General features: G+C 40.8%; 2 protein-coding genes across 2 annotated transcripts; one reads left to right on the forward strand and one right to left on the reverse strand.

Annotated features, from left to right (window-relative positions):
- Nucleotides 1–676: 676 nt before the first annotated feature.
- On the reverse strand, nucleotides 677–39,731 carry GPRC6A (G protein-coupled receptor class C group 6 member A; the record flags this gene model as incomplete). Its single annotated transcript, XM_081346641.1, has 7 exons — nucleotides 677–1,809; nucleotides 3,878–4,001; nucleotides 7,186–7,398; nucleotides 12,995–13,825; nucleotides 19,199–19,502; nucleotides 26,825–27,046; nucleotides 39,571–39,731. The coding sequence occupies 7 exons, from the start codon at nucleotides 39,729–39,731 to the stop codon at nucleotides 677–679; spliced, it is 2,988 nt and encodes a 995-aa protein (XP_081202767.1).
- A 25,024-nt stretch (nucleotides 39,732–64,755) lies between these two features.
- RFX6 (regulatory factor X6) lies at nucleotides 64,756–111,578 on the forward strand. The gene is made up of 19 exons (XM_081335352.1): nucleotides 64,756–65,166; nucleotides 70,221–70,377; nucleotides 72,416–72,539; nucleotides 75,079–75,140; nucleotides 82,100–82,177; nucleotides 85,096–85,123; nucleotides 88,196–88,303; nucleotides 90,901–90,978; nucleotides 91,074–91,187; nucleotides 92,009–92,058; nucleotides 93,304–93,463; nucleotides 94,394–94,538; nucleotides 97,258–97,367; nucleotides 102,208–102,325; nucleotides 104,445–104,567; nucleotides 106,172–106,381; nucleotides 106,530–107,045; nucleotides 108,148–108,360; nucleotides 109,116–111,578. The coding sequence occupies exons 1-19, from the start codon at nucleotides 64,971–64,973 to the stop codon at nucleotides 109,289–109,291; spliced, it is 2,766 nt and encodes a 921-aa protein (XP_081191478.1). The 5' UTR covers nucleotides 64,756–64,970; the 3' UTR covers nucleotides 109,292–111,578.
- The last annotated feature ends 32,601 nt before the right edge of the window (nucleotides 111,579–144,179 follow it).

The following is a 144,179-nucleotide window of genomic DNA, read 5'->3' on the forward strand; positions in this document are numbered from 1 at the left end:
TCACATATTGTCCTTAATAAAATGTGTGGACCCAAGGACTCTTTCTCTTAACCATGATCAAGTACAGGAGTGAACAACCATGGCTACCAGACCATAAGCAGACATTAGCCTTATTTAATGTAGCCTGCATCCCAATTTTAAAAGTCCTTTGCGAGTCAAGGAAGCCATTTGGACCCTGGGGAAAAGTGATTTGCCCTATGTTTAGCAAAAGGGAAAGGAAAGAAAAACGAAATTCAGAAAAAGAACAAGAGAGACCAAAAGAAAACCCGGGAAGCAAAATCATGGAATTCCCACTTTGCTTTGGCATTGTCCGTCTCTGCCGCTTGCTTCACCCTGGTTTTCAGGTCACTATAGCCCTCCACAGGAAAAAGAAAGAAAACATGTTACCTACCGCTAGTCTAATAGAGGCTAGCTAGTTTCCCCCCTAACCCAGGATTACAATTCTACTCAGGGCTGAACTTTTGACCTCTAATTTCAAATCCTAGGTAAGCTAAGAATCACAGTTAGGCAAACGGGAGAAGAAAGCAGAGAAGAAACAATCATAGGAAGTCAACATCATGTCTGCAGAGACCTGCATCTCTTGGGTGTTGATAAATACTTAAAGGTTAATCAAATGACCTCATCCTGAAATGATATTTCCAGAACACCTGCCCCTCCCCCCACTTCTAATCTCCCTTCATATGCTAGAGAGTCTTCTCCTTGGTATTGTTGGCCCCGCTGTATTTTTGAAGTGGATTTCCCCTCTCACTTCTCTGAGCCCAGCGGCCTGCAAATGGCAGCTACCATTCAGCCAGCTTTTCTCACCCTTAACTTTACAACAAGCATTTGTGCTAGGAACTGGAGGGGTCCCACTTTTAGAGTCCAGAGAACTTTGATTGACACTGATACTCCCTGCACTCTTGGAAGAGTAATTGTACAGCATTTTAAGGAAGGCGGATTTAGTATTCGCTTCTTGCTTATACAGGATGATGTAGCACTTGGGGAAGAATGTACAGCACAAGATCCCATAGTTAGATATCAGAATGACAATGATTTCGACCGCGGGCAAGTATTTGCCAAAAGTGGTGGTGTAGACAGGGATGAATATAATCCATGCAATGAAATAGATGAGCATACCAAAAGTAATGAATTTTGCCTCATTGTAGTTTTCGGGGAGCTTCCTGCCTTTAAAAGCACAGATAAAGCAGATGAATGCGAGGAAGGCGATGTATCCTAACATGATGCCCAGGGCCACTGCTGAACCTTCGTTGCATTCCAGGATGATAACTCTCCGGATGGAGAAGTTCTCTGCCACGAAAGGGCTTCTCACAGTGATCCAGACTGAACATATCAAGATCTGAATCCCTGTGCAAAAAGACACAATGGGGATGGGCCTGTAGAGGCCCTTCAGCCATTTTTGTAACTTGGGATCGAAACTAAAAGCCAGCAAGATTTTCAGGGACTTAATCAAAATACATGAAATGCAGAGGGCAAAGCTAATGCCAAAGAGAGCTTGTCTTAGTTTACATTTATATGCTTTGGGCTGGCCAATGAATAAACTTGTGCTAACAAAAGCCAGGAAGTGACAGAGGAGTATAACATAGCATACAGTTAGGCCACCTGATGCCTTTACAACAGGAGTGTCCACATTTCGAGTAAATATTATGAAAATGGCGCAAATCAACACAATTCCAAGGGCAGAGAGAACCAGTAACAAAACAGCAAACCAGTCATTCCAGTTGAGGTATTGAACCATCTTCCTGTAGCAGGTTGAGCTGTTCACCGGGGCCCAGTGGGTTCTGTTGTTGCATAAAATGCAGTAATCCATATCTGTGCATAGGAGAAAAAAAATTCTTGAAAAGGAGCACCTATCCTTTCTCTTAATGTTGTTGAAAGTTTAGAAATGCATCAACTTGGTTCACTAGAATGAATTATTTTTATTTTAATTTGAGAGATATTTGGTCTTACAAAAGTGTAGACACAAGTTTAGGGAATAAGAATGAAAAAAACATTCTCAGCAGAATATTAGAATAGTTTTCTAAACTAAGCCATTTCAAATCAACCATCAGTGGCATCTGCAGCAAATTACAACGATATCAAAATGAAGATGTCCACTCAGTGACAGAATCATCAAATGCTGCTACAACATACTTGCATCCTGACAACTGACCATTTCTACGAAGCCATGACATATTGTTGTTGTTCTTAGCTGTGAAGTCGTGTCCGACCCATCGCGACCCCATGGACAAGGTTCCTCCAGGCCTTCCTATCCTCTACCATCTTCTGGAGTCCATTTAAGCTCACGCCTACTGCTTCAGTGACTCCATCCAGCCACCTCATTCCCTGTCGTCCCCTTCTTGTACTGAATATCATACCCAGTGCTTTTTTTGTAAGAAAAAAGGTGCCGGAACTCAGGCCCTCCCCTGCCAGGCCATTCCTTGATCGGCAACCTTTTACTCCCTTCCTGAGCCGGACTGCCATGCTAAGGTGGATGGGATGAGCGGGGTAGGCCCGGTCTCCATCCGCCCTTTCAGAGCCAGGGGGGAGTGACGGTGAATGGCTCCGCTGCTGCTGTGCACCACTGGAGGGGCTTTCTTTAAGCTTCGTCCCACAGATCACCTGCCCGGGTGCCTCCTTGTCCTAGCCCAACTCTCCCATGGCTTGCGCCATTACCTGGTGGCACAAGCCTCCCCCGCCACCTCCCGCCACCAGTCCTTTGCCACCTGTCTCACGGAGAACACAGCAGCTCTGCGCAGGGATACAGAGCAGAGAACAGCACTTGCTTGCTGCCCTGCATTGCCCCATGTCTCCCTTCTCCCTTCTAGAAATGGCAGCCCCGTTTCCTGCCTCTTCTCCTCCCGGCGCAGCTCCTCCCTCTTTCCAAAAGCATTTCTTTGTTAACTTGCTTTCCAGCTCTGGCATGTTTCTCTTCTGCTGCAGGGAAACAGAGTTTGTGGGACTAAAAAAAGTTCAGTCAGACCTTCCAACTCCTTGTGAGATCTTTTTTTTTCCCCGCAAGAAGTTGGAAGGTCTGACTGAACTTTTTTTAATTCCACAAATTCCGTTGAAAAAAGGTTCCGGAATGCCGTTCTGTGTGTTCTATGACAAACAAAAAGCCCTGATCATACTTCTCCATCACCACCCCACCCACAGAGAATCACGCCTGCCATATCTAATGGAGAAGGAAGGAGCAGGGTGGCTCAGGAGGTTAGGACGCTGACTTGGAGGTTAGCAATCCACATCTGTGGGATAGGGTGAGCTCCCGTCCTTGCTCTAGCTGCTGCCAGGTGACATGAAAGGAGCCCCCAACTGGGCGTCCCCAGGGCAACAGTCATGTCACTGGCTAATCCTTTTGACCCGGAAGCCTCTTGGTGCTTCTGACACAGATATAATGTGAATGGAGAAGGGAGAAAGAGATCCTCCAGTTCTCAGTGGCAGATACAGATGGCTCTCTATTCATGTTCACCATAGTCACATGAGAAGTCCATAAACAGGAGTTAAATATAAAGCCCAACAGCTCGATTGTATCTTTCAAGGCTTCTCCCGTGAGTTGTTTATCAACAAATCCCTTGTTTCCTGAGCTGTCCCACACACTCCTTCTGCATTATTAGATGTGGTCCTTATAACAATCCTACATATATGTGCAGTTGTACGATTTCTACAGAGAAGAGCTCCCCAGCACTATGAATCAGATGGTTTTCTGCAGCTACTTCACATTTTTCTCGTGTTGTGTGTGGGTGTACGTGAATGAGGCAGAACAATAAAAAGTCTTTTCTGAAAGCACCAGGAAAAAAATGTTTTTCTGTGAGGGTTTCTTTAAAAACAACAACAACAACAACAACAACAACAGCATACAAATGTTCCATCCTTCAACAAATTTAACCTTGAGGCTTCTTACCTGTCTGGTTTGTATAGTAGTTTTCAGGGCAGCTGATGCACTCGTAACAGCAGGTGTGTGGACTTGCGGAAACTTTCTTCACTTGTCCAGGTCTGCATTTCCTAGAGCATTTGGACTGGACATTCTGCAAGAACAAATGCACCAGGAGGAGAGAGAAAAACAGTAATGAGAATAAATATTAACTAACTCATCTTAAGTTTTCCAGGAATAGTATTCTGTAATCTGACCCTTAGTGTAAATCAGGGGTCTTCAAGCTTGGCGCTTTTATGACTTGTGGACTTCAACTCCCAGAATTCCTCAGCCAGGTGTGCCTGGCTGAGGAATTCTGGGAGCTGAAGTCCACAAGTCATAAAGGGGCCAAGTTTGAAGACCCCTGGTGTAAATAATCGAAATCCAAGGCTGGACTATCTCTGTCAAATGTATATTATTTGTGGCCAATTCTGGATACTATTGCCCATCCACATACTGTGGTGGAGGTAACTTGCCTGATGTGCCATCCATGAGAGACAGTGCCACTGAATGGCCCTTCTGAAATTTCATACTGCCATACTCTTGCAAAGAATATTGGGGAGCTCCTCCCTTGCTCTCTTCTACTTTCTTACAGATAGTCCTCAACTTATAACTGGCTGCTTAGCAACGGATCCCGACAAAAGCTACTTACGACTCATTTCTGGAGTTCTGATGGCTGCATACACTTCTGGTTCCATGACTGTATTTTAGGCATTTAGCATCCAGCTCACCTTTACTACTGGTGGCAGCATTCCATGGTCATGTAACCACAATTTACTATGGTTTTTTTTGCTGGTTTCTAGTCTTTTTCGCCAGTTTCCAGCAAAAAAATGCCCATAAGAATACATGAATTCACTTAATGGTTGCAGTTTTTATTTAACGACTGTGGTGTTCGCTTTAACAAGCACTGTAAAAAAAGTCATAAAATCAGGTCCAATCACATGGGTACCTTGACTTATGACCATCATGACTTACGATGGAAATTCCAGGCTCCATTATGATCATAAGTCAAGGACTATCTGTACTTCAAACAATAGACATCTATTTGCAGCTTGCCTTCAGACGTTGTCTGAGCTTCATCACCAGAGGCTTTCAAGAAGAGACTGGAGTACTATCTGTCAGAAATGTTGTAGGGTTTCCTGCTTGGGCAAGGGGTTGGACTAGATGACCTACAAGGTCCCTTCTAACTCTGTTATTCTATTCTATTCTATTCTATTCTATTCTATTCTATTCTATTCTATTCTATTCTATTCTATTCTATTCTATTCTATTCTATTCTATTCTATTCTATTCTATTCTATTCTATTCTCTGAAAAGCATCAATGATTGTCTAGAGTTGGGGCTGGCAACTCTGGCCATATTGGAATATAGCAATATATTCTGAATGCTTTTCACACCAGATGAGACTTTTCACAATAAGATACCATCAATGAAAAGATGCTGTAGTAGCAAAGAAAAGGCCTCTAGCACATGCTCTGGTGAGCCATAATACCTATACTACTTATTTAATCTGAATCTAAATTTAAATTCCACTAATTTAATCTGGGTCCTGCTCACAGGTTTCTATTCAATGAGAATGGAAGTGTGTGAAAAGAAGGACTGCTATATGTGGTATAAAGTCTTAGATGAAACTGATCTCTTGTATCTGTGGGTGCAATATGGTGCATCTACAACCTCAGTGCCCCTGGTGGACCAATGCAGAATTGATAGGGCCATCACCACCTGTTATTTTTCTTGGATCTTTCATTGTCCTTCAGTACCATTAACTGTCATAGCCTCCAGGTGAGCAGCTAAAGTAGGACCAAGAAGCATAAGGTTACAATAGCTCCATTCTTTTCTAAACAGATATAAGTGGAAGGTGATGCTGTGGCACCCTTAGGTATGGACAGTCTTTGAGATTTCTCAGAAATCTTGCCAGTTGGGATAATGTGTCAGTATGTAAATGACCCACTGCTTTACTTGGAGTTTCCTTCAGTTAGTTCCAGTGAGGGAATGGAAATATTCAGGAGGTCTTTGGAAGGAATTTGTAGAAGGCTGGCTGAAACCCAGACACCATTAGAGGGGGACCCAAATGATCAGAATGGAGTTGGAAGGAATTGCATTCTCTTCAAAGGGCCATGTGTAAAATCTGAGATTCTCTGGGTGTATTGCTATTAGTTACCAGAAGAGCTTAGTGTCACCTTTTGCTGATTCACCTGCTTTATTCCTCTCCGGAGAAGGACTTTGCACTCAACTGTGCCCTGACATTAGACCATTGTTTAACTTTCTATTTTTCAAGGTCACTCGGGTATTTTCAGTTGCTCTTCTGGGCAAAGGCAATAAAAATATATTACACCTATTACTTAAAAGATCGAGGTAAAGTTAGAATTTAGCTCCTGCTCTGGTGTGGATCTTTTAATCCCTAAATGCCTTCTGAATCTTATTTGAAGAACTCCATGCACCTCTTGGATCCTCTGTTAAGCCACATAAACCTAATTCATGTGCCTGAAGGTATAAACTGTTGCACTGTTGAGCAAAAGACAAAGAGTGTCATCATTACAGAATATCTTCGCATGGAATGGAAATGTTACTCTTTCTCCAGACTTCTGTAAAGGGACCAGCACAATCTACATGTGTTTTTCCTTAAAATAATGAATGCCCAGCTTTCTTTTGCAGTTTAGAGTTCCTACTACTGTTGTTAGTTTGATTTCTTGATACTGCTGCTTCAAACGATTGCCTTTCATGTGTTATTATTGTAAAATTCTTTTTAAAACTTTGTGGTAAGGAGATTTTGCCTTTAAACAACCATATGAAATATCTCAAAGAAAAGAATAAAGGTATTCTCATCCCATTCATGTCTCTGGCAAACACGTTTTTAGAACTGTTTCAAAAAAAAAACTGTTTGACCAGAAGTCACAATGGGGAAAAACAAATATTTATTATATGTTTTAATGACAGGAGTTTTAGGACTCTACAGCCCCTCACATTTGAAGGCGAAAAGGTGCTTCAGAGGGTCTGGGAGTGCTCATGAAACACTTCTCTTTAACTCCTTAAAGCAGCTTTTTGGCTTACAGTGATGATCAGTCTAGAGCCCTCTAGACATTTTGAAGTACAACATATGCTAAATGGGACTTATGGATTGATGTTCTAAATGTCTGGATGGGATTCAGGTGGCCTAGGCATAATCCAACATTTCCTGCATTTTTCTTTCCCCATTTAGTGGCAAGCTAAAGCTTGGGCCCAGGTCTATACAAATCTCCTGTATGGATAAATCCATGTGTATTTCAGTCCCATGGTTTTTCCAAGGTGCCTTCAGATACCTTTAGATTCATGAATTCAATTTCGTCTTCTTTATCTGCAAAGATGAAGTCTTCTTTCTCCAGGTCATATTCTGCCATGTTGGTAATCACCACTCTTCCATCAATTTCCTTCCAGAGGAGAACGTCATAACCTGTGTTAATGTCTCCTTGAGAGTCAAAATAGACCTCCCGTTCATTATCAGTGAACTTTATCTCTTTAAGTATTTCAAGCAACTGCAATAATGAAAACAAGTAATGATGAAAAACAATATTGCTTAAGGAAAGCAAACACAGATAGCAGCAACATAATAGCACTGCGTACTTGAGCATTTGTGTTAAGAAGAAATGTTTATTGAAACCATCTAAGCAAGGGGAATAGGTGGGCAATTAAAATTTGAAGAAAGGATCATGGAATGAAATAAAAATAAAGGAAGCTTTTCCTGATTGCTTTCTTTCAGAAGGCAGTTTATCAACTTGATGTCATCTCTAAAATAAAATTATTGTTTTATTTGCTAAAATAAAAATAAAATATTAACTTAATCTTATTTCCCTTGGAAAGAAATAAGCTACTAACAATATTACTAAGCTATAGAAAATTAATGCGATTAACTTTTGCAAATGCTATGAAGTCTTCAGTATAGCTTCCTGTAATATGTTTATCATTTCAAGAAGAAGCAGATCTTGGCTTTTATTCATCATAACTATAATTGAGAAGGACATGGTTAGCGAATGTACGGCTGATGTATTTGACGTGGGACAATTTGGGCTTAAATGACTTTTAGCAGTAATAATATTTTGAAATACAGGGTATGGACGATCTTCCTTGAATTGAACGCCACAGTTGTCCTTTGAGTGGCATTCCAGGGACCACTGAAGAAGTCAGCTGAGTCAGAAAAAAAGACTTGTTTTAATGTGAATCAATTATACAACTCAAAATATTAAACACAGTCCATACAATTACTTTCCTGCAGCATTTTGGAAACACTTGAGTAAAAATGCTTTGCACATGAACATAATTCCTATCTGTAACTCTTTAAAGTAGCTTCACCTTTCTTCCAGAGCATGTGGCAGCTTTTTGGAATTGCATTTGAAGTATTGTATTGATAGAATTCTCATGTGATTAACTCTTCTTTCTTTCCGCATTAAAAATATAATTGAAATGATTTTTAATGTTGTTGTCAAGGCTTAAAAGTCCACCTGTTTACATAGAAGGGGATTCAAGAATACAATGCTTTCTTATGGTACCAGGCATTTTTATGGTACCATACCACTCCACTATAGCTCAGTCTATGCAGGAGAATAGCAGAATATTGTACTTGAAAGACAGTGTTGAATATGCCCCTATCCTGAGTAAAATAAAAGAAACAATAACCCCTTGCAACTAAAACTCTAGCAGCTCAGGGAAAAGAGTCCTAATCCATTCTGTTCCCTTCATGTTACTTTCATCATTGAAATGCAATCCTTCAGTTTATCATCTCACTCCTCATATGCTCCTCATTTGACTTCTTGGATATATTAGGAAATGGATATGCCATTTGTGTATAGTTTTGCTTTTAATGAAACTGTTCAGGACTCAGGAACACAATCTTGACAGCTTTAATAAAACTGGCCACATTTGTTCTTAGATTGCACAACAAACTGAGTGAAAGGCTGTTGCGTATGTGGTTAATTGCTTTATTTGATGCCTGTAAGATCGAATTATATTATGTTTATGTGAAGGGTATGGCTCATTACAGATCATTGCTATCATTTCAAATACAATGTTTTCAGGAAAAGGGATGTGGGGGTAAAGCTATGAATCACTGAATGACAAAGCATTGGGTGATTCAGGAAAGTGTTTATATGTTTGATGCTAATACTCTCCCCAGATCAAATGTTGCAAATTCAATGACTAGCAACATGCACATTACCTTTCTGAATCAGGCCAAGCTTCCAGTCAGCCCAAAACCTGCTACTAGCAAAAGCCAATCAGATACCTTAAGCTACCATAAAGAAATAAAAACTTGTAGCATTAAATATTCCTGTTCTGTTGAGGAGGGCTTCCCATGGAAGCTGCATCAACTTCTTGGAGGAAAGACAAAATATTAATTAAACAAATTACTAATATAAATAAAATATTATCGGTACATTTGCCGAAACTGGGGGAAAAATCCATTCTAACCTGTGCCAATCATTATTTAGAATTCTAAAAATTCATTTTTGAATTGAATCGAATACTTTATTTGGCCAAGTGTGATTAAACACACAAGAATTTGTCTCCAGTACAGAAACACTCTGCATGCATGCAAAGCAAAAGAATTATAATAATAATAATATCAATAAAAGGGAATAAAAAATTATTAATAAGGATAAAAAATAATACTACAGCCACACTGTAGGGGTAAATATACATAGACTTGAGGCAGCAGTGTTAGAATTTATCATTTAGCTTGAAAAAAATTGTCATTTTCACAGAAGAGTTCCAGAACTGTGTATTTGCAGGAGAGAAGAAAAATTATTTTGATCCACTTTTTGAAAACTGATGGATATCTCAGTCTCTATCATGTCTCCCACAAACTTTTGGCTTTCGTGATAAGGGGATGATCTAAATTCTCGATCATTTTATTGATATTTTATGCATTTTCTCTTCCAGACATACAATGCCCATACTTTGGAAGTTCACAAGCAGTATATAAAGTTCATGGCCATAGTTCAATTTGTTTTTAAATCCTAGCATTTGCTAACCAATCACAGTACCTCCAAATGAGGAAAATCCCATTTTAATCACATGATTAAAAACTGTTATACAGTGAATAATTTTTATTTGGGGAATCCTTTCTCTCAGCAAATAATGGGTGTGTGTGTGTGGGGGGGGAGTCTTCAGCTTCCAAAATGCCCCTTTGCAATTTCTGAGAATTCTGGAAGTTGAAGTCCACAACAATTGGTGGAACTCCCAGATTATTGATTTAAAGGAGTACTGATTTAAAGTCTTTGCTAAAAACAAACAGAACCATTTTAAAGTCAGCTCCACTTGCCAGAAAGTTGAGGGTTCAGTAATTGTGGGAAAGCTCTTTTGCAAGTGTATCTCCACCCAAAAAACAAGATAAGTTGACAGGGTACTCCCTCAATAATAGCATTAGCATTAAGCTCAAAACATTATGCGAGAAGCAGGAATAACAACATATCAGTGAGTTTGGATTTCAAAAATCCCTTCAACACATGTACACGCAGACAGATACACACACATATACAGAGGGAGAGGGAGGGAGAGGGAGAGGGAGAGGGAGAAGGAGAGGGAGGGAGGGAGGGAGAGAGAGAGAGAGGGAGGGAGGGAGGGAGGGAGGGAGGGAGGGAGGGAGGGAGAGAGAGAGAGAGAGAGAGAGAGAGAGAGAGAGAGAGAGAGAGAGAGAGAGAGAGAGAGAGAGAGAGAGAGAGAGAGAGAGAGAGAGAGAGTCTAGATTGCCCAACTCCAAAATGACAAAATGAAGGCATTCAGAAGACTCGAAAACAAGAAAAACATTATAGAAACTCCCTACTTATTTGCTCTGAGAGAACTGATTAAAAACACTCACCTACAATATCCCCACTTTGACCCTTTGACCCCAAACTTTGCAACCCAAATTTTGGAAAAGAGCCCGGGCTCTTTTAGGGCTCCCTTAAGGCAGGGAGAATGGGGCTCGTGTAACTATTTGGCGGATGCCAATCCATAGAGTAGGTGCTGTGACTGAGAATATCCAATCCTAAACAATCAAAGTTTGGATAGGGTCGTAAAATGTGTGCAACTAATCCAGACAGACTCATATATATGTCTATCAGAAGTTTGTATTGATTGTCCAGCAGGATTACGACTTCAGGGTTACACACACTTACAAATATTTCTTCAATTACAAGATCAAAAGAAGGTTAAGGGCCATGAGGGGGTGCTTCATTATTTGCCTTACAAATAGATTCTGCTTTATAAGGGAAAAAGAAAAAAAAATGCAGAAGACAATATTCCAGCCCTGATATTCAGATAAAAATGTCAGTTGGATTCTATTTGATTGATTATTATAGCTCTACACCTGTTTTGCCTCTCTTAGAGGAAGATAAATGATTTTCAGGCAGTTATATTTTGGGTACTTGAAAGGCACAAAACTTCTTCTTTTAAGTCAGGAATGGTTTACTTATATTTGATCTTGAGTGAAAGAGCTAAGTTAGAGAAAATTAGCTGAAGTGGAAATCTCTCTGCTTGGGCTGATACTGGAGAAAGAAGCTAGCAACACTTTTTTTTTCCTATTTGAGAGCCATTTTCTAGAAAATTGTTGGGTTAGTTTGCTAAGAGATGGTTAAGCATTATGCCAGTGATGGCTGTCTATTAACTAAATAAACATGGCCATTATTTAGAGTCAGCCTAACTAAGGACCTGCATGAAAACAGGCTGCACTGAAATGGATGAAGAGCCCTCAATATATGCTAAGCACCAGGTTCTTGATAATCTCAAGGGTATCTCTCGCTGAGATTATCTCTTTATTCTTTCATCAGCTGTCTCTTTATTCTTTCCTCTTTTTATGCTTTCATCTGTGTGTTGGGGGGGAAGTGTCAGCTTGCTTTCTATGATGTTTTGCTTAGAATTTTTTAAGGTAAGGTATAGCAAGCATCTCCAATGACATTTGGAAACAGCATGATGAAACAATATATTGCCTCTACTAATATTCAAACACATCTCAACAATATATTGTTGCTGAGATAGCAGCAAATTACTGTAGATCAGAATGGAAAATTTTCTTCTTGAAACTAAGGATTTTACTTTCAAAAGAATTAACCCTGTCACTAAAATGTGATGCTCAGAATTTGAAAGGGGGGGGGCTGCTATTGGGATTTGATTTAAATCCCTTTTGCCAAGATGCATTCATGATATCTTGAGTGGGTTACTTTCTCTGAGTTTTGACCCACCCAGAAATTATAAAGTAGTCAATAGGGGAATAGGGGGATATATGGAGTAGTAAAAGGGCAATAGAAGAAGGGGACGACAGAGAATGAGGTGGCTGGATGGAGTCACTGAAGCATACTAGGTGTGAGCTTAAATGGACTCCAGAAGATGGTAGAGGACAGAAAGGCCTGGAGGAACGTTGTCCATGGGGTCGCGATGGGTAGGACAAGACTTCGCAACTAACAACAACAAAGGTGTCTATTTGTATTTTCATTTAGGAGCAAAGATGAAGCTCCCCCCCAAAAAAAAGTTTAGATTTCAATTAACTCCTTCTTAGTAAATTTTAATGGTGGAAGCTGATCTTGTAAGTGGCTCTTCACCTTCAAATATGATCTGTTTAGCCCCAACCAAAATTAAAACAAACATAAGTGAACCTTAAGCTTCTAATATGCACATATACACACTTGTTGTTGATTATAAAAATGTGCTGTCTCTCAAAGCACAGGGCACAGTACATATAATCCTAAGTTGTGATGTGGTTTGTCCAGTTTTAGTTTAGCATGTACTATGAATCCAGCTGTTTATGGCTTACTCGACAAGAGTAAGCTAGTATGTTTGTGAATCCAATAAACCTGTTGTATGATGTGTAAGGTCATGTCAGGTTTCTTCAACTACCATGAGAAGCAAAGATCTCAGGCTTGCAGGAGCAAGGAAATGAACACAATTTCAACTGCTAAGAAACCACTACATGTGGAACGAAACACAAACTTATGTTACATTCAGGATGTTTTAATCCTGTTGATAAATCATCCTTACATCATAAGTCATCCTGAGTCAATAACAAAAATAGACCCTCATGTTAATATTCGTGTTCCAATATGCAAGGAAGAAAGAGATGCAAAACAGAGCTAAAAGAACATGAAAAATATTATCAAGCCCTACCTCCCAAGGAGCGAAAGCGTACGGATCTTTACAGTCTCTGTCTTTGCACTGTTTTTGAATGGCCTTGGCAATTGCATACACTGCCAGCATGGTGCTGTGGATAAATCCTGGTTCAATATTGGCAATGAGAAATTCCTCTCGCCAAAGGCTGTTATTTGGGCGAGTGTGGTTCTGGAGCAAACTCTCTGTCGAATAGTTTGAAATGCACTTACTCAGACCTTGGTCATTTATATGGGAGCACGTTGACATTAGCATCATATATTCCCTTAAGAATGTGTTGTTGCCTCTGGGTGCAGTTGGCAGATTGCTCAAAAACTCATGGAAAGAGGACATGTTGCCACTTTTGAAGGTAAATCCAACCACTTTCCCCAGGCGACTGATATTTGGAATGGTGCTAATCTTCACAGCCGCTGACCAGTTATCACTTGCAATCCAGGTCTTATTGATGTTCCTTTCTATTGCTTTTCTGAAAAGTCTCATTACGTGGAATTGCCTCAGAAAGACGACGATGACATTTACCCTGGTTTCCTTGACAATCTTCTCAAGTGCTTGATTAATTTTGCCATGGATAGTGCTGTCTGAGAGATAAGCTGGCAACATTTCTTTAAAGGCAATGCAGACGTTGTTGGCCATGGCCTGCAACCCAAAGCTTTCCACAGCAAGCCGCCCAAAATCATCATCTGTGGCAATGATTCCAATCCAGTTCCATCCTGATTTGTGGATTAATCGTGCCATTGCTTTGGTCTGATAGGAATCGCTGGGCACAGTGCGCAGAAAAGAAGGGAAACGCACTTTGTCGCTAAGGATTTCTGCCGTGGCTGCATGACTGACCTGTGGAGAGGGCAAAACAGTTCAGGTATATGGAAAAAGGGAGAGGTTTTGACTAGGTCACACAATACAGTGTATTATTTAAGGGTTATACCAGGGGTCTTCAAACTTGGCAACTTTAAGACTTGTGGACTTCAACTTCTAGAATTCCTCAGCCAGCCAGGGCTGGCTGAGAAATTCTGGGAGTTGAAGTCCACAAGTCTTAAAGTTGTCAAGTTTGAAGACCCCTGGATTATACTCTTAGTAAAATGAACTCAGGGCTGATGTGACTTCATGGTGGCTCTAAAGTTTTCGTTTTCTAGTACTTGATGGTCTAAAAAAATTTCAATTTGATAGCGATCACATAACAAACTGACAAATGTCCTCCTCTCAGCTTCAATACATGACATCAATAACTGAATCCTACTGTGATATGATTGTCTCATTGCCAAAACAAGATGACACCTGATTGGCTCTCTAAGCACTCAAGAATGTATTACATTCTTGATTAAATTATCTTTCCACTGATATATAATTTTATGGTACTACTACAAAAAAGTGGTCTTATTAGCCATCAAACCTCAAAAAAACAGTTTTCCCAAAAGGTTTCCACAATTTTGGCCACTACTCTGTGTGTGTGTGTGTGTGTGTGTGTGTGTGTGTGTGTGTGTGTGTGTGTGCACGCACACACGTGCGCATGTATGTATGTATATGTGTGTATGTGTATATAATATTTTGGGGAAAAATTGAAAGCAAAGTTAATTACTGAATTCTTAGGGGAAAATCTGAGAGTGGATAAGTAGTCCTCTGAAATACTTTGCTCCATATACGAAGCAATGCAACATGTTTATCTGGATGGATGTCTTAAGTACCTGCCATTCAGGTAAGACATCAAGTGGTCCCTCCCATGTTTTAAATGTCCTTTTCTAAGATTTCTTCCATGTTTTCTATTTTCCCCCCCTTATCTTTCTGGACTCAGTGAAGGATTGCAATTTTTTTTAAAAAAAACAATCAGCTATGAATTCTTCTGAGAGTGAATTTCAGTTCTATGTTGCAGTAGAAACACTGTAGGAGGAACACTAGCCAGGAGAGAGTCTGGCTACCCAGACCCTTATTTAACTAATTATCCATCCTCAGAAAAGCTCTGTGATGAGTAAATAGGGGCCATGATGGCTAAGCAATCTAGGAAAAAAGTTCATCAATTCTAGCACGAAGCCTCACTTTACAAACAGAAACTTTTACGATAGAGATTATGTGGCTGACAAAGGTAAGCAGGAAGGCTAGGTATTCTGGAAAATGCTAATTTTAACAAGTGAAAACAACAGGGCTATTTCAATGTTTAGTATTTGACATAGCTACCTCACTTGAAATGTTCAATTGAAACTCTTAAAAATACCAGTCACGTTGTCAAAACAGTTTGTCTATTTAGGTAGAAGGTTACATTCACCCAGAGTTGGAAAAATCTTATAGCTGCCACACAGTGGCTCATTCCTTGCCAAAGCAGCTTTGCTTAATTTCTTCAGAAAAAAAAGCCTCTTATGTCCAAGGTAACGTCTGTATTGCTAAGTAGGTATACATTTCCAGCCTGAATAACTTCATTTGCTGCCAAACGTTTCTTACTGCTGGGTAATTTTCTCACTTTCAACATGTACAACATTGCAGGGAATCCAGAATGATTGTGTGAAAGACACTAAGTGAGATGATCTAAAAGGTGCAGATTGCACAATGTATGAGACCCTTGAGAATACATGCCTTATTTAATTACATTGATTCCCTAATTTTTTGTAGTTTTAAATGGTAATTTGTGAAATATAAATAGGTACCCTTTTATACAAAAAGAATGTGATCCTGTGCTTAATATGAAATCTCCTCCATGGAAGAAAGCAAGTAAACATTGTGCACAATATTGTACAACAAGTTGTACAATACCCAGATATCTAGGGTTGCAAACTCCAGGGGAAACCCATCCTTTTCTCCTGCAAAACAAAAAATTATATGTGTGTATGTATACATATGTAAAGCATACCTATTTATGTGAAGGCATATATGAAGAGTGAAGAATATTTGAACACTACAAAGGAAAAAGAATGTATATTTGTAGGTGTGTTTATGTATATAAAGATATATAGCATAAACACACAGAATGATATGTAAGTGTGTAGATATCCTTTGAGGCAGTGTTGAGTCCTGGTGATTACCTGGACTGGTCTCTAAAGTTTTCTTGGAAAGATTTTAGAAGTGGTTTGCTCTTATTTGCTTCCTGGAGTTGAGAGAGAGAGAGAGAGAGAGAGAGAGAGAGAGAGAGAGAGAGAGAGATTGGTGCAAGGTTACCCAGCTGACTTTGTGCCTAAAGTGGGACTAAATCTCAGGGTCTCTCAATTTTTAGCCTGAAGCCTTAACCATTTCACCAATATGTATGAGTCATACACACCCAGAGAAAGGATAGTGTTGAGACATAAGACAAGCACGTATACTAAAATAATAACATTAATGGATGTAAGTAAAATAATGCACCTGATTGAAAAAATAACCCCATATGCATATATTAACCATCTATTTTATTAATGCAAATAGCACCCTCCCACATAGAAACGCATAAAATATATGTGTATACACACAGAGCCAGAAAGAAAGAGACAGAGAGACAGAGAGAGAAATACATCTCCTTCTGTTCAGGAGAAACAATAAGCCAGAAGGGATGAAGCCGAACAAGGATGAAACGATGAAAGAAACACTGGGCTGTCCCAGCACAGGCTTTGCCCCTTTGGGACAAGTGTTGTAACATCTCACACACGTGTAGGAAAGGGGCAGAACTTGCGTCATGCTGTCGCACTGCTCACTTCAGCATTTTGCTGAAATGGTTGGATTCTTTGGATTCCCTTTTGATTTCAGGAAAGAGTTTACCAGGAAAGAACAGAAGAGCAAGAGAAACCCTGTTTAACATTGTATATGTTAAAATTCCCCCGGGCGAGCTTTCTTTCCCCTCCGAGGCATCCTTGCTTTTCAGCAAAACAGTCTACTACATCCACGTGTACTGTATCTCCTGACCATTCCTTTCCTTTCAGCAGCCTCTTCACCTCTTACCAGGGAGTGTATGAGGACTCTCTGAAGACAAGAAATCTTTCTTGTGGTCCATTTACCAATAATGAAGCTTGATGATAAAAATAATTTACGCGAAGAGAAAGAAAAAACAACCCTAAGAATAAAATTGGGTAAGCATCTCCATAAATCAGCTACACATCTCACATACACACTACATAGCAAAATCTGGCTGAAGTTTAAGTAGCAGAATGACAGCTGCCTGAGAGTAAATAAACGCAATTGAGGTGGCCAGAGAATTATTTAAATGGGAGGATATCTACTGTAAATGTATATCAGCATAAAATGCACAATCAATCAGAATATGATTTATCATTTCAGTATTAGCCACATGGGCAGAACCTTAGTCAAATGGAATTTGTTTGTATTTCCCTTCTAAGATGGATCTCACTGAATCATGCTAAAGAGAATGTATTTACAGTTTGTGATTTAATTTCAATATCTGGAAGTTCTAAGAAGGGTAAGGGAGCTAATCAGGAATATTTCCATGGGAAACTGTGCCAGATTTACCTGTATATCAGTCCTGTATCCTTAATCTGTTGCCTCAAATATTCAGTTGCATTTTTCTGACCAAGTATGCAGTGTTAAGGGGGAAAAAATCTTCAATTTTAATTTATTGCATTAGAGGAGGCTGAGATAAAATTGTCCCTAAGAAACTGGGGGAATCAAATCTACAGGAGCAAAATACATATAGTGTGTGAAAGTAGATATCCAGGTGCTGGTCTCAATGCTCACCTTGCAGCAAAGAATCAGGTTTCAGGTAGAGCAAAGAACTTGATCTGGACTTTTCTAAGGGGAAGGCAGACCCTGCATGGGCCCAGTAACCATTGTGCTTTGATTGGCCAAATACACATGCCTCATTAGTATAGAAAAGCAATTGCTGGGCCTTCTGTAGTACATAATTATCCTACATTTGCTGTGCATCTGTGTGTGGTCATGGCCTGAAAACTATGCCTAGTGATTTGAATGATTTTCTCAATGTAAACAACTAGCTAGAAGACCTCCAAGATCCCTTCCAGCCCTATGGCTATGATTCTAGATAATTTTAAAGAAAAAAAACCAATTTGTCTAGGCACTATCTATAAAAAATAAGATCAGTTGGCATGTTGATTTCTGTAGATAAGATATTAATGGAGAAAAAGTTTTGTTTAAATTTGGTTTACGTTACTTCCTATTTATAGTTGCCTCTCCTTCCCCCCACCCCCACCCCCCACCTTATTTCCACATTTCCACTCATGTTCTGACAAATTCATGGCTGTGCTGTCATGATGAATGAAAATGTACTAAAAATGAGATGTACATGAGCCTCTAATTCCAAGTGACTATTCCAATTAGAATAGAGTTGACAATCTGGCCTTTTAGATATTGCTGAACTACAACTAAGAGCGTGTTAAATTTAAATTCACCAACAAAGAATTAAAGGGAGACTAGTGTAGCTGTTTTGAGCTATTTAGCTCTCATCAGCTAGCCATACCCTTCTGAGATTCAAACCCGGGCTACTTGCATGTTAGGCAGTTGTATTAAGATGTATACAACTAAGAGCATTTCCAGCAAGCAGGGATAATAGTGAGGGATGTCAACCTTTTGTTGCACATTAGTGAAGAATGTAAGTGAAGAATCAGATTGCTAATTTGTCCTGTGTGTTCGTAGAAACACTTTATGGGTAGCTCTTGACTTACAAAGTTTGATTTTGCTTGTCAGTAGTCCTTTGGGAAAATCGCAAATGGTGATCGCATAACCCCGAGATGCCTCAAATATCATAAATACACGATACAATACTCAGTTGCTAAGCATCCAAATTTTGATCACATGATGATGTTAGAACAGTTCTGAGTGCAAGGATGGTGGTAAGTCATATTTTTTTCAGTACCACCATAATTTTGAACAGTTGTTAAATAAATGATCGTAAACTGAGAACTACTTGCATGCAGAAAGGTAGCACAGCCAGGAGAAACCTGGAGAACCTTTAGCTGAAAGAATTTGCGAGACATAATTTCCTACTTCTCCCTATTGCTTTTTCCACATATTAAGATTAGCAATGGATTTCTAAAGGCTTGAGGGTGCAATATCATGCATGTGGAAAAATATGCAGCATAAAAATACTTTTATCAAAATACAGATACGTTGCTGAGTTCTGTACAGAATTGTATTCTAAATCCAGAAAGTTGATGAAATGCAACTGCCAAATGCAGCTCCTTCTTAACTATACGTATTCAGCTTCCAGTTATGCCACTGAGATATTCATTCATTTAGATTTTGCTGACTGAAAATAAATATATGTTTCCAGAATGACCTTACCTGTGGTATTAGCTGCAAATTCAATATTCTTGCAACTGACATAGACACTTCCGAATAAGTGGCTCCTATGACAGCTTTTACTCGGGGTGTGTAATCTGAATAGTTGCATTTGAATTCTACCAGGTCTTTGGAAGCATTAAATTTGGAGAGGAACCTCAAAGCTGCAGCCATTGCCCTGGTGACTTCTGCACAAGTGTCATAGATTTCATAGCCCAGTTTAATTCCAGGTAGAAGAGGGGAGTTGTTGATGATTTCTATGGCATGGATCATTGCAAGGCTCTGAAGAAACACTTGAACTTCAAAGCTGCCAAGAAATACAGAAATAATTGTTAGTTGTTTCAGCGGAAGCTATATGACATTATACAAAATCAGGAAGCATGTTGCCTCTTTACTTACCATAAACCCATAGACCAGCTCAGGAATTCTGGGAGTTGAAGTCCACGAATCATAAAAGAGCCAAGGGATTAGCCCCCTTTAATTTATAAGACAAATAATACATACCTTTGACAGAAATGTCAGACCAAATACCTGACAGGCATTTATCAATATTATTTGAACTCTCCTCAACAGACATATATGGTTAAATTTATCTCTGATTTTCAAAAACAAAAAAAGTACAATAAAAATGCCATTCTGCAGTGATTACCCAGATTAAATTACCTCTCAATTTTTATAGGATTTTGGAATATGTGAGTGTATTTACACGCATACTGATTCATCTGGGTCTGTATGTTGAAATGCTCTATGTTGAAATGCTCCATCTCTGATAGACAAATGGACTGTTTGGATCAGACTACTGACAAAGGCAACAAGCAACCTTCACTGCTTTTAGGTTACTGAGTTTCAAAATTCACTTGTTTTTCCTTCAAATAGGCTTTATTGTTTTCACATTCAAAACTAGTTCGTCCTTTCTACTGCCTCATGGAAGAGGGCTAGGAACCTTACAATTCCCCAGCCTTCTTTCCTTTAAGCCAGGGGAAGAAACTTCTTTTGAGGGAGAGCAACATTTATCCTTTGGACATTGTTAAATAGCGGGTTCTTTGGTGCAGGAATGAAGACGCGTAACTGAGTACAAGGTAACTCATAGTTTGTTTCGTACAGAAACTGTACTGGGGAAATGGCTGCAACTAGCCGCAATATATAGTCTAGCCCCTAGGCAGCAGCCAATGGGTTTGAATCAACAATTGCCACCTGGAGATAGCCAATTGCAGCACAGGAGACATGTAGTCTGGGTTGCTGGAGAGTCGTTAGCTGCTCCAGCAACCCACGTGGTATTCCTCAAGAGCCCAGTACATAACACCCCTCCCCTCTTAGAACAGACCATAATAACACCAATTAGTCTCAACAATTGTCCAGACTCATTATCCAAACACACTAAAGTAAAAGGGCTTTTTTTCTCATAGAACGCTCAGAACGGAGTTCCGGCACCTTTTTTGGATGGAACCTTGTAGGGTAGGCAAGGCGGGTTGTATGACATGTGTGAGTTCCGGCACCTTTTTCTTTTACAAAAAAAGCACTGATAATAATAATAAAAAGTAAAAAACAATGTAGGTTACAATGTTATTAAACAACGTCTCAATGAATAGGCTTCAAAGATGGCACTTTTAGACAGTTACATCATAGCACTAGTTTCTGTAGAGTAGTGGCAAACAGGAATTACAACAATATATAGCTCTTTATTTTACAACGTAATCTGCAAGATATGAAGGAGGCTTGTGTGCTCTAGGAACGTCTCGGTATTCCCATCACTTTGTGGTCTACCAGCTTACCCAGTGAGCTGGGTAGACTTGTGTCCCTTTGTGCTCCTGAGTCAAGGGGATTCGATGCACTCTGGCTGGCCTCTCCAGGTTGGCCCACCCCAGAGTCAGACTGTTCGGCAGAGTAGGCACAGCGGTTGCTGACGTTTGGTTGGCTTGCTCCTTAGCGGGTTCCATGTTGCATTCCAGGGCTCCCCAGTTCTCCCTCTGGTTCCACCTCAGTTAAGAAGGAAAAGTCCTGATAGTCCATGTGAGGACTGGCTTGGCCACAAGTTTGAGGACCTTGGGAGGGACGTATGATGCAGTCCTCACTTAGTGGCTGTTCTGGAAACCGTTTCCTGAGCTGATCAATGTGTCGTCTGACAACTCACCCTCCCTCCCACCCCACTTCATAAGACAGGGGTCTGGATATCTTGGTAATTTGACCAGGAACCCACAGATTCCCATGGCCATAGTTCCTGGCCCAAACCCAATTGCCCATGTGCAGCCCCCTTGGGGGTTTTGGTCGAGAGGCTTCTGCTGCCACTCTATCTGGATGCAACCTGTTCAGTTTAGTGATCAAACACCTCCCTCAACGTAGTTCTGCAGGACTTTTGCCTGTAGCAGTGCAGGGTGTAGAATGCTGGCAGAGTAAAAAATCTGCCAGTCTGTGATGCCAGTCACCTGTGACAATGTGCTTGAGTGCTTCCTTCATTGTCGTCACCATGCGTTCAGCTTGACCATTAGAAGACGGATGAAAAGGCGCAGACATTGCATGTGTGATTAGCTCTAAGGAAGGCCTGAAATTCAGCAGCAGTGAATTGGGCCCCATTGTCTGAAACTAAGACATCTGGCAACCCATGTGTGGCAAAGAGTTTTCTCAGCACCTGGATGGTCCTAGCAGTAGTCATGTTAGGAACTGGGATTACTTCCAGCCATTTGGAGTGGCAATCCACTACTATAAGGAAGAGCTGTCCCTGAAAGGGCCCAGCGTAGTCTATGTGAACCCTAGGCCAGGGAGTGTGCATTTCCTCCCACCTGTGAACTGGAGCCTGTGGCATTTCAGGCCTAGATTGCTGGCATGTATAACAACCATGGACTTGAGTCTCAATGTCCTTATCAAAGCCAGGCCACCAGAGGTAGCTTTTAGCTAAAGCTTTCATTCTGACAATGCCTGGATGGCCTTCATGTAATCATTGTAAAACCCTGTCTCTTAGGGAAGTGGGAATTATGACTCTGTTTCCCCATAAAATGCACCCTTTATGGGCAGATAACTCATGCCTCCTGACAAAATAGCTCTGAAATTCTGAGCCTGGACTTTTATCCAACCAGCCCATGTATACCCATGACAATACTCTACTAAGTATTTTATCTGTGGCAGTTTCAACAGCAATGTCCCCTGCATGGAGGGGAAATTCAGTTATGTACTACACTTGTTCTTTTTTAATTTGAGGCCTGCTTCACGAAGCCTCTGCAAGACAGCCCTGAGCCTACTGGCCAACACTTCTGGGGATTCCCCTGCAATAAGAACATCATCAAAATAAGGGCAGATGCCCTGAACACCCTTGACTGTATGCTCCATGATTCCCTGAAAAATACCCGGTGCAACACTGACTCCAAACTGTAAGTGTTTAACTTTGAAAGCCCCCTGTGAGTCACGATCATTTGAGCCACGGCTGTGGCCTCATCAACCAGCAATTGCTGATAGGCCTGTGCTAAATCAAGTTTAGCAAAAAAATAGTACCCCCTTGCAAGGAGGCTAAAATATGGTTGACCACTGGGACCGGGTAAGCGTGTTGCTTGAGGGCTTTATTTAGGGTGCATTTATAGTCAGCACAAATGCAAATTTTCCTGTTGGCTTTAAGTGGAGTGACTATAGGAGTTTCCCATTCCTCACCATCAACAGGCTGTAACACGCCCTGTTCTACAAGCTTATCGATTTAGGAATCAATTTTATGTTTTAAGGCAAAGGGGACCCTATGAGGCTTAACCCTGATTGGGACTACATTGGGATCTAGCTTAAATGAGATAGGCGGGCCTGTGTATGTTCCTAGGGTTAAATCAAAAATATCTGCATATTCCTCGCATACTGACACGAGGTCTGCAGTTTGTGTCCGGTTTATGCCAGTAATCTGAATACCTAAGACATCAAACCAATTGAGTCCAATGAGACTCATTCTCTGGCCCCCTACTACTATTACATCCAGGTGCCCCAAAAACCCTTTAAACTTTACCAACAAAGTGGCTTCTCCCTTAACTTTAATGTGAGCATTTTGAAAGTCCATTAGGATTATATCTGAGGGTCTTAGTTTGGCCCAATTGTTACTGCACCTACACACGAAGTTAAAAGTGTCTTGAGAAATAATTGAGACTGCAGAGCCAGAGTCCAATTCCATCTTACATGGAACTCCTTGTATCTCTACCATGAGCTTAAGTTTGGGTTTGAGGGGGCGTTGAGCCCCGGTGCAGCATACGCTTCTGCAGCTTCTGAAAACCCCCACACTAACTGGACCCTGGGCCCCAGTACCTCTCCTAGTCAGTTCTTCCAACTGGTGTTTGGGTGGTCAGTCTCTCTGGCGGGCTCTGCAAACCACTGCGATGTGGCCTGTCCTTCCGCAAGATCTGCACGTGGCTGATCAAAATCTGCAATTGGCGTGAAAATGGTTGCCGCCACACCCCTTATATCCCGGTAAGAGAACTGCCTTGAAACTGCCCTATTGCTGCTGGCTGCTGTGGTGTTGCGCGTTGGGTTGCTTTTGGAGTCGGTTGATTTCAGGTTCTTCTTCCTCAGAAGATTTTTTGGTGCATTTGGCGTCCTCACGGTGGACCGTTTCTTCAAACTTTGTCAATTTGGTGGGCTGTACTGTTTGAACTGCGCCCCCGGCAACTTCGTCGGCCATCACCTTGTCTTGTGCTTCAGAAAACGTTAAGTTTGGCATAGCAAAGAGTCTCTGCTGAAGCGTTCTGTCCTGTAGGCCGCAGATGAGCCGATCTCATAGTCGCTCTTCTAAATTTGAAAATTTGCATAGGCGTGCGGCCTGCCTTAGGCCCGCTATGAATTCCGAAGCTGATTCACCGTGTACCTGCACTCTTTGGTCGAACTTGAACCGCCAAGCCATTTCAGACGTCTTGGGCAGGAAATGCCCAGTTAGCTTCTTTTTGAGATCTGCGTAGGAGACTGCTTCGATTGGTGTCGGTGCGAAAAGATTCTCAGCCAAATCAAAAGTTGCTGGGCCGCACACACAGAGTTGTGTTGCGGCCTTCAGTCCTTCTTCTGTGATCTGATTGGCCCTGAGGTAGTTTTCTACTTGCGATAAATATGATGGCCATTTCTCCGGGTGTTTCACATCGAATTCTCACAGTTTTCCAACCTTCAGCATTCTCTCTTGCTGGTCCCTGCGTTCTTCCGAATCCTGCTTCCAGGCTCAGGGAATGAGTTCACTGAGCATGAGGTCGCTAGCATAGCTTGCTAGCTGACCTTGAGAGAGGGGGGAAATGCCTTTTCCCTCCGGCGTGCGCTGCCTTTCCCTCATAGACTTCAACTCCTTAATCAGTGAAGCAGGATCCCACCTTCATTGCCACTGTTAAATAGCGGGTTCTTTGGCACAGGAATGAAGACACGTAACTGAGTACAAGGTAACTCATAGTTTATTTCATTCAGAAACTGTAGTGGGGAAATGGCTGCAACTAGCTGCAATATATAGTCTAGCCCCTAGGCGGCAGCCAATAGGTTTGAATCAACCATTGCTGCCTGGAGATAGCCAATTGCAGCACAGGAGACTTGTAGTCTGGGTTGCTGTAGAGCCGTTAGCTGCTCCAGCAACCCACGTGGTATTCCTCAAGAGCCCAGTACATAACAGACATGATACTGGGGAATAAGGGTGGGTGATGGTGGGTGCATGATACATGCGCATGGGCACCTTGGGTCCCTGCAGAAGCTTCTCTTTAATGATCCAGTTCTTTAGAAGTGTCAGAGTCAGGATAACTGTCTCATCATTGCAATAAAAGTAGTAAGGTAAGAGGTCACTGGGGTAAAGGTTAAAACTGATCAAGAGCTGTGGTCAGGAGTTTAACTTTCCCTCCTTCCACCAACTAACTTTTATTTGGAGAAAGAACAATATGAACCAGAATTCCTGGAAAGTAGAAGAGATCCCTGCTTCTGATATTGCCAGTGACATAAGTGATCTTGCCTTTATCAGGATTGCTGAAAGGTGAGAATAAGGTGTCCTTATCCTTTTCCCCCTTTTGGTCAAGATCCTGATTTGAATCAGTCAATATCTACAATAGGTAAAAGTGGCAGAACTCTAGATTTCCACATATTACAATACATTTGGTGGAAGATCTTGATTAGTGCTCACTGATATCTAAGGGGTTTTGGTAACTGCTGTGAGCTCTTTTTAGAAAACTATTATAGTCCTGCTGGCCTCATTAACTCTTTTCTACCCATATCTCCCAGTCTTACAAAAACACCTACGTCTCAGGAAAATGGCCTGCGATTATTAAAGTACTAAAAGAATAACAATCTTGCCTGTGGAAGGTAGAGATAAATAATTTTTAAAATGTGCATAGCTAATCCAGAAGACAAGCTGACATAATCATTTCCTCATTTCCATAATTACTTTGCAAAATAATCTTTTTTGCAACCTCAATTGTCATACAACAGAGAAGAAAGGATTCGTTTCAGCACCCCTTATTTCTTGGGGGTTCATGAACAATCCCATCCCAAACTTTATTTCTTTTCAGAGCAAGTAAGTTATTAGTCTCTACAGTTTAGGAAATAGTTACAGTTTGAGTTACATGGCATGATAAAATTGAAGAGAGATAAGTGCCACTTTGAATGCTTCCAGATGTAATTTTACGTGTTCACTCTGCATTTTTTTTACATAACTGAGTCTTAATTTGGAATATATTATTTCCCCAGGATCTTTCATGAGTAGAGAAAGTTTTTCATGGGAATTGTAAGAAGTTAAGATCCCCTCTAGTGGTCATCTGGCCAAATTTGGTATCTCTTAGGTAACATGATTTTATCTTGTGAAATTCTTGCTATTCCAAGCATGGCCTTTATAAATTCTTGAACAAGAATGATAAAATTAATGGGCTTCAATCCTATATCCATTGGGGCTAATTGATTTGTGCAGCAAAATTCTGCAGGATCATTAGATGGCAGTAAAGAGGTAGAAATTGATGTACTTCTTGATGCTATCTAGTGGTTGTCCAGATTATTACAGTGTAGATTTGGTACCTTAATCATCTTTGATTCTGATATCAATTCCCAGACTCTCAATGAGATTGCATATGAATCATTATATAAAAGTTTCTACTTCCAGATAGTTTTTAAAAAGTGAAATACAACACTGCAGCATAGAGAATATTGTATGCTTGGGCTAGATTCTGGTCCCATTATGTGTTTAAAGTCATATTACTGTGTCATGGATCTAAATATTAAAAATTGCAATTATTAATCATATACTGTAAAAGAGATATAAATCAACAAAATACGTACAGTCCTTCTTTCTGCATCAGTACTCAGAAATAAGGCTTGTTGAATTCAACGGATTAATTTAATACAGTAATTTACAGATTAGTTTTACAATACAATCCTACAGTGTTGGCATAAAGGTAAACTCCATTAGTTTTGTTTTTATAAAATCTGAGTAAGATAGCTGTTGAAGCTCTACCCTGGTACTAGATTTTATCTGCGTATAGCAGTATAAAAGTCTCTAATCATGCAGTCATTCAACTGACAGATCAAACCCCATCTTTTAAGTAAGAATCATTTTAAAAAACAAACTAAATTTCCAGTCCTCTCCCCTTTTGAGTAGCTCCGTTCACTTTCATGTCATTTTCCTCGCAACATTTTAATGGCAGAGAGCTGTTGTTGTTTACTCACCCAGCACAGTTGGCAATCATAGGTTTAAGGGGCTTTTCTTCAGAATGTAACATTTTGCCATGAATTGCAAACAAGCCTCCAATGACAATATCTCCAGGAGAACTGGCACCCACAAAGTCATCAGGGCTCCGGCAGGAGTGACCAAGAGGAGAGCAAATCAGGAAGACAGGTATCAACGCACCAAATATTGCCATAGTTCTCTTGCGTTTGATCTTTAGCTGCCTTCAGTCAATTAAGCAAGCAGCTCGGCAAATAACACCATTCCTATTTCACCTGTAAATAACATAAGGGGAAAGGAGCTGATCTGGAAGGCAGGCACACGCCTTAACCAAATGCTGGTTACCAGCTCTGACAGGTCTTGTTGTTTAACTGAGACCACTGGAGGAGCTATTGGGGGTGGTAGAGATGTTTGTGTGTGTGTGTGTGTGTGTGTGTGTGTGTGTGTGTGTGTGTGTGTGTGTAGAGAGAGAGAGAGAGAGAGAGAGAGAGAGAGAGAGAGAGAGAGAGAGAGAGAGAGAGAGAGACTTTCTGACTGAAAAGGCTTCCTGAAGGTGTTTCCCAGATACACTGAATTACAACTTCCATCATCCTCATCCAGTGCAGCAGCACACACTTTCCAACTATCTCCTACCTGCATTTTTCTGGAGGTTTCTAGGCTGACGTTGATTGTGATAGCAGGTGTATACTGGTCAGGTCCTTCGAAGTCACAGATGTTTGCAATAAATAAATATAAATAACATCCATTAATTTCTTTGCTATCACTAAATAATGAGTACCTTCTTCCATAAGTGGAAGCTATGCCTGAGGATTTACTGAGCAATTTGGGAAGCAAAAAAAGGTCTGAGAGACTAAACATATCAGGAGAGATTAGAGGAACGGAATATGTACAGCCTGGAGGACAAAAGAGAGAGTGGGGGGGGGGGACAAGAGTGAAACCTTGTCCATATTTTTTGGAAAAAAAACAACCTTTTTTTCAATAATTGGTGAACTATTAAGATGTTAAATAGAGTAAATTTGTATAACATAAGAATGCACTGAAATGAACAATATATGTATTTTAGACAGGATAACTATTCTATAATGAAATGGGGGAAATGGGGGCTACCCGAAAATTAAGATTTCTTTTATATATTATAGGCTAGTTCGGAATATCTTATTCCAATTAGGTAAAACTTAAAAAGAGGACATGGATATGTATATGTGAAAATATATTGAAAATTGTTCTAACTGATTGTGTTACAATTAGAAATGTATTAATTTGATTAATTTGACTATGCTATCATAACTAAGGGAATTGGAGAAGGAATTCTTGTTGCTGTAACTTGACCTATCTACAAATGACTGTTATTTACTACTGTTTACTTTTAACTAAAAAGGGATGCGGTGGCTCAGTGGGTTAGGACGCTGAGCTTGTCGATCAGAAGATCGGCAGTTTGGCGGGTCGAGTCCCGAGTGCCGCGTAGCAGAGTGAGCACCTGTTACTCATCCCAGCTTCTGCCAACCTTGCAGTTCGAAAGCACGTAAAAATGCAAGTAGAAAAATAGGGACCACTACGTTGGGAAGGTAACAGTGTTCCGTGCGCCTTTGGCGTCTAGCCATGATGGCCACATGACCACGGAGACGTCCTTGGACAAGTGCTGGCTCTTCGGCTTTGAAATGGAGATGAGCACCGGCCCCTAGAGTCGGAAACGACTAGCACGCATGTGCGGGGGAACCTTTACCTTTACCTTTTACTTTTAACTACCCAACCACTGTATTGCTTCATAAATACCTGGATGTAAAACTAAAAAAATCAATAAAACTTCTATTAAAAAAAAGAGTGAAACCTTTAAATATATTAAGGGTGTGAATAAGGTTCTAGAAGGCAGTATTTTTAATATTAAGCAAAAACCAGGAACGTGAAGGCAGTATTTTTAATATTAAGCAAAAACCAGCAACGTGGAGGTATAACTGACAGGAGGGAAGCTCAAAAGTTGGAAAGTACTACCTTGGGGAAAGAGTAGTGAAAGCTTGGAACCAACTTCCAGCAGAGTTAGTGGGTCAGTCATCAGTAACTGAGTTTAAACGTGCTTAGGAATAAACACATGTCCATCATCCAACAAAAATTTAAAAAAATAAAAAATAAAATAAAAATAATTAAACAATAATAAATAAGTAAAAATGAAAACAAACAACACAAGAAAAAATCCTCAAAGAGAAGACTCAATGGACCACTATGTCTATTTTTCTGCTATCGGTTTTCTATCAGTGTTTATCAGTGCTTTTTTTGTAAAAGAAAAAGGTGCCGGAACTCACACATGTCATACAACCCATCTTGCCTACCCTACAAGTTTCCATCCAAAAAAGGTGCCAGAACTCAGTTCTGAGCGTTCTATGACAAAAAAAGCCCTGGTGTTTATGTTTCTAATGCTATCAAAGCAGTTTTGCAACATCTCATCTGGAGGCCCAAGTGAGCAGTTTCCCGTCCTGGTAAGAGGTCCTATTTTGTCCTGTCAGAATGTCATCCTTTCTCCTGCCATTCAGGTGCTATGGGCATTTCATCCCATCATCAGTTGGTTAAGAGGCAGGGTTATCACACAAATACATAGACATGGTGGTTGGTTTCTAGTCCTTTTATCATTTGTCTTTTCTTGTCCAAAGTCAAACAAGTTGAGTGAAGGACAAAGATGGTAAACAGGAAAACAAATGACTGCCCTTTCTCCATCCTTTGACCAGTTAGAAGAAGCTGGGGCCTGCAGTAGGGGTAGGAGGACAATGCAGTACCAGTGGGGAGAGTTGTGCAGTTACACAAATCTGCAGAAGAGAGTAAGAAGGAAGAGATGGTGTCTATATAGAAGTCTCTCAATCTGCATCTTATCATTCGTGGTTTTGGAGTTGGGTATCATCAGTATGCTGATGATACCCAACTTTTCATTTCGACCCCAAACCACCCCAGTGATGCCCTCGACGTGATGTCCCGGTGCCTGGAGGCAGTCCGGGTCTGGATGGGGAGGAACAGGCTTCGTCTCAACCCTGACAAGACGGAGTGGCTGTGCGTACCGGCATCTCGGGATATTCAGGATATCCCACCCCTCATTATGGGGGGTGAGTCTTTACCTCCTGTAGATAGGGCTCGCAACTTGGGAGTCCTCCTAGACTCACAACTCTCCTTAGAAGATCATATTGTAGCTGTGACTAGGGGGGCGTTCGCCCAGGTTCGCCTGGTGCGCCAGTTGCGGCCCTATCTAGACCGGGATGCCTTGCGCACGGTCACTCATGCGCTCGTGACCTCTCGTCTTGATTACTGCAACGCTCTCTACATGGGGCTACCCTTGAAGACCACTCGGAGGCTCCAACTGGTACAGAATGCAGCCGCGAGAGTTGTATTGGGAGTCTCCCGATACTCCCATGTTACACCTCTGCTCCGCGAGCTGCATTGGTTACCAGTTGTCTTCCGGGTGAGGTTCAAGGTGTTGGTAATGACCTACAAAGCCCTCCATGGCATGGGTCCAGAATACCTTGGGGAGCACCTGCAGCCGGCGTCAACTTCCCTCCGCCCAGTACGCTCCCACAGAGAGGGCCTCCTCAGGGTGCCGCCGGTCAAAGAATGCCGACTGGTGGCCCCCAGGGGGAGAGCGTTCTCTGTGGGTGCACCGGATTTATGGAACCATCTTACGGTTGAGCTCCAGATGGCACCCGATCTCCGCTCCTTCCGGCGCGACCTTAAAACCTATCTCTTTAAACAAGCTGGCCTGGCCTGATGGGACGGGGTGGGATTTTTTATTAACGACTTCAATTTTAAATTTGTATTATCTCTGGGCATTGTTTAATTATGTTTTAATAATCTAATTTTAACTTTTGTAATGTAATTTTTATGTATTGCCCTGTTCACCGCCCTGAGTCTCTTGAGAGAAGGGCGGTATATAAATTAAATTAATAAATAAATAAATAAATAAATTTATTTTTCTGTACTCCAGCCCAAGGAAGAAATCCACAAAAGAGAAATTTGAATTAACTCTGTTCATTTCCTGCCCCATAATTTGTTTTCTGTCCCATATATCTTCTATGCCAGAGGTCCCCAACCTTTTGGGCACCAGGGACTGGTTACATGGAGAGAGATTTTTCTGCAAACCGGAAGGGGGATGGTTTTGCATGTTGCCTGCATCTTGCGGATGGGGCTTTGCTTGTTTGTGTGGACTGGTTGCTGGCATGCCACAGCCCAGTACAGGTCCATGGACCAGGGGTTAGGGATCCCTGTTCTATGCTATATGTCACCAGCATGTTTTTTTCCTCCTGTTTTTCTATCCACTTGTCTTTTGATAATTCCAGTTTATAGAAGGAATCTTATTCTATTGCAAAATGCCCTTTTGCAGCCACAGTGCCTTTCTTCATTCACATGTTATCCCATTTGCCCTCCATGTTTCAGCTGTATCCCACCTTGCACACTGTTTCTCTTGACTCCTTAGCATTTCAGTAGGCACCATTGGCAGTTCTGATTGCTTCCATTCTTGTCTCTGCTCCTCTCTCCTCCCTAACATCTCAGCTCCTCGTTTCCTTTTTGGTTTCTGTTTTGTTCTTTTTCTCTCCTCACATTTTCTGTACCCTTTTCCACTGACTTCACACACCTGCCTCCTAGGAACATCTGGTGCCTCCTTCTGACAGTATCTCTAAGTTCTTTTGATCCATCCTATTTAACAAAGCAAAAGGTCTCATGTCTTCTCCACTTTCATTCCAGCACACATAACTTCATTTTCACCTACAACTGGAACACAAAGGCTTCTATGAAACAGTAAAGTGTTTCTTTTCCAGGAATATTGTATAAATGGTGGGGTTTTTTACCCTTTGGTTTTGATTTTGTGTAAGCTACCGAGTGAACTAAAGCTATATCAATGGTGGGTAGGTAGATGATAGATCAGTGATGGCAAACGTATGGCATGCATGCCAGAGGCAGCACTCAGAGCCCTCTCTGTGGGCAGGCCCGCCGCCACCGCCAGCATCTTGCGCAGGTCCATTAGGCCGCCACTGGCACCTGCAACAACAGCCCCACCCAGCACAAAGGAGGTGAAGTGGCTGGCTAGCAAGCTTGAGTAGAGGTGGTAGAGCACGCCCTCATCCGCTCGCAGGCCTCTATGTGCAGTGGCCAATGGTGTCAGGCAGCAGCCGCCCTTGCCTCGCTTTGCATTGCCCTGCAACAAAGGAACCACTGCCCTACCCCCTGCCTCACCCCGCAGGAAAAGCCTCCTGCCCACCGCCCCACCCACCAGAGATCCCCTGGATCTCCCCCAATCCTGCCCAGCCCCCACAGGCGTCCCCGCCACAAACAACATTGAGGTAGTCATGCCCACCCTGGCCATGCCCACCCAGTCTGCCATGCCCACCTCAGCCACACCCACCCAATGGGCCATGCCCCTCCCCAAGAGCACCACAGTGCTGATGCGGCCCTGGCACTTTGCAATAAATAAGTGGGTTTGGGTTTGGGGTTTGGGTATTTGGTCGCTAAAAGGTTCACCATCACTATGATGGATGGATGGATGGATGGATGGATGGATGGATGGATGGATGGATAGATAGATAGATAGATAGATAGATAGATGATAGATAGATAGATAGATAGATAGATAGATAGATAGATAGATAGATAGATAGATAGATAGATAGATAGATAGATACTTCAGATGCCCCACCTTGGTATAAACAGATAAATCTATACAAAAGCAACAGATAAATTCCACTGCAGGCTATCTTCACCCAAACAGATTTCCAATGTCTCAGTTATGAGTAGGAAGTAGATTAGTGCAGTCAGTCAGAGTTTGCAAACTGTGCCATGAAGATCTTCTTCCCTTCATATCTGAAACGGAGCCAGTAGGCAGTGTAGCTTCTCTATCTGTACAAGCTTGAGGAAAGACTTTATTGTACTTAAATGCATCAGTTTAAGATTTTCAGTAATTTGTCTGTTTTGACAAAGTGCCAAGTCACCTGCAAAGTCACCTGTGCTGTAAGTATTCTTAGATGGTGTAATATTCTAGAAGGAGGGCCATATTAGTTTATGGTAGCTAAAAATTAGAAAAAGTCCTATTAGTCTTTTCAAATTAATATTTACATTTTTAAAAGGCATACGTTTTTTGACCAACATATGCCATTTAAGAACAATTGTTGGTATGAAAAGATGCTAAAAGACTGCTTCTGTTTTTGCCTACTTATGCCAAAAACTATAAGCATTTGCTTTCGAGCTACTTAAATGCTAAAATCCTCTGGCATTTAGCCAAATTTCACTGCAGGAAAAAGACACTTGGGGAATCCTTCTTTAGAAAGATGTGATTGCCAGGCATAAAGGACTGTCAGAGCAACACAAGAACCACAAATCTTTGTATTCTTTCCAACCCAGTTGAATATTGAAAAGAAATTATGTGAAGGGGCTTAGATTCTGTCTTCACCATTAGCAGGACTGATTTTTAGAAAGTAAACAGAACTGGAACAGCTTTGGTATGTGGGGTGAGCACACAGATACATACAGATACCCACACCCACACACAAAAGCATCACATCTGCACTTATGCTAATTATTGACCCACACATACAGAGAGGCAATATTATTATTTATTTATTTATTTATTGTATGGCACATGTAAATCACATTTTGATAAAAATACAAGAGATAAAAATACAAAAGATGAAATATATAATCTAAAATATTATAAAAGTATGTCTAGATTATCAATATAATTTCTGCTTCATTTTCCCAGCCAGGAAACTAGGAAAATTTCCATTATAGGCTCAGTTTTGGCACTCTGACAATAAGATAGATAGATGATAGATAGATAGATAGATAGATAGATAGACAGACAGACAGACAGACAGACAGACAGACAGACAGACAGACAGACAGATAGATAGATATGATAGAGAGATAGACAAAGATAGAGAGATATAAATATATACTCTGTGTGTGTATGTGTAACGTATACAAATACAACAGATTACATTGTTACACAGGAAAAAAAACAGTCTCTTATGGCCACTGCTGAATAATTCCAAAAAACATGTACTGCATACTTTTCTGGCCTGGTTTACGTTACCCTTCCTTGTATTCTGTATGAACTACCTATCATTTTGTCATCTCCCTTCTCTCTGCTGTCAGCATCCATTTTGAATTGAAAATATCTTTCTTCGCATTTTGCTGTACCTGAATTAATTCCTTCAGCTTACCTTTGATGTAAAACCATGCACTTATTTTGGACTGCACATTGGGCTGTAATGAGTTAAGTTGCCTGTTAAATTGGAGTCAACTGTATTTATTTTCACGTCACTAGAACAGAGCTTAAGGGCTGTAAATAGAGAGTGAAAACTAGCAAACAGAGGTCAAGGTTTTCAAAGATACAGTGAAGAGGAATTGGTCCAAGGGGAAAGTTCTTTGGGAGGTGTCACAAAGTATGCCAGCATAAATTTGCCATGTCTGCACTCTACTTGGCCTCATTTTTTAAAAAAAAATGGTAAAGAGTGTTTATCTGAGACTATCTTGGTGGACTTCTCTGCAGGCAAGAAAATCATCTGCTAGTCATTCTCCATCAGGTAGAGCAGGGTTAGAGGAGGAAGATAGTTTTGACAGGTGGCTGGAAGAGTGCCTTTACCCTCTGCCAGAAGTTGCAGTTGTGGGAGCAGAAGTGCAACACAACAGAAAACAATGACCAAACACACAGTTGGGGGCATGCCAACAAATATTCCACCTTGCAGGAAACTTCTCTAACATTCTAGCTCTCGTGCCTGAGGAAACCTTCTCTGTGTATATTTTGGCTCTAGCATCTTTGTTGTTGTTAGAGGACAATTTTCCCATTTTTGGATGACATGTTCTGATAGAAATTATATGTGCGTATTCAACTTATCATAAGGGACGCGGTGGCTCAGTGGGTTAGGACGCTGAGCTTGTCGATCAGAAGATCAGCAGTTTGGCGGATCGAATCCTGAGTACTGCATAGCAGAGTGAGCGCCTGTTACTCGTCCCAGCTTCTGCCAACCTAGCAGTTCGAAAGCATGTAAAAATGCAAGTAGAAAAATAGGAAACACTACGGTGGGAAGGTAACAGTGTTCCATGCGCCTTTGGCGTCTAGTCATGCCGGCCACATGACCACGGAGACGTCCTCGGACAAGCTCTGGCTCTTCGGCTTTGAAACAGAGATGAGCACCGGTTCCTAGAGTCGGAAATGACTAGCACGCATGTGCGGGGGAACCTTTACCTTTACCTTTTTATTCAATTTATCAATAGCTGTTAGGGATCATATGCCATAAACCTCCCATCCTAGACTCTCAACCCTTCTTCCCAACATTAGTGACATTTTTCAAGGGAAGGTTATTTAAACTAATGAGCACTTTATGCTAATTACTCTAATGCAGGAATTTCCCAACAACACTGTAATTATTAGGAAAGTAAGAATTGACAATGTAACTCCTCTGAGCAACACAATAGGTTTGTCTTCCGAGATGCTAAAGATGTTAGACTTTTTTGTTGCAATCTTAAGAGATACAGGGTCCGTACTTTCTGCTAAGTGAGTCCCTGCTTATCTCCCTCAAAGTCCTGTGTTTGACAGCATCTCAGTAACTAAATATATGTATTTTCATTCAACTGTCTTTATATGAATTTCTGGGACTTTTTATATTTCTTCCATGCAGATTGATGCTAATCTTTGGAGCTTTGCAAGCAGTTCATTGACAAATACTTCTTTCAGGATGTGCACCAATTGGCACATGTTTGAAACAGATTTTAGAACCTTCAGGATCTGCATGATTGTTTGGGGATGCGTTTTAACTCTATTCTTAGTAGCTGGAAATCTTGCCATGGTTTATGGCTACAAACCAAGTTGTTTTAAATAGAATTACATGGTTTAGGTAAGAAAATACCGAGGGGTTTCACATTAGGAATGGAAGTTTACAAAATAAGCATGACATAATTGGCACATGATTTGACATTATTTATAGAAACAGAAGGTACTGATTATATTAAGCTTTTATGTTTAGAATTGTTAATTAAGAGCAATGTATATATGAAACATGTTATCAAACAATTAAGAGGTATGTATGTGTATTTCTGTCTGTCCACGTCTTGTAAAATGTTACTTGACATAAGATTGTTCTTCTCTTTCTTCTCCCTCTCCTTCTTCTCTTCCTTAGCATATATTTTCCTATATCTAGGGAGATTCTCAGTGATTATTTTCCCAAAGGTACTTTTTCAAGAGGCAACTGGACTTTCTCTGTTTTTCCTTGAAGATGTTTCACTTCTCATCCAAGCTTCTGAAGCTGAAGAACCGAGGAAGCTTCCGTTCTTCAGAATTGAAGAAGCTGCTTGGATGAAAAGCAAAATGTCTTCAAGGAAAAACAAAGAAAGTCCAGTTGCCTCTTGAAAAAGCACCTTTGAGAACATTTTCCCATGCTGCATTTGTATGTAACATTGCTTTGTATACATTTTTTTTTCCATCGAAGAAAGGGAGATTGCAGATATCTGCTGAGATCAACCAAAGTACTGTGTTTGAGAAGAAACTTGTCACAGATTTGTTTCAGATTTGTAGATCACCTCTCCTTGGTGAGATTTTAGAATCACAAGGGTGGAAGGAGCTTGGATGTGAGTGCAGGAATCTTCAAGCCACTCCAGACAAATGGCTCCAAGAAACCAAGGCAGTGCAAATCATCATGGACACCTTTGAATCCATCTAGTCTGTCCTTTGAGAGGTACATTTTATTCCTGGGAGAGGGTGGGAGAAAAATACACACTTTTGTATATCCTGTATCTTTATTTTAGATCTCAGCTTCATTTTGCTCTGTACGTTATACTACAAACATTCTGCTTTTACTCAACTCTGTAAAATGCTTATCTGTTTTGTGTATTAAATTGCTTGTTGCAGGAAGCAGAGAGGACAACCAAAACAGTAAAATTTTATTCATTTCTTTGTTTTTTAAAAAAATGTTTTTAAAGAGTTGATTCAACTAGCTAAGGCACATGATAGAGCATGTGATTTCTTTCCCCTACATTGTCATTTCTTTATTGTTTATAATTCTGTCATGAACTGTAATTCCAATGTTCCTTTCAAAAGCTTGTGTAATACTATTTTCAGCTTGCTTTTTTGATAACTCTTATATTTGTAGAACACAGTGACGAGATTCCGGTTTATTGTTTTATTATGTTTATGAAGAGAGTTGAAGATCAATATAGATGATGGCCAGTATTTACTGGTTTAAAATCCTCACTATCTGGGACATTCATCTTTTAATGTCTAGGTTCTACTCCTATAACCTTTTATTTGTGAGTAAATAAAGCTTTGCGGGATGCAACGTGAGTGAGTCACCAGGACCAGAGGTTTATTCTTCCGAGCTTTCAGATTCATGATAGAGCTCATCCTCAGGGAACTTATCTCTTTCCAGACACATTCTGGAAAGAGAGATTCCCTGAGGATAGGGTCCAGCATGAATCTGAAAGGTTGGAAGAATAAACCTCTGGTCCTGGTGACTGATTCAGAATGGATCCTGCAACATTATCCTGGGACACGTATATTTGCCTTCATTTGCGAGAATTTTTTTTTAACCTAAAAGGAAGGAAGGAAGGAAGGAAGGAAGGAAGGAAGGAAGGAAGGAAGGAAGGAAGGAAGGAAGGAAGGCCCAAAGTACTATGTATCAAAATTCTTGTATGCTTCAGATAAAAACCTGTTACCCTTCAGATGTTGCTGAATCAATTCCTAACAGTCTCTGAAAGCATGGCAGAAGTGAAGAATGCTAAGAACTGTAGTTCAGCAATATCTGGAAATTCTCACAAGCTGCTCGCCTCTAAAGAGTACCATGAATCATACTTTCATGGCTGCACAGTCAATGACCAAATCAGATTTATGCTGAATAACATGTAAAACAGAAATGTATGTTTGCATTTGTGGGTGCTGCTTTATTTTCTAGAATTTAAATATGCTGCATTACTGTCAGACCTTTGAGGGGGACCAGATCAGGAAACAGTCCAGACAACCTCAGCTAAAACTTTACTGACATAAATTACAATAACACAATCTTGAAAGCCTGACTGTGTAACTTATGGAGTATAAGCCTCTTATACCCAAGTGCTCATGTTGCAGTCAGTTTTTGCTTCTTTCTCATGCTTTTTCTGTTTCCTGGGTTCAAGGCATGCTTTTGTTTTCATAACCATTTCTGCATATTTTCTTCAAGGTCATCTCTGTAGCTTTCCACAATTATAAATCTAATGAATGCAATGTGCTTAAAATCTAAAAAATAAAAATGAAATAATTGATTTATTAAGTCATTACATTTACAAATCTTGAACAATAAATCTGGAATTGAAGATTTATAAATAAAGAGGTAATAAATTGATCAACCTGGAAGCATCTGAAAAACAAAGTAGTGATAACTTGGGGGGCTGGGGGGGGAAACCCATGTGATTTGCTATATTCCATAGTTGATTGAGGAAATGCTGATAAATCTTGAATACACTTGGCAAATTAGTTGATAAATTTAGCCATATGATTTTGATAAATAAATTAGGCAAAGATGATTTTGATAGCATATTGGTTAGATGGTTCAATGGTTGGCTTGAAAATTCAAAGAATGTTTCAAAGGTCCTTTGTGTGTGTGTGTGTGGGGGGGTGTTCTTTGAAAACATTTCCCTTCTCATCCAAGAGGCTTCTTCTTCAGAACTAAAGCTTCTTGGATGAGAAGTGAAGTGTTTTCAAAGGGAAAAAACAAGAAAGTCCAGTAGTCTTTTGGAAAAAAGCACTGTTGTGTTTTGGGTTCGAATGAGCAGGAAAGATGCCAGGCATGTGAGTACAGAGGAACAGCAACTTTATTGATAACCATAACTGTACTGAGGGGTAAGCATGCTTATTTAAAGCCTTATTTAGGGTGCACTTATAATCAGTGCAGATACGGATTTCCCCATTAGGTTTAAGTGGGGTAACTATAGGGGTTTCCCATTCCCCCCCATCTACAGGCTGCAACACTCCTTGTTCAACTAATTTGTCCAATTCCGCTTCAATTTTATGTTTCAATGCGAATGGGACTCTCCTGGGTTTAATCCTGATGGGCATAACGTTCGGGTCTAATTTAAATGAAATTGGGGGCCCTGTGTACATTCCTAGCTTTGAATCGAACACGTCTGCAAATTCTTCGCAGACAGATTCGATGTTACTCCCATGCATTTGATTAATGCCGGTAATTAAGATTCCTAATGCCTCAAACCAATCTAACCCTATTAAACTGGTTCATTGGCCACAACGACATCCAGGTGCCCATGAAACTTTTTAAACTTAACAGACAGGGGGGCCTCCCCCTTAATTCTAACCTTGTTGTTCTGAAAATCGGTCAGTATGATACTAGAGGGCCTCAATTTAACCCACTGCTTACTGTGGCTGCAAACAATTTTAAAGGTCTCGTATGAGATAATTGAGACCGCTGAGCCAGAGTATAGTTCCATCTTGCATGGAATGCCTTGTAAATTAATCTTAAGTTTTAGTTTAGGCTTTAGGGGGCGGTGGGCCCCAGTTCGGCAAATAGTTCTCCGACTCTGGCGCCCGGTACCTCTCTTTGTCGAGTTCTCCGATTGTTGCTTGAGCTGACCTTCTCTGGAGCGGGTTCGGCACACTACAGCAATGTGTCCCGTTCGTCCACAGACCCGACACGTGGCCCTCTGGAACCTGCAATTCACACGTGCATGGTTGCCACTGCAACCCATACATCGAGGGAAGAGAGCTGCCTTACAGGTGTTCTCTCTGTGATCCAGTCCTCACTCTTGTGTCCCAGCTAGCTTCTGAAGCTTGTCTACTTCTGCTTCTTCATCGACTGTGGTTTCATCATACTTAGCTGCTTCATGGTGAATTGTTTCTTCAGGCTTGAGGGTTTTGGATGTCTGTACTACTTGGACCGTGCCTCCGGCTGCTTCATCAGCCATTATTTCGTCTTGCGTGTCGAGTAGCATTAAGTTAGGTCTTGCAAAAAGTCTCTGCTGCAGTGCCTTGTCTCAAAGGCCACATACTAGCCGGTCTCATAGGCATTCATCCAGGTTGGAAAACCTGCAGAGGCGTGCAGCCTGGCGTAAGGCCGCGATGAACTCTGATGCAGTTTCCCCGGGGCGTTGCACTCTCTGGTCGAACCTGAATCACCAGGCCATCTCCGACATTCTGGGTTTGAAGTGTCCGTTCAGCTTCTGTTTGAGATCAGTGAACGAGATGGATTCAATCAGTTTTGGGGCAAATAGACTTTCAGCCAAGTCGAACGTCACAGGCCCGCTGATGCAGAGTAGAGTTGCTGCTTTTAGGCCATCTTCTGTGATTTGGTTCACCCGTAAGTAGTTTTCTACTTGCCCGAGGTGCGACGGCCACTGCTCGGGATGGCGGATGTTGAATTCACGGGGCTGGCCGACTTTTGGCATCTTCTTTCTCTTGCACTTGGATCCTGCTCCACAGGCTCAGACGGGTGATTCTGAGCACGTGGCCGCTAGCGTGCTGATCTAGCCGGCCGATAGAGAGGGGGGGGGAGAAAGATGCCTCTTTCCTCCAGCATGTAAAGCCGTCCCCTCGTGACTTCAGCTCTATGGCGAAGCAGGATCCCACCTTCATCACCACTGCTGTGTTTCGGGTTCGAATGAGCAGGAAAGATGCCAGGCATGTGAGTACAGAGGAACAGCAACTTTATTGATAACCATAACTGTACTGAGGGGTTAGGGTGTACATGCACTCTTTATATACCATCATACAACCAATCAGATTGAACCCATTATTCCCGCTATTTTGGTTCCCGCCTGAACTGTTAGAGCTCAGTACATGTGCTGGAGAACTGTTAGTTTCCAGTATGCAAGTGAATAGGTGTTTTTCCAAACCCCAATACATAACAAGCACCTTTGGGACAACCATGGCCTGGATGATTAAAAACTTCCATAGACTTGAAGGGTGTTCATTTCTAATTAAAATGAGCTAATTTTTGGAATGATGTTATCAATATTCTTGTTAAAGATGTGGGCAATGAATGGAAAGAATACTTACCATGTTTCTATATCACAAAATTAAACTGGATGGAAAATAGCTCAGAAAAGGTTTTGTTCAATTTATCAAAGAATTTTATAGATTGGAAACATGGATTGAAAATAACAGAGAAGTCTTCACAATGGTAAGAGAAATCAAGCAAGCAAATACAGGATAGATGATATTCTAGGTTGCCAACAGTACTTGAGAAAAACATATTGGAACAGTAGAAGATCATAAGCTGAATGTGATTGGCACGCAATGCGGCTGCAGCAAAAAGAAACATAAAGGTAAGCTGCATCAATAGTTTTGCAATTGGATGAAGTAAAAAATCCATTTATCTGTGTTGCCCAGACTTCATGTTGAATTCTTTGTCCAGTTTGCAGCTTATGTAATATAATGTTTTATTTTAAATCTATTGGATTTTTATAGGAACTGCTCACCTTCCTACTGAACCCTCCTAATGCAAAGTAAGTAAAAAATATCTAATTGGGATAGTGACAAGGATACATAATACTTACACTACATGCAAAAAAAATATTACATGTAAATTCTTATGCCACCTTTGAAAATCATGTCCTTTCCCAGAAAATTACAGTAAAAAACCCCTTATTGGTATAAAATTACCGTATGTCACTATCTTAAATTTTACTTGGTTAACCAAAGCCAGTTAAAATCAAAGATAATTTTGACTGTCTAATATATTGTCAAGCACCAAGAAAATCAGGAGATCCAGGCAGTTCAAATGTTTATAAAGATTTGTTGTATGCTTAAGCTCTCTACATAAATATTAACTAACAGTCAAGGGAAATTAGTGGGAGTTAAGAATAGAAGAATTTCAAGATGGGCTGGACTTAGATCTCTTGCGGGCATAAAGGGACTCATGACTGATGACGCGTTTGACCCCTCCCTCAGGCTCAGCCTAGTCATCTATATATAGACAAATATCACAAAACCTTTTAAATTGCAAGCACCATGAATAGAAATGAAAGACTTTTTAGGAGCAACTACAGGAAAAGTCAGGTGTAAATTTTTTTGGAATGAATTCTGTAGAACTGGATGGGGTAGAGCTGATGAACCTCTGCCAACTCTATTGACCTTTCTGGCAGAAAAAATCTTGGAAGAGTACCTCAAAGCAAAGCAGGTTCATACTAGTTACTGATGGATCTTCACATTACTAACATCCATTCTCTATCATGTGGCATAGATACATGGAAATGGACAAGAAGTATTGTAGAAAAACCACTGGGGATTTAAATAGCTGATTCACTTCCAGAGATCGAAGTCCTTATTTTGCAGTATGAATAGGTTTCTTAGACCAAATTAGATCTGTATTGCAGTCCTTTCATTATTTTCTACTTTAGCCAGCTTATTAAATTTCTCTTTAATTAAAGTAAATTAAAGTACTTGAACTTGGCCATCTTAGGTGCAGTGCATTTTAGCTGCCAAAAAGGACCATTCTGCATTGGGCTGGAAAAAAACCTTTAATAGAGAAAGGACCATTTTCTACTTGTTTTCAAAGACTAAGGTGCCTATCGCAGTTAGAAAGTCAATGAGCTGATATTTAATTCAAGGAAAAGCATTTCATTGAATTCATGCTGCATCTTGAAGCTTTGCCATCTGTTAGGTTGATTCCATTATGGCTTCCGCCTTTTATGTTTACATCGAATCCTAATGCTCTTACTGGGAATCTAATTTTGGGTCCTAGACTTGAGAGAAAATAGCAAGAAAGACCAGCCTGAGAGTCTAGGCATGTTCTAACTCAAGCATAGGCCATCTCAAACTTGGACATAATTTCCAGGAAAATTGAAATCTTTGTAATGGCTGTAGATTGGTTGACTAATAATTGTGTGACACATTAATTGCACCTCATGCTTGAAACCCATCCTTGCCCAAAGGTCAAAACTGAGAGAACCTAAGGGTAAAGACACAGCTAGACAACTGCATTACAGTGCTACTCACTAGTCCTTCAAGTAGTGGAAATCTAAACCTCTGCAGATTTTAAAGTACCGGTACACATAGTCCTTGTCTTACAACCACAACTGACCCATCTACTATTTTTATTTTCATGTATTTTTCAAGTAAGATGTATATGGTAGCATCTTTGTTGTTCATGCAATCAAAGAGATGCCTTTTCAACCTTTCCAAAACTTTGTAAAAAGAGGCATTCTTACAACAAACATAATAAAGAATATTGTTTGTTTTTAAAAGAGTAAGCAAGTTTCTTTAGCTCTAGTTGATAGGGAAAACAAGGCCTCGGGTTTAGTCAGTTCACAATGTTCTTGCATGTCACACTGAGCACTTTTATGGCAGAAATGCATCTTATAAGATTGTTCCTGTTCAGTTCAGTCTCCATCTTTTATAACTATTTCATCAAGAGAAGTTTATTTAGGGTAACTAAATATATAATGAATGAGGATTATGACCTTTTAAAAAAATAAGTGTTATTCCCCCCCCCCCTCTCTTTGTTTCTATACTAAATAAAATGTGTTCCATTCCTCATTCTGAAATATACAGGACTGTGGCATTTTTTTTTCCATCTGTTTAGCTGGCTGTTTAAAACATGCAAATATTTCTATAACAAGGAACGATGAAACACAATCCTTAAATATCAGAGGGTTGTTTTGGGGTTTTTTTAAAAAAATAGATACCGAAGTATCTTCATAATGTACCTGAATTTCTAACATTAGTAGGTTGTTAAGAAAATCAGTTGTCCAATGCAAGCATATCACCTTACATAGTCTGTTGAATAGGAAAACACAGCAAAAGCTTTCCTGATGTTTGCAAAACACTTTCCAGGCTGGACAGATGGTGTTTTAGAAGGTTTTATGGAGTTCATATGAAATGCACAGACGAGCTGAAGCTGGTTATTACTAAGAAACTTGCACAACAAATCTAGGAGCGCAGACAAAATGAGAAAAGGAAGGTATGCCAATGATTCACTCCTTATACAGACAACACATTACATTTTCACACACACACACACACACACAAACAAATTTAGCTTTGATTGATACAAACCTGTATTTTCCCAATTGCCAGAGACTCTGGAGATAGAATATTCCACAATGTCCCAAAGATACTTTTTTCGAAAGGCAACTGAGCTTTCTTGGTTTTTGTTTTCTTTGAAAATGTTTCGCTTCTCATCCATTCTGAAGAGATGGCGAAACATTTTCAAAGAAAAAAAAAAGGCAAGAAAGCTCAGTTGCGTTTTGAAAAAAGCACCTTTGGGACAACCGTGACCTGGATGATTGAGTTTCTCCATGGACAATATTCCACAATGCATTGCTGCATGGTTTACTGAATGTGGCAGCATTGAAGTAGCTCTAAGTAGTCTCTTAATCTGTATTTAGATTTGGCACTTCCTAGCAAAATCCATTAAAGAGCTGCATTTTGCAAAAGCTAGAGTTTTTAGTTTGGGAAAAGCAAGGATGGACTGGAGGCTTATATTGTGATTCAGGGTCAGCCTGTGGGTTCGGCAGTTGGGTCGGATGATTCAGAGGAGGAGGAGGGGGGTGTTGGAGAGCTTGCAGAGGATAGCCTTGAGGCTCCGCAGAGCCCTCAGCCAGGCCCCTCCCATCTGGTTATGACGCAGACCCAGCTGTGTGAGCCTGACAGCGTGGATGAAGATGACCCACAGCTGGCCCTGTTCAAGGACACCCGATGCAGGAGGCAGTCAAGCAGGAGTAAACAGAGGAAGGCAATGGGGCACCTCGGAAGGAGGCAGAGAGAAGCCACGCCTTGAACTGTTTAAAAGGGGAATGTGTGGGAGGGCTGGTTTGCTGAAGGCAACCGTTTGAATAGCTCCTGTTTCATAGTTCGTGTTTTGTTTTGCTCTGTTTGCTTTTGTGTCCATAAATTTGGCAGGCTTAGTTCCAGCCTCTTGCCTTCTTGTAAAGGGGTTGTCCCTGCCTTTTCTGCAGGGCCGGTAGTAGGCTGGTACAGAACAGCTTAAAACATATAAGGTACGATTGCTGGGATTGGGTATGTCTAGTTTAATGAAGAGAAGGACGAGGGGTGACACGATAGCGGTGTTCCAATATCTCAGGGGTTGCCACAGAGAAGAGGGAGTCAAGCTATTCTCCAAAGCGCCCGAAGGCATGACAAGAAGCAACAGATGGAAACTAATCAAGGAGAGAAGCAACCTAGAACTAAGGAGAAACTTCCTGGCAGTTAGAACAATTAACCAGTGGAACAACCTGCCTCCAGAAGCTGTGAATGCTCCAACACTGGAAGTTTTTAAAAAGAGACTGGCCAGCCATTTGTCTGAAATGGTATAGGGTTTCCTGCCTGAGCAGGGGGTTGGACTAGATGACCTCCAAGGTCCCTTCCAACATTATTATTATTAGTAGTATTAGTAGTAGTAGTAGTAGTAATAGTAGTAGTAGTAGTAGTAGTAGTAGTAATAGTAGTAGCAGTAGCAGCAGCAGCAGCAGTAGTAGTAATAGTACAGGTAATCTTTGACTGACAATCATTTGTTTAGTGACCTTTTCAAGTTACAGTGGCACTGAAAACAGTGACTTTTAAGACTGGTCCCTGCACTTATGACCGTTGCAGCATCCCTATAATGACATGATCAAAATTCAGGTGGTTGGCAACTGATAAATATTTGTAATGGTTGCAGCAGCCTGGTGATGCCCATGTGTGACCTTCCTAGGGAGCTTCTGACAAGCAGAGTCAGTGGGGAAAGCTGGTTTTGCTTATTGCGTGTATGATCCCCATAGCAGCTGCAATCATTCCCTTAACAACTATGGCAAAAAAGTCAGAAAATTGGGCACCATTCACTTAACAACTGTCTGGTCCCATTTGTGGTCATGAGCTGAGGACTACATGTATGTTAGCATCGAGGCTTTGCTTTGAGAAGTCTTGCCTGAAATGATACAGGGACTCCTGCTTGAGCAGGGGGCTGGACTAGAAGACCTCCAAGGTCCCTTCTAGCTCTGTTCTGAGTATTCAGTGTTTCTCTGTCTTCAGCAGAGGAATGGGATACTTTTTGCTGTCGGGGGATGCAAGTAATAGGGGAGGAGAAAAGGGAAGGACAGATGGAGTAGAGAGAACATTGGTACAATATGGGAGGCACAAGCAGGGACTTTTCTGTCACTGCCCCCCCTTCCCAGTTTTTTAATGGCAGAAGTGGAAGAAGCTTCTCTGAACATAGTTTTTTACGTGTATTTCCAACTGCACAGAGTCACAGAGTCAGAAATGGCCTCTTGCTCGATGCAAGAAGTTAAACGTCCCCAGACAAATGGCTGTCTAGTTTTCACTTGAGGCCACCTTCTCTGTAGGTAGTCCTCTTAAGTGTTAGATAGTTCTTCCCAATACAGGTAGTCCTGAGCTTACGACTACAATTGAGCCCAAAATTTCTGTTGCTAAGTGAGACATTTGTTAAGTGAGTTTTGCCCCATTTTACAACCTTTCTTGCCACAGCTGTGAAGTGAAGCACTGCCATTGTTCAGTTAGTAACATGGTTTCCCCATTGACTTTGCTTGTTAGAAGGACGCATAAGGGGATCGATCGCATGATCCCAGGACACTGCAACTCTCATAAATATGAGTCAGTTGCCAAGCATCTGAATTTTTATCACGTGACCACCAGGATGCCACGACGGTCATAGGTGTGAAAAAGGGTCGTCACTTTTTTCAGTACTGTTGTAACTTTGAACAGTCACTAAATGAACTGTTGTAAGTTGAGGACTATCTCTATTCAGCTAGAATTTGCTTTCCTGGAAATTACATTCAGTACAGTATTGTGTATCCTGAATGCCAGAATGTTAGAGAATAGGACCTTCTTTTATATAATATTATTTTAGTAATTTGAGGAATACTATCGTATCCCCTCTCAACCCACTTTTTTTTCTCCAGGCTATACATGCCTGGCACCTTTAGTCTCTTACAGGGTTTAATTTCTAGTCTGCCCTGTAGTTGCCCTTTTCGGAACCTATTCCAGTTTATCTGACTCCTTCTTGAAGTGTGATGCTCAGCACTTCATATAGTCCCTAAGGTATGGGATAAATTAGCTCTGTCAAAGTAGAATAAAATTGAATTATTACTAAATGAAAGCAAAGACAACATTTGCTTTTGATGTAGCCACTGCCGACTCATTTTCACTTTCAGTCAAAACTGCACAGAGATCATTTTCACATCTTCTGTGTTTTGATTTTTACTTCTAAGTGAAGAATATCACATTTTTTCTGTGTTAATTTTCACTATGTTAATTTCATCCCATATATCTAACCACCCTCTCTCTGCTGGGGTTCTGTAAAAGGTTTCTAGGGATTCCACAAGAGATACCAATTGAAAAACATTGTTTAATATATATATATATATATTGGCACACTGTATAATACTAGCACTTGCAATGGTGAGAATTTTTATGTGCTGCAACTCGGCTGCTGGCCTATTGCTTTGCTGTTGTAAACATTATAAAACATGGGTTGCATATGTTAGAAGTGGATTGTATTGTGAAATTTTTGCACTTTTTATGATTTTATGCAGTGATTCCCTGAGACCTGAAAATTACTTCAGGGTAAAATGGCTGAGAAAACCTACTCTAACCTGTCAAGAACATTTTGAATTTTATTTCTGTCTTAGCTCTCCCATTCAATGTTTTGTTGCTGCAAATCTGAAAAGTGTTGTCTTTACCTCTTCATACGAGGAATTAATAAATAGGTTGATAAGAACAGGCACAGGAAAAAAATTGTGTTACCCCATTCAATGTATCAGTTTGATCAGGCACTGTTGACAAAGAAGTGTTTAAGAATGAGCCAAATATGTATACACTTAATTGTCATGCTCATCAATCCATACTTAACTAACCTATTAATCAGAATATCAAGGAATTCTTTATTACATGTTTTGATGAAATCAAAATATATCTCCTATAATTTACAGAGAAGTAAAAATGAGATAAAATTAATCTGGCAAGATGTGTTCTTGACAAATCGATCCTTGCTTCTGGCAATTACTACATTGTTTTTAAGCAATGGCCCATGATGTTGCTGCCCCTGTGGTACTCTTCACAATGTTATGATGAAATGCATACTTACTACATTGAAAAAAACAGCCAAATAACTATTCTAAAACAATGATAAAAACATGCTGCTAGATGTCAGTAGCCGTACCACAAGAAGTCTATGATAGATTGGAGAGGGTTCTTAGGGGATGAAAGGAAAATAAAAGGGCATTTGAGCCAGAGAAGGATGAGGGGGGACATGATAGCAGTGTTCCAATATCCCAGGGGCTGCCACAAAGAAGAGGGAGTCAAGCTATTCTCCAAAGCACCTGAAGGCAGGACAAGAAGCAACAGATGGAAACTAGTCAGATGGACTAGATGACCTCCAAGGTCCCTTTCAACCTTATTATTATTATTATTACTTACTTATTTGTTTATTTAAAAAAAATCACTTTCAGTGATTCTAGGCAGCTTACAAAGATAAAACATCTCATATTTAAAAAAAACAATAAAAAGCAATACCCACATAGACACCTGCAGGGGCCACAATCAATCAAACAAAGCACTTGACGGGCTCTATTGCACTCTGGGTTCCTCAGGCCCATTGGCAAAACCAGGCCTCCAGGGCCTTGCAAAAGAGTGTCAAAGTGGGGGCCAATCTTATTTCTGTAGAGATAATGTTCCACAGGGAGGGAGCTACCATGGAGAAGTCCCTTCTTCTTGGTCCCACTAGGTCATGGGTGTCAAACTTGCCACGTCACATGACGTGTCAAGACATATCATGACTCTTTTTGCATTGCCGGCAATGGGGTGGACGCGGCTTCGGTATGATGAAACCGGCCCATGGGCCAGCAGTTTGACATCCCTGCACTAGATGAACCTCCTCACAACAGGAGGCCCACAACATTCCTTGCCTCCCCACTCTGGTAGGCCGGGTAAAAGTGACCGGGAGAAGACAGTCCTTCAAATAATCTGATGCTTGTAACTCTAATACAACCAATTGATCAAAAGCTAGTAATTTGATCAATAGTTCCCTTGTAAACAGTCATGATCTGTGAATTATGTATGGAGAACCTTCTTATTCCTTTTCACAGATTGCTTTGACTGCTGATTTCTTGTTTACTTTGCTATTGTATCACCATATTCTCCCTGTTATATAAGCTGTTTATGGCAAGACTTAATTGCAGCAAACTCAGTTAACTGTAAATGAAACTAGAGCCTATTCTATCAGGGGTACAAAATCAAGGCAAGCTGTTTCTATAGTAGGTAGTTCTCAGAAGCATTTTTCCAAATCAGACTGCAGGCAATAAATAGCTCCGTTATTCCAACAGGAAATAAATTTGCCGATAGACCCTTCTTATTATGGGTGAAGGTTAATAACCTTCAAACATGAAAACCTAAAGAAAATAATAGGCCTCTCATTTTGGATAAGGTTTTCTTTTAGTAATATAACACTACTTTGTCATACTAATCATATTTCTAAGAACGCTGCCTTTCAGCTCTGATTTTTCAATATTTCAGATGAGTTTCACCTCTCCAGCATATACTAAAGTGGGCATGAGTCATAATTGGAAGGACTATCCAGTGCAAGATTTTTTTAAGATAAAGGAACATAGGAAGAAATAAATTTATCATCTATGGTTAGCAGCTGGATCCTAGATCAAACTTGCATACAAATCAACTGGTCACAGGCCTTTCCACTGTTGTGAGATGAATTATATTTTTCTTTAAATAATTGTTACATTAGTGTTTATATGCATAAATAAGAAATAAATACTTTTTTCTCTTCTCTTTCCCCATTTTTTTGTGGAAAGGGGCAATATCCAAGTGGCCAAAATGAGTTATGGTGAGTTTCAGAATGATCCCAGGGTGACTCAAAAGCTGATTGTTTTAAATATATATATTTAAAACAAAGACAAAAATCCACCCATAGGGTCCATCCCAGTGATTTCTAACTTAATGTTGCTTGAGATTGTGGTTTGAGCAAAATGGCTATTCCTTTATTTCCCAGAGCTCTAAACCTGCAGAAGACTTCTGCTTTGCAGTCTCCTCATGAGGAGCAATTGTCTGGAACCCATTTGGGTGATCTCACCAGCTCTTTATTCCAGCAGAGTCATTAGCTCTGCTTTTCATGAAGCCTTCAGTTCATCATTTTTCCCTAGAAGTGGTCTCTGCTGAGTTCAAAAGCTTTTGATGACTATCTAATGAACTGCATAATCCAGACATGGCAAACCCAAGGCTCAGGGGCCGGATCCGGCCCATGAGGTGGTTTCATGTGACCTGTGAAGCTATCCTGGAAACAGTGAGGGAACAGCCCCCGCTGCCTTGGCCCCGGCCCAGGCTGGCCAGGAGCCAATGTACAATTTTGTGGTGGTCATCTATGCTGAAATACACTCAGTCTTAGCTGCACAAGGCCATCTGGAAACAGTGAGGGACTGGCCCCTGCCGCGTCAGCACTGCCCCCTGGGTGCACGCTGGGGAGGTATCATCCTTTGTGAGGAATGAAGAAATGCACCATCGCCTGGAAGTGGCCAGCACATGGCCCTGCCTATTTCAGGCAGGCTAGGGGCTGGGTAGCATTGCACTTCTCTTCAGTTTTGTGCTACCCGGCTCAGCCTCTCAGCGCTGTGAGGAGTGCCCCACTGCCTGCTGAAACTGGGCAGGGTGGGGGCTGGACAGCATCATGCTTCTCTTTGGATTTGCACTGCCTGGCTCAGCCTCTCGACGCTGTGAGAGAGCACCCTGCTGCCTGCTGAAGCCAGGCAGGCTGGGGGCTGGGCAGCATTGAGCTTTGCACCGCCTGGCTCAGCCTCTCGACGCTATGAGGAGAGCGTCCCACTGCCTGCCGAAACTGGGCAGGCTGGGGGCTGGGTGGCATCGTCCTTCTCTTCAGATTTGCGCCACCTGGCTCAGCCTCTTGGCATTGTGAGGAGAGCACCTCACTGCCTGCCAAAACCGGGCAGGCTGGGGGCTGGGCAGCATTGAGCAGGTAACGTTGACTCTCACGCAGTTCATGGTATCCCCTCCCCCAGAGCCCACCAAGCCAGATATGTGAAGTAGGCGAGGGCCATGTGCTGGCCACTTCCAGGCGACGGTGCATTTCTTCATTCCTCATGAAGAATGACATTTCCCCAGCTGCGTTTCTTGCCTGTTTTTTTCCCTCCCTCATCTCAAATATTTTCCCACCTCTCTGTTGGAAGGAAGGAAGGAAGGAAGGAAGGAAGGAAGGAAGGAAGGAAGGAAGGAAGGAAGGAAGGAAGGAAGGAAGGAAGGAAGGAGAGGGAGGGTCTGAGGGAAGTCCTACCTTAGTCCTGTCCTGCTGCCTTTTCACCATCCCCTTGCCCTCTCCTCCTGGCCTATCCTGGGGGTCTCCGATCCTATTGCTAAGGAAGCTTTGGATACAAAGCCAGGTCTTCTCACATGGAGAGGGAGTGGGCCTCCCTCTTGACTTTGTCCTCGTACCCATCATGAGCAACCTGGCTAAGGAGAGCAAGCATAGCAGCTGGGCGCCCCCTTGGGGAAGTGGGGCTGGGTTTAGTGCCACGAGTGCTTGAGGGCTGGGCATTTGACCTCCACATCACCATCCAGCCCCCTCCACCCCACATAGCCTGAGAGGAACAATGAGGCTCCTCCAGTGGACCATGCCTTGGCACTTGCCCTGGTTCCATCTCCTTCTGCCAGAGACCCTCAGATCTGTCCCACTCCTGCCTAGGCCCCCATAGGCACCCTTGATGTGAACAATGTAGAGCTGGCCATGCCCACCCAGTAGGCCACAAGCACTCCAGCCATGCCTAACCAGTAGGCCATGCCCACCCTGGCCACACCCACCAAGCCCCCCAAGGGCAACCGCAATACTGATGCGGCCCTCAATGAAATTGAGTTTGACACCCCTGGCACAATCAAACAGTTCAATAATCTGATATTTTATCTTCTGCCAGCTAGTATCCTTGAGGTTCAATGTGTTTTTTCTGAAAGGGCGGATTTTTTTTTTAGATTTTTAAGTCCTGCCTTTTTATTTTTATAAATAATTCAAGAAAACAAACATACCTAATACTCCTTCCTCCTTTTATTTTCCCCACAATAACAACCCTGTGAGGTGAATTGGGCTGAGAGAGTTTTCATGCCTAAGGTAGGATTAGAATTCACAGTCTCCTGGTTTCTAGCTTGATGCCTAGGCCAGACTTGCTCTCCACTGATTTAAATTCATTACCTTAATATTTGATATTGTTTGTTAATCATTTAAAGGATTTTCAATTTTAAAATATTCACAAAACAGCATTTGGTCTCCTCTTATAATTTTTATTATTTCTCCTCTTAAAATTAAGGTTCAAGTTATATATTATTCCATCATAGTTCAAGTTACATATTATTACATAATTACAAATATCACATATTTGATATAATGTCAGTGATGTAAACCACAATTTCAAGATGATAACTATTAATGAAGATATAAATCAAATTGGGTTATTTTTCCTCCTGAGAAGTGAATATATCTGTATTCTTACAATTAAATGAAACTAAGGATATTTCTGTCTTTTAATAAAAATAAATTAGAATGCACACACATCTGATTTTTACTGCATTGTCCAGAAATCCTTATATCCGATAAATATAATTGATATTTACACCACATGGGAAGTATTTTGAGTGGCAGAAGAAGCAAAAATATTAAAAGTATAGAGCATTTACTGTATATGAGTTTGTTATACCTGCAAACCAAGTAGATGTCATAGAAATGTACATAAAAATATCACTTCCACATATAAGTGGTGTTGTTGGTAAAACCTTAACATGAATTTTGATTTATTCTAGAGACTAGTCTAGAAAGTGCATTATTAAGTTTCCATTTCTTTCAGGTAAAAAAAAACCCATGCCAGTTATGACAAATGGAAACATATTTTATTAAACATTGCCATCTGCTGGCAGTATTTTCCTTCAGAAGGGAAGTCATCCATTCAATAATTCCCTAAGATATGGTGGAGGAGATGGTCCTGGAAATACCTCTACACCAAGCCACGTAGGACTTTAAAGATCAAAACTAACACTTTAAATCAGAAATGGACCCTGATAGTCCACCATGCAGAGCCCAGGACACTGGGGTCTCAGCACTTACTTATAATGGCAAGCATCTGCCAACAGTCAAATTGGTGCATTCTGAATTAGCTGAAGTCTCTGGGTAATCTCCAAAGCAAGCCTCATGTAGAAGACACTGCAGTGACCTAAATGAGTGGTGATGCTCATCTACCGTTATCCATGATCCAGCAGGACCTCAAAATTGTATATCTGTTCCCATCAAGAGATATAACTGGGATGACAAGAAACCATGACTAGGGTAACGCCAACTTGCTAAGAGTCATAGAACATAGAATCATAGGGCTGGAGGGAACCTTGGAGGTCATTTAATCCCCTGCTCAAGGCAGGGGATCTTATGTCATCCTGGTCAAATGGTTGTCCAGCCTATTCTTGAAAACCTCTAGCAATTGAGCACCCACAGTTCCAGGAAGCAAGCCATTCCACTGATTAATTGTTCTCACTGTCGGGAAATCTCCCCTTAGTTCTAGATTAGATCTCTCTTTAACAAGCTTCCACCCATTATGTCTTCTCCTGGTCTCAGGTGCTTTGGAGAATAAGTTGATCTCCTCCTCTCTGGGACTGCCCCTCAAGTACTGGAAGACAACTGTCATGTCTTTCCTAATCCTTCTATTCAATAAGCTAGACATACCTAGCTTAGCCCAGTGTCTTTTATCAGATCCTCAGTCTCCAAGCATTGTTTAAAGACTTAAGTTGCATATCTGGTAGGGCCTCAGGTTGTGTATACAATTAGGTATCATTAGCATATTGTTGATAGTGAGCCTCAAACCCTCAGATGACCTTTTTCAGGTTACTGTACAGGGGAGAAAGGACTGGTTCCTGCAGAACCCCACAAAGGATGGATTGCTTGGTTGGTCCCACCTCTCTCATTATCACTCCTGGGGTTGCCTACTGTGGAAAGGGTGAGACTTTAGCAAAATAGCATCTCTAACTCCAGCTCTCACAAGTGGTCCCAAAAGATAAATTGAAAGCTACTGAGAGGTCCAAAAGGACTAGGATGAACATGTTCAGGCCATTCAGATTATTTACATTTACATCTACAATATTTATAATCAGACTGACCAATGCCGCCTTTGCTCCTTGCCCATGTCTGAATTACAAATCCACTTTCTCCAGCTTCATGCTAATTTTGGTCTCAATACTTGTGCCTAACAAGGGAACCTTAGAGACAGATGATTGTGTGTGTGTGTGTGTGTATGTGTGTGTGTGCGAGTGAAAGAGAGAGGAGAGAGAGAGAATTAACTCTGTATTTATAGGTCCTCTCCCCCTTCAAAACTGTTGGCATCACTTTCTCCTACAAGAAAGTGTTGACCACCTTCTGAATCCAATCTGTAATCCCTCCTTCTGATCTCCTCAGGAGTAACCAAGAACAGTTAACAAGTTCATTAGTGAAATAGTGAAATGTTGGACTATTTTACAATCAGGTCAACTGGTGGAACAGTGAAAGGTTGAGATCCTTCCTCCCTCCCTTCCTTCCTTGATTGCCTATTCCACACTGGGTGAGGAATTCTGGGAGTTGAGGTCCACAAGTCATAAAAGGTCCACGTTTGAAGATCCATGGCCTATTCTAATAGAAAGAATCTCTCTTCCAGAGGCTCTGCTTCTTTGACCCTCCTATTGCTACTAACATAATTGTGGTAAAGTGGAATTTTTGTAGTCTGTTGTACTTCCAGGAGCTCTTCCAATTTTATCCTCACAACAATTTATCTCACAACAGTGTTGTGACACAAATGAGTCAGAGAAATATTAGCATCACACAGCCCCAAAATTAATATATTAATGGGGATCCTCAAGGAAAGCCACACTCCCCTGCCACCACATATAATATATAAAAATCCTCTGATTCCCAACTTTCATTTAAATAAACTAGCTCTTTCTGTGTGATGTGACCAGGATGGAGTGGGACCTAAGAATAGAGGAGTTGGTGATCTCTCCCATAGAAATGCATTGAAAGGTCTATTTGTTTTGTTTTTGGAAGTTTTTTTTTTAAAAATCCACATCTGATCCATTGAGGCACCAGGCTAAAAAAGTCCCACCTTAGCCATGAAAGCCAGCTGCGTGACCTAGAGCCAGCCACTTTCCCTCAGCCAACTCACCTCACGGGGTTGATGTTGTGAGGAAAAGAGGAGGAGGAAAGTGTGTTGGGTATGTTCACCCCCTTGAGTTATTTGTAAAAATAATAAAGATGAGACACAAACAAACAAATAAATAAAAATAAAAACTTCTGGTCCATTTAATCATTGCTTTCTTATTAGGTTCATTACTTATTTTGAAGAAGAGGTTGGACAACCATTTGTCTGAAATGGTGTAGGGTCTCCTGCTTGAGCAGGGGGGCTGGACTAGAAGACCTCTAAGGTCCCTTCCAACTCTGTGATTCTGTTAATCCCCCTCTTGTCCAGATCTGCTCCATTTTCAAAAAGATTTTTTCTAGATTTTTTTTATCCCACCTTTATTATACTTCTTTGTTATTATACTCCTTTATAATACTCCTACACAAACCTTATACTCTTCCTCTTCTTATTTTCCCCATAACAACAATCCTGTGAGGTGGGTTGTGCTGAGACACAGGGACTGGTCCAAAATCACCCAGTTGGCTTTCATGCCTGAGACAGGACTAGAACTCACAGTTCACTAGTTTCTCTCTCATACTAAATTTACTAAATTTGGTTTTCAGGTGATTATCTTACTGACAGATAAACAGACATAGACAAAAAAGCCCTTCACGTTATTTCTTTACATTAATCCACTGAATTGGAAAAAAGCAACTCAGACACATCAAACAAATATATGCTACCAGAAAAATTGCTGTAATAATCTCAGAAGGACAGTGATGCTATATGTCCAACCCTTACCCTCCAAAGAAAATTAAAAATCGGTATAAATTGCAGAATTCAGCCGCACGAGTTTTGATGGGAGCTTCCCGATACTCCCGTGTAACACCTCTTCTCCGTGAGCTGCATTGGCTTCCAGTTGCCCTCCGGGTGAGATTCAAGGTGCTGGTAATGACCTATAAAGCCCTAAATGGCTTCGGTCCGGACTATCTAAGGGAACACCTGCTGCAGGCATCATCTTCCCATCGTCCTGTGCGCCCCCACAGGGAGGGCCTTCTCAGGGTACCGCCGGTTAATGAATGTTGGCGGGTTATTCCCAGGGGAAGGGCGTTCTCTGTGGGTGCGCCTGCCCTATGGAACCAACTACCCACAGAACTTAGGACTGCCCCCGACCTTCGCTCATTTCGCTGGGACCTGAAAACTTGGCTCTTCAATCTGTTTGGTCCAGACTGTGGGGTTGTTAATTTAACTGGGTTTTAGATTTACTCTTGGGGCTTGAATTTAATTTAATTGTTTTAATTGTTTTTAATTTTTTGTATTCATGGTTTTAACTGCCTTGTAAACCGCCCTGAGTCCTACGGGAATAGGGCGGTATACAAATCCAATAAAATAAATAAATAATACTCTTTTTTTCCCTTGTTCGTTTCTTGGATTTTCACCAAAAATGGAAAGGAAGTGCCTAGATTTACTCACTGAAAAATTGGAAATAGACTTAGTATACTTTTTTTTCCAAAATCAATTCTATAGTATCCATTTTGGTAGAGTTGCCATCAAAGATACTAGAAATGGTATATTTTACTATCAAATTGATTTTAAATTGTAGCCAGATATAAAATTTGTAATCCCGGGACAAACATATAATCTCAATAACCTTGATGCAGTCTAACATTTGAGTAAAAATGTTATTATGTTAGCTACAACAAAGAGGTAAAAACTGAGGAATCTAAATCCTGGCCATGTATGCTCATTTCTTTCCATTCCTTGCAAAATATAGAGTACCAGTCTCTTTAGCATGCTTACAATGTTGATTGTTTCTAACATGAAGCAAGAGATGCAATTCACCAAAAGAGCCTTGGTTTGCACATAGAACGGCCAGATTTAATCCCCTGGACTGGAAAAGATTCTGTCTGAAACCTCAAAGAGTTTTTGCAAATCAACAGAGGCAATACTTGGGCAACGAGCAAGATCTGACCTTTTACATGGCAGCATTCCAATATCAAGATTCAGAAATATTCAAGAGTATTGAATACTACTTTGGATATAGAAGAAGAGAGTGATAGAACCGGGGTTTGAAGGGGATTGGCAGGGGAGGGGAGGATGGTGAAAGAAGCATTATTCTGTCACAGTGGAGACCCCACCCCCTTAGTGTATGCATTGTTGTCTATGAAAGAAGTGGATTTTGTAGAAGTAGCCCTCAACTTGCAACCACAATTTGAGCCCAAAATTTCTGTTGCTAAGTGAGACAGTTGTTAAGTGAATTTTGCCCCGTTTCGTGACCTTTCTTGCCACAGTTGTTAAGTGAGTCGCTGCAGTTGTTAAGCTAGTAACATGGCTGTTAAGTGAACCTGGCTTCCCCATTGACTTTGCCTGTCAACAGGTCGCAAAAGGTGATGACATATCCCCAGGACACTGCAACTATCATAAATATGAGTCAGTTGCCAAGTGTCTGAATTTTGATCACATGATCATGGGGATGATGCAACAATTGTAAGTGTGAAAAACAAACACAAGTCACTTTTTTTTTTGCTGCTGCTGTAACTTTGAACAGTCACTAAATGAACTGTTCTAAGTCAAGAATTACCTGTATTGTAATGGTGTGGTATTGTTTTTGGCAATCTGAGAAAAGGATCCTTCTGGAATCTACTCCACAGTTTAAATTCCAACCTCTTATAGTGTAGACATTAAACACAATAGGAATCACAGTAGAATCCGGTGGAACTCCGTAAGGATTTGCTTGCTTTGGCAAGTGTTGGATGCTTTCATTAAACTGTTCTTTAAGTATTAAGATTTTTAATAAACTGGTTTTTTAAAAAAATTATTTGCATTAGCAATTTTGTTACTGTTGTAACCATAGACCACTTAGGGCTATGAGACTGAATCTTAGTACCTGAATCTTATAAATAAATATAAATAAACAAATTAAACGACAGCCTTGCTGTCACCCACTTCCACATCCTCATCCTTCTGCAAAACAATGCTTTCAAGACTTACCCATGCCAGATATCCAGGAAGGATAACAAGAGACCCACCATACCAGACAAGGCTGAACGCCACCAAGAGAATACATAGGGCAACAAATTCCCTATGTGTATTCAGAAAACCATCTAGATCCATGATTAGGCACTAGGATGGAAGCATATTAACTAATCTTCCACCCCTGCAGAGGTTTCAAGGAGTTGCCAATCTAAAACTGACTGAAAAGCAGCCCATTCCTTATAATGGAGCTAGAAAAAGCTTTTAAAAAGTTATTTTCACAGGCTAGTTGAGGAAGAAAGACTGCTGCACAATGGGTTGAATAGTGCACTAATAATATCCTTAACTATCCCAGTAGCAGATGCAAACACTCAGAATTGGCCGATCGTAGGATAGAGCATCAAGGAATCTTATTGGGTTCCTATAGAGGCCAGCCATGCCCCCTCACTATCTTCCAGTTCTAAGCTGATCATAGAATATCCCAGCAGATGGAATTAGGAGAGGTTGACTTCCTGTCCTCTCTCAGACAGGTCTATAATACCTGCCAGATCGATATTTTCAACTAATCAAGAAAGCAAATAGTACCATTTAATCTTTCCCTCACAAACCAATTACTGTCATCTAATTGGCAGAGAATTCAAAGAGGTCTAAAGAGCCATTAACTTATAGAATTTGCTGTCACAACATAGGCAGTGGCAACTTAATAAGAAGTAGTTATAATTCAATGCCTTTACCCCGAGGACTAGTCATATTTGTGGAGTTAAAATTAGAATTTTTTTAGTAATTATGGCTAGGATTATGTACTCTCTGAGTTTGACTTGGAATCGCTGGAGTTTTGGCATAGTTGGGCTCTGCTTTAATGGTGTGATTTCTGGGGCAAACAGTCACAACAAAGACAAAGATAAAGACTGTCTCTGGTTGTTGTTTTTACTCCTTTTTTCTCACCATAATGGAATGGAAGGAGGGTAGTGCTAGAGCAGGGGTCTTCAACTTGGCCCTTTTATGACTTGTGGACTTCAACTCCCAGAATTCCTCAGCCAGGTGTGCCTGGCTGAGGAATTCTGGGAGTTGAAGTCCACAAGTCATGAAAGGGCCAAATTTGAAGACCCCTGTGCTACAGCATACATCTAAAAACAAAGATTACCTTTCTTTACTTTCCTTGGAATCCGTCATATGAATCCTTATCATTTTTCTTTTCTCTCCATTGAACTATTTCTTCTGCACCTGTATCATGTTCTTTCTCCTTCAGCCATTTCTGATTGGATGAAATCTCCCAGTTGTTCTTTCAAATAGCCCACCTTTTGGGGATTCCTGATTTCCCATCAGATAAGGCCAGTCAAATTAGCAACAGGCTGCACCCATCCAGAAGACGCATCCTTGCCACTTGGGACGGGAAGGCTATGAGCTCAATGGGGAGAAAAAGATTCTGAAAGCATGTGCAATTCTGAAGATCCCAAAGGATGCAACAAGGGTAATCATGAAGTTTTTTTTTCGTTCCCCTAATTCTCAGAATATTTTAACAAGTGCATCCAATAGCACCATCAACCCTCAAAGTTAGATATGAGAGGTTGGCCAGCTCATGGGGAGAAAATTAATTAATTGTATCAGTTTATTGGAATAAATTCCATTAATTAATAAAGTAAACCTTCCATTTACATCCTCCAGAGAGGCAGAATTTGGGTGCTAAGCCAGAGCTTTTTTCTATACCTGCCTGTATCCTATTCCACTGCAACTAGTGAAAAAATGATGGGGGTTGAGCTTTAATATACTTTGAATGGCTTGGGGCTGTCTATTCAAAAGGCAACAACACTGGGATCTTTGTGTACATGTATAAAGTACCAAAAGGCAACTTTCCATTGATTCTAAATGCCAGTGGAGATGTACCTGTTACATTCTTGTAGAAAGACATTGTCTATCAATCTGAGTAATGAGTTTTTATAGTATGGAGTACGTTATGAAGTGGTACAGACATGAGTGAAAACATTACTTGAAATAAATCAGTGCTTTCTGCATTGAAGTGAAGATAATAATCCTGGTTGTGAAGAGGTATGGTAGACCAAAAATGATATGGTCTAAGATAAGATTATAAAATATGGCCATTTCTTCCCATTCCCCCCACTGCAAATGGACATTGGGCTGGCAGCCAGTCAGAAAATGCCAGTCTGAGGTATAAGACTGTTCCAAAAATCTCTTCCATGTGACCTAGGTCAAAGATGCTTCAGCAAACGCAGCTAGAAGAAATGGCTGGATGATGTCACATTCAACCTACTCGACCAGTCAAGAGGACAGCCTGAACAGTTTTTCCTGCTGCAGCTGTAAAGTGGGATTTTCCAGCTTTTTTCCATCTGGTCCAAATGGAAACATATCCTAATAAGGATAGGAGTGGGGCCAGCAAAGCGAGGATGTGCAGCCTCCTGAGCTCCGGCTGGTTTACCTGAATGCCAGGTCCGTGGTTAACAAGGCTCCCCTTGTGCTGGATTTGGTGGAGGGTGAGCATGCGGACCTGGCTTGTATCACCGAAACCTGGTTGGGCCCAGAGGGTGGGGTCCCTTTGGTTGATCTTTGCCCACCAGGTTTCCAAGCGTTACACCGGCCTCGGGCTCAGGGTAGGGGCGGGAGAGTGGCGGTTGTTATGAGGGAGACCTTGTGTCCGCGGGAGACCACCGTCCCTCAGATAGTCGGGTGTGAGTCTCTCTTTTTGAGGTTTGGTTCGGGGGCGCGGTTGGGCTTGCTGCTGGTGTACGTTTCGCCTAGTCACACAGCGGCGGCCCTGCCTGAGCTACTCGATGTCCTCTCCAGTTTGGTGATTGAGTTCCCCAAACTTTTAGTTTTGGGTGACTTCAATCTACCATCCCTGGGAGGGTCATCTGAGTTAGCTCGGGAGTTCATGGCTTCCATGGCGGCCATGGACCTGATGCAGGTAATTTCTGAACCAACTCATGAGGGAGGCCACACCCTGGACCTAGTTTTTTTATCTGGACGATGGTTGGATGATCTTGGTGGGGGCCCTCCATTTATTATGCCCCTGTCATGGACCGATCATCACCTCCTGCGGCTGGTCTTCCGTTTTACCACCCCCCGCCGTGGGGATGTGGAACCAATTAGATGGTACCGCCCCAGGCGCTTAATGGACCCTGACGGGTTCCAGGCAGCGCTGGGATCCCCACCTGCCTCCGTCGCTCACAACTCGGCGGATGCCTTAGTGGAAGCCTGGGAAAGGGCAGCCACTGAGGCACTGGACCGAGTTGTACCCTTGCGGCCCCTTATCCGGTGCAGATCCCAACGAGCTCCATGGTTTTCCGCGGAGCTCCGGGAGATGAAGCGTCGGAAACGGGGCCTAGAGAGCTGCTGGAGGTCCAGCCGATCCGAATCCGACCGGTTGCGGTTAAGAACCTATATTAGGTCTTATCTCGCAGCGATGAGGGCGGCGAGGTGTAATTACTTCTCCGCCCTCATCGCGTCCGCAGATAATCGCCCGGCCGCCCTGTTTAGGGTGACTCGCTCACTTCTTAATCAGGAGGTGAGGGGGGATCCCTTGCAGGGTCGTGCCGAGGAGTTTGGTCAGCATCTGTCGGATAAAATCGCTCGGATTCGGACCGGTCTGGACTCCAGCTGGGCAGAGTCTAACGATCAGGACACGGGCGGTCTTGTCAATGTTATCTGGGAGGAGTTTGATTCTGTGACCCCTGATGAAGTGGACAGGATTATGGGGAGGCTGAGCTCCGCCACATGTTTATTGGACCCGTGCCCTTCCTGGCTGGTTTATGCAGCTAGGGAGAGGACACGAGGCTGGTTCCAGGCGGTGATATCTGCTTCTTTGAGTGAGGGTAATTTCCCCACCGTCTTGAAGGAGGCGGTGGTGAGACCCCTCCTCAAGAAGCCAGCCTTGGACCCAGCTGTGTTGAACAACTTTTGTCCAGTCTCCAACCTTCGCTTTCTTGCGAAGGTTGTTGAGAGTGTGGTGGCGCATCAGCTCCCTCTGGTCCTGGATGAAGCGGATTATCTGGATCCGTACCAATCGGGTTTCAGGCCCGGGTACAGCACGGAGACGGCATTGGTCGCTCTGGTGAATGATCTCTGGAGGGCTCGGGATAGGGGATGTTCCTCTGTCCTAGTCCTATTAGACCTCTCAGCGGCTTTCGATACCATCGACCATGGTATCCTGCTGCGGCGTCTCAGGGGATTGGGAGTGGGAGGCACGGTTCTTTGGTGGTTCTCCTCCTATCTCCTGGGACGTTCGCAGTCGGTGTTGGCAGGGGGGCAGAGATCGGCCCCTAGGTCTCTCGTTTGTGGAGTTCCTCAGGGGTCGGTTCTCTCGCCTCTCCTGTTCAACATCTACATGAAACCGCTGGGTGAGATCATTCGTGGTTTTGGAGTTGGGTATCATCAATATGCTGATGATACCCAACTTTTTATTTCGACCCCAAACCACCCCAGTGATGCCCTCGCTGTGATGTCCCGTTGCCTGGAGGCGGTTCGGGTCTGGATGGGGAGGAACAGACTTCAACTCAACCCTGACAAGACTGAGTGGCTGTACATTCCGGCATCCCGGGACATTCAAAATGTTCCATCTCTTTTTATGGGGGGTGAGTCTTTACCCCCCGTGGATAGGGCGCGCAACTTGGGAGTCCTCCTAGATTCGCGGCTTACCTTAGAAGATCATATAGTAGCCGTGACTAGGGGGGCTTTCGCTCAGGTTCGCCTGGTGCGTCAGTTGCGGCCCTATCTAGACCGGGAGGCCTTGTGTACGGTCACTCATGCGCTCGTGACCTCTCGTCTTGACTACTGCAATGCTCTCTACATGGGGCTTCCCTTGAAGACCACTCGGAGGCTCCAACTGGTACAGAATGCGGCCGCGAGAGTTGTCTTGGGAGTTTCCCGGTACTCCCATGTTACACCTTTGCTCCGCGAGCTGCATTGGTTACCAGTTGTCTTCCGGGTGAGGTTCAAGGTCTTAGTGATGGTTTTTAAGTCCTTACATGGCATGGGTCCGGAATACCTCGGGGACCACCTGCTGCCGGCGTCAACTCCCCTCCGCCCTGTGCGTTCCCACAGAGAGGGCCTCCTCAGGGTGCCTCCGGTCAGAGAATGCCGGCTGGTGGCCCCCAGGGGGAGGGCCTTCTCTGTGGGCGCCCCGGCTCTGTGGAATCAACTGCCGGTTGAGCTCCGGATGGCACCGGATCTCCGCTCCTTCCGGCGCGGGTTAAAGACCCACTTATTCGAACAAGCTGGCCTGGCCTGATGGGGAGTTAATTTAGGGTTTTAAATATTTGTATATTTTATTGTTTTATTTTGGGCATTAATTTAATTCTATTTTAACTTTTGTATTTTTGTATTTTTATTATATGCCCTGTTCACCGCCCTGAGTCCTTCGGGAGAAGGGCGGTATAAAAATTTAATAAAACTAAACTAAACTAAACTAAACTATGGACCCCCTGGAGCTGGTGTGGGTACCCACTCCCTGTTTGCTGGCCCCTCACTGCAGGGACCCCTTCCTTTCACCAGTAGGAGGGTGAGGGCTTCCCACTGTGCCAGAAAAGAAGCCATTTCTCTCCCTTCACTTCTCAATCCATGGGTTAGAAGGAAAAGCAGGAAGAGATGGAGGGAAAGTAGCCTTTTGGGTGCCAGCTGTCCTAAAGAGGCACATTTGTCCTATCGCTGTGGTAGCCGAAGCCCTGCTTTCTCCACTTCCCTTCTCACGGGGCCGCTGTGCTAGTCAAGATGTGCCTCCCTCCCCCACCCCATACATCATCTCTCGTGTGGTTTTGGCATTGCAGCATCTAAGCTGGGTAAGGTGTTCTCTACACGTATCTGGTGGTCTTGCTCGTGAAGGGAACTTTTTAGGTTGCCTCTCCTCAGGAAATGAATAAGATCCTCTTCCCTTCCTCTCCTTTGCCCCAAGGCAAGAGCACAAGCGGAGAGGAGGGTTCCCCCTGATGCCAGTTCCCTGGAAAGTCAGCAGAAAACCCGCTTCCCTTCCTTCTGAGCCCCCCTCCCTTTGTCTGCCATCCAAGACACTCCTACTCCTGCCGTGGGCGGCAAGCAGCATGGAAAGAAGTGGGAACTGGGCACAAGCAGCAAAAAAATGGTCCCTTTGGTGTCTGTTTTCCCAACCCAAGGAGTGATCGATCATTCTCTGGGATCAGAGACCTGACAGCCAGTGACCCGAAGATCTATTGCTGCCAGTTACGGCACCAAAAGGGGGGGTCCTTCCTCTCCTCCCTTCTTGTATGAACCTTTATTGTCAAAGTACAACCATGTATACACTGAGATTAGCTGAGCCTTGTGTGCACAGCGGTAGCAGATTGGGGTTGAAAGCACGTTGGACACTTGTTTTAAGCCCACCGCATACTGTTCTTCCCTCTCTGGCCGTTGACCGACACCACTTCAACACAGCGGCGCAAAAGAAGCCGCCCTTTAGCTTGAAATCCATCCACCCCACATTCGCCAGGAAACTCCTTGCGGCCCCCTGCAGCGCGCCGAGACTTTGCACTTGTTCAGAAGAAGTTTTGTCACGGTTTCCCTTGCCTTCCTCCGGTCTTCTTCTAGGGTTCCGGTTCCAGTGCCAAGGGGGGGGGGGGACTGAAAGGAGAAGACCACCAGAAAGCGCCACACACGAATACAGAGGGGGGAATTGGGGTGGGAGTTTACTCTAGCAAACTTGAGGCGGGGCAGTCCCAGCTGAGCTCTTGACAATCGGTGGGCAGGGCTTGTTGCTGTGCCCGGCCCGGCTGGGGCTTCTGGCGCAGTGATCTCGGCCCGCGGTCGACTCTAGCCGCCACCACCACCGTCCTCCTCCTCCTCCTCCTCCTCCTCCTCCTCTTCCTCCTCCTCCTCCTCCTCCTCGTCAAGGACTCGAGCCCGAGCGCGTTTTAAAAGCCGCCCGTCTCCGTCCGTCGAGCCAACTCCAGCCCGGCCTCGCCTCAGTCACCTGTCCGTCCATCATCGCGCATCTTTGCCCCGGACCGTTCCCTGCGCTTCCCTCTGTTTGACTTCCCAGCGATCCTCCCCGTCCCCCGATCCCAACTCTTCTGCACCCCCCCGCCCCCTCCCTTCCCCGACGCTCAATGGGCAGGGAAAGCTCCGAGTCCTGAAAAGGCGATGGCCAAGTACCCGGCCAGGGTCGACGGCGCCTTTGCGCACAGCCAACCCTTGGAGGACTCTTATGGCGAGCTGGTCTCCAGAGGTTTGCTTCAGGTTTCGCCCTCCGGAGAACCGCTGTCCGAGGTCGATTCGCTGCGCGGCAGACTGCAACGCCCCGACGGGGAGCTGGGGTTCCGCGCGGGGATCAAGGCAGGTGAGGGCGACTTTCGAACAGGTTCGGAGCTGGGCGGAGAAGCAACTGGGCGCCTGGTTGCCTTCAAACGGTTAATGTCTGTGCTGCCTTCGGTCTGAAGGGAACCTGCTTCACCTGTGTTCAGCCTGTGTCTCCTGATGGAGGGTTGGGATGTACTTCCGCCTGGCCATTTTCCCTCTTTTCCTTCCTTGATTCCTGTAAATAGGATAGGAAAGCACCCTGCTGGCCCTGGGGAATTTCCATTTACTCTGGGCCTTTCCCGCCCCCCCCCCAATCAACTTGCTCTTCACCCATCTTCGTGGGGTCAGAAAATCCTATGATGTGACTGCAGTCTTGCTTCCAAAATATTGAGGGACAACATTTTTATCCACCAGGATGCTGCTGCCTTTGGACAGTATAGGAATAAAAGGTGACACTTGTACAATTGAAGTGATTTAAGCCTGCCTCACTCATTGGCTGGGAAGGAGAGGAACATCATAGGGACAAAGTGGGGGAAAATATTTCCATGGCATGTTTCTGCTATGGGCAGAGACAAAATGGGAAAGGCTTGTTATGGATTCTCAGTCAAATCTTGAGGGAGGAAACTGATGCCAGGTTGAACCCTGGACAGGGGGGGAGGGGGGGCTCCAGCATAAACACATTGTTGGCTTCCCCTGTCACTTATTTATTGGAAAGGTCACCTGGAAACAATTTCAGCCCAAAGAGATACAAGGGGACCTATATGGCCTTAGTGAAAACATGCATCTGCACTGTGTCAGTCTTTTAGATGAAGAGGGATTGGATAAAGATCCTCAAACAAAATGTCTGTTTGAGGACAACAGATTCCAAGATGGTATTGTCATTATTCTGTACCCGGTAAATATATGTTTTCAATGAATGTTTGAAGCAAAAGTATGGTGGCCTTCTGTTATTCAGAATTCTTGAAGTAGTTATATCACTTTGCCTCTCCTACTCTGATCCTAAGAAATAGGGATTATTTCCACCTCTATCTATCTGTCTGTTTCTCTCTCTCTCTCTCTCTCTCTCTCTCTCTCTCCTTATCCATCCATCCATCTATCCAGGATCTCCAGGGATATATACTCCAAGTGTGGAAATATTCCAAGTCTCTTTGATTTTGCAGAGGCCTATTGTATTTATCTACCTATTGCTTTACTTACCTGCAGAGATATGATGCAATGTTTTCTGATGCTGGAGTTTGTAATTTTCCAAGTGACACAGAATTCTTCATTCATCTAAATATCTAAAGACTCAAAGCCAACAGGCAACAAATTGTAGCATGGAATTCTGTTGATTAGGCAGCAGCATAACATTTTACTTTGGGTTCATATAGTCAAAATGTTAGTGTTTCTTGAAGGAACTTCCACTGCTTGTACACCTCTCTCTCTCTTTTTACTTTCCTTCACAATCTGCCTATCTCCTACACTATATTGGCAAAAGAGTCCTGTACTGAATCAGATATGCTCAGTAAAATATTTTTATTAATGTAATATAAATACCATTTTCATGATTTTTAAGTTTGGATGAGAAAAACAGAGTTAAAAATACCACCAAATCATCAGATATATGGAGTCTGCAAATTATAAGATTATCATTGTTGTTGTTGTTAGCTGCGAAGTCGTGTCCGACTCATCGCGACCCTATGGACAACATTCCTCCAGGCCTTCCTGTCTTCTACCATCTTCTGGAGTCCATTTAAGCTCACGCCTACTGCTTCAGTGACTCCATCCAGCCACCTCATTCTCTGTCGTCCCCTTCTTCTATTGCCCTCGATCTTTCCCAGCATTAGGCTCTTCTCCAGTGAGTCCTTCCTTCTCATTAGGTGGCCAAAGTATTTGAGTTTTAGCTTCAGGATCTGGCCTTCTAAAGAGCAGTCAGGATTGATCTCCTCTAGGACTGACTGGTTTGATCGCCTTGCAGTCCAAGGGACTCGCAGGAGTCTTCTCCAGCACCATAGTTCAAAGGCCTCAATTCTTTGGCGCTCAGCCTTTCTTATGGTCCAACTTTCACTGCCATACATTGCAACTGGGAAGACCATAGCCTTGACTATACGCACTTTTGTTGACAGGGTGATGTCTCTGCTTTTTAGTGTGCTGTCTAGATTTGCCATGGCTTTCCTTCCCAGGAGCAAGCGTCTTTTAATTTCTTGGCTACAGTCCCCATCTGCAGTGATCTTGGAGCCCAGGAAAACAAAATCTGTCACTACCTCCATTTCTTCCCCATCTATTTGCCAGGAATTGAGAGGGCCAGATGCCATGATCTTGGTTTTCTTAATGTTAAGTTTCAACCCAAGTTTTGCACTCTCCTTCTTCACCCGCAACAAGAGGCTCTTTAGTTCTTCTTCACTTTCTGCCATTAGAGTGGTATCATCTGCGTATCTTAGGTTGTTGATATTTCTTCCGGCAATCTTAATTCCAACTTTTGATTCATCTAGCCCTGCCTTTCTCATGATGTGCTCTGCATATAAGTTAAATAGGCAGGGCGACAGTATACAGCCTTGCCGGACTCCTTTCCCAATTTTGAACCAATCAGTGGTTCCGTGTCCAGTTCTCACTGTTGCTTCTTGACCCGCATATAGGTTTCTCAAGAGACAAATAAGATGGTCTGGTACTCCCATCTCTTTAAGAACTTGCCAGAGTTTGTTATGATCCACACAATCAAAGGCTTTAGCATAGTCAATGAAGCATAAGTAGATGTTTTTCTGGAACTCTCTAGCTTTCTCCATGATCCAGCGTATGTTGGCAATTTGATCTCTAGTTCCTCTGCCTCTTCGAAATCCTGCCTGTACTTCTGGTAGTTCTCGATCCACATACTGCTGAAGTCTAGCTTGTAGGATTTTAAGCATAACTTTACTAGCATGAGAAATGAGTGCAATGGTGCGATAGTTTGAACATTCTTTGGCACTGCCTTTCTTTGGAATTGGAATGTAAACTGATCTTTTCCAATCCTGTGGCCACTGTTGAGTTTTCCAAATTTGCTGGCAAATTGAGTGTAGCACTTTTACTGCACTGTCTTTTAAGATTTTGAATAGCTCAGCTGGAATACTGTCACCTCCACTAGCTTTGTTGTTGCTCAGCTTTTCTAAGGCCCACTTCACATTCTAGAATGTCTGGCTCGAGGTCAGTGACCACCTCATTGTGATTATCTGGGACGTTAAGCTCATTCTTGTATAGTTCTTCTGTGTAATTTTGCCACCTCTTCTTAATCTCTTCTGCCTCTGTTAGGTCCCTGCCATTTTGGTCCTTTATCATGCCCATTTTTGCATTAAACGTTCTCTTCATCTCTCCAATTTTCTTGAAAAGATCTCTGGTCCTCCCTATTCTATTGTTTTCTTCTATTTCTTTGCACTGTTCATTTAAGAAGGCATTCTTATCTCTTCTAGCTATTCTCTGGAATTCTGCATTCAATTGGGCATATCTATGTTTTTCTCCCTTGCCTTTCGCTTCCCTCCTTTCCTCAGCTATTTGCAAAGCTTCCTCGGACAGCCATTTTGCTTTCTTGCATTTCTTTTTCTTTGGGATGGTTTTGGTTGCTACCTGTTGTACAATGTCGCGAACCTCTGTCCATAGTTCTTCAGGCACTCTGTCTATCAGATCCAATTCCTTAAATCTATTTGTCACCTCTACTGTATATTCAACAGGGATATGATTTAATTCATACCTGAGTGGCCTAGTGCTTTTGCCTACTTTCTTCAGTTTAAGCCTAAACTTTGCAAGGAGAAGCTCATGGTCTGAGCCACAGTCAGCTCCTGGTCTTGTTTTTACCGACTGTATAGAGCTTCTCCATCTTTGGCTGCAGAGCATATAGTCAATCTGATTTCTGTGTTGACCGTCTGGTGATGTCCATGTGTAGAGCCGTCTCTTGGGTTGTTGGAAAAGAGTGTTTGCTATGACCATCGTATTCTCTTGACAAAATTCTATCAGCCTGTGCCCTGCTTCATTTTGTACTCCAAGGCCAAACTTGCCTGTTATTCCAGTTATCTTTTGGCTTCCTACTTTAGCATTCCAATCCCCCATGATGATAAGGACATCATTTTTTGGTGTTACTTCTATAAGGTGCTGTAGGGCTTCATAGAACTGGTCAATTTCATCCTCCTCAGCACTGGTGGTTGGGCCATAGACTTGGACTACTGTGATATTGAATGGTTTCCCTTGGATTCGAACTGAGATCATTCTGTCATTTTGAGGATTGTATCCCAGTATTGATTTTCCTACTCTTTTATTGACTATGAAGGCTACTCCATTTCTTCTGAGGGATTCTTGCCCGCAGTAGTATACCTGATGGTCATCTGAATTAAATTCACCCATTCCTGTCCATTTTAGTTCGCTGATACCTAAGATGTCGATGTTCAGTCTTGTCATCTCTTGTTTGACCATGTCCAGCTTTCCTTGATTCATGGATCTTACATTCCAGGTTCCTATGGAGAAAAAATCTTTACAGCATCGGACTTTCCTTTCACCACCAGACACATCCACAGCTGAGCGTCCTTTCGGCTTTGGCCCAGTCGCTTCATTCTTTCTGGCACTACTAGTACTAGCCCTCTGCTCTTCCCCAGTAGCATATTGGACGCCTTCCGACCTGAGGGGCTCATCTTGCAGCGTCATATCGTATTGCCTTTTGGTACTGTCCATAGGGTTTTCATGGCAAAGATACTGGAGTGGGTTGCCATTTCCTTCTCCAGTGGATCACGTTTTGTCAGAACTCTCAGCTATGACCTGTCCGTCTTGGGTGGCCCTGCACGGCATAGCTCATAGCTTCATTGAATTACGCAAGCCCCTTCGCCACGACAAGGCAGTAATCCATGAAGGGGATTATCATTGTACAGTAGGCAAATGGACCAAAAAGTACTTTTCCTACTTATTCATTTCCATTTGCATCCTCAGAGAAATTTTCAAATAAATTAAACGTTTTTAGTGTTGTCCCAAATCTATCACCCAATACTCAGCAATTCATTTGAATATATGTAATTGTATTTACATAGAATTATTTAATCTAATCTGCAAGATAGAGAGGTAGATTAATAAGTACATTCTCTTTTTAAATGTTTTGGCACTCAGAAATTCATTTCAGAAGTGAACCTATTGCTTCAGAAGATGAGGATGGAGACACTCAAGAAAACAAGATAAAATCACTGAGCAAATATTTGCCTCCAAAGAAAACAATCACTCAGATTATGAAGGACAAAAAGAAGCAGACACAACTCACTTTGCAATGGTAGGCTTAACAACCAACGAAGCTTTAATGTATGGGGAATTATTTTCTACTATACAATGTATGCTAGTTAGCTTTTTCTATATTGTCATGAGAAGAAGTGAATCTTGGCATCTGGTAGAAGTTACAATGATCTTAAAATGAGTTGCATGCAAATGTCATGCAATTTCATTTGCCCCCATCCCCTGTGGGTAGTCAAAAGTCCACTGCCAATAATTCTAGACAAGTGAAACTATCAATGCATTATTCATAAAAAAATCTAAGAAAATACATTATTAGTATTGTAATTCAGCCATCTAATGTAAATACCTGTTTTTGTAAATATTTTGCTACAGTTTTACTTAACTGGATTATGTATTTGATGGAAAGACGTTGTAAATTTATTGATTTACTCAAGCTTCTCTGTCCATCTGTTTGGTTTAAATTTCAGAAACAATATTCCTTTTGGTCCTTTTTGGTCATAAATGGGATAGGATGGGATGGGATGGGATGGGATAGATTAGCTGAAAAGAAAAATTGCAAAATTCTGCAAGAATGGTCCAAGAGGTTATAAGTACTGTTTTGTCTACTATGGCTTATGGCCTTTAATAAAATCCTAGGCAATTTCAGACTACTATATTGTAGTCATCCATTTTAACATTGTACCTTGGCTGAGTTCAAAAAAAGCTAAACAGAATCAGGTTTAGCTGGTTGGCATTTGGATGGAAGGCTGCCACAAAGCCCTGGGGCTGAAGAGTTGATTGGGAAGTGGGAAAAATATTACCTGGTGGTGGCCATTGAGTCATCAGGATTGCGTGTTTCTTTTTTTCTGCCAGTGAACACTTGTGACTAAAGTACAGTGTAAGATTGGAATAGAAGAGATCCAGGTTAAAATTATCACTTAATCCTGTAGATCACTTGGTGATCCCAGGTCTGCCCTATCACTATTGTCATGATGGGAAGGGACCTCCCAGTTTACTGTGGCTTGGACTTACAGAAGAAAGGCAGGATATAAATGTAACACAATAACAATAGTAATGAAGTATTTAACTAGGGTATATATTTAGGAAAGATGATTCTTACAAAGATTGTGTAAAAGTTGAGCTAATAGTATATATCATAGTAAAACAAGTGTAAGCCAATCTGAGACCAATTTTCATCTTTCTATCTGCCTCTTTCTAATTGCCGACCCTTTGCAGGAATTAGCAGTTAAGATGTTGACTCATACATTCTTAGCACTTATCAAAGCCAATTGGAAAAAACTAATTGCCAGCCATAGCTGAATGTTAATGTGATTGTACTAATGCTAATATATCTACTTAGCTACATGATTGCAGCTTTAATTCATCTGAAGCTCATGTTTATATTTTTAGTAAAGAAACTAATAAAAAAAAATCCTATGCAGAGTAACCACTTTATATTCAACAAAATAATTGCTTTTATAGATGTACTAAAATTCCAGTCTAGTTTTTTTCTCCCAAGATTTAACTCTGAATCTGATATTCTGCCCAAAACAATATCCTGTGGGTTTATTACATTATTTTCCTATTTGTATGTCTGCCATCCTGGGCACAGCAAATGACAATTTCAAAGAAACATTTTGGTATGTTTGTGTCATATTACCAATCCCAATCAAAGCAAAGGATGAATTTTTTCACTCAACATGATCAAGCAACAAGTTTCCTAATTTCAAGTAATTATAAATATTAGTAAGTCAGAATTACCATTTGCAATGGGACCTACAAAGAATTTCATAGGGCCACATCTTTAGATACTGAAGAATAGTTTTTGTGTTTTTTTATGGTTTTAATTGTGATATTGTTCACTACCCAGTCAATCAGAATGAGATAGGCAGCTATAGAAATTGAATGAATGAATGAATGAATGAATGAATGAATGAATGAATGAATGAATGAAAAAGTGCTGAGGAAAAATTGAAATATTTTATATTTTGAAGGCAAAAAGTTCTTTCAAATATTATAAGCTTGGTAGTAACAGTGAAAAAATATGGCAAATCTACAGGAACCACTTTTAAAATCCTTGGCTTGTTTTTCATTTACAGGCTAGAAGAAAATTACATTGTCTGTGAAGGAGTTTGTTTGCCCCGATGCATCCTTTATACACACTACCTGGACTTCTGCAGAAAGGAGAAACTTGAGCCTGCTTGTGCTGCAACATTTGGGAAGGTAATTAATCCATTTGATCTTCTTGCCTTATTTAATCTTATATTAGAAGAAAAATTCCACTATATCCCCTTCTCTTACATATTCAAAGTCTCTGACAGGGTTGAGAAAACCTGCAAGTGATAAACTTGCAGAATAACTTTAAATCCTGCTGCTGGTGGGATACGTGTGGCTCTTTTTATTTTCTAATATGGAAGCAAGAGGTTTGTAGGTCACCTTAAGGTGGTGTTTCTCAACCTTAGCGACTCGAAGATGTGTTGACTTCAACTCCCAGAATTCCCCGAATACTGGCAGTTGAAGTCCACACACATCTTCAAGTTGCTAAGGTTGAGAAACACTGCTTTAAGGAGTGTAGGATATCGGAAAGAGAATCATTAGCTCGGCAAAGTTAAAAGTAAGGCAACTTTTGTGAGGAAAGAGTACAGACTGTAGATATTTTCTCCCTTCCCCTCCCCCACCCCAACATCCACTCTACTTAAAAGCTGAAATCATTTAATCAACATGAGAGGTGGCCTTCCCAAATTAAATCCAAATTACTAGGAGCTGGTGAAACTAAATACCAAGACAGCTTCAGAGATCAGTCTTTTTAAAACATCCACAATCGCTTCCAATTGCCTTAAAAAACCGAAACACATTAGTTTAATGAAATTTGGGGTTCACATCTCCCTATGATATTAAATGACTCAGAACCAACAGGACACAGTTGACTATAAACATTAAAAAAACACCTCTCTTCTAGCTTTGAAAATAGCAGGATTATCTTTTTTTCTATTAGCTGCCTTTCTCAGTATTTGCTTTAATGTTGATTGCTGGGTTATGATATCTGTTGAGGTAGAGACTATTGTTTCGTCTTCAAATGCTCACTTTGCAAATAAATTTCAAACCCAGGCTTTAGACCATATCAGGTTATAGATACACCAAGGGGCCAAGGTGGGAGGCTTAATCACGATCGCATTTCCATTTAATGTCAGAGGTGGTTCTTTCAATTAGCTATTAAATTGATTTGCCAAATGAACAGTCTCACCCACAGCTTTTGGGAAACACGTACTAATTGAAATGCAGTTGTTTTATAGATGCATACAGGTTATGAATGAATGTATGAAGGACTTGCCTTCAGAAATCATAGGCGGTTCATCACTGGAGACTTTCTAGAAGAGACTGGGCAGCCACTTATCCGGAATGGTACAGGACAGGGGTCTGCAGCCTTGACCACTTTAAGACTTGTGGACTTCATCTCCCAGAATTCCTCAACCCAGCATGGTCAAGGTTGCAGACCACTGGTATAGGATCTCCTGCTTGAGCAATGGGTTGGACTGAAAGAGGTCCAGGGTCTGTTCCAACTCTGTTATTCTAGTTGTTTCATCCATGATGTTAAAAGGGCTACAAGCCTCACTTGTATCATTTCAGCAACCTTATTGGACCCTTGTTCTTGGTGTAATAAAAAAAATGACAGTTTTTAGAACTGAGTGTGGAGATTTTGCATTTGAATGACGTACAGTGAGAATTGCTAGTTCAGGCAAGATATATATATATATTTATATTTATACAATTTACACAAATTTACACAATGAGCTGTCATAAGTTGACTATATCCTGTGGATAAGCCTTGAGTCAGGCCAAAGCAGGAAAGAAAGAGTTAATTAGTAAGGTGCATTCAAAAAGCCTTGACAAATTCTTAACACACACACACACACACACACACACACACACACACACACACTATATATATATATATATATATATATATATATATATATATATATATATATATATATATATACAGTATACACACACACATATATATATATACACACACAGACATACATACCTACTATACCTATACCTACCTACACACACACACACACACACACACACATATATCCTTCACCTCTACAATAGTACTGTAGAATGAAAGAAATATAATTCAAAAAGCTATTTCTGTCTATCCATCTGTCCACCCCCACCCTTTCGTACAATAAGAAGCATATCTACAGGTATATTACTTGAATTCTGACATTACAGAAGTTTCTAAGCACCATTCTATTTTCATTCATTCCATCATTTACCTTTTTTCAAGACCTTAGTCTTCCAATTGTAGTTTATGAGAAGATAATTCAATTGTGAATACTTTTTAATAAAGCCAAATTTCAGTAAAACTGAATTTTAAAATAACTTTGTGGAAAAGAAAAAAATGTCTTAAGAAGAATAATGATGTTTTGAGAAAGGGAATTTCGGAGAAGGATTTCTGTTTAATACGATGTACCTTTGATAAGCTTTGATGGTATCATATCCTATTAATATTATAGAGGAAATGGAATTACATCTCCTTGGAATATATAACAGTGCTTTATATCTTTGAACAGAGTAGAATCATGTTTTGTTGCAATTCCCACTTTGTAAGGTTAATACTCTTTTGCCTGATCACTGGTCATTAAAATGAATTTAACATAATTAATTACTTATAGAGGAGCCTATTAGAACAAAAATAAAATCATTTTGAATTTACCAGTTTCAATTATTTAATATTTGACTTTTTCTTTAGACAATTCGCCAGAAATTTCCTCTCCTCACCACTAGGCGGCTGGGTACAAGAGGCCATTCAAAGTAAGTGCTGTTCTTAGGAGCTACTCTTTTTAAATTCATTCTTATCTAGATAAAGCCATGCATTCTTGATACAGGTAGCTGGAATCCAAATGTGTTATTAGCTGAAAAACACTTTTTTAGAGTAATCAAACTGGTGGTGGTCCGTGTTTTGTTGAATTTCAATTCCCAAAATTCTTCAAGGGGCATAAACACCATGCTATCTATGGTCTGACGATGAGGACATGGGCAGACTTGTTGATATTATCTGGGAGGAGTTCGATCCTGTGACCCTGGACGACGTGGACAGGATCATGGGGAAGCTGAGCTCCACCACGTGTTTATTGGACCCATGCCCCTCCTGGCTGGTTTATGCGGCTCAGGATGGGACACGAGGCTGGCTCCAGGCAGTGATAACTGCTTCTTTGAGGGAGGGTAGTTTTCCCGCCGCCTTGAAGGAGGCGGTGGTGAGACCCCTCCTTAAGTAGCCTGCCTTGGACCCAGCTGTATTAAACAACTTTTGTCCGGTCTCCAACCTTCGCTTTCTTGCGAAGGTTGTTGAGAGCATGGTGGCGCATCAGCTCCCTTTGTTCCTGGAGGAAGCTGATTATCTGGACCCGTACCAATCGGGTTTCAGGCCCGGGCACAGCACGGAGACGGTATTGGTCACTCTGGTGAATGATCTCTGGTGGGCTCGGGACAGGGGTTGTTCCTCTGTCCTAGTCCTATTAGACCTCTCAGCGGCTTTTGATACCATCGACCATGGTATCTTGCTGCGGCGTCTCAGGGGGTTGGGAGTGGGAGGCACTGTTTTGCAGTGGTTCTTCTCCTACCTTCTGGGACGTTCACAGTCGGTGTTGGCAGGGGGGCAGAGGTCGACCTCAAGGCCTCTCGTTTGTGGAGTTCCTCAGGGGTCGGTCCTCTCGCCTCTCCTGTTCAACATCTATATGAAGCCTCTGGGTGAGATCATTCGTGGTTTTGGAGTTGGGTATCATCAGTATGCTGATGATACCCAGCTTTTCATTTCGACCCCAAACCACCCCAGTGATGCCCTCGATGTGATGTCTCGTTGCCTGGAGGCGGTCTGGGTCTGGATGGGGAGGAACAGGCTTCGGCTCAACCCTGACAAGACTGAGTGGCTGTGCGTGCCGGCATCTCGGGAAATTCAGATTATTCCAACTCTTACTATGGGGGGTGAGCTATTACCCCCTGTAGATAGGGCTCGCAACTTGGGTGTCCTCCTAGATTCACAGCTTTCCTTAGAAGATCATATAGGAGCTGTGACTAGGGGGGCCTTCGCCCAGGTTCGCCTAGTGCGCCAGTTGCGGCCCTATCTAGACCGGGATGCCTTGCGTACAGTCACTCATGCACTCGTGACCTCTCGTTTAGACTACTGCAACGCTCGCTACATGGGGCTGCCCTTGAGGACCACTCGGAGGCTTCAGCTGGTGCAGAATGCAGCCGCGCAAGTTGTGTTGGGGGTCTCCCGATACTCCCATGTTACACCTCTGCTCCGTGAGCTGCATTGGCTTCCAGTTGCCCTCCGGGTGAGATTCAAGGTGCTGGTGATGACCTATAAAGCCCTACATGGCATGGGTCCGGATTACCTACGGGAGCACCTGCTGCCGGCGTCAACTTCGCTCCATCCAGTGCGCTCCCACAGAGAGGGCCTCCTCAGGGTGCCACCGGTCAGAGAATGTCGACTGGTGACCCCCAGGGGGAGGGCGTTCTCTGTGGGTGCGCCAGACCTTTGGAACCACTTACCGGTTGAGCTCGGGATGGCTCCCGACCTTCGCTCCTTCCGACGTGATCTAAAAACTTATTTATTTGAACAAGCCGGCCTGGTCTGATGAGTTTGGGGTTTTAACATTGATCTTAACTAATTTATTGCATCGGGCACAATTCTTTAATGTTTTTTTAACTTTTGTATCTTGTATTTTTGATATTTATTGCCCTGTACACCGCCCTGAGTCCTTCGGGAGAAGCGCGGTATAAAAATCAATTAAATAAATAAATAAATAAATAAATAAATAAATAAATAAATAAATAAATAAATAGTAGATTACTGGAGGTGAAGCAGTGGTGGGATTCAAATATATGAACAACCGGTTCTCTGTATGGATGCCACTTCCGGAAGTCTGTTGTGGGCCTGGGCAACAGAAAATTAGCTACCGGTTCTGCCGAACTGATGTGAACAGGCTGAATCTCACCACTGAGTAGAAGGTCTACATATCTGAAAGAAATCCAGCTGTGTGGAAGTCTGCTATAAAGGGTATAGCAAAGTGTAGCAATTCCCACGTTTCTTGTCAAGCTGTATTGACTTCCTTACTGAAAACCACAATTTCCCATTTTCTACATGCTCCAGATCCTTATAATCCCCCAAAACCCTTTATAGAGAGTTGGGATGTATATTTGGATTCCAATGGAAGGAATCATGACTCAGAATGGCACAGCTCTGAGTAGAGAAGCTCTCGTTATATGTTTGTTTGTTTATTGTGCACCTTCAAATCAGTGTTGACTTTAGCAAGCAGCCTGACAAGTCCTTGCAGTTTTCTTGGCAATATTTCAGTAGTGATTTGCCATGGCTTCCTAGGACAGAGAGAAAGAGAGAGAGAGAGAGAGAGAGAGAGAGACTGGCTCAAGGTCACCCAGCTGGCTTTTTTGCTTAAGGTGCAACAAGAACTCAGAGTCTCTCAATTTCAAGCCTAGTGCCTTAACCACTATACCAAACTGGTTGTATATTTTTATTTAAAATATTGCATATGTGGCCTCCCCCATCCCTACCCCCTTTTCTTATGAGAAAAAAAGGGACAAGACTTTTAACATGGTCAAGACTTTTAACATGGTCATCCTGGTCATGAAGTTGTTTGAGTTGAATGGATATGGAAAGAAGTTCAGTTCCCAGCAAATGGGTAGTGAAAAAATGAAGAAGAAAAAAAAAGAGCTTCGGGGATAGAGTCTGAATATTTTTGTGGGGAGGAGGGAACATGTACTTTTCACTCTGGTTCTTACCCCCTTATCATGTTCTAATATGCATCATTTCTTTATTGAATGTTAGTGATTGTGATTGTAATAAGGCAACATTATCATTTAAGAAAATGAGGCCAGCACCTGAGACACTGAGTGAGTGCAAGAATCTCAGTCTCTCACTATCTAGCACAATAGGTTTGGAAAGACAAGTTGGATTAGGCAGAACAGTGTACATACACTTTGGCTGATAGGGACTGGAGTCAAACAATACCTGCAGGAACTGAAGGTGCTCATTTCCTACCCACAGCAGAAACCTTATAATGATAGAGGAATTTATTATATTGGTAGTGTGTTTAATGATTGCTAACTTGGAGGAACTCTCATTTGAGCAGAAGGAAGAAGATGTGAGAGTTGAGTTCAAACAGAATGAATGCCTGGCATTTCCTGTAACTTTGAGAAGACAGGGCACTTCCCACATTTTTTGTTTGTTTGTATTAGCTGGCTACTTTTTCTGCACCAGGGATAGCCATTTTTCCCCCCCAAAAATTATCTTTTTTTCTTCTTCTTCTGTTCAATCGTGTCTGATTCTCAGAGACTGCCCTGCAGTTTTCTGGGCAAGGTTTTTCAGAAGTGGCTTGCCATTGCCTGCTTCCTAGGGCTGAGAGAGGATCGCCCAGTTGACTTTGGGCCTAAGGTGAGGAATTCATGATTTCCCAGTTTTTAGCCTGATGCCCTTAATCACCACACTAAACTGGCTTACATATTTGCTGTTGGGTCAGCTAAAATTTAGCTGCCAATCTCATAGTGCTTTTAACAACTTGTGTTAATTTTATTTACTACATTTCATAACATTAATATTTAAGTAACACGCAACATAATCGCAGCACAGTCTCTTGGTTTCTTGCCTGGTACTTGAACCGCTGTAAGAAACTGGCTCCCATCTAACCTATAATTGTCGCAAATTATTGTCAGGTGTTTTCTGGAATTTCGGAGGAAATTCCTTTGTAGAGATGAGAGTTGGCATTCAGTAGAGCGTGCCACTGCTATTATCAGACCCATTGCCTTTAGTTGCTAGCTCTTACTATCATAGCAGCCCACAAGATATGGTACGAGGAGAAAAACAAGGGACTTGGGCAAGAGAAGAGTGAAGCAGAAGATAAAGAATTCTAAGTGAGTAGAGCAGCAATGCAAAAGCATTATAGATCAGCAGCAGAAGACAGCAAATAATGTTTCATTCAAACGGTACCATTAAAATGGAACAAAAATGAAGGAAATTCATGGAAGAGGAGTCGACAAGGATCATATACAATGATTATGCCAATCCAGTGACAGTTGGAGACCTATAAACGTAATGGGAATTAATGAGAGAAATAAATTCAGCCTAGGTTTAGTTTGAGCGAGAACCAACTTCAGCAGTACTGAAGGATCTTCCTTTGAAGGTGATGAGTGCGTGGGTAGCAGAATACAGGTAGCCCTTGATTTACAACCATAGTTGACCCCCAAAGGTATGTTGCTAAGTTAGAAATTTGTTAAGTGAGTTTTGCCCCATTTTATGATTTTTCTTGCCATATTTGTTAAGTGAATCGCTGCAGTCATTAAATTAGCAACATGGTTGTTAAGCGAATCTGGCCTTGCCATTGACTTTGCTTGTCAGAAGGTCGCAAAAGGGGACCAAACGACCCAGGGATACACTGCACCCATCCTAAGTATGAACCAGTTGTCAAGCATCTGAATGTAGATCACGTGACCCTGGGGATGCTGCAACGGTCATAAGTGTGAAAAATGCTCATAAGTCACTCTTTCCAATGAGGTTGTAACTTCAAACGGTCACTAACAAACTGTTGTAAGTCGAGGACTACCTGTACACCACTTGGGACTGTGGGCTCCAGTTGCAGTTTCATTTGGGGGGGGTAGACTTTGATCAATGTTAAATCTTAACTTCCACCTTTTCTGAAAGGCATTATCTTATTTATTAAAAGTGATTTAGTGGGTTAATAAAACTGATATGGCAGCTGGCCTTGCGATAACAAATTATTGCAAGTCCCTGAGCAGCTTAATCATATCATTGCCTTATCAGCTATCATTTGTGTTGGCATATGCTCTAGTCAGGTTTGCTTGCAGCACAGGGACAGATGTTAGTGCACATGGAAAACGAGGGTGGGAAAAATCAGCCTGGCTGTTTCTTCCTGGAAGTTTTAATGAGAAAGCTAACAATGAGCATCACCACTTTTATTTCTTTCCAAGCTAATACAAATTAAACAGATCCAGCCTACCTTTTTCTGCCAGTAGCTCTGTTGCTTTTTCCAAATTCATTATAAATCTATTGCGTACATCTGTGTGTCTTTGATGTGATACATGACATCTCTGTAGAATCCCATTGATATGAAGTGCATCATGAGTGTGTGTGTGTGTGTGTGTGTGTGCATCATATACATATGTTTGTGTGTGTGTGTGTTATATGTTATAAATTTTATATATATAACTCATGTTTATAATAGTGGTGGGTAAAGACCTCTATTCCAATTTGTTGGAGATCTGATCAGTTATTTCTCCTTGCTTCCAAGAAATGAAATAATTTGACTCTGTTTTCCGAGTTAGTATAATCTTTGGAACTTTTCGCATTGTGCAGGGAGCAGGAAAGAATGAGTTTTTCCTTTTCTCTGTGATACCCCAGACACACAACCTGATATAAAATGCTTTCAAAGTCAGAAGGCAGGGATTGGGACAGAGGGCATGCCTATGTTGGATGGAATAAAGTGGAGATGGTGGGCCAAACAGCCTGTCCTGCATTAGCAAAACACTATTTCAGATGCTATCCACACATTGGGACAAGCAGGATGTGAGGATCAATCCTGAGAAAAATTTTAAAATGTGCAAAGCACAGCTCTTTTTTGAGACAAGCTGTCCCAAATCCTGGCACATAGAAGTACGATTTTTGTTGTTGTTGTTGTTGTTGTTGTTACACTGTCACAGAGTCAATCTCCTGAAAGTCTATCAGGGTCTGATACTCTCCGTAAAGAGCTAGTAGGTCAAAGTATAATTTTGAAGCTTTAAATTTCTGGGCAAACGTTTTCAGTGAATATATGGTACTGTTTTAATTATTGTTATTAGCTGCACTGAGTAGTAGATAAGTTGGGATAGAAATGTTTTAATTAAACAAATGAAATAGTTCAAAGTAAGTTTAGTAAAAGAGGTTTCAGGGGTACAATATATGCAAGATGCATACATTTCAAGTCTGCAGGAATTATTATTTTTTCTTATAACCCAAGGATCTGTGCAAAACATACCCTTTCAATTGAACAAGTCTGGGCTGAAATATTTGAGTGCCAGAAGTGAACTGAGTTCCTACTCCTTTTTCACAAATTCTACTTCTGGTTGTAATTTCCATTCCCATTTTCCCATTACCAAAATTTTGTGACATACTGTAAGCTTCCACTTATAGAACGTGCATAAAATTCAATTAAGGAAATGTATGCAGAAAACCAAACTTTTAAAGAGTTCATAAAAATGTATACAGGTGTGTAACGTGTGTGTGTACAGGTAGTCTTTGACTTACAACAATTCATTTAGTGGCCATTCAAAGTTACAACAATACTGGAAAAAAGTGACTCGTGACCATTTTTCACATTTACAACCATGGTCACATGATCAAAATTTGGATGGTTAGCAACTGACTCATATATTTTGCAACCTTCTGACAAGCAAAGTCAATGGAGAAGCCAGATTCACTTAATAACTGTCTTACTAATTTAAGAACTGTAGTGATTCACTTAACAACTGTGGCAAGAAAGCTCATTAAATGGGGCAAAATTCACTTAGCAACCTTTCTCTTAGCAACAGACATTTTGGGCTCAATTATGGTGGTAAGTCAAGGACTACCTGTATGTCTGTTTGAGGAAAGAGAGCAAGATACCCACAAACATAAGCAGAAATAAAATGAACTTTTGGCACCATCCATCAGGGCACTTGTTTATGTATCTTTGTTAATACCTCTTCTCTCTCCCCCCCAACAGATATCACTATTACGGAATTGGCATCAAAGAAAGCAGTGCATATTATCATTCTGTGTATTCTGGCAAAGGTTTAACAAGGTATGTTTTTTTTAAAAAAAAACTTTTTTCAAAAATGTAATCCATAAAATGTTAGATGATGAACAAAGATGAATCAGTTAGGACCAGTCTACACATGAATGTTTATCATTTCAATTTTCATCACATGAACTGCCTGTTGCTTGGTGATGTCTAAATGGTTCTGCTTTTTTTGAAGTAGTATATAATGGTTTGCAAAAACAGCAAATTGCCTGCAAGAAAATAGCACGTGAAGCAATTTCAAAAAACTGAATAGCTCACTTGATCTGTGAACAATCTGTGTGCAGATACTCAAATCTTCCTAAGATTTGATGGTAACAATGCTTTGGTTATTAAAGAGTTGATGCTTACCAGTGTGTGCATCCCATATAAAGAAAAACAGACAAAACAGACAAACCAAACAAAGTCATTACTAAAAGCCAACATGGGTTTGTCAAAAACAGAACATGCCAGACAAATCTTATTGCATTCTTTGAACAAGTGAGAAAATTAGTTGATCAGAGGAATGCTGTGGATATAATTTACTTGGACTTCAGTAAGGCATTTTATTAAAAAAAAGTAGATCACAAACTGCTACTTGATAAGATAAAAAAATGTGTGTTAGACAGCATCACCACCAGATGGATTCGTAGCTGGCTGACCAGCCATACTCAGCGTGTGATCCTCAATGGAACTGCATCTACATGGAGGGAAGTGTGTAGTGAGGTGCCCCAGGGCTCTGTTCTGGGCTCAGTGCTCTTCAACATCTTCATCAACAATTTGGATGAGGGGATAGATGGGGAACTCATCAAATTTGCAGATGACGCCAAGCTGGCAGGGATAATCAACACTCCAGAAGACAGGCTTAAGATACAGGAGGATCTGGACAAAATGAAATTCAATGGTGAAAAAAGTAAGGTTCTACATTTAGACAAGAAAAACCAAATGTACAGGTATAGTATAGGGGGTACCTTGCTCAATAGTAGTAACTGTGAGTGGGACCTCAGAGTCCTAGTGGACAATCACTTAAATATGAGCCAGCAGTGTGCTGCAGCTGCCAAAAAAGCCAACACAGTGCTAGGCTGCATTAACAGATGGATAGAATCAAGATCACATGAAGCATTAATACCACTTTACAATGCCTTGGTAAGGCCACACTTGGAATACTGCATCCAGTTTTGGTCACCATGATGTAAAAAAGATGTTGAGACTCTGGAAAGAGTACAGAGAAGAGCAACAAAGATGATTAGAGGTTTGGAGGCTAAAACATATAAGCAACAGCTGCTGGAATTGGGTATGTCTAATTTAATGAAGAGAAAGACTAGGGGTGACATGATAACAGTGTTCCAATATCTCAGGGGCTGCCACAAAGAAGAGGGAGGCAAGCTATTTTCCAAAGTGCCCGAAGGCAGGACAAGAAGCAATGGATGGAAACTAGTCAAGGAGAGAAGCAACCTAGAACTAAGGAGAAACTTCCTGACAGTTACAACAATTAACCAGTAGAACAACCTGCCTCCAGAAGCTGTGAATGCTCCAACACTGGAAGTTTTTAAGAAGAAACTGGACAGCCATTTGTCTGAAATGGTATAGGGTTTCCTGCTTGAGCAGGGGGTTGGACTAGATGACCTCCAAGGTTCCTTCCAACTTTAATGTTATGATCTGTTATGATTTTCATACATCTTCTGCCTGATGAAAATGGCTTTACTTCTCATCACTTAACAACCAAATATCTTGGGGGGGAAGCAGATCCTTGATATGCATGTATATTTTAAAAAATAAATGTCATATCAATGCTTTGTGGTGGTATGTACTGTAGTAAAACCACAACATACTACAGTTGTCAAGCAGAGGACAGAATTATTCTCTAGGATTGAATTAATTTGACTGCCTGAAGCCTGCTAATTCTGCAAGATTTTTTCCTTAATAGTTCTAATTATGCCAACTTGCAAACACAATAGATTTTATCAAAGGTTCAAAAATTTAAAAAAACCCTTATGGTCTAAAATTACCTATTCTTTTTTCCTAAAAATAAATGCATTAAAAAAATTAAAAGAAAGGTTAAAAACTAATACAAACTAATATAGAGTTAGGAGCAATGGAAAAAGAAAGAAAAAAAAATCAACAAGAACCAAAAATGCAAGATACTATGAAAAAGTAAAAGAAAAAATAGAAAAGAAAGCAAAAGATATAAAGAATCTTCTTTACAATTGTTGTAAGTGCGGTTATAAATTGAGCACTTTCTCTAAAGTTACTTCATGACTCTCTATAATCTATCCTGTCTAACCATGAAGTCATATTTTTCTCTTTCAAGCAGATTGTTGGGGGCAATAAGCTGACTTTGTAATAATGCTGCTTGGGGGGGGGGCGAAAGCCCTAATAAGCAGGCATATACATAGAATGAAGGCTATTGCTAAGCACATTGGTTTGTGCTTAAATTGTAAGCCGCCCTGAGTCTTCGGAGAAGGGCGGGATATAAATGGGATTTAAAAAAAAAAGTCCATAAAGGTTTTCAGTCAGTATGATCATTCCTGTTGATCACATTTCCAATGTAGATTTGAAGTGTCTTTATAGATTCTAGATTAACTAGAAAAATTAACTATTCCTATAAATATTTGCAGAGATACTGCTCACCTAGCAGTTCAAAAGCATGCAAATGTAAGTAGATTAATAAATACCACTTCAACGGGAAGGTAACAGTGTTCCCTGCGCCTTTGGCATATAGCCATGCTGATGAAATGACCACGGAAATCGTCTTTGCTGGCTCCCTCAACCAAGAAACAGAAATAAGCACCATAGCCTGGAGTTGAACACGACTGACAGGAAAACATTTACCTTTACTTTTGTTCCTTATAATCTGGTATTTGATGCTGTTCTATCATCACAGTAAACTTTAATCTAATATTCTTTTCTGAAATATAAGTAAAACATTTTGGTTTTCCAAGGTTTTCTGGAAGCAAGTTGAAGAATGAGGTGAGTACCACTTCAACTTTGTTATTCGATCTTTTAAATGTGCAGTGATAAGAAAAACTTGACAAACACAAATCTCTGGTTATTCAATTGTAGATGTTCCACACACAGAATAAATTGAGGAAGCTGCCTGAGTGATACTGAAAAAAACCACTGGCTTATTTAGCCAATATTTATTTATTTGTTTCTCACCCTGCTTTGTGATGTATGAGATTGAAACTGTGTTCTTCCCTTTGCCAAACAGTGCTTTGCCATTGTGTTTAGCTTTTTCCCACTTGCATAGTCCATACATCCAGGCTACTTCTTTATATAGATGGAAAGTTTTTAAACTCAAATAGAAACTCATGCTGACTAGAGGTATGAATGGTTAAATGTAACCTTCTCCAGCCAGCTATTTTCTGACTGGATTGGATTTCAACTCCCATAAACCAACGTGTGTGTGTGTGTGTGTGTGTGTGTGTGTGTGTGTGTGTGTGTGTGTGTGTGTGTGAGAGAGAGAGAGAGAGAGAGAGAGAGAGAGAGAGAGAGAGAGAGAGAAAGCCTGGTGTTTGAAAATTCTGAAAGAAATGAAAGAGTGAGAGAATATAAAGGAAAAGTACAGGATCAAGATTTTTCTTCCATTTTTCATTTTTTTGTGTGAAATATGGTTATGATTCATAGAGTAGCCAGTGTAGCTACTGTTCATGTTGGGAGGTGCATGCAATAGAGACATTTGCTGTCTATGAAAGTATTATGTTTGCCAAAGAATTAAGGATGGTTCTCCATTTGCTGCCCTCAATATTGCTCACAAAATGGCTCTGGAGTCTACATATGACTTCTGGAGTCATATGTAGAGCGGGATATTTTAATCTAAACCAATGTTACTGTATTAATTAGACATTTGAGCTTCTTTTAGAGAAATATTTAATCAACAAACTAAGGGTTAAAGGATAGAACACAACACTTTCCCTGATTCTGAAAAATCCTACCCTGACAGACTCCATCAAGAGAATGATATCCTTAGTGTTCCACTTGGTACAATGTGATTAAGTGGGCTGACAGCATTATCACCACTTACTCTCACATTGTCATGTTTTCAAAAGAAATGTTACTTGTTAAAAGAATCAAACATGTAACTGAAACACAAGCTTCGGGATATGTGAATGTATTCATTGTAGCCTTGCTGTCACAGAGTTCCTGCCCTTTCACTTTATTTTCCATTTTATGAAAATTTCCAGAGTGTATTTTATCGTGTACTTGGAAAATAATATTTTCAGATTGGTCTTATCTTTTTTTAAAAAAAAAATCACCACATACTAATAGGTAATTGTTCAACTGAAGCCATATTGACTCATGACAGCTTTTAAATGACCTAATGTTTATGTCAACATACAATGGGAACTACACATCACTTCTTTCATTAGCTCCTTATCTGTGTTTGAGTAGCCTGATGTCCAGGCTAGGTATAGCTTGAATAATCTTGGTTTCTTTACTATAAAAAGAAGTGTGCCTAAACTGTTAATTGAAACAATTTCTCGATTGGAAGACTGGCCAAAGATAGAGTGCCAACCTTAAATGGATATTAGTGTGAGACTGCCTACGTATAATAACGTTCAACTGAAATAAACTCAGAAGCTATATGTACAGATATATACATGTAAAGGATAATTTGACAAAATAAATTATGACTTTGTCTTACATTATTCATATTTTATTTTCTTGGCTTAATGGTATAAATTATGAGATTTGAAATAGGAAACATCCTATTAAAGTAGTTCAGAAGAGATTTACTCAGTTTTATGACCTTTACCAAAGTCCATCAGTAATTTTCATTCCATTTCTTTGCTGATCTTTTTAAAGAAGAATCTGAAAATATCCACAGCTTTATCCAAATGTATAAATTAAAAAAAATATTTTTGGCTGTTTCCATTGTTTGGTTCAGCTAAAAAGTGGACCCCCTACCATATGACTTAAAAGTACTTCTTAAGAATTCCAGGAAATAAACTCATGCTATCACTTATCATCTGGGTCTCCATCTTTGTTGGGGACAGGAAAGGATGCTTCCATATGTTAAAAACAAAAAAGCCAGAACTGAGTCGATCTTCAAAATAAATATCTCATTTGATGGACTTCTCAAACTTGGCAGTGCCCAAGCATCTATGGGAATGTCTGCTATGGGCCCAAAAACTAAATGGAGATTTTAATGGGATTCCCTTTTGGGAAATGTAGGTGGGATTATTGTTTGTTTGTCTTGTTTTTGTGATTCCTAGATTTTCCATTTCTGGACTCACCCAAATACCTGTTCTATTTCTTGCTCTTCTCTCCTCTCTTCATCTTCTCTTTTAAATGACAGATCTCAAAAGCTGAATCCATTATGCAAATTTTACTGATATTATAATGGATATAAACATTAGAATTTCTTTTGATGGGAACATTTATTTAAATAGTTTCAAGTTATGTATTAATATGACAATTAAAATATTAGACATAAGTGTTAAAGGCTAGATCTGCGAACTCTGCAGTATGACAGGAATAATGCAGAGAATAAGAAAACGATGTTAAAGGCTGGATGAGGGGTCTTTAGAGAACACTTAAAGGAAACAAAATAGCATACATGAAAATGTTTAAAATATATTTCAGATTTTGTATCTTTTCCTTCCCTCTCCTTTTGTCTTCCTGACCTTTGTTGTTGACAGAAAAAATGTAAGGCAGAAAGGGTTGATGGCAGAACCTGTTTATTCTTGGAAGCATTTCTAATTTACTGCATTTCAATTATGAAGGAGAAAAGAAACAAGTCTAGTTATCCAGCAAAAATACCAAATGGTCAATCTGAAATAATGTCCAGTATATATATATTTGTGGCATACATGCTGAAATTCCCAATATCTTCTGGTTCTGATAGAGTCTTCAGATGAATGCAGGAGAAGGTTTGATATTCTTACAAAGGGAATAATAATAATAGAAAGTTCAGCTGCATGAACACAAATCGGTGCCCGCGTGATATTGAGCAATCTGATTATTTGTATACAGTTCAATAAGAGGATCACTATAGCATATTATGAATATGCATTTGTAAAGATATTTCATATATTTCAGGGTGGCTTTACACGGAAATATTCTTTAAGCTCCAAAACGGGGACTCTTCTCCCAGAATTCCCCAGTGCTCAGCACCTTATGTTGGACCAGTGTATCTCTAAAGACAAGGTAAAATGTGAAGTGTTTGCATACTAAACTGACTTCTAAATTTGAACTTTTTATTTCACCTCTCTTCTCAAATGATTCACTGTAGTGATATGAGACAGCTACAAATGTCTGTAATCAAACAGACTTGACTGATTTATAGAGGGAACAAAACTTTACTATCGCCCTTTAAAGGGTTTTCCATTGGAACAGTGGTTGAATTATTTACATATTAACTTGCCTAATATTTTACAAACAAAGGGATTTGTACTGACAAAGGCAAAACAAAGAAATAGTTAAGGGTCCTATGCATTCAAAATACCAATGGACTAATTTAACACTGATAAGGCAGAAGCAAATTATTTGAGGCAAATTACGAAGTGGGTTTTTCTACTTTTTTTCTTTTATTCAATGAACACAACTTAGCACTTCGGTATTTCTTTATCATCTGATAATGATGTACATGTCACTCTGACTCTTAAATAGTGCTCTTAATGTGGCTGATTCCTTGTATTTCTTTGTGAAGAAATGCAGATGACTGTTAACCAATTTTAAATAATTATTTCATAATTATTGAACCAAATAAGACTCAAAATGTCCTTAACCCTATAATTATGAACACAAAGGGATACACACACACACGTATACATATATGGATACTGTATTAAAATACCAATGAATAAATCAACATTATTTCAGTCTTCACCAGTATAAAATATAAAAGAATACAAAGGTCAGTAAATTGATTACTTTAAATATATACATAAAAATATATATTTACTATAAAATACTCATTTTATTGTATTACATATAAATAAAGGTATATTCAAAAGTATATACATGTGCACATATGTACAGTATATGCATGTGCATATTATACATACTCGCAAACACATATAAACATACATACAAAAGGATAAAATTTGTAATGATCTAATATCTGTAAAACACTAAAAAACTAAAAAAACTTAAAACAATCTGACCTAATCTTAACCATAGAGTAATACATAGCCAGTTAAATTGTTAATAAATTATTTTATTTAAAAAGTTAATAAAATCATAATATAGTCTTTAAATAGGAAATCCAAATATCTAGGAACTGTGCTGAAAAATAGAAATATTGAATAAACTGAGTCACTGCTTACCAGCAATCTCTTCTTGCCTTATTAATGTGTAGGAGTAATAAGTGAATAGTAGAACAGTCTCGTATCCTTGTGAGGAATGGCTTGAGGAACAAGTGCATTTGAAACATCTCTATAATATGTACTGTGGAGGAAAATATGTTCATTAGTGAACATGGTCACCAGGACATTGAGTACATGAGCCATTAAAGGAATCTTCCTGTACCTTCCTTTTAGTGCAGGGGTCCCCAAACCCCGGTTCATGGACCAGCACCGGGCCGTGGACCAGTACCGGGCTGCAGCATGCCTGAAACCGGTCCGCGCAAACAAGCAAAGCCCTATTTGCAGGATGCAGACAGTACATAAAACCACCACCACCCCCAGTCCGTGGAAAAACCTCTCTCCACGGAACTGGTCCCTGGTGCCCAAAAGGTTGAGGACCTCTGTTTTAGTGCATCTGAAACATAGCCACGTTTCTGTTTAAGAAAATCTGTGTCATATTGGAAACAGATACTAGTGTGCATCTATGACTTTCACTCATAGGAAGAACTGGGACTAAATGTATCTTAGGAGTAGCCTTTTAAGACCTATAATCTGCTCATATCCCACTGAAAGTAATTATATTTACAAATATGATTCTCGAGGTGATATGCATGATAGGTTTAAGTAATACAAATACATAAACTGATGAGATTTAATTCCCAAATACAGAGTAATACCCATGTTAGGACAGTCTGAGTATACATCTCATGTAAAGTACATATTTAATTGTTAAATTAGATCTAATCTGCATAGACAAATTTAGCATGAAAGAAACATTGTTGACAATAATCATCAAAATTTTATCTATGTATTTTGTAATTAATGTTAATAGAGGCCTGGATCAGTAATAGTTTCTTGATTTGATGATACATTTCAATAATTACTGGATTATATTAAAGAATGGAACTCTACTGTCAGTTACCAAAATATCTTGCTGATTAAAATATAGGATTTGATTTTCAAATAAAATTTCAGTTTGCACATGTTCAGCTCCCTCATTTTTGCAATAGAGTGGGCTCTGCTGCTCCCACAGCACCAGCCACGCCGGTTCTGGCTCCAGGGGAGGGAGCCCACCGCCAACACCCTTCGCACCTGTGACTGCAGCAGCGCTGCCCCCCCACCCCCCACCCCGCCTCCTGCACCTGCCAAGATGAGAGTTCCGGTACCTTTTTTTTTTTAGAAAAAAAAGCACTGGATGTGGCAGTAGGGATAAACAAGACTGGGACAGCGAATTCCATTGTTTAAAGTTTAAAGTCCTATCCTATACAACTGACAAAGAGCCATCACTAGAAGTAGATTAATGGTCTTTCCATGACTAAGTTAATCCCATGAGTCATTATTCTTTTAATTTTCAATCATCTGAAATCTATCCTCCCTTCCAAACACAAAATGTTACAGAAAGAGATATAAATGTTTTGTTTAATGTAACTTTGTTTTAATTTTTAATTCCTAAAATAGGTGGATACCCTTATCATGATGTACAAAACTCACTGCCAATGTGTCCTTGACAATGCCATTAATGGAAACTTTGAAGAGGTAAGACCTCTACAACTATAGGTTAATCTGTTCCTAATATAAGGAGCGTGGCCAGAAACCTCACTCATATTTGCTCTCTTACATCTCCTTCCTAGATCCAACATTTCCTACTACATTTCTGGCAAGGAATGCCAGAGCATCTTCTCCCCCTGCTTGAAAATGCAATTATCCTTGACATCTTCTGTGTTTGCGACTCAATACTCTATAAGGTCTGTTGCCTTCTGTCATACTAAATGACACTAAATTGTACGATTTAATGTAGCTGTTGGAAGAATGATTAAATAACTAGAAAATTATTATACTAAAAAAAATTAAAATAAAGCATGCAGTATTTTTTATTAAATCCAGTTTTGGTTTTGCCCTGGCTTCATCTACTTCTCCACATGCCACTGAAGTAAGTGATGCAAACTGCCTGAGATGCATTTGAAACCACCTCTGGTTTAATAAGTAGTTGATGAGCAAAGTATCCCAGCACTTTGTTGTGTTGATAGTCTTCCAAAGTTCCTTGAACTGACTCAGGAAGACAATTGAGTCTTTAAACTTTACCATTTGGGTGCATCTTTTATTTCATGTCAATTTTCCTGACAGGAGGAGCCTCATGCAGTAGATAACTGAAGCCATTTTTAAGTTTGGCCTAGTAGATTGCCTTCTAATAGGTTGCAATGCACCCAACTGTTTCCAGCATTTCAAGACCAGTTTGCAATTTACACCTGACAGTTTGTTGTTCTATACATGCACATATATGCACTTCTACCAAGGGCCTCATATTACTGAAGTAACAATATGTGAGCCAATATGAGCAGGGAAGTAAAGTGAAGAATTCAGCCAAAAACTGCATCTTTTGCTCAGATCCTGTACTGAGCAAAAAATCATGTGTATGATGACACAAGAAGAGTCATTAATTAATGCATTCTTATTTGCAATGGGGTAAATTTTTATTTGCAACAAAGTAGTAACAGGGCCTGTTAGCCTGATTCCATGCACTTTATAGCATTGTAGAGATATTAATTTTCCTCCTTCTGTATTCAAGGTCCTTATAGATGTACTCATCCCTGCAACTATGCAAGAAATGCCAGAAGGGTAGGTAGCACTGTAGCTGAACTTGTTGAAAACATAAGATCAGTATTCTGATAGTTGAAACCTTAGAATAATATTTTTGCTATTTTTTAATACAACAAATTCCCGTTCTTCAGTATAAATGGTATAACTATAGTATAACTATCTCAAGAACTGCCAACTGAACCTGGCTAGTTGTTGAGATATATGGGAGAATTCCTTTTAAGAATGCCATTCACTGGAGAAAAGGGCTTTCTTTTCCAAAATATGGGTTATTTTTTCTTATAGAACCAGGATTGTTTTTTTATTTCTTGGCTTTTAGAAAATAAATTAAGGTACATCTCTTTTAGTCTTGCACCTGGCACTGATGATAATGAAATGTCTGCAAGAACAGGTTCATTATTTAACTGGACAGTCACTTTTGGGGCATTATCTGTACTAGAGAAACATTTATTGATAAGATTGTGTGAGATGGGGACTTATTTGATGACATTTCAAAATCATCAAAGTTCAAAGTGGACCACAAAAGAATTAATAATAGTACTTGTAAGGCCCTTATTTTCATTTGGGTTTCAGTTCCCCAGAAGTTCATATTAATTTATGAAGCTTGAGTCCTTTTTTAGTATCAAAAACTATTCTAAATGGGCATTTATAAAGGCTTTCTATTGTTGAAATCCCACCATCCACCTATCAGATTGCCTTCAAAATTTCCTTTGCTTCCCTGCATGGGTTTGCAGGTAGCAGCAGATAGATAAGCAATAGTTCTGTGGCATAGGGAGTGCCAGTCTACTTTTTATCATGAACAGCTACAGTGGTCCAATAGTTTACCCTCATTTGAATCCTGTTTTATTAGGAAGATGATACTTTCTGTCTCCATTCTTTTAAGTTCTGTTGTAGAATTAAGTATTACCAAATACTTCAAAAGTTTAGATTGGAAGGGATTGCAGTGTTAGTAGCCTATTTATTTAGTTAAAATCTGTTGTTGTAATTCTAGGACAAATCAGACAGTGGAAATTAAAGTTGGTATAATGGCATTGGCACAACTTGTTATAATGATGTTTGCCATACTGGAAATCCTTGTTCCCAGTCTTACACATCTAGTTTTCTGGTTCTGGTAGTGTAGTTTTCCTATTAAATTCAGACTGTAAAGTCTGATTTGTGTTGAGCTATCACTTTTCTGGATGAAGCTGTTAATATTTTTAATCATATAACATGAACATATCCATGTCATTTTATAGATAGATTGCAAACTTCTTATTTTTGTTTCAGAATATTGGCTGATATAAGAAATTTTGCTAAAAATTGGGAACACTGGATGATTTCTGCACTAGAAAATCTACCAGAAGAACTTGCAGCAAAGAAATTACCGATTGCAAGGAGATTTGTATCTTCCCTGAAGCGTCAGACCTCCTTTTTACACTTAGCCCAGGTAGAGCTTAAGTAATGAACGGTACAGCATTTATTTTGTAAATTCAGTAGGTACTGTATGTACTCAAGTATTTGCAGAAATTCCTAGTAGAAATGCTATGAAACTATACTGCAAATGCACTGCAAATAGCCTTATTCGAAATAAGAGGAGAGAGGTACAAGCCATTTATCTCCTCCAAAAATGCATTCATATGTCAGGGCTACTTAAAGAAGCAAGATGAAAAACTTTTAGTAATAGTTCAAAACTGATCTGTATTTGCTATTCTCCCTCTCTCCCTCTCTCTCTGTGTCCAAACTGGCTCCCATATGGGAGTTCATTTCATTTCAATTCATTTCAGTTCATTTACTGACTGTTCAAAGTTACAATGGCACTGAAAAAAGTGACTTGTAACAATTTTTCACACTTATGACCACTGTAGTATCCCCATGGATGTGATTTAATCACGTGATTAAAATACAGATGCTTGGCAACTGACATATTTATGACGGTTGCAGTGTCCTGGGATCTTGTGATCAACTTTGGCGAACCTTTTGACAAACAAAATCAATGGAGAAGTTAGATTCACTTAACAACTGGGTCACTAACTTAACTGCAGTGATTCACATAACAACTATGGCAAGAAAGGTCGTAAAATGGGGCAAAACTCAACAAATGTCTCACTTAGCCACAGAAATTTTGGGCTCAATTCTGTTTGTTAAAAGTCGAGGACGATCTGTGTTGGCTGTCGAGGCTGCTAAGATTTAGTTACCAATCTGATAGCACTTTCAGCAATGTATTAATTTCGTTAAATAAATCACATGATATTAATATTCAGCCAGCAAAATAATCATATCCGACCATGAATAATTTTTGAAACGCAGCTGTGCTCTGCCACTGCTACTCCATCAACAGAAATTCAGGATTTTTCCTCTGTTTTTTTCTTCTTCATAGATTGCACGTCCCGCTCTCTTTGATCAACATATAGTGAATGCCATGGCTGCTGATATTGACAAGGTTGACCTGTATGGCATTGGATCTCAGGCACTTCTCACTGTCTCAGGAAGCCTGGACTCTGAGGTGGAGGGCTACACCGAATGTAAGCTTCTGCTTGCATTTGAAAAGATTGTGTTTCTCAGCCTTTCCCAAGGCCTTCGTTCTGTTCTGTGAAACTGGACTGCATACCCGAACTTGCCTTATACTTTCTATATCCGATATGATTCTGTTTTGCATTAGAAGCCAATTTAAAGCAAAGCTGGCTTCACACATACATCAACACGGACTTATATGCAGAAATATCCAATTTACTACACCTGTCTGAAATTCCCTGGTCACAGGAGATTCCCAGTTCGATTCAATAGCATAAGCAGCTTTGGATCAACTTTCCCATGGCCTGCAAAGAACTGTCTTTGGCCCTAAAATTTCCCATAATTTAACACGTGGATTAAAAAGTAGCTTGAAATATTAAAATTCATAAAACAGGACATATCTTTTGGAAAGTGTATACAGGTAGTCCTCGACTTATGATCACAATTGAGCCCGCTGTTGCTAAGTGAGACATTTGTTAAATGAATTGACCCTGCAACACTGCAGCTACCATAAATATGAGTCAATAGCCAAGAGTCTGAATTTTGATCACATGACCGTGAGGTTGCTGCGATGGTTGTAAGTCTGAAAAACAGGCATAAGTCATTTTTTCAGTGCCGTTGTAACTTCGAACGGTCACCTAAAGAAACTGTTGTAAGTCGAGGACTATCTGTAATCAGCTGTTGTGTATGTTATTTGAAATGTTAGTCCCTTCTTCCTTCCCTTCCTCTTCTGCATAGCTGTTTCACATATATATGTTGAAATAATTTATCAACTTGTATATTTCTCCAGTGATTACTTCTTTATATTTTTATTAATATCTTTGTGTCGGGCCCTATTCTTTGATTCTGTGTATGGCATGAAAATGATTCCTCACATAAGGAAGATAACAAATGTTTTTGTTGGATTCCTTTTTTTGCTTCCTTATTTAATTGACAAAGATTACTTTCTTTGTTCTTCCTTTTTTTATTCTGATTAAATAAATTTCTCATTTCTCATAGGCAAAATTAATAGAGGTTCAAACATTGGTTAATCCCAGTTTGTCAAGACAGCTATAATTGTATTGCTACTTGTTTACATGAACTGAAGAACATGCAAATGTGAGCTTATTCACACAATAGGGCTTTTCTTCTTCCATGTCATCTTTAAGTACATGGAGGAATTGTGCTTTCATGTAATGATGATCATAGCAGTGTCACCAATAGGACATTTTTTGTTAAATATGGTTTAAGTATACCAAAGTACAGTAGCTATAAAACATAATTGACCCAGGAAATTAAACTTAACCTGATTTCAATAATTTGCTTAGGTCATTCTCACTGAAATTAAAGAGAAATATTTAAAGTGGCTTGGCTTTTCTCAAATAAGTATAGCTTCTAAAAAATATTAGATTAAAAACTAGTAAAACAAAATTCAGATTACAAATACTTTCCAATTTTTGTATACAGTATGGTGCTCTTTGTTTTCTTTGCAGCTCAGCTTTATTATTCCCTGGACAAAATTTTCTAAATTCCCTCCTCTTATCTTTTTAGATAATGATGATTGATGGTTGATAGTGGGACATCAAAGTTTCTGAATTCATCTCAGTACATAATGGCATACCCTGCAAGTTCTTGAATTAGTTCTTTATTAGCCATAATAATATGAAATGGCAAATAGGATTGTAAGGATAGTATATGCACCCATATTCCTAAAAGCGTAGCTACACATTATCTATGAATCCTTATAAATAAATCTTAGTAGTACTTTTTCTCCACAAAACAGCCACTTATTGATGAGATGAGTAAGCATAACATTGGAAGGGCAAAAGAAAAGCTTTATTTTCTTCCACTCTGTCATCTCTCTACTATAATTTTCCCCAGAAATTTTTTTGGTTTGGTTAACATGCACCTGTGTGCAATAGGCAGCTAGGATCTGAATTCAGGTATATGCCATAGAGACAATATAATCCCATTAACTGAGAACTCAGTCTTTAATGCATGAGTTCTCCAAAGAAGAGTGCTAAGAGCATGTATAATGGGACAAAATATTTTTGAAAGAAGGATATTTATTTATTTATTTATTTATTTATTTAGTTACATTTATATACCGCCCTTTCCCTGAGGACTCAGGGCGGTTTACAGGGAATTAAAAAATCCAACATACAAAAGTTAAAACCGAATTAAAAAATATTAAATTGACCCTGTACACAATTAAAACCCCAATTAAAAATTTCTCCTCAGCCTGGGCCCGAGAGCTCAAAGAGCCAGGTCTTCAGGCCCCGGCGGAATGATCGGAGGTCGGGGGCAGTTCTCAGCTCCACCGGCAGCTGGTTCCAGAGGGCAGGCGCTCCCACTGAGAAGGCCCTATCCCTGGGTGTCACCCGCCGGCAATCTCTCACCGGTGGAACCCTGAGCAGACCCTGAAAGGATATGCATACCGTAATAGTTCTATGATACAAAATTAGAATATACAACAGAACTAGGGAGCTTGATTTAATTGATACAACTGTCAATTATGAATAAATGCAAAACCTTCCTAATCACATAACTTTTCCATGGGAAATAAGTCCAGCAGTTAGCTTGATGAACTCAAGAAATCGCCTATATTTTCTCTCTTCTAATTTCCCCTTCACTGCTCTAATTCTCCCTTTTCCTTTCTTTTACATGCAACAAAACTTATAACAATGGGTGAGTGGCTCCTGTCCTGTTTAGAGTAGAACACAACCACATACTTTCCTTTTTACATGGTAGATGACTCTATTGCAGTGTTCCAAGAATTGAAGGACCTCTTCAAGAAGAATGCTACTGTGGAATCGTTTATTGAATGGCTGGACACTGTCATTGAGCAAAGAGTTATTAAGGTAAGACTAAAGTTGAAAATAAATGGCTTCCACTGGTGCCTGTTTATAAACTGATTTTCTGGATATTGCCTTTATGATCAGCACCCTTTTTTCTTATGAAATCTTTTTTTTTCATCCAATTGTAAATAGTTGCAATTTTCAGGCCTCCGTAAAATCCTCCAAAGTCTGGTTCCAGAACATCTCCCAAAGTTTTCACCACGGTGTAATTTTTACAGAATGGAAAAAAATATTAAATATATCATATTAGCAGTATTTGAATTAGTTTAATATTAATTTTACATTTAAAGTAATTTAAATCAAGTCTAGGATTTTTGGCCTGGGCCTCGTCTTTTTTTTTTTCCTTGTCCTGTTCTGATGCTACCTACTATTTAAAGAATAGCCCTAAGAATGCTACGTAAGGGTGAAAAACATCCTTGGCCCCCAAATTAAGCATGAATGTTTAGATTTGCTTTATTGCTGTGATAGAGGTGTATTTCCATAGCACTTCAGATGTTTATGAATTCATCTAGCATTATATATATGTATATTTCAAAATATTTGTGTATAATTAATACTTTTGAGTTGTAAATGCAAATTAATCTTGCATTTATATTCTATACAAAGGAAATGAAGGGTGTTCTATGCCTTCTCCTTTAGTAACCTGCAGCCTACCTCATTTCTCATATATCAATTAAATTCCAATATTTAATTCTTCCCATAGAGCTATTTCTTATAAAGCACATAGAGAGGCTAAAGGATGATGGACAGAGATGTAACAGTGAGGGAAGAAGAGGCACTGTCTGTCATATCCTGCTAATAAAATAATTGCTACTTTCACTCAGCTTCTATCATTTTACAAAAATAAATAAATAAATCAGAGAATAAAATGATATTCCCAGGTTTGCTTAGTTAATCTTTAGATACTCATTATTTTAAAAAGCACTGGAGGAAAATTGCCCATCAATTAATATCTATTATGAAACACTGTTCTAGAATAAACATGTACAATATTCAGTGTTTTCTAGCCACGTCTGGAAAAAAGGACTGAACAATTTACTATATGAATCAAGATTAGAGAGTAAGGGGTAATGATTTACAGAGCACATAATCCTTCCATTGCCCTCGGCCTTCTGTTTGGTGAAAAGGGGTAGGGCCTCTCCACAATACCAAATGGCTTCTTTTGTTTGCTGTTTGCGAAAGTGGCACTTTATAATTTCACCACAAAGAGCTGAAGTCTGATGTCTTATTCAGTGCTAGAGGATTATCCAAAATGAGCATGTGAACACTGTTTGACCCTATTTATCCATGTGAAATGGGTATATATACCACTTTTCAGGGTATCATAAATGGCTTATAAACTATTTTTACGAAGGGTTTTGTGTTACACACAAAACATATTTACAAGTTCAAAAACATTTTTATAAGCCAATAGTTTGAAGGAGTTTAAAATGCAACATAGCATTTTAATCAAATAAAGATTTAAGGCCAATTTAGGTCCACTGAGATGGGTGGGATGTTGCATACAAACTTTGGGGTAGAGAAGATGGGCCTACAATTGGAAGGGTCTGTCTTTAGTCCTACCAGATTGATTGGAGATCTAAAAGAGGATCTCTAGTACATGCACTCTGTCAATGGAAGCCTTGGTATGATCACTGCTATCTTTTTAATATATCTGGAGTCAGACTATTCACTGATTTAATCTTCAGCTATATGATACTTGATTAACTGTTTATATGTAGTACCAAACCATACTGAATAACCTAAACCTATTGCCTCTCCTATCCAATTTTGAGCTTCCATTTAATGTTAAATCAAGGAAGATAATAGAAGAGATAGAAGAGTAAAATTTAACAAGGAAATATATCATATTCACAATGCAATTATTCTAAGAACTGAAGTACATGCTTCTGTGGTTACCAATTCAGTCTTTCATCCTTGGTTAATGGCAATAATTGGTGAGTAATTTTCAAAGCATACAGAGGAATAATTTGAAAAACTTGCCATTCACTTATGTCTTGATCCAAATCAGGCCTTTCTCTAATGGTGGATATTGAAATATTCAATATGTGCATGTTATATAGCAGGGGTCTTCAAACTTGGCCCTTTTATTACTTGTGGACTTCAACTCCCAGAATTCCTCAGCCAGGCCAAGTTTGAAGACCTCTGTTATATAGTGAAGTGCAATGCAAACCTGAGGTGCAGGATCATACTGCTAATAGATGCATCTGTTGAGACAAAAGCTTGGCTTCAGAAGAGAAAACCCAGCCTCTCCTTTCTACCTCCTTGTCAACTGGCTGTTTCCAAGTCAGGATTTCAAACTATGGAAGCCTCAGAATGGCCTTCCCCAGCCTGGTATTTCCCAGATGGGCTGGATTAGAATGGCCAAATGTGACTGAGAATTCTGGGAGATTTTCTCTGAGACAGCTGAAAGGCACCAGATTGGAAAAAGCTGCTCTAGAGCAGGGTTCTTCAAACTTGGCCCTTTTATGACTTGTGGACTTCAATTCCCAGAATTCCTCAACCAGGCACACTGGCTGAGCAATTCTGGAGTTGAAGTCCACAAGTCATAAAAGGGCCAAGTTTGAAGACCCCTGGTCTAGAGAATGTGTAACATTGCAGATGAGGAAAAAGAGGAGAGAGTTTGGAATGACGAGAAGAAAACTAAAAGTGTACTAGGTATGGATAGTAAGAATGTTGCTTTCTTGCATGTGTAGCATTCAGATCTTGTGAGATTTTCAGGAGATACAGAGTTAAAGCACATTTTGTTCCCAATACATTATGAAAAAGCCAAGACTTCTTGCAGACCAAAAATTCTACTTTTTGTCATGCAAACTTAGTATTATTTTATTGCAAAAGTTGTGACTCCGTCCTAGGTTCTTTGCTTGTTTTATCCTTATAAGCAAGCTTGAACCTCTCTCCTTCACACAATATTATTCTTAGTCCTTGCATATTCTTCCCACAAAAGATTTTGAACTTCCATTGTAAATATCACTTCCCTATTCTTTCACCAAGATATAGTTCAGGGGTAGGCAACCTCGGCTCTTTTATGACTCATGGACTTCAACTCCCAGAATTCCTGAGCCATGCTGGCTCAGGAATTCTGGGAGTTGAAGTCCATGAGTCATAAAAGAGCCGAGGTTGCCTACCCCTGGTATAGTTCATCATTGAGAATGAAGTTTCTGATCCCTGAGCTTATATCCCTGAACTCCATGCCAAGTAATTTCTATGATTTTTTTCCTCCTTGACAGAGTGTATGAAAGATAGTTGTAGAAATTTTCTAGCTAGAAAAGATGGATTCTACACATATTGAATCCAAAAACAAACAAAAAAAATCAAATGTGAAGTCCAATTTATTAATGGGAGAGAAAAATGAGTTTGCTTATTTTTGGATAATTCCTGATATCTCATTTCATTTTTGAAACTTTCATATTTTTTAAACCAGCATTTGCTCTTTATAACAGCAACTGCAGATAGTAGACCACTGCCAACCTTTATCAGCACTTCTTGTGGTCATTTTTAGTTTTTTTTCCCTTACCATCCATTTCAAAGGGTCTGAAATGCAAAATACCAGTTTAAAATACTGAACTTTACCAGCACATGTAGACTTCAAAATATTATACATATACTATTATATACACTATGATAGAGTTGCTGAGGACACGCAAATATTTACAAGATATATTAAACAAAATAAAATTATATAACAGAATAATCCTATTGTTTTTGATTCATTAAGTTGTTCTTCCACTGCTAACAAAAGGAAGCAGGTGGAAAGCCAATCCATTTATTTAATATTACTCAAAAAGTCACAGCTCTATTATTACCCCTGAGGCAAAGTGTTTTAAAAGCAACTCCTCTAAATTGCTTGTGAACTCTCAGAAAGATCCCAACCCATACTAAGAGAACTCTTTGGGGTAGAAAATTTAATTTCAAATTCCTGATTGCTTAATATATTTTATAGGTTTGAACTCTCAGGGCTTCTCTAAACTGCCTAGTTGTCACTACTATTTTTCTTTCCCTGAGCTAATTACATTTCTCTGAGCTTACTGTTTTTTTTTTAAATATGTCCAGTGGTGCACTGCTTTAGCATCATTGAGGTGAAAGTGTTTCATTCCCATTCCAAAATAGCCCAGTCACTATTCATGGAAGGAGATGGTTAGAAACAGATGAACTCGTGTGAATAATCTTTATGCAAATGCATAAAGTCATTAGTCAACACACAGTTTTCTAGGGAGGCCATCATAAGAAAGAGACAAGTGAACTGATCTCAAAAAATGCCGCACTGTTGTGATTCAGGGTCAGCCTGTGGGTTCGGCAGTTGGGTCGGACGACTCAGAGGAGGAGGGGGGTGTTGAAGACCTTGCTGAGGGGGTTGAAGATCTTGCTGATGATAGCCCTCAGCCAGGCTCCTCCCACTTGGTCACCACGGAGACCCAGCTGTGTGAGCCTGACAGCATGGATGAAGATGACCCACAGCTGGCCCTGTTCAAGGACGCCCGACGCAGGAGGCAGTCAATTAGGAGTAGACAGAGGAAGGCAATGGGGCTTCTCGGAAGGAGGCAGAGAGAAGCCACGCCCTGAACTCTATATAAGGGGAATGTCTGGGAGGGCTGGTTTGCTGAAGGCAACCGCTCGGATGGTTCATGTTTCTTAAAGCTCCGGTTTCTTGGTTTGTGTCTTGTTTGTTTTTGTAGCTATAAATTTGGCAGGCGTAGTTCCAGCCTCTTGCCATTTGTGGAGGGGTTGTCCCTGCCTTTTCTGCAGGGCCGGTAGCAGGCTGGTACAGAACACGCACAATGACAAGAATGTAGAATCTGCTTTAAAATATAAAAGATTCAAAACCAATATTTTCTCCTTTTAGGCAAGCAAGCAGAACGGTCGGTCTCTAAAGAAGAGAGCCCAAGACTTCCTTCTCAAGTGGAGCTTCTTTGGAGCTCGAGTAATGCATAATCTCACTTTGAACAATGCATCCAGTTTTGGTATTTGATTCTTCTCCAATTCTTTTCTTTGTTTATAATGTTAAAAATGACTGGATCTGGTAGGGTCTGTAGGGAAAACATTCTGGAAAATCTTCCTCCTGCATCCAAATGGGGGAGGAAGTTGGGCAATGCTCAGAAAGTTGGGAATACTTCCGTTCTAAGCTCCTTTCTTCCCTCCTCTGTGTCATATGGTCTTATAATCCCATGTTTCTCAATCTTAGCAATTTTATGATTGTCTGGATTTCAAGTGGCTGGGAAAATCTAGAAGTTGAAGTCAAAACATCTTAAAAGTTGCTAAGGCTGAGAAACACTCCTATAGATCATATGCAATTTACTCTTTGCTTCCCAGTTCAAATAACTACACAAAAATACATTGATGCACAAGAAGAGAGGGCTGAAATGCACATATAGAAATAAAACATTGCTTTATTAACCAGAAAAAAGAATGTAGACTTTCCTATGATTGATGATAGTAAAGGAGTTGGAAGCCACGTGGTTTGCTTCCCCTACCTTTGAAAATCTTCATTCTTTACAATAGGTGTATAAACTCATTTGAAGTCTTAAGACACCTTTTTCCTGTAAATTCCTTCCTCAAACCCTATAAAATTAAAAAGTCCAATGACATCAACAACTATGCAAACTGCAGCTCCTAAAAGATTTTTTTTAAATAATAATAATTGTGCAGCCCCTGTAAAAATAGCTGTTGATCCCCATGCATATCTTTTTTCTTTTTCCTTTGACTCACATATGAGGGCAATTTGGAAATAAACCTCCATTTGGTTATCAATAACAGACATTCGCAGATACAGAACTTTTATTATACACATTAGAAAACTACAACATTGTGTTACTTTTTGATGTAATTGCCATTCAAATTGAGGCACTTGTCAAAATCTGGGCTATAGGGAGGATGATCAAAAACATCCCAATGGAACTGCTTCAAAAGTTCTTGGGTGCATTTAGCAGTGTTTGGGCGAACATTATAGTGAACCAACGCCACATGGGAGGGGTGCCATAGAAAATCCCACCAAATATGAAATTGCCAAAGGAGTACTGCTAGTGAAGCTCAACCATCAATTCAGAAGTCTACTGTGAAACATTACAAAAACTCATCCACAACAAGCGTTGGGGCATGCTGACTTCCGGTATGTTTTTTGTTCACGATAATGCTCACCTGCAGATGCACCCAAGAACTTCTGAAGCAATTCCATTGAGATGTTTTGGATCACCCCCCCCCCATAGCCCAGATTTGGCGCCAAACGACTACTACTAAGAAATTTCAAACCTTGTGAGACATTATGACAAGTGCCTCAATTTGAATGGCGATTATGTCAAAAAAGTAATGAAACGTTGTAGTTTTCTAATGTGTATAATAAAAGTTCTGTATCTGCGAGTGACTTTCATTAATAACCAAACAGAGATATGTATATTTCCCAATTGCCCTCATACTTTCTTGTCATGTGCAAGTTACCACATCTTCATTCACAGAACTGGTTTATCATGTGGAAGGGATAAGTATGATTTCTCTGTCTTAAACATAACATGAATTCATCCCCATGCCATCCAAACCTTCATTTTTTATGTGAAAAGAGGAGACACCTGGTTCTAACAACAGATATCATTAGTGGATGGGAGTGTTATACAAACAACTAGATGTTTAGTAGAGAGGACGATATTCTGCCATATGTATAACAATATTATTCCTTTAGAACTCCTGATACATATTTTTACAAATAGGCCATCAAGATTCGGTCAGCTACTTTTCAGTTGTTTAACATTAGGAAAATGCAGCAAATCCATTCTCTTGCATGGATTCAGCGTTACTGTGTTCTCATGTAGGTCTGTTCAAGTATAAAGCATGTCTCACTTTCATCAGTGTTGTACTTTGATGTCATCGGTTGTCAAATAACTTGCAGGACAGTAAACATATTGAGTGAGGTGGGCCAGCATCAAGCAAGATTAGGGTGAGGAGTTAAGCACCATGCTTTGTTGGTCTTAGTAGGTCACTGAAAGTCCAGCCATTATTTGTTTGTTTCACTTGCTCCTTGTGCAGTGTTGAGAGATGGTCAGCAAGATAAGATTATGCACCATCTCTTCACTTTTCTTTCTTTCATTTCAGGTTCATTTCATCTCATTCGCATGCTTTTAGATGAATATATCCTCCTTGCGATGGAGACCCAATTCCACAACAATAAAGAACAAGAACTTCAGAATTTATTGGACAAATATATGAAGAATTTAGGTAACTGGAATTGGTAGTTGGCAATCTTTAGAAATCTGAAGCCCAATGGGGGTGTGCCTGTTTGTTTAATGTTTAGGCAGATAAATGCCTAAACTGAGTGAATATTTGGATATACTTACATGTTGGTCTTTAGAAGAATAATTGTCCCATACTTAATACTGTTATGCTTATTACTTTAAATTTCTAGACATTTCATTCTAAAGCATGTGAACATTTAATAATATTCAAAATATTTGTTACAAAGCAGGCCTGATTAAATTCAATGGCAGGCACTGTTGAATCCATATTTGGGGTTGTATTATTGAAAATGCTTTCAAATTCTGTATGTTTTAATATTTGACCCAAACTATTTCATATTTTATAGGCCAGAATCAGCATTCTACTTATCAATGTGATTGAAGCTAATAAATGTCCATTGCAGACTGTTGAAGAAAAATACTTAAAAAGCAGTTGATCATTTTATTTTTCAAAGGATTTTTAAAGCTTTTCTTAAAAGGAAATAGTATTTTCTAATAGCTAGAAGTGCAATCTGCAATACATTCTGGGCTTTATATTTGTTCTAAATAACTATTAAATGACATCCTCATCTTCATTACAACCTATGTTATTGCAATGTTCAGTCATATACAGCACCTTAATAATTTACACTGGTTAACAGATCTGTTATCACGGTAATTACTAGGTCTCATTCCTAAGCCAACCTGAATGCATTTCTATTCTATATGGTTTATGGATATTTTTAGGTGAAAATCACTGTTACTACTTTCTAAATTACAACAGAAGTAATACAGTACAGTTTCACTAAATTAGTGCTGCCCACAATGCCAACTTCCATCCTTTGCAATCCAAGACAACTGGAGGACTCTTGGTGAAGGAAGGTTGCCTAATCAATCCAGTATTATCAGAGATGATGCCAAATATCTTATCTGCCTGTGTGGGCATCCATTATTTAGGCAAGGAAAAGTAAAGGATGAAACTTGCATGACAATATCACCATGCAAATTGCCGCAACTTACATCCTTTGTGTAATATTAAAGGCCTGCAGACTAAAACATATGAAGAACAGTTGCAGGATTTGGGAATGGCCAGTCTAGAGAAAAGAAGGACTAGGGGCAACATGATAGCAGTGTTCCACTATTTGAGAGGCTGACACAAGGAGAAGGGGATCAATTTATTTTCCAAAGCACCAGAACGCAAGACAAGAAACAATTGATGGGAACAAATCAAGGAGAGAAGCAACCTGGTATTAAGGAGAAACTTCCTAACAGTGAGGACAATCAACCAGTGGAACAACTTTCATTCAGACATTGTGGGTGCTTCATGACTCGAAGTTTTTAAGAAGAGACTGGACAACCACTTGTCTGAAATGATACGGGGATTCCTGTTTGAGCAGGGGGCTGGATTAGAGACCACCTAGGTCCCTTCCAGCTCTATTCTGATTGATTGATTGAATATGTCAAGATGCAAGTATGGAGTGGTAGCGTTTGTAATCACCATGCACAAATCAGCCTTTGGGGGTGGTTTTCTGCAGATGAAGAAGATGAATTTCTGTCTTGTTTCCTGGTCTATATTTCATACTACCAAACCTTTGTTATTTTCTCCAGATGCCAGTAAAGCCACCTTTACAGCATCCCCCAGTTCGTGTTTCCTAGCAAACCGCAACAAGGCTGTTCCAATTGCTAGCGATGCCTCAGTGAAAAACGAATGCCTGGTAGAGCAAACCTATTTCTCTTTGTCATCCAGTCATCATGGTAGCATATCGTCTGTCCTGAACCCATGCCCTGCAGGAGACAGTGAGAATATGCAACACACAGGTAGGAAACAATGGAGATTCCGGCTCTTGATCAGTTCTTTTTAAGTTGCCAAAAAGAATCGCAGAAGAACAACACTTGAACACTCGTGACTGTTTCTTGTTGCCTGGTTTTAGAAGGAAAAAAACACACATCTGTTTGTTTTTTCCAGGTCAGACAGACCTCTCTCAGAGCACTGCCCACCTTATCACTCCGCCCATTTCTCCAGCCATAGTCAGCCGAGGAAGTGTTATCAACCAGGGGCCGATGGCTGCCAGACCATCCAGTGTAGATCCATCATTATCTGCACACTCCCACTGCTCTTCTTATTCTGAATGTCTCTATCAGACAGTGCCACAAACGAACCAGAACTTTTATGGAGCCAGTGCCAATTATCCAGCCATGTTCAGGGCCCAGACACATCCGCCTTTGGGATCCTGTCCCCAGAGGGCAGAATCTAGCCTTTGCTCAGCAGCCAATGAGCAGCAACGTTTCTCCCGCGACTACTTCAATAGCAGTTGTGCTGTGTCTTCATATAGTACCCGTTCCCTTCCTCTCTACGGAGCCTCTTCAGCTGCACAGGAGACACATTGTATGCAAATTTTGAACAATGGGAGCTGCAGCTTTGTGAACAACACCACAACGAGTTCTTGTCAAGGATCATCATATTCCACAGCTGCTTCTAATGGTATTAATCATTTTCAGAATGTTACTTTATTGTCTTTGATCTAGAGTTCAGTCTAGTATTCTTGTTGTCCTTGGAGTAGTTCACATGTGGATTTTAACTTTGTGTAAGCATGTGCAGATATTTTTAAAGTCACCTATTTAATGAAAAATTAATGCAGAGATATGATAAAAGTTGAGAAAAGAATAAGTTAATTGATCCATCTCATGGGTTTATGTGAAAATCTAGCATGCACACACACACACACATTCACTCACACACACACACACACACACACATATACACACATACACACACATATCTATGGTTGCTGAATTAAACAAGGATTACCTGTACTAAAGTATGTGCTCATCACATTTGATAGTGAATATTTCAGTTTATTGTTTGCAATAATCACTTTTGTGATACTTTGCCATGTAGTTGATCATTCTATTATTCAGATGTACACATATTTAAGAGAGAAAGACTGTTTCATAAGAGCATATAAAATGCTCTCTCCAACCGGTGTCTTCCTGAGGGATTGCATCTCTGTAATCCACAGTCAGCATCTACTAGTATGGTTGGTTTTTGTATCAACTGTGGATTAAAATTTTGATTTTGTTAGCCATGACTAATATTTAAGGTTTAAATTGTTGCCAAATATCTCCTGATTGATAAAATGGATGCAGTAATTTATTTATTTTTTCAAAATGATACATCATGGCAATTCCTTTTTTGCTAAAACGTCCAATCTATATTTTGTAAATCCTCATTTCTTCTGATATCAAAATACAAGACTATTACACATTATATATAATATATTATAATATAGAATATATATGATATACCTTATCTATAAGTGTCAGAAACATAAGTAATAGTACATAAATATAAGAATGATGATATCTTTAGCTGGAAGAGCATCTTTGTCCCCTATTTATAACAATACAAAGGCATATATACTTTAAACTTGAAACATAACTTTTTTGTTTAAATTTATTTAACGAAACTAATTAATAGCTTTATTTTTTTTAAAAAAACACTAAGTTTTACAGGGTATGTGCTTATACAATATTGTCTGTGGTTCTAGATGTTTACTCACTTATTGTCAATCTCCTTTTAACAGGGTTCTATGAAAATAATACAAACTATTCAGATTCCCACAGATTTGAGTCATTGGTAGATCAGCATGTTTCTGTCATCAGCAGCATAAGCAGCTTTCGCCCGTTGCCTCCATACACTGACATTCATGATACACTCTGCATCTTAGAGGATACAGGAAGGAAACAGGGAGCATCTTATTATCCAGATGCCTCCATCGCTGGTCAAAACTCTATAAGTAAGTAAAACTGAAAGTGTTAGTGTGGCATGGATACCCTTTTCTTCTGAATTCATGCCTAGGGTGAATATGAAAGGGAGAACTGTGTTGGTTAACCAGGCTCACAACCTCCACACAGCAGCCAAAGTTACCTAATAATTCCTCAACCTATCTAATCTTGGATCAAAAAGCTAAGGGTATCCGGAGCTGATTAGTACTGAAACAGAAGGATAAATTATGCTGCAGATTGGCATCGGTAGGGTATACAATAAAAGTATGTGAATCTGCATAAAAGTCCCCTAAAATGATATTCAATAAAATATATTTGTTCTGTTTTAGTGAAGTCTCTTTGCTGCCTTAAATCCTGTCTATGTTTCTTCCAGTAGACAACTTTAGGGATGTAAATAGTTTCTAAAGCCAAAAGAGGGTTTAGTGGTGGCTGAAGAACAAAGAAATGATACTTTAACACACAGGCTCACACCATGAAAGTTAGTGACACATGGTGATGATCCCTTTGCTTATTTCTACTCTCTGAGATCATTTTCCCATTTCAGAAAAATCAAAACAGCTGACTTGGGAATCATTAAAATTGTTATTAGATTACATTCTCCAATTCAGTGCATAATTAGTGTAAATCTTGGCATATTAGTATTTAAAAAATAAAATCCAGATTGGAGGATGACCTTGCTAGAGCTCTATTAAAAGCTATGAAATCGTTTCCTTTTGTTCTTTTTTAGAAGCACCACAAAGAGTAACTCTTGTCATTTTCTTTGTAGCTTCAGAAATGCTGCCTGCTTTGCCTACAAATTCCTCTCAATGCATGTATAGCCATTCTCGACAATGCCCTTCTCAGGAGCCAATGGACTCTTCTGGACAAGCTAACAATGAGATGGTGTCATCCTTACCACCAATTAATATTGTCTTCATGGGAACTGCTGCTGGAGGCACCTGATTTTCAGTTCTCACTTACTTCCTCCACTTAACAACTTTTTTCATCAGAAAAGTTTTACAAATTGTTTTTAAAGAGTGTCCAGAAAGATTTTACGGTGCATGCTTAAATAATATTGGACTTCTCAGTCTGAGTGCAAATTATTTCTTATATGTAAATGAGAATATACTTGCAAAGTGGTTTTCTTCTTATTGCTGACTGGGTTTAAATGCACATTTAGAGTACGTTCGTATTAAATAGTGTTTCATTCTTCCAGCAAAACCAATAATTCTTTTTTCTCTCATTGCAATTTCTCTCTCTTTGATACACCACCTACATTCTGGAAACTCTTTGGATTGCACAGGTGGACCTGAATGTGATGCCTACTCCAGACTTAGAAACACAGATGCACTTTCATGATACATTTGGTGATCTTTTCCTAGTCCAGCATCCTCCTGAGGGATAGGAATATCAAATCAATTTTAGATGGACAGGAATATCAAACAACTTTAACCTGCTTGGCAGGGATTTAGGAAGTTGTTTCGCAGAGTTTGAAGCCACCAAATTAAGAAAGCCCTTCCTAAATCATTTCACAATACTAAGACACAGCATATTTTGTGATTTTGCTCCCAAGCAACAATCGTAGCCCTTCTTCCCATCCTTTCAGTTAGGCCTGAAATTACACTGTTTCATTAAATAGTTATCAGTTCTCCAAGTGTCATGCCTTAGGAGAGGGCAGTGGCAAACCACTTCCCAAAATGTGGCTTAAAAAGCTAACAGTAATATTTAATTACAAGTAGGTAAAATAGCAGTAATGATAACAATAATGATGCATGATGATGATGTGATAATGTATGGATCCTGGGTAATTGCCTATGTCTACTTTATGTTCTCTTATATTATTCTAATATTTTGTAATCTATAGTTGTTATGGACATGGCAGCTGTAGTTTTCCCAGTCTGGTAATTTTTAGAAGTTTCCTTGTTAGATACATTTTTTAATCAAAATACGTGTGGTTCACTATGATTTCATGATTTTATTTTATTGTTAACCCATATATTACCCACATTTTGCCCCTTTTTCATTTCCTCTCTTAGGATATTTCACTTTCTCTCTTTGTCAGCATAACTGGGACAAAAATATTCAGAACAAAGATACAAATTTTTGTCTGGATACTTCATAGGGCATTGCTCTGAATGGACTTTGCAGTGGAAGATATGATTTTGATATCAATAGCTCTCCACCTTTATTAACTCAACACTCTTATTGTTGTAAAGACACACAATATTTTTTAAAAGTGCCAGAATTTCAGTGTAGCAGCTTCATTAATTTGACATTAGCAGTACAACCTACTCTTACAGTACTTAACAGTAGAACCCACATTTGTTCAATAAAGTCATCATTATTATTTAACACACCACAAAATTATTGTTATGAATATTTACCTGTGGAAGGTTTCATGTATGTCTTTTTGTTTATAAATGTATTTTTAACATGCTTCAGTCTTCTTATAGAACTGCCATGAGTTCAGTAGAGCCTTAAAAATTCAATATTCAAATGAGTCAGCTTGCACCCAGGAGAAGTTATATGAAATATCTATATATAGGCATTATGAGTGAATTTGACAATCAAACTCAGGTTTTGAATTGAACTTTTGCTTCTGTCTATATAAAATAATTTCACAGCAGAATTTAGAAGTTCCACAGATTTCTATGAAAACTATTTCTAAGCAATCTAAGAAGGGTGTATGCCAATGGACTTGCATTGCTTTGGATATTGTCCTACAGAATATTCAGTGGCAAGCTATCTTATTTTTTTCTTTTTTCAAAATTTAAAACTTTATGAGCCCTATTTGCTTTAGCATCCAATCCATATTCCCCAACCTCAGGACAAGTAAAATTAATATACTTGCCACTTCTCTCTATTTATTAAAAGCAGTGCTCTTTTGTCTTGTATATACTTTCAGTTTTGTAAAATCAAAGAAGCACTAGTTAATAGACATATGTTCTTTTTATTTATTTGAATTACAGAATTTGCAATTCTGTTTGCCAAGTTGTCAGATCTATGTGTTCTACCTCCTACAGAAATGTTTACAAGGCCAGTTTTTCAAACCCCCAAAATAAAACTTATGTTGTCTAATCTTATGGATTAAAAATCTCATTTCAGGTATTAATTGAGTCACAACCTCATTTCTCCTTTTGTCATTCTCTGACTAGTTAAGCGTCTCTTTTACATGATAAAGGAAATACCAACGTTGCATACTGAGCTTGCTTGTAAGTGTGGTATGTTTACCACACCTCAGAAATTTCAAAATTGTGAAGATGCACCTAATAAATTAGAAACACATTTATATGGATTCTTAAGGTAAAGGTAAAGGTTCCCCCGCACATGTGTGCTAGTCGTTTCCAACTCTAGGGGCTGGTGCTCATCTCTGTTTCAAAGCCAAAGAGCCAGCGCTTGTCCGAGGACGTCTCCGTGGTCATGTGGTCGGCATGACTAGACGCCAAAGGCACACGGAACGCTGTTACCTTCCCACCATAATAGTCCCTATTTTTTCTACTTGCATTTTTACGTGCTTTCGAACTGCTAGGTTGGCAGAAGCTGGGACGAGTAACAGGCGCTCACTCTGTTATGCAGCACTCGGGATTCGACCCACCAAACTGCCAACCTTCTGATTGACAAGCTCAGCGTCCTAACCCACTGAGCCACCACGTCCCTCATATATGGATTCTTAGCTGTATGTTAATACATTTCAGCTTCCACAATGTGTTTAACATCCAGATATGAGATGAGATATTTACCAGTTATCAAATATACAGTAGAAGTGACACAACAAAGGTTAAATGTCAGAAGAAGCAGATAGCAGAATATAGTTACTATTTAATCCAAAATAAAGATGCTAGGATATATAAATTATTTTATAAACTGTTCTATAGTAAGCATATAAAATGCAGGGTGTTTCCCAAATACATTAGTATTTTAGAATAACCTCGCAAGAGACAACTGAATATACCAGGGGGATTTCATTCTACTAAACTGGCACAAGGAGATCTGCTTCCTGTCCTCTCAGCTTAGTTGATTATTATCCTTGATCAAATAAAAGGCCACATGTTCAGATTGCCCTGGTGCTCTGGTTGCTATAGAAAAGGCAGATACATAGTTAAATTCTGCTTTTAAAAAGAGATTGATTTTGAGAGCTTTTTTGTATTCATTGTGTGCTGTATATCTTTGCACGAAAAGCAAGTTAATAGAGAATTTCTCCCATTGTATCGGGGTTTTACTCAGCTCACCTCATTGAATCAAAAGGTAAAAAAGGAAAAAATAACACCAAACTCGTATGCACATACAGCACGTGCAGAAGAGTGGCCAAACTACTGTATAGAAATAAATATCTATGAAAGTGAAATGTAAAATGGGCATTCATTCTGTTTTATGTTTTCACACCTTCCAACCCAACATAAATTTGGAACAAAATATATAAGGGCCCTTATCAGTAGGATAACTCTCTGAAAACTGAACTGAATCAAATTTGTGCAGAGGGTTAAGCTAGCAAAGACTGAATTTAAAATGAGTTGACCTAGGTGGGGGGTGTCTTCTCCCAAAGAGAATCCAGAAAAGAATTCCTCAATGCATTTTTATTTTTTTAAAAAATATATTCATTTTATTTCTAAAGCCACCCAATCACTAACAATTCAAGACAGTGTACAAAAGTGCATTGCCAATTGCCCCATCACAGTTTTGGGGTGGCTTGAATGAAAATTATTTCCTATAGACCTGTGGTGGTGAACCTATGGCACGGGTGCCACAGGTGGCATGTAGAGCCCTCTCTGTGGGCACGCGCACCGTCGCCCCCGTCCTAGGCCTTCAGCTGGATTTTATAAAACCTTTTCGCTTTAGGCCTCCGCCGCCGTGTGCAAGAAAAATAAGGTTCAAGCAATCAATCAATTTCAACTTCTTGCGGGGAAAAAAAGTTTTCCCAAAGTTGGAATTGCTTGAACCTTTTAGTCCCACCCAGTCTGCCGTTACCTCTGCAGTCACACCCACCCAAAGGGCCATGCCCACCCAAAGAGCCATGCCCACCCGGCACCCGATAATACATAAGTGGGTTTTGGGTTGCAGTTTGGGCACTCAGTCTCTAAAAGTTTCTCTATCACTGCTATAGACTCTTCTCACCCACTACAAAAGCAATCTCATGGTGTACATTTCGACATCAGTTTTTAAAATAAAGTTTTTCTGCTTCAAAAGCTGTTGTCCTATTCACTTGCAATGAGTATTTTGTTCTAGAGACCAACCTCTATAGTTTGATTGGCTGCTTCATAGATTCAGAAATGCTCCCTCAACTGAATGAATGGATTGTCATGGTCTATCTTCTACAACTAGTCTAGGCGACAGTGTTGCAAATTTTGAATTTTTACATTTTTATTCTGCCTTTATTACTTCATATGTAAGTCAAGGCAGTGAACACATCAACATGCCTTCCTTCTCCTATTTTCCCCACAACAATCCTGTGAGATCAGTTGAGCTGAAAGAAAGTGATCAATCAGCTGGTTTCTCAGGCCTAAGGTGAAACTAGAACTCACAGTCTCCTGGTTTCTAGGCCAATATCTTAACCACTATACCAAACTGGCGCTTAATGTGCAGTGATTATAATATTTGCTTAGCATATAGAATATTGCTGATATGAAACCTTGAAGAAATTTGCTTTTTTCGCTTTTTTTAACTACTATTTTACTTTTCCTCAGCTACCTACTTTTCCAGAGGATTTTTTTAAAAAATAAATGAATGGATGCACTGTTTCTTCATTTCTCCAGTTGACTTTTTTAAAAAAAAGACCCAGTTAAAAAAAATAGGTAGTTCAGTGAAAGAAAAATAATAATTTTTAAAAGTTACATTCTATATGTAAGGCAAGTGTTATAATCACTGTACTAATGCAGAATGTTTATATATTGTACATTAAGAATGGTGGCCTCTAAGAATATATTGAATATATCTGCCATTAGATATAGCTGGATATAATTAGATAAAGGAATATTTATGTGTGGATTTTAGAAGATCATTTTTAAAAATGTCTAAAGTCTCAGGCTCCGATGCAATTCTATCTGTATGCATACAAATATGAAGCTTGCTAATTAGGCTGGAACATAGAAAGGCAGAAAAAAACCCAGCAAATTTAGAGAAACAATGGACAAACTGTAAAAAGTTTATACAGAAGAACAGTAGGACGTCCTTTTTTTCCCCTTTTAAATGAAACTTATATAGAAGTTCCCTTAATTTCTGCCACCATCCTAAAAAGTAATGATAAGACTGGAAATTGTTAGAAGCAAATACTATGTATAGAGAGGTAATAAAGAGAAACATGAGGGAGAGTTACAACCAAGACAATGATTTGATTACAAAAAAAATGAGTCCAAAGCAGAACACATTTCAGGTGTGAAGAAAAAGAGAGGGAGGGGAAAAGAGTATTCAGATTTGCAAGATTCTGCTACTGTAATGGTATAATAAAAATAGTTTGAGTATTCATAACTTCGGTTTTTAATCTACCTTGAAGAACTGACAGCTACATATGTATGAAGCCTTTCCTTTCCTCAATCAGGATGCAACTTCCACTGTGCTGGTCAGAGTAAACAGCTATTTTAGGAATTAAGAACTGTTCCCTTAAGGGATAGCCTTTTGGGTAATGTAGTTTTAAGTTACTCAGTCATATCTGTGTTTCGGATTGGCCATTGGGAGGGACTTCTGATTGGATAGCTGGGATTTCTGGCTATGTGCAGACCAGTGGGGCTTTTATGAATTGCAGCCACGGGAGCTGTTTGCTCCTTCAATATGGGAAATACTACTTTTTTTTCCTGATTCTTCCACTAACTCTCAGTAATTGAAAAGATGCTGCGTGCCATTATCTTCACATCAAATAGAATTTCTCCTGATGTTGAAGAAGGGTGGAAAGACTTGAGCACAAAACAGGTTTATTTGTTCTGAAAAAGGATGAACTGCCCCACACACTTTCATGAGACTAAGCTATTACAATATCTATGGAGATAATCAAGCCAAAGAGATATTTGCTGTGGAAAAACAGAAAGACGCCCCGTCCATTCTTTATTTCAATGTTGTTCATATTAGTTTATTAATATATTTATCACCCAACCATTCGCAATGACTCTGGCTGGCCTCCAACTGCATGAAAACCAATTTCTAAAAACATCCGTACAAATTCTGAGCTATATATAAGCAGCCATCAGAAGTTCTCTTAAAATATGGAAGGCATTATGGCTTTATACAAAGCAGGTGTATGAATTTGCTATTTCCCCTCTCCTTACAGAAATCCAAACAGCTCCAAGGTGAGCAAAGGATTTATCAGGAACTGTGAAATTTATTCAAGGGACAAACTGTCTGTTAGAAACACCACTCCTCCATGTCTTTCCTCTAAGTGAAAAATATTGTCAAGTTTGTCTGCATTTCTGAAGTGGCTAAAAGCATGAAGCAGTCAGGCTATAATCAACTCTGTGTGTATCCATGATCAAGCACAACCCATCTAGAATGTCTGGTTAAGACCCGTGTTGTCTGCTCATGAAAATCCTGTCTGTCTTAACCCCTATGTTTTTATCTGATCTTGAACCTCAAAAGCCAAACAAGTGGCAGAGGAGGAGATCAAAGCTGAAATCTCTGCATTATACATGGCTGCTTGGACATCAGTGAGAAGAACAAGTGGGTTATCACCCATGTGCTGGCATCCTTAGTCTTATCTGATTTGTCCAGTTTGATCTGTACTAAAGGGGCTGTTTTGGTGCCTGACAATGGAGCAAGATAAAGAGAAAACTTTGCTAGCTGTGCAAACTATATCATCATTCCCTCAAAGTATTTTTTGGGAAAAAAGAATTTAGGGGGGGAAAGCAGATCTTCCCATAGCTTCAGTTATATGCTGTAGGCAGGCCCTTGTATCTTTCTTCTGAGGTTTAAAGAGAAAGCAGTCTTGATGTTTAAAAGATCATCTATTTGTGGGGTTTTATTTTCTACCCAGCTAATGGCAGCTGTCAAAGAGATCTGGATCAGAACAACAGATGGAAATGCAACACCAAAGCAGCCCGCATCTATGCCAAAGATTCTTCCATGAAATTTTGGATCTTTGGCAACTGGATTCAAGGTCGCGGGGGAAGGACTGAAGGAATCAAACAATTTAAGGCTGGGTTTCCAAAAGCACCTTTGCCTTATTTTTTGTTTGTTTGTTTGTTTTTACTGGCAGCTTTCATTCTCTTTGGTGGAAGAATATTTGCTTGTGAAGCTTTCTGAAGGAGAAGAGAATTTGAATGGAAAGCTGACAGGTGAGGGTTGACTTAGTTCTGAGACAGCCAACAGATGTAGATCAAAGTCTTCTCTTCTACTGTATCCTTACTTTTTCCAGATGTCTTCAGTCTCTTTTGCTACTCACACTTCCTGTAAAGCCGATAGAAATAAAAATCAGGAATTCTTTTTAATGTTTTCCCCTGGTTGGGAAGAGTAGACAGCTGTGGGGAGGGAGAAGTTTGATGTAGGGTGGTGGGAAATTGAGTAATTAAAAATAAAAAAGTAGAAGTGGTCACCCATGGAATTCCCAACTATAGAAAGTAATTTTTTTAAAAAAAACATTAAGAGAAGTTTGAGTGGATCTCAAACAATCTGCAACTGAAGTAGAAAAATTAGACCCTCTCTCTCAGGGGAATAAAACTATTCAAACATTACAAAGCACTATTTAAAAAACAACACACACACATGCAAGAAGAGATATATGTATGAATAGGAAGCAATGAGGATCTATTGAGGAAAAGTGCTATCTGAGAAGATAGCTTTCTGTGCAATAACTGAATACAGATCTCAGAGGGCCATATCGATATCCGGGAGGGCCTCTCCGCTGTTTACAAGCTGTGAGGCGCTCCAACCCTCTGCTTCTACCCCGAGGTCCCGGGAGCGAGGATGTGCAGCCACCTGAGCTCCGGTTGATGTACTTGAATGCCAGGTCCGTTGTTAATAAGGCTCCTCTTGTCCGGGATCTGGTCAAGGGTGAGCATGCGGACCTGGCTTGCATCATGGAGACCTGGTTGGGCCCAGAGGGCAGCATTCCTCTGGTTGATCTTTGCCCACCAGGTTTCCGGGTGCTACACCGGCCTCGGGTTCAGGGTAGGGGCGGGGGAGTGGCGGTTGTTATGAGGGAGACCTTGTGTCCGCGGGAGGCCACCGTTCCCCAGATTGTCGGGTGTGAGTCTCTCTTCCTGAGATTTGGTCCTGGGGTGCAGTTGGGCTTGCTGCTGGTGTACCTTTCGCCTAGTCACGCAGCAGCAGCCCTGCCTGAGCTTCTCGACATCCTCTCGGGGTTGGTGATTGAGTTCCCCAAACTTATAGTTTTGGGTGACTTCAATCTACCATCCCTGGGAGGATCATCTGAGTTAGCTCGGGAGTTCATGGCTTCCATGACGGCCATGGACCTGACGCAAGTAATTTATGGACCGACTCATGTGGGAGGCCACACCCTTGACTTGGTTTTCTTATCTGGACGGTGGTTAGATGATCTTGGTGGGGGCTCCCCAATTGTTATGCCCCTGTCATGGACCGATCATCATCTCCTGCAGCTGGTCTTCCGTTTTGCCACTCCCCACCATGGGTGTGTGGAGCCTATTAGATGGTACCACCCCAGGTGCTTAATGGACCCTGATAGGTTCCAGGCAGCGCTGGGGCCCCCACCTGCCTCCGTTGCTCACAACTCGGCGGATGCCTTAGTGGAAGCCTGGGAAAGGGCAGCCACGGAGGCTCTTGACCGAGTTGTACCCTTGCGGCCCCTGACCCGGTGCAGATCCCAGCGAGCTCCATGGTTTTCCACGGAGCTTCAGGAGATGAAGCGTCGGAGACGGGGCCTAGAGAGCTGTTGGAGATCCAGCCGATCCGAATCCGACCAATTGTGACTAAGAACCTATATTAGGTCTTATCTCGCAGCGATAAGGGCAGCGAGGTCTAATCACTTCGCTACCCTTATCGCGTCCACAGATAACTGCCTGGCCACCCTGTTTAGGGTGACCCGCTCCCTCCTTAACCAGGAGGTGAGGGAGGAACCTTTGCAGGGTCGTGCCGAGGAGTTTAGTCAACATCTGTCGGACAAAATCGCTCGGATTCGGACCGGTCTGGACTCTGACTGGGCAGAGTCTGACGATCAGGACGCGGGCGGTCTTGTCGATATCACCTGGGAGGAGTTTGATTCTGTGACTCTGGAGGAAGTGGACAGGATTATGGGGAGGCTGAGCTCCACCACATGTTTATTGGACCCGTGCCCCTCCTGGCTGGTTTATGCGGCTCAGGAGGGGACACGAGGCTGGTTCCAGGCAGTTATATCTGCCTCTTTGAGTGAGGGTAGTTTTCCCGCCATCTTGAAGGAGGCGGTGGTGAGACCTCTCCTCAAGAAGCCTGCCTTGGACCCAGCTGTGTTAAATAACTTTCGTCCGGTCTCCAACCTTCGCTTCCTTGTGAAGGTTGTTGAGAGTGTGGTGGCGCATCAGCTCCCTCTGGTCCTGGATGAAGCGGATTATCTAGACCCGTACCAATCGGGTTTCAGGCCCGGGTACAGCACGGAGACGGCATTGGTTGCTCTGGAGAATGATCTCTGGAGGGCCCGGGACAGGGGACATTCCTCTGTCCTAGTCCTATTAGACCTCTCAGCAGCGTTCGATACCATCAACCATGGTATCCTGCTGCGGCGTCTCAGGGGATTGGGAGTGGGAGGCACAGTTTTCCAGTGGTTCTCCTCCTATCTCCTGGGACGTTCACAGTCGGTGTTGGCAGGGGGGCAGAGGTCGACCTCGAGGCCTCTCGCTTGTGGAGTTCCTCAGGGGTCGGTCCTCTCACCTCTCCTGTTCAACATCTATATGAAACCGCTGGGTGAGATCATTCGTGGTTTTGGAGTTGGGTATCATCAGTATGCTGATGATACCCAGCTTTTCATTTCGACCCCAAACCAACCCAGTGATGCCCTCAACGTGATGTCCCATTGCCTGCAAGCGGTTCGGGTCTGGATGGGGAGGAACAGACTTCAACTCAACCCCGACAAGACTGAGTGGCTGTGCATACCGGCATCCCGGGATATTCAGAATATTCCATCTCTTTCTATGGGGGGTGAGTTATTACCTCCCGTAGATAGGGCTCGCAACTTGGGAGTCCTCCTAGACTCACAGCTTACTTTGGAAGATCACATAGTGGCCGTGACTAGGGGGGCCTTCGCCCAGGTTCACCTGGTGCGCCAGTTGCAGCCCTATCTAGACCGGGATGCCCTGTGTACGGTCACTCATGCGCTTGTGACCTCTCATTTGAACTACTGCAACGCTCTCTACATGGGGCTGCCCTTGAGGACCACTCGGAGGCTCCAACTGGTACAGAATGCAGCCCTGAGAGTCGTGTTGGGAGTCTACCGATACTCATGTTACACCTCTGCTCCGTGAGCTGCATTGGCTCCCAGTTGTCTTCCGAGTGAGATTCAAGGTACTGGTAATGGTGTTCAAGGCCCTACATGGCATGGGTCCGGAGTACCTTAGGGAGCACCTGCTGCCGGCATCAACTTCCCTCCGCCCTGTGCGTTCCCACAGAGAGGGCCTCCTCAGGGTGCCACCGATCAGAGAATGTTGTTTGGTGGCCCCCAGGGGGACGTCCTTCTCTGTGGGCGCCCCGGAGTTATGGAATCGGTTGCTGGTTGCTGGATGGCGCCCGACCTCCGCTCCTTCCGACGCGATCTGAAAACGCATTTATTTGAACAAGCCGGCTTGGCCTGATGGGGGATGGGTTGGGTTTTTTATTGTTCTTAATATTTGTATTTATTGTTTTTACCTTGGGCATTATGTTTAATTCCTTTTAACTTTTGTACTTTTGTATTTTATACATTTGCCCTGTTCACCGCCCTGAGTCCTTCGGGAGAAGGGCGGTATATAAATAAAATTATTATTATTATTATTATTATTATTATTATTATTATTATTATTATTATTATTATTATTATTATTATTATTATTATTATTATTATTATTATTATTATTATTATTATTATTATAGGTCAGACAGACTTCATTTGTGTTAACCATGATAACTAGAACCTAAATGGGATGGTTAACAAAGAGAAATTGGGAAACACCCTAGACCTTCAGAAAAACCATCTTGGACTAGCTAATGTAAAGTTCTGGTTAAAGATTGCCTGACCATTTGCACTAGCCCGTCTGTTGTTTTTATGCGAAAGGCTTAGGACTATATTGACTTTGTAATTAAACTATTTTAACTTCAGGATTTTGTAATCACCATATTTAAACCATCTGTTATATTCAAGGCGTGCCATTCTCCTTTCAAAGATTTTTTTTTAAAAGCATTGTAGGACATTTTAACCTGCAGTTCTGGATAATTGGATAATGCAGAGTATCTCTTCTCAGGAATACAGAATAATGAGGAGTTATTACTAATTAGGACAAGAAAGCAGCCTCTATGTAGAACAGGCCTCCTTCAAATTACGATTTAGTGTTCGAAATGATCAGCTGGACTGGCACATGCCATTCAGGATGCAAAAACTAATCAATAAGAATATAATCTGAAGAATCATTTTGGGCTTGCCCATATAATCCCTTTTAGAGTCCTTTAGTCCAACAAAACAGAACATAATTAAACAAAAAAGTATATATATATATATTTTTAATGCAGGGCTTGATTCAAACTCAAATTACAATTGAGCTAAGTGAAACTTATTTATTGGAGCTGGGCAGCTGTAAACAAATATCTCCTTAGGTTGCTTCATGCAGGGGTTGGCAGCTCATAAAACCTGGATCATATAGAACTCCTGGGAGGTCTTGGGAACACTTCTTGAGAATCTGTTTCCATGATACTAAAGTTTCTTTCTGACTTTGTCAGAGTACAACTAAATTTTCCCTGCTAAGTGTCCCTCTTTATACTTCACATTAAATACCTAAAACAAACTTTAAGCCAAGCATGTAGGGAAATACCCATCTACTCCCTTGTACAATCTGGCTACACTGAAGTGTAAGTCATACTGTAGAAGTAATGTATCAGTGTTGGAGACTGCACTTCAAAAAGCAGGAGGAGGCAGCTGAAACTATTACTGCTACAGAACTAGGTTTAATGTAGTTTAAGTTCCATGAAAGTGTAACATTAGTATGATTATTCTCTCTTTACTAATAGTGTTGCCCTCCTGTCACATTAAAAACTATAATTCAACTTTTCAGTAGATTCTTGGGAAGAGACAGGTGCTGTGGAAAGACAGGTTGTGCTTATTTGCATTTGACCATGGCTTCAGCAGACGTATCTTTAACCTAATGACATCCCGAAGGCACAGGCTAAATTATTTTTATCTTTTGAGGACAAAACAATTAGGACTGGGGGAAAAGGAGGGCCATTGAAGGTCGGCATAAATTCTGGAAAATCAGTGAAGAAAATGGGTGATTTGCTGTCACAGCTCAGTAGAGAGTTTGGGGAATGCAAAACGGGTGTTCAGGCTGTATGTGATTTATGGGATGGCAATTTATATAACATGGGAGAATTATACTAGAATACAATATGCCTCGATGGAGAGTTGTTCTGGTACATTTGTTACATTTAGCCTTGCATGGAAGGAGTTATTGGTACTGTCGTTCTAAGCCAACAGATATTTACTTCAAAGTAAACCATGACCTGATGACATTTTTAAACTATTAAAATGGTCTAAATGCAACGAGACATGACAGTAAAGAGTCCATAACTTTAGTTTAAAAGCCTCAGCTTTGCAAAGTTTTCCACTAATGTTGGCAACAAAAATATTGAAGCCTGCAATAAAGCATTATTTTAACAAATGCTCTCTCTTATAGCCAATATGCAAGAGTATATCTGTTTTTAAATTAAACATGTTGGGCTCTTTAATGTTTCCTTTCCTCTCCAAATGTCTTTGTCGAGAAGATTGAGAAGAGCTGTTGGGGGAAAATATACTAGCAACAGTAGGATGCAGAGAATTGGCTGGAGGACATTAAGCAGATGTCAATTGGGCCATTATCACTCTCTCCCCCCTTTTTATTTATTTTTTAAAAAGAGATATTGCCAGCTGTCCTGTGAACTTTTACATTAGTGCTTTAAATCATCTCAGAGCAGAAGCATTAGTTTTCTATTAAGTCTTAGGTAAAAATTCTTCCTTGGTGAGAAAAATGGTATGAAAGTGTTCTTTCCAAGACCAATAATACTGTTCTGAAGCTAGTTCATGATAGGGTCTATTGAATAAGGCAGGGCTTTTCAACCTTTTCACTCATTGGATCACTTTTAGGATATGGCAACATCCGAGTACCACCAGTCACCTAGCAAGGTGTCAAAAACTTGATGACCAAAAAAATATATGAAAAAAGTGATGAAGTACGGGTAGTCCTTGACTTACAACAGTTCACTTAGTGACTGTTCAAAGTTACAATGGCACTGGAAAAAGTGCCCCCCAAGCCACAGCCAAGTAAGACACCTGCCTGTCTGCCCGGTGGCACTCTTCTTCCTGACCGAGGTTTTCATTGTTGTGAGCATTTCTGTTGAGGATTGGCAGCAGGGGTGGGGTGGGGGGGTTGGTTTTTATTCCCGCCATATGCTGGCTGGTTGCAGCAGGGTTTGGTCACTTCACATGACCCTGGGACACTGTGACTGTCATAAATATGAATCATTTACCAAGCATTTCAATGTAAATCACAAGACCCTGGAGATGCTGCAACATTCCAGCTGATCGGCGCTTCTTCTGGGCTCAGCAGAAGCACCAGGACCAGAGCTGAACTCCAGCTGGAGCTTGGTGCAGACCCTGGTGCTTCCGCTGAGCCCTGACAGCCCTGAAGAAGTGCTGACCCTGGCGCTTCCACTGAGCCCTGACAGCCCTGCAGCTCCAGCCATCTCTCGCTCAGGCTTGTCCTGCCACCAGTTCAGCTCATTCCCCTCCCCCACTACCACTGTTCTAGGATGTTTGGGTACCACCTGCCAGGTGCCAATGTACCACAGGTGGTACTCGTACCACTGGTTGAAAAGCCCTGGACTAAGGTTCCATAAAGGAATTAAAACAATACAGATTGTTCCAGATTGACTCCTTCCATGCTGGCTACTGGCTTTTCTGTGGCAATTAATATGTGTCCTGCCTCCTGAAATGTGGCTCAAGAAGCCTCTCTCTTTTCTATTTCCTGGCTTGTCTTCTGAACAAAATTGTTCTTTGGTCCTGACTTCCTGTTCCTAACTCTGGACTGCTGTCATTATGTAGTTGATGGTTTCTCATACATGAAAGACAGTGATGTCGGCTTTGTCATCTTCTGCTTGGTGCCTCACTGGCATCCTGCCATCAGTTTTAATGGGAAGGGGGAGAGCTAGTGGGCAATAAACATGTATGGGGCATAGGGAGGGGGGAATAACAGGTTGGCATACACATGGGATGTAAGAAGCCAGCCTGTGCCATGGTATTCAAGGCCATGAAGCTTGAGAAGCTTGAGAATGGAATGTGGATTGCTCCAAACATCCTGACAGTCCTCAAAACCACCATACAGCTCACCATTAGCCGAAGACGAACTGGTCAAGGGAAGAAGGCTGGGATGAATGGGGAAAGTTTGTAACCTTTTGCACGGGAACCTTAGTTCTAGCCTTCCTTTACTGCAGCCAGCAATCTTTAGTAAAAGAACCTATCACTTCAACAAAATGGAGTTGAGGGTCTTTCTTTCCTACGGACCTTGCTGGGGCAGGTCTGACATCTGAGGGTTACCATTATTACAGGCTATAGAATTGTAGAATGGAAAAGATAGAAGAAATCATGGAGATGATCTAATTTCATCCCTTACTCAGTACAGGAATTCACTCCAACAGCATTCCTGACAGATAGCCATCCCAGCCTCTATTTAATCACCAGCAGCAAAGTCTATTCCATGGACGATTACCTCTTCCTATTAGGAATCTTTTATCTCTTTATGTCCAACTGAAACCTGGATCCTTACTCATTGTTCCTTGTCTTGTTTTCTGGAACAACTTTAAATAAATCTGTCTTATCCTCTGCATGCTAATTTGGTGTACTGTAGCTAAGGAATGAGGTTAGAAACTGGAAAACCATGAGTGTAGCCACAAAGCCAGCAGGGTGATCTTGGAGCAGTCACCCAGTGTCAGCCCTGAGAAGCAGGCAATGGAAAACCATTCCTGAAATCTTGCCAAGAAAACCACAGGGACTAGTCCGGGCATCAAGAATGATATGAAGGCATTAAAAAAAAATCTGTGTGATTTTATGTGACTTTAGGAACTTGAAGAGAACTATTTATGTATCTTCTGGTGATCCAACTTAGGATTGCCTTTGTTTTGTTTTGTTTTAAAAAATGCAGTTGCAACACAATGCTGACACACATTCAGTCTGTGATTTACCAAGATCCTCATTCTGTTTTTATGTTTTTAATTTTTTTTTCTGTCCAGATATGGTGGTGATGATGATGATGATGACAACGACAACATTCAGTTGTTTCCAACTCTTGGAGATTAGATGGGCCATGTCTCTCCACATCTTCCAATCTTTCGCTAATTCTTAGGTTTGTCTGTATCGAGCTTCATTTTTCTGATTCCTGTCCATAGTTCCAGCTTATCTATTATACATCCTTTTAAAGCATAATTGTCACCATTACAATGTTTACTATCTCCTAATTTCGTAGAAGATAATACATATAGTCCAGGATTCAAATGTGGAGCCCTTAAACTTGCTTGCTTGCATGTCTGCAGATGTTTCATTACCCAAGTAGATACCATCATCAGCATGAGTCATGCACAACAAACAGTGTAAGGACTGTAACAGCCATTATGTAGAATAGACAGGAAGAAGACCAGCAGAGCAATCAGAAGATATGATAAAAAAAATTCACAACACATGGACAGACTCAACTATAATTTCAACTAATAAACTGTAAAACTGTAAGCATTCTAGGCTAAATCCAAAAATCCTTTGGAATTCCTGGAAGTTTGGCATTCAGACAAATCAGTCATCAGTAGACACCATATTGAAATGGTGAATAGAAATAAATCAGATTTACATATTATTCAAAAGAGACAATAAAAAAGGCTAAGGAAATAAAAAAAATCTGGCATGCTATCTAGGGAATTCTGGGATTTGAAGTCCACATATCTTAAAGTTGCTAAAGTCGAGAAACCCTAAAGCTAAATCATATTATTCCAAAGCAGTGGTTCTTAACAATTTCCTCTTAGGACCTCTTTACTTTCTTAAATCATACTGGGGATTCCCAAGAGCTACAGCAGGCATGTCAAACTCGCAATGTCACGTGACGTCATGCAACGTATCGGAACTTTTTCCCATTGCTGAAAATGGGATGGGTGCGGTTTCTCCGTGATGCTGCAGCCCGCGGGCCGGCAGTTTGACACCCCTGAGCTACCGTATATCTCTCCATATTTACTGAGAAATTAAAACTGAGAAATTTTTTTAAAAAGTTTAGTTGACTTCCTGGACCCCCTCAAAGGGTCTTCTCCAGGTGTCCCCAGATCATACTTTAAGAACCACTATAAAACACAGCAGCTCTCTTTTCAGGAATTAGAAGTCATAGGCTAGTTTAGTGATGAAGCTAGTAAAGCAATGCCTTGAGCACCCTCTGGTGACCGAAAAGCAAGCCACGCATCTGCCTGGAAATTCTTAGAATGGCCAATATTGTTTCTCTTGACAAGAAAACATCAGAGGAAGAATAGACATATTGCTTGTTGGTTTGACAGACTAGCTGACAATAAATATTCTTCTCTTTTGAGATTGCCAAGTTCTGGCTGACTCAAAGCATTGGGGAGGTCAAGAGCAGCAGAAGCAGGACTGTGCAAACTTGTAATAGGACCCAAAGATCGAAGAAAACATTTGGATGTACTCAGGGCTTTTTTCCTCATAGAACGCTGAGAACGGAGTTCCGGCACCTTTTTTGGATAGAACCTCATAGGGTAGGCAAGGTGGGTTGTATGACATGTGTGAGTTCTGGCACCTTTTTCTTTTACAAAAAAAGCACTGGATGTACTCCTCTGGTTGCATTTGTCTGTCTCTGTAAGCCAAGGTTAACTTAACCATGGTTGTGGCTAAATTACAATTGCCTGGATTTGCAAAACTTTCTAATGTATCATCACTGATAAAAATGTTCTGAAAGCAGTTTCTAAAAAAAACCATGAACCTACTTTTCATTGTTCTAATACCAATACTCAAGAGATTCAAAACGTAGAATAGTTGTCAAAGGCATAGTAAGCTACACAGTACACAGAAGTTTAGCACAATATGCAAATATGGTGCCATGGCCATTTTTGACAGCTTTCAAAGCTTTCTGTGAAAGGAATTGTGTTCACCCAAAAGCAACACTGTTCCAAATTCCCCCCCCCCAAAAAAAATTCTCAAAATCTAAACACATTTTTAACTGAACCCAGACTATTCTAACAAAATGTTGTCAGGTAGTGTCTTTGATTCTGCATACTGAGTTGCCTACAGCAGAATTGGAGAATTATGTTATTCTGCAAAGCCTTTCACCTTTTGAGGTGAAACAGCTGGCTGGTTTTATCTGGGCTCAGAGTATAAACAACAACCGGCCTAGTTAAGATTCAGATGGAAGATCAATAGAAAATGCCAAATGGCTAAACTAGGAAATTAAAAAAAACAGCTGAAAGAAGGCAATGGGGTAACCATTAATGTACTATACCCCCAAATCCTGCATGGATGAGGTCTCATGAACAGAGCTCAACTTTAAAGACACTTTAAAGTGTTGTTTTAGCCCCCATCATCATTCAGGGTTATTTAAACAAGCAAAACAAGGAAAGCCCATCACTGTGCCACAAGATGGCAGCACTGCCTCAGTATAAAATTCATAAGTCCACCTTTCTCTTTGGCACCCTGAATTTAGGTTTTTCCCTTTGGGAAAGTTTGTGTGAATGAAGAAAGATTGCCATTTGTTGTATTGAGCTATATGCACGCTTATTTTCAGCTCAGTTATTATCCACCCTGTAGTTACATTCAGATTAGATAGGTTAGATTAAGTGCCATGTGGTTTATAGGAGGCTGCCTTTGAAAAGTGTTCAGAAATTCAAGTTGGTACAAAAAGTTGGTGCCGAAGTGGATAAATAATAGTCTTATTTTAAAAAATGGCACTCTTCTGCTCCCACTGAATATTAATTACATGAGGGCTCTAATTGGTTTAAGAATAGGATATACAAGGAGCTCTCTTTCCCTGGCAATAAATATGTCTGCAAATTATTACTATCTTTAGACATCCTGTTCTGTCTTTTTCACCAACAATAGTGACATAATTCATCTGGAGGAAGGATTGTTGTTGTTTTTAGTTGCAAAGTCGTGTCCGACCCATCGCGACCCTATGGACAATGTTCCTCCAGGCTTTCCTGTCCTCTACCATCTTCTGGAGTCCATTTAAGCTCACGCCTACTGCTTCAGTCACTCCATCCAGCCATCTCATTCTCTGTCGTCCCCTTCTTCTATTGCCCTCAGTCTTTCCCAGCATTAGGCTCTTCTCCAGTGAGTCCTTCCTTCTCATTAGGTGGCCAAAGTATTTGAGTTTTAGCTTCAGGATCTGGCCTTCTAAAGAGCAGTCAGGGTTGATCTCCTCTAGGACTGACCGGTTTGATCGCCTTGCAGTCCAAGGGACTCGCAGGAGTCTTCTCCAGCACCATAGTTCAAAGGCTTCAATTCTTTGGTGCTCAGCCTTTCTTATGGTCCAGCTTTCACTGCCATACATTGCAACTGGGAAGACCATAGCCTTGACTATACGCACTTTTGTTGACAGGGTGATGTCTCTGCTTTTTAGTGTGTTGTCTATATTTGCCATGGCTTTCCTCCCCAGGAGCAAGCGTCTTTTAATTTCTTGGCTACAGTCCCCATCTGCAGTGATCTTGGAGCCCAGGAAAATAAAATCTGTCACTACCTCCATTTCTTCCCCATCTATTTGCCAGGAATTGAGAGGGCTGGATGCCATGATCTTGGTTTTCTTAATGTTTAGTTTTAACCCAACTTTTGCACTCTCCTTCTTCACCCGCCACAAGAGGCTCTTCAGTTCCTCTTCACTTTCTGCCATTAGAGTTGTATCATTTGCGGAGGAAGGATAGTATCCCAATAATAATTTTCACCATTCCCTAAATAAGTGCACAACCTTGAACAAACTCTGCATTATCTCTATTTTGGGGTGGTGGTGGACTGCTTTCCTGTGTACTTGCAACATGGACTTTTGGCTATTGCAATTTTTTTTATAAAGGAAATCTAAAATACCAGCCTCAGTAAGAGAATAAAGTAAAACCAGAACACTTTGGTCTTTATGGGGACAGAAATGTAACCGAGTACAGAGTAAACTCCAGCTAAAACAGATTACAAGCACAATGCCAGCATTTTTTTTAAAAAAAAGAAAATAAATGGGGGGTGGGCGGGAAATAACAAAACTTCATAATGTAGCATCCATATTCTCTGCTCTGATTTCTGAAAGACTGAGATCGACTGTATACACTGTTCTGAAAGGTAGATTCTACCTGCCACATTAATGAATGTCAGGACCTGGAGAGCTCCTGAGGCTAATGAATTGTACTGTATACAGTACACCATCTAAAGTACAATGGTTCCTGAGTTTAATTCCTGGAATCCAGTAGAAAAGATCTGTGGCTCTGTACATCTGAATAGCAACAGCAGTACCACTTACACTTATATACCAGTTCATAGTGCTTTACAGCCCTCTCTAAGCAATTTACAAATGTCAGTATATTGCCCACAACAATCTGGGTCCTTATTTTATTGACTTTGGAGGGATGGAAGGCTGAGTCAACCTTGATCGAACTCCTGGCAGTCGGCAGAGTTGGCCTGTAATACTGCATTCTAACTATGGTGCCACCAAAGCACACCACACCACCATCCTAAAGAGAAAGAAACTGGTCATGTATTGTTTCTTAGCAGTCAGTACAGATAGTCCTTGATTTATGGCCACAATTTAGGACCAAAATTTCAATTGCTAAGTGATATGGTTGTTAAGTGAATCATCACATGACCAGATCAGAATTTACAACTATTTTTACCATGGTCATTAAGCAAATCCAGTTTTCCCCTATTAATTTTGCTTATCAGAAGTTAGCTAAGAAGGTGGCAAATTGTGATAACTAGACTGCAGGAGGCTGCAATTGTTGAATGTACGAGCTGGTTGCCAAGCACCCAAATTGCAATCACCTGACTGTGGGGATGATCCAATGGTCATAACTTTGAGGGCAGGTCATAAGTCACTTTTCCAAGACTGTCATAACTGTGAAACATTGTTAAACATAGAGTCAAAAATTGAGGACCACTTGTAGGGCTGAAAATATTGCCCTGATATAGGAATTTACAGTGCTTCTGGAATATGTTCTTATTGCAAGCAGAAAAAATAAAACACATGATCTTTACTTATTCCCCTGACACTTAGAATTACTGTGCCTTGATATATGGTACCAAATGGTTGGGTGTTTCAAAAGGGCACTTCATGTCAATCAAGAGCCAACTGAAGCATTCCTTTGAAGCGCTTTGAGGAAGATAATTGCTCCTACTTCTAAGCAGTAGAACCGAGCAGCTGCCCTGTTTCATTTTGCTTGGGGAAAATGGCTCCTGTCCATGTGCAGACCCTACTTTTCCAGATGGGAGGCAACCTATTGGCTCACCCCCATGCTTCTCTCAATATCTGCAGCATGAAGTACTGCATGTTCAACCCACAGCCCACAGGCTGCATGTGGCCCTGGACAACTAGTAATGCGGTCCCTTAAGATCATAAACTTTTAACATTATGTGATTTTTAGCAATATTTATATACATTAAAGGTAAAAGGTAAAGGTTCCCCCACACATGCGTGCTAGTCGTTTCCGACTGTAGGGGCCGGTGCTCATCTCTGTTTCAAAGCCGAAGAGCCAGCGCTTGTCCGAGGACGTCTCCGTGGTCATGTGGCCGGCATGACTAGACGCCAAAGGCGCACGGAACGCTGTTACCTTCCCACCGGAGTGGTCCCTATTTTTCTACTTGCATTTTTGCATGCTTTCAAACTGCTAGGCTGGCAGGAGCTGGGATGAGTAACAGGCGCTCACTTTGTTACGCGGCACTCGGGATTCGACCCGCCAAACTGCCGACCTTCTGATCGACAAGCTCAGCGTCCTAACCCACTGAGCCACCGCATCCCTTTTTTATATACATTAACTATATTATATATTGACGATATTGTATGTGGCCCGAGACAATTCCTCTTTACTCAATGTGGCCTAGGCAATCCAAAAACCTGGACACCCGCAGTTAAATGCAGACCCCATTTTCTTCACACAACGCTATTTTTTATTTAGTTGTAGGGCTATACAAATCTTTGGAAAGGAATATTTTGAAACAGACAGGAATCTGTATTAAGTCCCTATTATGGAATCATGACAGCAGCCACATCTTTCACAAAACTTGTGTCTCCTGGCTGCTTAAGAAGTTGCATTCACACTAGTTGTGTCCACACCGTATATGTATGTGCCTTTGCTTGACTATGAAAAAAAATGAGTACAAGTAGTTGTACAAGCATTTGTGTGGTGGTAAGGAATGAGAAGCTGCACCTGCCTTAGCTTTTTAAGAGGAGCTTAAGTGATTCATTCTAAAGATTTGCACATCCTTACAAGATTGTGTCACAAATCCAAGAGTTACTCTACGGCCTGCACTATAGGATGCCCACCAAGTAGCAGTTGCATTTGGTAAACAGAGTTCCTTAAACAAAAGGAACTGTTTATTTTGGTTGAGAGAGCTTTTTCAACCATGAATACTGCTGTTATTTTATTGTTATAAACTGCAGTGGTAGAGTTTTTCTTCTTTGTGATATTATTACATCAATACATTTGATTGGCTGAATTGTTCTGCTAATGTGACCATGTGACTCCTGATAGGTTAAGATCATACAGCTGTTTGGAGTGCTAATATGAACAGATAACAAAATGTTTAATATGGCCCACAATATTTGTCCATTCAAAATGTATTTTCAACCTTTCTGGTTCCCCTCTTGCATTTTTCCCCCTTTGGGATCATGCCAGTGTTTGGCAGGCCCATTTTAGCCAGTTCATAGACTTAATTCAGTGTTGCATTTCTTCCTTCTTTCCTTAAACTGCTGTGACTTTCTGTTGCACCTTGTTGAACAGGTAGCTCCACTCATGGTCATGTGGTTAATATTTCAGTGACAAGTTGTGATTTGTAACATGAATGCACATTTTCTCCTACAAGTATCTGATGTGCAAGTATACTTTCTCCTAGAAGTACATGGGTGCTCTTTAATTATGGAATTATATAGGGATAAACAGACATTCAGACATGGATTATTTTATTTTCCATTCCTAACACTGTTTGCCTAAATACAAAATGAACCTTAAATGATACTATTTTTCCCTAAAATTGTATTCACAGGTTGATTCTGCCCAGAATGACAGTTCTTGTCACACAATAAGGATGTTGGAAACTGCAAACTGGAGCCTATCAAGAGCACCAGCTTTAACCCCCTTGAGAACCACTCGGAAGCTTCAGCTGGTACAGAGTGCAGCTGCACGAGTTCTTTTGGGGGTCTCCCGATACTCCCATATTACACCTCTGCTCCGTGAGCTACACTGGCTTCCAGTTGCCTTCCGAGTGAAATTCAAGGTGCTGGTGATGACATACAAAGCCCTACATGGCATGGGTCCGGATTACCTACGGGAGCACCTACTGCCGGCGTCAACGTCCCCCCGTCCTGTACGTTCCCACAGAGAGGGCCTCCTCAGGGTACCACCGGTCAGAGAATGTTGGCTGGTGACCCCCAGGGGGAGAGCATTCTCGGTGGGTGCACCAATCCTTTGGAACCGCTTACCAGCTGAACTCCGGATGGCCCCCGACCTTCGCTCCTTCCGGCGTGATCTAAAAACTTATCTATTCGAACAAGCCGGCCTGGCCTGATGGATTTGGATTTTAAAATTATTTAACTAATGTATTCTTATTTTATTGCCCTGTACACCGCCCTGAGTCCTTCAGGAGAAGGGCGGTATATAAATCAAATAAATAAATAAATAAATAAATAATAAATAGCTATAATGATGGAGAGTTAAAAGAAGGCAAGGACATCCAAAGTTCTGCAGATTAAGAAGGGGCTAGTTGAGTTCTATTTTATTTATTTATTTGTGAAATATATATACTGTCCATCTCACTATCCAAAGCAACCCTGGATAGTTAATACAGGATTGTAATGCAGCCCTCAACATCTTGGTCCTTTTCAAATTATAATTTTATTATGCCACTAACACTTTAATTCAACTATTAAATAGTAATTTCAGGGGTGATGCAGTGGCTCAATGGTTAAGACACTGGGCTTGTTGGCTGGAAAGCTGGCAACCCAGGTTTGAGACCTAAGCATCACATGATGGGGTGAGCTCCTGTCCTCGCTCTGGCTCCTGCCAACCTAGCAGTTTTGAAAACATGAAACTGCGAGTAGATAAATCGGTATCACTATAGTTGGAAGGTGATGTCATGCTGGCCCCATGACCGTGGAAACGTCTTCAGACAGCACTGGCTCAATGGCCTTGAAACGGAGATGAGCAACGCCCCAGTGGAGTAAAATCTGCAGGGGCACCTATTAGTTTAATAGGGGGTGTTCACGTTAATTCCATTTAATAACAAGTGCTTCAAAACTATTTTATGTATTTTTTTCCCCTGTGAGCCGCACAATGGTCAGCTGTTTGCACATATGGACATGCAGAACATGTATGGTAATCTGACCATTGGTTCTTGGAATATAAATTAGGAATTGCCTGTGATTTAATTTAAATCAAAATAAAACTAATGTATTTTTCTCTTGGCTTCTCCACTTCTTTGCTCTCACTCCATCTACTCTCAAGTGTGTTTGCCCTGCATGACTTTCCAGAACTGTGTGCAGTCCCTGAAATATATGAAGCCTTTTTTTCCCCTTGAAAGTAGCTAACACATATATGCAAGAGATTAAGCAAAAGCACTTAAACTTATAAACTGCTGCGTAGTGCTTTACAGCAGGGCTTTTCAACCGTTTCACCCATTGTATCACTTTTAAGATATGGCAACATCCGAGGTGTGAAAAACTTGATGACCAAAAAAAAAAAGGAAAAAAGTGATGAAGTACGGGTAGTCCTCAACTTACAACAGTTCGCTTAGTGACTGTTCGAAGTTACAGTGGCACTGAAAAAAGTTCCCCCCAAGCCACAGCTGAGTAAGACACCTGCCTGCCCGCCCAGTGGCACTCTTCCTCCTGTCTGACGTTTTCATTGTTGTGAGGATTTCTGTTAAGGATTGGCAGTGGGGGTGGGGTGGGTTGGTTTTTATTCCCCCCCGTCTGCTGGGTGGTTGCAGCAGGGTTTGATCACTTCACATGACCCTGGGACACTGTGACCATCATAAATATGAATCATTTGCCAAGCATCTGAATGTAAATCACAAGACCCTGGAGATGCTGCAACATTCCAGCTGATCAGTGCTTCTTCTGGGCTCAGCAGAAGCGCCAGGACCAGCGCCAAACTCCAGCTGGAGCTTGGTGCAGACCCTGGTGCTTCCGCTGAGCCCTGACAGCCCTGCAGCTCCAGCCAGGCTTGTGCAGTGCTACCACCAGTTCAGCTCATTCCCCTCCCCCGCTACCACTTTTCTAGGATGGTCACGTACCACCTGTCAGGTACCAATGTACCACAGGTGGTACCCGTACCACTGGTTGAAAAGGCCTGCTTTACAGCACTGTCTGAGTGGTTTACAATGTCAGTATATTGCCTCCTTGTGGGAGCAGCCTGGCTCCTCCTTTTACTGATCTTGGCCTCAAGCCCATCAGGATCAAACTCCAGACTGTGGGCAGAGTTAACCTGCTATATTGCATTCTAACCACTGTGCCACCAGGGTTCTTAAAGCTCTTTCACAGTCTTTGCATATGGGATGTGCAGCACAGGAAGCCAATTTCAAGTAAGAGAAGAGTTAGAGGAAAGAGAAGAGTCAGAAAAAAACTCTACGTGTCTTTATATGGCCTGATCTTTCTATACCTGGTTGTGTATGAAGGAGGCCCCAAACCACTGGTGTGCTCCATTATACAATGGCCCCAGAAACTTGACACTTCCTGCTCCCTCTTCAATCTTTAATTGGCCCTGCTAATAAAAAAACTGTGGGACCAGTTAGATCATCCAGTTCAGCTGCTTTAAAAGCGAACGTTTGGACATCCCAAAAGGGAGTGGAACACAAAGAGCTGTTAATAGCTTTTATCTTCATCCTTTCCCAGGTTACGCGTGATCACCTGCTAGATCCTCCTGCTAACTTTATTTGATCATGGAACCAATTGGGTCATTTCAAATGGTCTCACCAAGAGAGGGAGCGGGAATGAGTTATGGTCCTTTGAGCCATAGGCATGTAAACTTGGGACAGAAACAATTTTGACATTCCCATCCTGGAATCTTGCCCTTGGCAAACACATCTGATGATCATACATGGTCTTTTGGCAGACTCTCCTGGTGACCAGCTGTCAGGGATGGCCTTGCGCCTACTAAGATGAGGGCCTGCCAGATTCAACAGGACATTCAGTAGATACCAAGCAAAAGTTGCCCAGGCTCAGCCTTGTCTTATTTAAATTAGAGATTACACCATGATATTTATCTCCATCTTAATATGGCTTCTTTTGAAAAGAATTAACACTTATTTGCGCTAGGTACAATCTGATGCATACATTAGTGGAAAAGAACAACTGAGAGAAATGAGGTCTTGTCAGTGAATGGAGGAGAAATAATACATATAAAAACAACAATTTGAATATACCCAGAATAGTAAAAAGCAAACAGTCTTTATGGAGATACTATCCTTGAATACTTTTAAATTTCCCATGGTATACTACAATGATTTTAAATGTACAATATATTTACACAGTGCTATACAGGTAGTCCTTCACTTACCACAGTTCATTTAGTGACCATTCAAAGTTACAACAGCAGTGAAAAAAATGACTTATGACCATTTTTCTCAGATACAACCTTTCCAGCATGTGGTCAAAATTCAGATGCTTTGCAACTGCTTCATATTTATGACCGTTGCTGTGTCTCAAGATCATGTGATCACCTTTTGCAACCTTCTGACAAGCAAAGTCAGTGGGGAAGCCAGATTCAATTAACAACCGGGTTACTAACTTATCAACTGCAGTGATTCACTTAACAGCTGTGGTAAGAAAGTTTGTAAAATGGGGCAAAATTCACTTAAATGTCTCACTGAACCACAGAAATTTGGGGCTCCGTGGTGGTCATAAGTCAAGGACTACCTCTGTAGTACATGAGGTTTTGGTTAAAGTGCTAAAACGTTTCTAGAAACATCAATTTCCTGCAATTGAAAATTGAATATGAGATGTTATATTCAGCCAGTCTTTCTCAGCAAGATGCCCTCTAGAGCACAGGTGTCAAACTTGCTGCGTCACGTGATCTGTCACAACGTATCGCAACTTTTTTCACTTTGCCGGAGCTGGGGTGGGCGTGGCCTCCACATGAGGCAACTGGCCTGCGGGCCGGCAGTTTGACACCCCTGCTCTAGAATATCAACTCTCTACCCTACCCTGAGGTTCTTCCCTTACAACCTTATTTAAGGATAAAAGGGAATGCGATCTACTATAATCCTTGATAAGTGATAAACAAAACAAAGTCTCTGTATTGGTTTCTACTAAAATCATTTCCCTGTTTCCTTTTAATATCCCTTCCCTATCTATGATTGAGGTTCCGGTAATTCTGCTCTTCCTGGATATCCCCAACAGTGGAATCTGTGTGCTTAATACAGTTTGTCCTATCTTTTGGCATTTGTACTTTGTAAGGAACTTCTTTAAAAAAGAAAAAACAGACATGGCTAACCTACGATATATTGAATAGTAATTGAATGTGTTGAATTGAATCAATTCCAAAATGGAGATGGGTGTTAAGATTTAGAGTGCCAAAAATGCACAGGGGTTTCCCAGTTATTTACCATTGATGAGAGAAATGCCAGCAATGTCGGGAGGGGGTGTGTGTGCTTCACACAGAGAATTAGTGGCCTGTTGCATATTTCAGGTTAAGAACCCCACACTTGTGGAATTCTAGCCTCCGCCATCCTCAAGGCCTATAAAATGATGGACAGGGTGCTCTTTGTGCCAATAGGATTTTCATGGTGATGCTTACTCTTTGCCTTTCCAAAACATTCAAGATTTAGGGAGCAAGGAAATAACCAATGTAAGGAAATAACCAATCTAAGCCAGATGGGTTTCATCAATATTGTAAATTGTTATCAGAAGCTATATTAAACTTCTCCAAGCATATCAGTGGAGTAAATATGGGTCAAAAACCCTTTCCTTTTAGGCTCCACTGGAGTCCAGTATCATACTATTGAGAAATTCAATTTTTAAATTACAGTTTAAGAATTGCTTTGTTTTGTATGTGTGTATATAACAATATTTATCCAAATAGCCATAGCAATGCAATGCATGATTTTGTCTGGGAACATGCACTCCTTTCTTTTTAATTGTCTTTTTCTCCTTTTAACTACACAAACCACTCAGAGCCATTTTGGAATTGGGAAGCCTTCCAAACCCAATAAAATTAAAAAGGAAATGAATGAATACCTACTAAGCCTTCAATAGAGTGGATTTTGGAGAATCTTTCTCTCCTTCACACACATGTGCATACACACATACCCAAATTACTCAAAACCTACAACTTAAAATAAACCCTAAAAATTCCCATTCCCTCCCCATGTCAGTGTATTGTCTGCATGCAAACTCTGATCCTTCATTGCCAAAAATAAGAAAAAAACCCAGGGGAAATAAAACTCTGGCCCCCAAAAGATTTTGCTTGTTGATCGTACCAGAGCATCAGTTGTAAAGTTTCATGCAGTGGAATTTTGGAAATTAAATGCTAAAATGAAAAAATGGTGCAGGACTTAATAAAAACAGGCACATATGGGAGAATCCCTAGACAACAGATAAATGTAAAACATCTGCATACTGCCAAACATTTTCATAAGGAAGCTGTGGAATGGAATTTCTCCCAGAAGGGGATGTATTAATTTCATAACCATCCTCTGAAGGATTTGTCTTATTCCATGACATGGGAAGTCTTTGCCTGAGATGTGCTTGCAAGTACTTTTCTATCTAGGATTTGAATGTCATAGTTTGACATATAACTTTGAGGTTGTTCTGAGTTCTCGCATCGAAAGCTGTAACCGTGCTTTTTAAGATCTGCCAAAATATGAGAGATGCTTAGGTGTTTTCATCTGGCTAGTCAGATTCTAATTAAAATAAAGCAATTTGTTCACCTTGTTGCATTTTGTTCAAATTATATCAGTATTATCTGTAATATAATATTTTTAAAAAATTACATTGCATCAAGGCCTTCATATTAATTTTATCAGTGGTTCATTGGGTTATCATAACGTATATAGAGTTTAGTAAACATGTAAAAAAGTAACACTTCAGCCTATCTGAAAGAGTAGAAGTTATCTAAGATAAAGAAGGTATAATTCAACCTGATCTTACAAAGTCCAGATTTTGAGCAACATTTAAATTCTTTGACAGAAATGTATTGTTTTTTAAAAAAAAATAATTTTAATTGTTTCATGCAGAATATTGTTATTGTTGGTAAAGGCTGTTTGAATGAATTGTTCTAGGTTCACTTATTTGGGTTGCAGAAGTGATTCTACTCTTTTCTTCTCCAATTTCAGGGATTAAAGTGAACTAGAAGGGTTTGGAATGGGAAGAACAGAAATACATTTGAGTACAAAATCAATATACAAATGAGTAAAGCTACAGATGTGTAACTGACTAAAAAAAGCATGAAGAATTGGTTTGATAAAAAAAGTAGCAGTGCCAGAGAACTAGGCAAGGGATAATAAAGAGACCAGTGTGAGCTGTAATAAACCTTCTACAATTTGTGGCTCCTGACATTTTTCCCACCTGTCTTGGAGTCTAACTCCATGCTTGGAAGGAAAACAGAAATGCTGGGAAGACTGGCCAAGTTCCAAGGAGCTGGGGATGCAATGCATTATTGTGTCAACGTTTGTCCTAGTTAATAGATGTAGATGTTAGAAATCTGCTTGAAGGAAGTATCACAGAACCGATGATGATCTAGGGCAGACATGTCAAACACAAGGCCCGGGGGCCAGATCCGGCCCGCGAAGTGGTTTCATGTGGCCTGCGAAGCCATCCTGGAAACAGTGAGGGAACGGCTCCCACTGCCTTGGCCCTGGCCCAGAGACCCTCCTTCTGCCAGAGACCCTCAGATCTGTCCCACTCCTGCCCAGGCCCCCATAGGCACCCTTGATGCGAACAATGTAGAGCTGGCCACACCCACCCAGTAGGCCATACGCACTAGCCACGCCCACCCAGTAGGCCACGCCCACCCAGGCCACACCTACCCGGCCCCCTGAGGGCAACCGCAATGCTGATGTGGCCCTCAATGAAATTGAGTTTGACACCCCTGATCTAGGGGGTTTGTGGTTATGGAATGGATAGATGATGTGTAAGAGAGGAACCAAGGAGAAAGTAATATTGGGATAAAACTGGAAAATATATTTGTTATCAGTCTTTTGGTTGCATACAAATCAGTAACACTGATTAATTGGGACTGAGCTTTATTGGAAGAAGGGGGTAAGGAGATAAAGCAAATGAAAGTATATAAAAGCCAGAGATTTAAGGGAATCAAAACTGATCAGGAGTAGAAGGGTCTAAGTTGTATCCTCCGGGGGCGTTGAACACAAACTTTGATGGTTTTCAATGGCCATGTGTTCAATACCTCGGGAAAGCATGCAGTTTATAAGGTCTCTTGTAGCATTAGGAAATAGGAAGGAAAGCAAGGAAGAAGACCTCCCCTCACTTTGTGGGCGGGGCAATGTCAGCTATATGGATTTGAACAATCAATCAATTAATGGGTAGGTTTTTAACAGTCAGGTTTGTTTTTCTCTGTTTTTCTTCTTTGCACACATATTTATGGAATACATTGGAATTTCTCCCTACTTGTGTTTTCTTATAACAAAGAGTGAATTGCAGTATTAAGTTTATCTCAATAACATATATATGAAAATATAAAGGCCCTGCCTTCCTTTGAATAGCAGTATCACTGTACTAAGTCTTTCTTCCTCTGAAACTCATAAAAGATAATTATGTACTTAGAAAGTGCAAAGAGATTCTCCCACCCCCTTTGGGCATGACACCCTCATTTTTGTTTTGATAATGATAGTTGTATATAACACAAATGCCTTTGTCTGGATTATCTCTCTTGTCACAAAAACCGTAGTAATTAATTAAGTGAAGAGGCTGTCAATTAAACACAGATCCTAATCTGGACATTAAAATCTCTCTTAAGGAGGGCAATGTTAGAATATATTTTACAGCAGCACTGAGCTTGCTTTCATTCAATTGGTTTCCCAAACAATTGAATGCTTCAGATAGTAAATGCCATCCAAGCTTCTGTGAGTTAAGCTTGCTATAGATACAGATCCTGAAAAGAATGTTTGGAGAATAAAACGCCTATTGTGTAAGTAAGGCTTAATGGATTTTTTTAAAAAAAATTCACAGTACACCATTAATTAATGTCAGTATTTATACTGAAAAGATTGCCAAGGACAATAAAGAAAATGATTTTAAGTGTCCTTGGAAACTAGAATGCAGTTGTAATTTTAGTTTTACTTTTATTAAGTGTAGTTTAAAGGTCAGTTTTATTGAAGTGTGAAGATTTGAGCATTATTGATATAGAGTCTTTATATATCATCTTTAGTTGAAGAGAAAAAAATGTATTTATTTATTTACACTCCAAGACCAAGTCACAGAATTTAAAATACAGCACACCATTTAATACATCCATAAGTATTAGTAGGTGCATGTCTGTATATAAAAGTTAAAGGCACCAAACAGTTTCTAAAAGCTAAAGCTACAAATGAAAATGTTGTTACTGCCTTAGCAAAATACGTTAATCTGCTCTTCGTGAGTGATGGATTCGAGACTGGGTATGTTAATTCTGATCCCCAGTGTGAGTATACAGTGGGCTTTTTCACACAAAGGATATATAAAACACTCAGTTTCTATGTTTGACGAAATACATACTGTCTTCATATGGAAGGCTGGCAGATTCTGCTGAGAAGAACATCTATCAGGGCTTGGGAAAAGACCCTTCTGTGTGGGGTCCACAAAACTGAATAGTATAGGAATGATTGGGGAATGTCCAGGGGAAAAGAGCAATTTGTCTGAAGGAGAGATAGGATATTTTGGCTCTGTCTATCTGAATGTCTAATAAATCCATATCCTCTGCTTAAGTTTTTTTTTTTTTAGACTAAGGCAAGCAAGGCTGGCTTTGACCGTCCACACTGTCTCAGATGTTGGCCTATTGCTTTCTTTTCCCAAAATTGATTGAAATACATCATATAGAATGAAATGTACCAGTGAAGTTCCTCAAATTATTTGGTTTATTCAGAATAAAATCCTGCCTGAGCCGTACCAATCGGGTTTCAGGCCAGACACAGCACAGAGACGGCATTGGTCGCACTAATAAATGATCTCTGGAGAGCTCGGGACAGAGGCTGTTCCTCTGTCCTAGTTCTTCTAGATCTCTCAGTGGCTTTTGATACCATCGACCATGGTATCTTGCTGCAGCGTCTCAGGGGATTGGGAGTGGGAGGCACGGTTCTCCAGTGGTTCTCCTCCTATCTCATGGGACGTTCGCAGTCGGTATTAACAGGAGGGCAGAGATCGAGCTCGAGGCCTCTCACTTGTGGAGTCCCTCAAGGATCGGTCCTCTTGCCCCTCCTATTCAACATCTACATGAAACCGCTAGGTGAGATCATTCGTGGTTTTGGAGTCGGGTATCACCAGTATGCTGATGATACCCAGCTTTTTATTTCGACCCCAAACCACCTCAGTGATGCCCTTGATGTGATGTCCCGTTGTCTGGAAGCAGTTCAGGTCTGGATGGGGAAGAACAGGCTTCAACTCAACCCTGACAAGACTGAGTGGCTGTACGTACCGGCATCTCGGGATATTCAGAACATTCCATCTCTTTCTATAGGGGGTGAGTTATTACCCCCCACAGATAGGGCTCGCAACTTGGGAGTCCTCCTAGATTCACAGCTTTCCTTGGAAGACCACATAACAGCTGTGACTAGGGGAGCCTTTGCCCAGGTTCGCCTGGTGCGCCAATTATGGCCCTATCTAGACCGAGATGCCCTACGTACGGTCACTCATGCACTCGTGACCTCTCGTTTAGACTACTGCAATGCTCTTTACATGGGGCTGCCCTTGAGGACCACTCGGAGGCTCCAACTGGTACAGAATGCAGCCGCGAGAGTTGTGTTGGGAGTCTCCCGATACTCCCATGTTACACCTCTACTCCGTGAGCTGCATTGGCTCCCAGTTGTCCTCCGGGTAAGATTCAAGGTGCTGGTAATAGTTTTCAAAGCCCTACATGCCATGGGTCCGGAGTACCTTAGGAATCACCTGCTGCCAGCGTCAACGTCCCTCCGTCCAGTGTGCTCCCACAGAGAGGGCCTCCTAAGGGTTCCGCCGTTTGGAGAATGCCGTCTTGTGGCTCCCAGAGGGAGGACGTTCTCTGTGGGCGCGCCTGACCTATGGAACTGTTGAGCTCCGGATGACTGCCGACCTTCGCTCCTTCCGATGCGACCTAAAAACATATCTGTTTGAGCAATCCGGTCTGGTCTGATGGGTTCTGTTGTAATTATTGTTTTAAGGTAACTATCTTCTGCATTTGGGCAAAATTAGGGTTTAATTTGTTTTCAATATCTGTATTTGTGCATTCTGTTATTTATGTCACTGTTAACCGCCCTGAGTCCTTAGGGAGAAGGGCGGTATACAAATCAAATAAATAAATAAATAAATAAATAAATAAATAAAAAATAAATAAATAAATAAATAAATAAATAAATAAATAAATAAATAAATAAATAAATAAATGAGATGCAACTTATATATATAGAAGCTGAGTATGGGATAAGTGTTATTGATTTTAAGAATTTAGTTTGAATTCATTCAGAATAGAATAGAGAGGGAAGGTCTTATAGTCCAGCTTCTCGGGTGTTGGCTATTCCTGCCAGTTTGGTGTCATCTGCAGATTTGATGAGTTTCGCTTCTATTCCCTCATCTAAGTCATTGATGAAGATGTTGAAGAGTACTGGGCCTAAGACGGAGCCTTGTGGCACCCCACTGCTTACTCCTCTCCAGAAGGATGTAGTACCATTGAGGACTACTCGCTGGGTACGGTTTGTCAGCCAGCTACAGATCCATCTGGTGGTGATGTTGTCTATCCCCCCTTTTTATAGCTTACTAAGCAGCAGGTTGTGGTCTACTTTGTCAAATGTTGGCTGCTAGTTATAACTTTGTTTGCTTCTAGTTGTTTGCCGATCTGTTTTTTGATTATCTTTTCCAGGATCTTCCCAGGTATTGATGTTAGGCTGATTGGTCTGTAGTTTCCTGGGGCTCAAGGATTGAGAAGTTTGTTGTTGTTTTTTAAATACACATTTGAGATCCATATAACAGCCATGGAGAAGGGTTTATTGGTTAAATGTGCCCTCTTATTTGCCAGCATTACCCCATTACATTAACATACATTACAGCATTACATATTCTTTATGAAATCATGGTTTAGATCAGGGGTCCCCAACCCTCAGTCCGTGGACCAGTACCAAGCCGTGGCATGCCAGCAACCGGGTCACACTGCAGTGTATGCCTCCCAGCATACACAAAGGACAGCACAGCAGGAGGCTGATGGTGCAGATCAGCAGAGGGGCTGGACAGCTACGGGCGATGATTGCTCACTCAGGATAAGCCTAATGACTTAAGCTGTTGACAGCCCCAGGCATGGTCAGCCTGGTGGGAAGCCAGGATCTACACCCATTGTCACCTGCACTGGCAGGAAGCCCAGGTTTGAACTGATTGGATGCCATCCACCTGGGCAGGTACAAATAGACGCCAGGCTTCCCTGTTTCCCCAGTTCGTTCTGTTCAGAATAAACTCATCTTTACCCCAGCTCTGAGTCCGTCTCTATGTGAAGCACGCGACTTTACACTGGCGACGAGGATGGGATCCTGCTCCGGAAAACGCTAGCCGCGGACGAAACCCCATCGGCAGCTCAGGACCCGATGCAGGACGACCCCGACCGAGGTAATGGCACAACTGGGACAATACCCCATCTTCAACAGCAACCGCCCTGAGGAGTGGGAGGCGTTCGTAGGTCAGCTCGAGTGCTACCTACGGGCGAATGGGGTCAAGGACGACCAACAGAGAGCGGCGGCGCTACTCTGCAGCTATGGCATGGAGACGTACCAGCTGGCGGTCGGTCTGTGCGCGCCCGACGACATTCACGCCGTCGGGTACAGTGAACTGATATCTAAGCTAACGGAACACTTTAAGCCCGAAACGTCAGAGATAGCTTGGCGGTACCGTTTCGAGAAATGGGACCAGCGTCCAGGCGAGACTGCGAAGCAGTACATGGCTGCCCTGCGACAAGCGGCGAGACTCTGCAACTTCGACAACCTCGAAGTCCGTCTGCGGGATCGGATCGTCTGCGGGCTAAGGGACCGGAAGCTGCGGCAGAAGATGTTTGCCAAGCAGAAGCTAACCCTTCGGGACGTCCAGGAGGAGTTCCTAGCCTGGGACGTAGCGGAGGAGTCCGACACAAGGGAGAATGGGGCCATCCATCAGCTGTCTGGCCACGACGACGCAGAAGGGGGAGACTTCAAGGTGAACGCCATCCACCGCCAGCAGCGATCAACCGCCTATTCCTGGGACCGTGTGAAGGAGCAGCGCCCAGCGACGGCCGAGCAGCGGTACCAGGAGTGCGGATACGGAACAAGTGGCCCCTGGTCTACCCAGTTCTCCGGCTGCAGCACCCATCGCTCCCGATCTACCCAGCAGTGCGGTGGCGGCCCCAGGTC

The sequence above is a fragment of the Vipera berus genome (assembly GCF_964194415.1).
Source record: "Vipera berus genome assembly, chromosome: 1".
In the NCBI taxonomy this organism is placed as follows: Eukaryota; Metazoa; Chordata; class Lepidosauria; order Squamata; family Viperidae; genus Vipera; species Vipera berus.

Coding starts and splice junctions, on each gene's coding strand:
- RFX6 (XM_081335352.1), top strand. CDS start 64,971: ATGGCCAAGTACCCGGCCAGGGTCGACGGCGCCTTTGCGCACAGCCAA. Junction 91,188..92,008: donor GCGACTCAATACTCTATAAG/GTCTGTTGCCTT, acceptor TCTGTATTCAAG/GTCCTTATAGATGTACTCAT. Junction 94,539..97,257: donor GGTGGAGGGCTACACCGAAT/GTAAGCTTCTGC, acceptor TTTACATGGTAG/ATGACTCTATTGCAGTGTTC.